The sequence below is a fragment of the Arachis stenosperma genome, chromosome 1 (assembly GCF_014773155.1).
Source record: "Arachis stenosperma cultivar V10309 chromosome 1, arast.V10309.gnm1.PFL2, whole genome shotgun sequence".
Lineage (NCBI taxonomy): Eukaryota > Viridiplantae > Streptophyta > Magnoliopsida > Fabales > Fabaceae > Arachis > Arachis stenosperma.
The window spans coordinates 105,465,373-105,609,551 of NC_080377.1; positions in this window are offsets into that span (position 1 = coordinate 105,465,373).

Here is a 144,179-nt window from a genome sequence, read left to right on the forward strand (position 1 = left end):
TTCTATTTCAGTAAAATTATGTATATGCATAATATAATTTGCTTATATAAAATTTTTATGTCAAATTTTAATACATCATAGCTTCTTATAAGGTATTTACTATTCTATATACTCGAATTGCTTCACATTATTTATGTATTGTATCATTTCATATATTAAAATTAGTCAATTAATCAATCCAAAAAAATAACCTTTTACCAATCCCAAAACAAACTCAATTAGCAATTATCTCAACTAGCAATTATTCTTCCTTAATATATGAGTGATTAATTCATCCATTTTATTTTTCTATTTTACAATAATTTATGCATGTTTACTTTTAGCACATTTTATTTATGTTACAACATCTTTATTATTCATCAATATTCAATAATTAATTGTTTTTAGCAAGAAATTTTTCAATAAGTTGTTGTAGGTTAAAAAAATTTTCAAGACAATTGATCTATATCATCGGATTATACAATCATTCCATCAACGAATACATATTTTCAAACTTTTCAGTTTGTGTCAATCAAATACTATATGCATGCCTGAAAAATTGTTCTCAAAGAGAAAAGCATTCCCACATAATTATATTAATCGAACAACTCTTACCATTCAATTGGTTTTTGGATAAGTGTCGACGTAATAACTGATTAAGTTTGGGACTGCCACTCATTGCATAGCTGATTTATAGATGAGCATAACTCTCTTTCTAATTTTTTTTACCCATATTTATTTATTATTTATTTGTTTATCTATTTCATATGTTCGATCGTTCACAGTCTTTCAATATAACTTTTTTCACTATCAATGTTTTTCTTTTTTCTTTCTTTTCAATCCAACAAGTTGAGATTGGGCTGCTATAATCACAATATCGGTTTATAGGTCAGAAGCTCAACCTGTTTAATTAAAAACTTTCATAGGTCAAACTTGGAGTTGTGATTAGTTGGCTGATTAGTTGGCAATAACTCAGATAAAACTATAAATCAGAATCTATTTAAAACTAAATAAACATGTTCTACATCAGAAATACAGGAGTACGTGTTTTGCTTGTAAGACTTTGGATTTATTAAAATTAAATAATTAATTACTTATGTGTCATTATATTTATTGAAATTTTGTTTTTAAAAAAATATTTTTACCAAAAATAATTAAATAAAAATTTATGATTGTTGAAATTTAATTTAATTAAAATTTATTCTAGTAGTGTGAATTATTTATTAAAAACTATTTTGATAGACAAAAATTTAAATTCATCATCATCATCATCATCATCATCATCATCATCATCATCATCATCATCATCATCATCATCATCATCATCATCATCATCATCATCATCATCATCATCATCATCATCATCATCATCATCATCATCATCATCATCATCATCATCATCATCATCATCATCATCATCATCATCATCATCATCATCATCATCATGATGTAGCCAAAGCTACTAAAGGAATGAAAAGAAAGAAATAAAAGACGTGACTTATGTACAAATGGATACATTATATATAATACTCACTTATTAAATATATAAGTCTATTAATTATTCATCATTATCACCACCGAATCTACAAGAAAAGAAAGTGTTAATGTTGCTTAGTGCATATATATAGACATGTATATTCATGACATCTATATGCTTTCTTTTATTAATTAATCATGACACCTAATAAGGTTCTACAACACAAATTTTCATTAACCATAATATCTACTTATTATCTCCTTTCATTCATTCATTTTTGTCGGACAAGAAGAAAAAAGAAAGGCCGAGAGAGAATGTGAGCTTTCATAGAAACCATGAGTTTCCACCTTGAATTTCTTGAGATATGTAATTTTAATAAAAAATCTAATTCGATAAAAGTATTCGTATTCTCTTCTTTTACATGTTGGTACTATTTTTGATTGGTAGAAGTTGATAGTGACGTAGCTCCCCTACCTCTTGAATTTGCCCAATTAGAATTCTAGGAGATAAAGACGATTACTGACGTTTTCCTCTTCAGCAGCTCGGTTAGAAAGCTTCTCCAGAATTTTTGTTGATTTTGATTTCGTATATAGGTAGGAAATTTATTTTAAAATTAATTGTTTTAATTTATGAATGCCATTAAAGTTTAGTGAGTAACTGCAAATGATTTATGAATGTTTTGTTTAATTAATTGATGAAAATTGACGAAATGGAAATTGTTGGTGATTGTGAATTTGATTAAATGTGATGAAATTGTGTCGAGATTGATTTGTGGCTGTGTTGCATTTGATTGTGTTTGCTTATCTAGTTTTTCTGTGATTGTGCTGTTTATCTTATTGCAATTTATTTGTGTGTTGTTCTGTTTCTTGTGTTATTAGTTGGTGTATTGAGGTGACTGAGAATTGAAGTTGGAATTGAGATTTGTTTTAAGTTTAGAAATTAAAAGAAGGTAATTAATTATATAAAGTAAAAGTAAAAAGTATTTCTAAAGGTTTAACAAAATAGTTTTACTAAGTAAGTTAATTATTTGCATTAAATTCATTACTTTTACGGTATTTCCATTCCCTACTGAGAATGTGTGGTTTGTTCTCACCCCAAAAACTTTCACCCTTTTACTGACAGGTTCGAAGATTCAGTATGAAGTTGCGGACGATTAGTAGATTTTCTTGTGATACCTGTTATTTTTATAGAGTTTCCTCGCCCTTGTTGCTTTAACTTTTATTTTATCTAGAGAGATACGGATTGTATTCAAGTTTTATATTGAATTCATTTGTATAGCATTTATTGTTCTTAATAATTATGTGATTATTATTTGAAGGCCTTTGATATCTGATTGAATTACTAAAAACAATTTTCTGGAATTTTCTATAAAACTGAAATGCGATATCAAATTAAAGGCTCAATATTAAATAGCTAATAAAAAGAAAGTAGAGTAGTAACCCTTTATTTTTAGTACGATCATGACATGCTAAAAATTAGGGTTACATTATGGTATCAGAGTAGTTCATTCCGGTTAGAGCCTTCAGAATGGACTGATTATGCTTTACTGCATACTCTGAGTGTCTGTCATGCGATAGGACTTGTCCTAGTGACAAGAATTTGAATTTTAGATGCATGACCGTCTCCTGATTAATGCTGTTAGTCGACCGTTGCATTTTTCATGGTATTAGGTCTGGCCAACTTAATTCTGATGATTTGTGTATACGAGAACATTAATGGATTATCAAGGACGAAATAGAAGTAAAAGTTAACACAAATCCTGGATTTTGAAAATGTTAGAAGTTGCGTCTCGGGATTGCTCGATTACGTATCCTATTTCTCCAAGGTTTGTCTTAAAGTTTTGTCTGAAGTTCCTTTCTTAGAAAAGTGAACTAATTATTCTCCAAATCATGTTCCTTGTTCATATGCGTTTTTCATTCAATCTTAACTGCATATGTTTGGTTAAATTTTCTGAGATATTCGCTTTCTCCGAGATATCAAGCCTACCTTGTAACTCCTACTTTGCAATCACTCTTCGTCCCTATCATCTTTATGCCATGTGAAAACTCAAGTATTTGAAATTGTATATGTATCAATATGAGTTGAAGTTTTTCGCTTTTTCTAATAGGTATTTTAAAAAAATTAAAGTGTTAAAACTATGTAATGTTTTGTATAATATCCTAATTTTCGAGGACAAAAATTCTTATAAGTGAGGTAAGATGTAAAATTTTAAATTTATTAAAATTAAATTATTAATTATTTATGTGTCATTATATTTATTGAAATTTATTTTTAAAAAAATTATTTTTACCAAAAATAATTAAATAAAAATTTATGATTGTTGAAATTTAATTTAATTATAATTTATCCCAGTAATTTGAATTATTTATTAAAAATTATTTTAATAAATACAAATTTAAATTTATTATTATTATTATTATTATTATTATTATTATTATTATTATTATTATTATTATTATTATTATTATTATTATTATTATTATTATTATTATTATTATTATTATTATCTTTGTTTCATTTAATTTATTTAGTCAAAGCCACCAAAGGAATGAAAAAAAAGAGAAATAAAAGACGTGACTTATGTACAAATGGATATATATATATATATATATATATATATATATATATATATATATAATACTCACTTATTAATTATTCATCATATATATATATATATATATATATATATATATATATATATATATATATATATATATATATATATATAGCCTCATTAACATTTTCTTTTTTTTTAGATTCGATGGTGATAATATATAAATTTTCATTAATTAATCATGACACCTAATAAAGTTTTACAACACAAATTTTCATTAATTAAAATATCCACTTATCACCTTCCATTTATTCATTCTTGTCACGGACTGTAAAACCCGGTTAATTAACGGCTAATTAACCCATAAATGAGAATTTATTCTAGAAAGCCTAAAATGTGATTTTTATGGCTAAATGTGATAGAGGAGACTGAGACGAGAATTTTGGTACCAATTTTATAGAATTCGGACCAAGATTGGGCCGAACGGGTCAAACCGGGCCAATTGGACCCAAAGTGGGCCCTTGGCCCAACATAACTTAACCAAAACCCTAGTTTTCAGCACTCTCTCTCCTCATTTGTTACACACACAAGCTGAAATTAGAAAGAAAGGAAGGAAGAACACTCTCTCAAGTTCTCTCCCTTGGTTGATCTTCAAACCACCATAACTTTTGATCTAGAGCTCCGATTGCCGCCCCGTTTGCGGCCACGCGTTCACCGCGGAGAGCTCTACAAAACCCATACAACCAATCTTGAGGTAAGCCACGTGCTGCTGTTCGAAATCTCAGCCCTTATTTTCGAGTTTCATGGGTTAAATGTTGAGATTTTGGGTTCTTTGATGTTATAGGACCCAACTCTCTTGAAGGAGAAGGTTAATCTTGTCTCCTTGGACCTTAGGTGTGGTAAGATTCTCAACCCTAGTGTGATTTGTGATTTTATGATGTTTGGGTTTTGAGATGTTGTGTATGGGTATGATGATTGTGGCCTAGGTTGTGTATATGTAAATATTGGAGCTTGATTGGTGACTTTGAAAAGCTTGGAAAGGGTTTGGTGGTGAAAAATCTGTTCTTGGAGGTGTTGAGGCCTTGAGAGCTTGTGGATAAGTGGTTTGGAAGTGCTCCGGTGGAGCTTGGGAAAATCGGCTAAGGTATGGTTTCGGTTTCCCGTATCTAATATGTAATGTGGTAGGAAATACTTAGGCTAGAGGCCCTAAGATAGGCATTGAATGGTTGATGTTGTTAAATGATTGAGATATATGATGTGGTCATATATGTGATGATGTTTATTGATGCCTTGGTGGAATGATGTGTGAGAAATATGCATGTTGTGATATATGCTTGATGATTGGTTATGGTTGAATTGTGGGTTAAACCATGTTGATGGTGAGTATGATGTTGATTATGTACAATGATGATTTATTGGAATTGATGTTGTTGAGAGTTGGCATGAGGAATAGTATATGATATGTCAATATGTTTGAGTTTGAGCCACTTGGGTGAAGTGGGCTAAAATGATGAGATAGTGATTTTTGTATATTGTGGTAAAGTGTCAATGTGTGAGTTGAGGAGGCTTGATGTTGAATTTGATACATTTTGATTGATTTCAAAGAAAAGGGATGAAATTGGCATGTTTTGATTGATTTTGGAAAGAGTTGAAAATGGTTGTTTTGAAAAATGGCATATTGTGGTTTTGTATGAAAATATGGTTTTTGGGCATATTTTGGCGGAACATAACTTGGACTACGGATCTCTGTTTTGTACCAAATCTGTTTAGAAATGAAATTTGATCCGGGATGTCCATGCCGTTCGAAGAACGGGTGAAAAACAATTTAAAATGAGGAAGTTATGTCCGTTGGAAGATTGGGGTTTAAATCTGTGAATTCTGCAGCTTTTAACTTAGAAAAATTTTAGCAGAATAACCCCTTGCGCGTGGGCGCACCTGGCGCGTACGCGCCGATCTTCCGAAAAGTGCCATGCACGCGTACGCGTGATGTGCGCGGGCGCGCCGATTGTGCTGCACCCAATGCCCAGCCATTTTTCCGAGAGTTATGCCAGAACTGTGCCGGTGTTGTGCCTGGGGCACGAGAACACCCGCGCGTACGCGTGGTTGACGCGTGTGCGTCGATGGGCAAGTTTGGAATCCACGCGTTAGCGTGCACGACGCTTGCGCGCCGATGAGTTTTTGAGGCCATCCACGCGTGCGCGTGGAGTGCGCGTACGCGTGGCCCTGTTTTCATCCCAAAGTTGATTTTTGAGTTTTAAAAGCCAAATCTCATACTTCTAAGCCTCCGATCTCACCATTCATGTCTTAAATCATCCTAATATGCCTAGCTATTAGAAAGGGGCTAGTGAATGTGATAACTTGCGAGTGAAGCAAGGGAAAAATGTATGATCAATGAGGATCAAGATGATTATGTGAGATGCGGAGGATGGTGGTGGAAGTGTTTGTTATGCCATGGGCCGAAAGGCTGTAATTGTTAATGAAATGGCTGGTTATGGATTTAACCGTGAGCCGGAATAGCTGTGTATGCTATGAATATTGGCTGGTTATGGATTTAACCGTGAGCCGGAATGGCTGATATGGATGTTGATCCATGGATGAGAATTCATGCATGTTGATGCTGAATTATTGATAATTGTGATTTGCACTTCCACTATCTGAGGTACGAGTTTCCTTGGGTAGTAGCAGTGGCTAGCCACCACGTGCTCCAGGTCGAGACTCGAAGCTCTGTTAACCCTATGTCGTAAGTGTGGCTGGGCACTGTGAAAGGCCCGGATGAGCTCGAACCCCCGTAAATAATCACCAGTGAGGGTGATGGATATGGATCATGTTTATGATCAAGTTTATAACGAGTATAACTCGAGTTTGGGGATGCACGACAGAGGGACAGTCCAATGGTTAGCGACCAGGACTTGTCGGGTTGGCTCTATAACCGACAAGATGATATCATCGGCCACTAGGGACAGGCATTCATCATATGCATACTATGTGAATTGTTTGAGATTGCCTATTTGACTGCATAATACTTGCTAATTGTCTAAATGTCTTAACTGCTCCTATTTGTATATTCTTTGTCTGATATAATTGTGTTTGCTATAATATACTCCTGCTGGTGGTTGGGAGGTTTGAAAGAATTGGAAAGGGAAGTATTAGTTAGACTGAAGAATCTTTAGTCAGATGCCCTTATACGGTTTAGCTTGTTTATAAGCTTTGATATTATCTGGAGGAAGTTCTAGGATTGCCTTCGGCTTTCCTCCATTATTATGTATTATATATGTGGAAGCTGTTACCATGCTGGGGACCTCTGGTTCTCACCCATGCGGATTTTGTGGTTTTCAGATGCAGGACGTGAGGTGTCCCGCTGATGCATGCTGGAGACTTCTATATTGCGAAGATCCTTTGTTCCCGGGGCTATGTTTTGGTTTATGTGTTTTGCTCAGATACTTTTATCTCCATTAAATAATACAACTGTGATGACTCCTCTTCTGGGAGATTTTGGAGAAATAGGTTTTATGTATTTGTGTCCCTTTGGGTTTCCTTTGGGGTTTTCATTATTTTATCATATGTATATATTGCTATGCTCGGACCGGTTATCTTCGCAGCCGGATCTTGAGTCTTGATATTCCTGTTTTTGACACTCCTTTGTATATATATAATCTCACGTTGGTTATCCTTGTTCGTTACGATATCGATCGGAGTGTTGCGCTTTCGAGTTGCGATTTTTGTTTACCCCTTTTTCTACAAAGGCTCCTAGTTATAATCAATCATTCATACTACTATACGTACTAAATTTTTATTTTAGAGGTCGTAATACCTTGCCATCTCTGAATTATGACTTAAGCATAAGTCTCTGTATGGTAGGGTGTTACATTATGGTATCAGAGCAGTTCGTTCCTGTAGAGCCTGAGGGATGGACTGATTATGCTTCTGTGCATTCTCTGTGTGTGTGTTATGTGCTATTAGTATATCTGCTTGATATAATTGGCATAGACGTTCATGAGCATGCATTTGGGACTTTGAAGTACTAGACTTCCGATATTGAGACTGATCAACTTAATATCGATTGTTTGGTATGTATAGGAACCAGATGGCGCCTCGTGGACGCAGTAGAGGTAGTGCGAGAGGTAGTACGAATGCTCGTGCACCGGAGAATAACCCTAATGACCCGGTGAACCTTACGACTGCGTTGGAGAACATGGCTGCTGCTATGCAAGCCACTGCTGAGGCCCTTGGTCAACAGATGAACAACCATGGCAACGACAGAAATGGAGCTCAGGGACCAATGGAGATTAGAACTTTCGTTGTGTTGGTGAACAAGTGTGGGGTTGCTGAAGAGTGTGTGAAGAGGGCAGCCGCTAAGAAGGGAAGTCACAAAGGATCATTCCCACGGAACCGAGGGAAGAGCATTGCACCTAGAGGTCCGCCTTTCAAGAGGAGCGGTTCCTTTAGGAGGCCCAACAACAACAACTTTCAGGGGAAAAGGTTTGGGAAACAACCTCAGAATGATCAAGTTTGTACTAGGTGTGGAAGTCACCATCCGGGAACACCATGCAAGGCCGGATGGGGTTTGTGCTACCATTGTGGAAAGGCAGGACATAAGCTCCCATGGTGTCCGGAGCGGCAGAAATAAGGTGCTGGGAAGGCACAACAGACTGGTCGGGTGTTCACCACTTCAACTATAGGTGCTGAGGGATCCGAGACACTCATTCGAGGTAACTGTGGATTAGCTGGTCAAACTTTAAATGCTTTATTTGATTCGGGAGCATCACATTCATTCATTGCATTTGAGAAAGTCCATGAGTTAGGGTTGAAGATTGTAACTTTGGGTTATGATCTAAGAGTGTACAATGCTACCCATGAAGCCACGGTAACTAGGCTAGGATGCCCGGAAGTTTCCTTTAGGTTCAAGCAGCGTGATTTTGTTCATAATTTAGTCTGCTTGCCGATGATTGGTTTTGATTTTATCTTGGGATTGGACTGGTTATCTAAGAACCATGTTCTGCTTGATTGTTCTACAAAGTCGGTGTACTTTATGCCGGAAGATACAGAAGGGCCGACCGTGGTGAATAATTATTACTTGAATTCGATGATGGTGAACTGTTCTGGAACCGAATGTCAGGGTATCTTGCTGTTAACCGCGGGCGTTTCGGGTGATGATCAAAGGTTGGAGCAGATTCCGGTTGTGTGCGAGTTTCCGGAAGTGTTTCCCGATGATATTGATGAGTTTCCACCTAACCGAGAGGTTGAGTTTGCTATTGAGTTGGTGCCCGGGGCAGGACCAATCTCAAGTGCTCCTTATAGGATGTCACCGTTAGAGATGAACGAGCTAAAGTCTCAGCTAGAGGATTTGTTGGGAAAGAATTTTATACGACCAAGTGTTTTTCCGTGGGGTGCTCCAGTGTTATTGGTGAAGAAGAAGGATGGGAGTATGCGGCTCTGTGTGGATTACAGGCAGTTGAACAAGGTTACAATAAAGAATAAGTACCCATTGCCGAGAATTGATGATCTCATGGATCAGTTACAAGGAGCTGGAGTTTTCTCTAAGATTGACTTGCGATCCGGTTATCACCAGATAAGGGTGAGGGGCGAGGATATCCCTAAGACCGCTTTCAGGACTCGTTATGGTCATTACGAATACACTGTGATGTCTTTTGGGTTGACGAACGCTCCAGCAGTATTCATGGATTACATGAATAGAGTCTTCCGTCCGTTTCTGGATAAATTCGTTGTTGTCTTCATTGATGACATACTAATTTATTCCAAGACTGAAAAAGAGCATGCGGAACACTTGAGGACCGTATTGCAGATTCTAAAGGAGAAGAAACTTTATGCAAAACTGTCTAAGTGTGAGTTTTGGAAGAGTGAAGTGAAGTTTTTGGGCCATGTGGTGAGTAAGAAGGGAATAGCAGTAGATCCAACTAAGGTGGAGGCGGTGATGGACTGGAAACAACCAACCACCATAACAGAGATAAGGAGTTTTCTGGGTCTAGCTGGCTATTACCGAAGGTTTATCAAGGGCTTTTCACAGATAGCTTTGCCATTGACAAAGTTGACCCGCAAAGACACTCCGTTTGTTTGGACTCCTGAGTGCGAGGAGAGCTTTCAGACATTGAAGAAAAAGTTGACCACTGCACCTGTGTTAGTGTTACCCGAGTCGAATGAGCCATTCGAGTTGTATTGTGATGCCTCATTGAAGGGTCTAGGGTGCGTGCTGATGCAGCATCGTAATGTGGTGGCGTATGCCTCACGACAGTTGAGACCTCATGAAGTTAGTTACCCTACGCACGATTTGGAACTCGCTGCGGTTGTGTTTGCCTTGAAGGTGTGGAGACATTATCTCTATGGGGTTAAGTTCCAAGTTTTCTCTGATCATAAGAGCTTGAAGTACCTCTTTGATCAGAAAGAGCTCAATATGAGGCAGAGGAGGTGGATGGAATTGTTGAAAGACTACGACTTTGAGTTGCATTACCATCCGGGAAAGGCGAACGTAGTGGCGGATGCGTTAAGTCGGAAGTCGTTATATGCGGCTTGGATGATGCTTCAAGAGGAGAAGTTGCTCAAGGGATTCGAGAGTCTGAAAATCGGTGCTCGAGAAGTATCCGGAACTTTGTGTTTGAGCCGATTAGAGATCTCAAGTGATTTTAAGACCGAACTCCTAAAGGCTCATCAAAATGATGAAGCGTTATGGAAGGGGTTACCGGCTATTGAGCAAGGAAAACCGTGGAGAGTGTCGGAAGAGAAAGATGGGTTATGGAGGTTCAAGGGTAGGATCATTGTGCCGGATGTTGGCACTTTAAGGCAAGATATTTTAAAGGAGGCACACAAAAGCGGATTCTCCATTCACCCGGGAAGTACTAAGATGTACCATGATTTAAAGGCGATGTTTTGGTGGCCGGGTATGAAGAATGATGTGGCGGAATATGTTTCAAAGTGCTTAACTTGTCAAAAGGTAAAGATTGAACATCAAAAGCCCGCCGGTATGTTGCACCCTTTAGAGATTCCACAATGGAAGTGGGAAAGTATTGCAATGGACTTTGTGTCAGGATTGCCAAGGACTAGGACTGGTTTTGATGCTAATTGGGTGATTGTGGACCGATTGACGAAGTCAGCTCACTTTTTGCCCATTCGTATGACTTACACCCTTGAGGAGCTAGCACAGTTATACATAAAGGAGATTGTGAGACTTCATGATGTACCTGCTACTATAATCTCTGATAGAGATCCTCGTTTCACTTCAAGGTTTTGGGGTGCATTTCAGAAAGCTTTTGGAACTCGATTAAGCTTGAGCACGGCTTACCATCCTCAAACAGATGGTCAATCTGAGAGGACGATCCAAACACTAGAGGATATGTTGAGAGCTTGTGTTTTGGACCAACCGGCGAGTTGGGATCGGTATATGCCATTAGTGGAGTTTGCATACAATAATAGTTATCATACGAGCATCGGAATGGCTCCGTATGAGGCCTTGTATGGGAGGAAATGTCAATCTCCGTTATGTTGGTATGAAGCTGGAGAGAAAAGCTTGTTGGGGCCAGAAATGATAGCTGAGACTACTGAACAAGTCAAGAAAATCCGTGATAGGATGCTTACGGCGCAGAGTCGTCAAAAGAGTTACGCCGATCAGAGGCGAAAGCCCTTAGAATTTGAGGAAGGAGACCATGTTTTCCTTAAGGTTACTCCGACCACGGGAGTAGGTAGGGCGATTAAAGCAAAGAAGTTGAATCCTCGATACATTGGTCCATTTCAGATCCTAGAGAGGATTGGGCCGGTGGCGTATCGGATGGCTCTACCACCTCATCTTTCGAACCTGCACGACGTGTTTCACGTGTCGCAGCTTCGGAAGTACACTCCTGATGCTAGTCATGTGTTGGAACCTGAATCGGTTTAGTTGAGGGAAGATTTGACGCTTCCAGTGGCTCCGGTCAGAATTGATGATACTAGTATCAAACGGTTGCGTGGAAAAGAGGTTTCATTAGTCAAAGTGGCATGGAGTCGAGGCGGCGTTGAGGAACACACACTTGGGAACTTGAGTCGAAGATGCGAACGGAATATCCGCATTTATTCTCAGGTAATTGCATCTGAATTTTGTGGGCAAAATTTCCAATTAGGTGGGTAGAATGTAAAACCCGGTTAATTAACGGCTAATTAACCCATAAATGAGAATTTATTCTAGAAAGCCTAAAATGTGATTTTTATGGCTAAATGTGATAGAGGAGACTGAGACGAGAATTTTGGTACCAATTTTATAGAATTCGGACCAAGATTGGGCCGAACGGGTCAAACCGGGCCAATTGGACCCAAAGTGGGCCCTTGGCCCAACATAACTTAACCAAAACCCTAGTTTTCAGCACTCTTTCTCCTCATTTGTTACACACACAAGCTGAAATTAGAAAGAAAGGGAGGAAGAACACTCTCTCAAGTTCTCTCCCTTGGTTGATCTTCAAACCACCATAACTTTTGATCTAGAGCTCCGATTGCCGCCCCGTTTGTGGCCACGCGTTCACCGCGGAGAGCTCTACAAAACCCATACAACCAATCTTGAGGTAAGCCACGTGTTGCTGTTCGAAATCTCAGCCCTTATTTTCGAGTTTCATGGGTTAAATGTTGAGATTTTGGGTTCTTTGATGTTATAGGACCCAACTCTCTTGAAGGAGAAGGTTAATCTTGTCTCCTTGGACCTTAGGTGTGGTAAGATTCTCAACCCTAGTGTGATTTGTGATTTTATGATGTTTGGGTTTTGAGATGTTGTGTATGGGTATGATGATTGTGGCCTAGGTTGTGTATATGTAAATATTGGAGCTTGATTGGTGACTTTGAAAAGCTTGGAAAGGGTTTGGTGGTGAAAAATCTGTTCTTGGAGGTGTTGAGGCCTTGAGAGCTTGTGGATAAGTGGTTTGGAAGTGCTCCGGTGGAGCTTGGGAAAATCGGCTAAGGTATGGTTTCGGTTTCCCGTATCTAATATGTAATGTGGTAGGAAATACTTAGGCTAGAGGCCCTAAGATAGGCATTGAATGGTTGATGTTATTAAATGATTGAGATATATGATGTGGTCATATATGTGATGATGTTTATTGATGCCTTGGTGGAATGATGTGTGAGAAATATGCATGTTGTGATATATGCTTGATGATTGGTTATGGTTGAATTGTGGGTTAAACCATGTTGATGGTGAGTATGATGTTGATTATGTACAATGATGATTTATTGGAATTGATGTTGTTGAGAGTTGGCATGAGGAATAGTATATGATATGTCAATATGTTTGAGTTTGAGCCACTTGGGTGAAGTGGGCTAAAATGATGAGATAGTGATTTTTGTATATTGTGGTAAAGTGTCAATGTGTGAGTTGAGGAGGCTTGATGTTGAATTTGATACATTTTGATTGATTTCAAAGAAAAGGGATGAAATTGGCATGTTTTGATTGATTTTGGAAAGAGTTGAAAATGGTTGTTTTGAAAAATGGCATATTGTGGTTTTGTATGAAAATATGGTTTTTGGGCATACTTTGGCGGAACATAACTTGGACTACGGATCTCTGTTTTGTACCAAATCTGTTTAGAAATGAAATTTGATCCGGGATGTCCATGCCGTTCGAAGAACGGGTGAAAAACGATTTAAAATGAGGAAGTTATGTCCGTTGGAAGATTGGGGTTTAAATCTGTGAATTCTGCAGCTTTTAACTTAGAAAAATTTTAGCAGAATAACCCCTTGCGCGTGGGCGCACCTGGCGCGTACGCGCCGATCTTCCGAAAAGTGCCATGCACGCGTACGCGTGATGTGCGCGGGCGCGCCGATTGTGCTGCACCCAATGCCCAGCCATTTTTCCGAGAGTTATGCCAGAACTGTGCCGGTGTTGTGCCTGGGGCACGAGAACACCCGCGCGTACGCGTGGTTGACGCGTGCGCGTCGATGGGCAAGTTTGGAATCCACGCGTTAGCGTGCACGACGCTTGCGCGCCGATGAGTTTTTGAGGCCATCCACGCGTGCGCGTGGAGTGCGCGTACGCGTGGCCCTGTTTTCATCCCAAAGTTGATTTTTGAGTTTTAAAAGCCAAATCTCATACTTCTAAGCCTCCGATCTCACCATTCATGTCTTAAATCATCCTAATATGCCTAGCTATTAGAAAGGGGCTAGTGAATGTGATAACTTGCGAGTGAAGCAAGGGAAAAATGTATGATCAATGAGGATCAAGATGATTATGTGAGATGCGGAGGATGGTGGTGGAAGTGTTTGTTATGCCATGGGCCGAAAGGCTGTAATTGTTAATGAAATGGCTGGTTATGGATTTAACCGTGAGCCGGAATAGCTGTGTATGCTATGAATATTGGCTGGTTATGGATTTAACCGTGAGCCGGAATGGCTGATATGGATGTTGATCCATGGATGAGAATTCATGCATGTTGATGCTGAATTATTGATAATTGTGATTTGCACTTCCACTATCTGAGGTACGAGTTTCCTTGGGTAGTAGCAGTGGCTAGCCACCACGTGCTCCAGGTCGAGACTCGAAGCTCTGTTAACCCTATGTCGTAAGTGTGGCCGGGCACTGTGAAAGGCCCGGATGAGCTCGAACCCCCGTAAATAATCACCAGTGAGGGTGATGGATATGGATCATGTTTATGATCAAGTTTATAACGAGTATAACTCGAGTTTGGGGATGCACGACAGAGGGACAGTCCAATGGTTAGCGACCAGGACTTGTCGGGTTGGCTCTATAACCGACAAGATGATATCATCGGCCACTAGGGACAGGCATTCATCATATGCATACTATGTGAATTGTTTGAGATTGCCTATTTGACTGCATAATACTTGCTAATTGTCTAAATGTCTTAACTGCTCCTATTTGTATATTCTTTGTCTGATATAATTGTGTTTGCTATAATATACTCCTGCTGGTGGTTGGGAGGTTTGAAGGAATTGGAAAGGGAAGTATTAGTTAGACTGAAGAATCTTTAGTCAGATGCCCTTATACGGTTTAGCTTGTTTATAAGCTTTGATATTATCTGGAGGAAGTTCTAGGATTGCCTTCGGCTTTCCTCCATTATTATGTATTATATATGTGGAAGCTGTTACCATGCTGGGGACCTCTGGTTCTCACCCATGCGGATGCAGGACGTGAGGTGTCCCGCTGATGCATGCTGGAGACTTCTATATTGCGAAGATCCTTTGTTCCCGGGGCTATGTTTTGGTTTATGTGTTTTGCTCAGATACTTTTATCTCCATTAAATAATACAACTGTGATGACTCCTCTTCTGGGAGATTTTGGAGAAATAGGTTTTATGTATTTGTGTCCCTTTGGGTTTCCTTTGGGGTTTTCATTATTTTATCATATGTATATATTGCTATGCTCGGACCGGTTATCTTCGCAGCCGGATCTTGAGTCTTGATATTCCTGTTTTTGACACTCCTTTGTATATATATAATCTCACGTTGGTTATCCTTGTTCGTTACGATATCGATCGGAGTGTTGCGCTTTCGAGTTGCGATTTTTGTTTACCCCTTTTTCTACAAAGGCTCCTAGTTATAATCAATCATTCATACTACTATACGTACTAAATTTTTATTTTAGAGGTCGTAATACCTTGCCATCTCTGAATTATGACTTAAGCATAAGTCTCTGTATGGTAGGGTGTTACACGGACAAGAAGAAAAAAGAAAGGCCGAGTGAGAGAATGTATTCTTCCATAGGAACCATGAGTTTTCAACTCTAATTTCTTGAAATCCGTAATTTCAATAAAAAATTTAATCCGATAAAAATGTTTATATTCTCTTTCTCTACACGTTGGCATCACTTTTGATTAGTAGAAGTTGACAGTAACGTAACTCCCCTAACTCTTGAATTCGGCTAATTGAAGTTCTAGAAGGTAAAGGTGATTACTGACATTTTCCTCTTCAACAGTTCGATTAGAAAGCTTTTCCAAAATTTTCGTTGATTTTGATTTCATATATAGGTAGAGGATTTATTTTAAAATTAATTGTTTTAATTTATGAATGCCATTGAAATTTAGTTAATAACTGCAAATGATTTATAAATATCTTGTTTAATTAATTGATGAAAATTAACGAAATGGAGATTGTTAGTGATTGTGAATATGATTGAATGTGATGAAATTATGTTGAGATTGATTTGTGGCTGTGTTTGAGGATGATGATTGTTATTGGTTTTCTATTTATTTTAGAATTGCTGGAAATTTCGATTTTAGTTTATTATGTCAAGTTGGTTGCTATTGAATTGTTCATTTGATGACACTATGATGAGTAGTTTATTGAGAATCTATTGTCATGATAACTGCTGATGAAAAGGACTAGTGATTTATTAAGAAAGAGGGAACCCGAAAGGGTGGCATAACCCGAGATTTAGAGGAGGTACTACCGAAATTTTTATGAAATTGAAAAGATTTTTTTGAAATGCTATTTTAAAAGATTTGGTTTTGGAAAATTAAATTATTCGAGATTTATTTAGTTAACAAAAGATTTATTCTATTTTAAATTTGATTTATTAAGAAAAGTATAATGTTTTAAATCCAATCTTTTAAGAAGAGATTTTGTTTTAAGTAATGATTTGAGCTCGGTTTATTAATAAAAAGAATATCTGCCACAGGATAGCAGAGAATAAAGATTAAAAGTATATATATTAACTAAAAAGCGACTCTGCCACAGGAGAGCAAATGACAAGAATAAAGTAAAAGCTTTAAGAAATTGTCTGCCATAGAAGCGCAGATGTGACTTTGTTTGGGCCTTAGTGCCAAATGTATAGTAGGGACACCCACACACTGAGAATTGTTTTGCAGATGTAAGCACATGGAAAGTCACACTGTATGCGGCATAGCCGTAAGACTTATATAAGCACACTGTATGCATCTGAAAAGCCATATCTGAAACTCGTGCCCGGATAATATCGGGAGCGGGTAGGCAACCGACACATGAGCTCATGGCCAGCGTTAGGAATAGACATGCATCATGTTGTTTACATATTTACATTTGATTGTGTTTGCTTATCTAGTTTCTCTGTGATTGTGTTGTTTGTCTTATTGCAATTTATTTGTGTGTTGTTCTGTTTCTTGTGCTATTAGTTGGTGTATTGAGGTGACTGAAAACTGAGGTTGGGATTGAGATTTGTTTTAAGTTCGGAAAATTAAAGAAGGTAATTAATTATATAAAGTAAAAGTAAAACGTATTTCCAAAGGTTTAACAAAATAGTTTTACTAAGTAAGTTAATTATTTGCATTAAATTCATTACTTTTACGGTATTTTCATTCCCTACTGAGAATGTGTGGTTTGTTCTCACCCCAAAAACTTCCACCCTTTCAGTGACAGGTTCGAAGATTCAGTATGAAGTTGCGGACGATTAGTAGATTTTTTTGTGATACCTGTTGTTTTTATAGTGTTCACACGCCCTTGTTGCTTTAACTTTTATTTTATCTAGAGGGATAGGTATTGTATTCAAGTTTTATATTGAATTCATTTGTATAGAATTTATTGTTCTTAATAATTATGTGATTATTATTTGAAGGCTTTTGATATCTGATTTTAATTACTAAAAATAATTTTATGGAATTTTCTATAAAACTGAAACGGGATATCAAACTAAAGGCTCAATATTAAATAGGTAATAAAAAGAAAGTAGAGTAGTAACCTTTTATTTTTAGTACGATCATGACATGCTAAAAATTAGGGTGTTACATTATGGTATCAGAGTAGTTCATTCCGGTTAGAGCCTTGGGAATGGACTGATTATGCTTTACTGCATACTCTGAGTGTCTGTCATGCGATAGGACTTGTCCTAGTGACAAGAATTTGAATTTTAGATGTATGACCGTCTCTTGATTAATGCTGTTAGTCGACCGTTCTATTTTTTATGGTATTAGGTCTGGCCAACTTAATTTTGATGATTTGTGTATACGAGAACATTAATGGATTATCAAGGACAAAATAGAAGTAATAGTTAATGCAAATCCTGGATTTCGAAAATGTTAGAAGTTGCGTCTCGGGGTTGCTCGATTACCTATCCTATTTCTCCAAGGTTTGTTTTGAAGTTTTGTCTAAAGTTCCTTTCTTAGAAAAGTGAACTAAGTATTCTCCAAATCCTGTTCCTTGTTCATATGCGTTTTTCATTCAATCTTAACTGCATATGTTTGGTCGAATTCCCTGAGATATTCGCTTTCTCCGAGATATCAAGCCTACCTTATAACTCCTACTTTGCAATCACTCTTCTTCCTTATCATCTTTATGCCATGTGAAAACCCAAGTATTTAAAATTGTATATATATCGATATGAGTTGAAATTGTTTGCTTTTTCCAATAGGTATTTTAAAAAATTAAAATGTTGAAAATATGTAATATTTTGTGTAATATCCTAATTTTCGAGGACAAAAATTCTTATAAGTGAGATAGGATATAAAATCCCAGATTTATTAAAATTAAATATTTAATTATTTATGTGTCATTATATTTATTGAAATTTTATTTTTAAAAAAATGATTTTTACCAAAAATAATTAATTAAAAATTTATGATTGTTGAAGTTTAATTTAATTATAATTTATTTTAGTAATTTGAATTATTTATTAAAAATTATTTTAATAAACACAAATTTAAGTTTGTTATTATTATTATTATTATTATTATTATTATTATTATTATTATTATTATTATTATTATTATTATTATTATTATTATCTTTGTTTCATTTAATTTATTTAGCCAAAGCCACTAAAAAAAATAAAAGACGTGACTTATGTACAAATATATATATATATATATATATATATAATACTCACTTATTAAATATATAAGTATATTAATTATTCATTATTATCACCATCGAATCTACAAAGAAAAAAAGTGTTAATGTGACTTAGTGCATACATACATACATACATATATATCATGACACCTATGCTTTCTTTTATTAATTAATCATGACACCTAATAAGGTTTTACAACACAAATTTTCATTAACCAAAATATCCACTTATCTCCTTCCATTCATTCATTCTTGTCACGGACAAGAAGAAAAAAAAAAAGGCCGAGTGAGAGAATATGAGCTTTCATAAAAATCATGATTTTTCAACTCCAATTTCTTGAAATCCGTAATTTCAATAAAAAATTTAATTAGATAAAAGTGTTTGTATTCTCTTTCTCTACACGTTAGCGTCACTTTTGATTAGTGAAAGTTGACGGTGACGTAACTTCTCTAACACTTGAGTTTGGCTAATTGAAGTTCTAGAAGGTAAAGATGATTACTGACATTTTTCTCTTCAACAGTTCGGTTAAAAAGCTTTCCCAAAATTTTCGTTGATTTTGATTTCATATATAAGTAGAGAATTTATTTTAAAATTAATTGTTTTAATTTATGAATGCCATTGAAATTTAGTTAATAACTGCAAATGATTTATAAATGTCTTGTTTAATTAATTGATGAAAATTGACGAAATGAAAATTGTTAGTGATCGTGAATATGATTGAATGTGATGAAATTTTGTTGAGATTGATTTGTGGCTGTGTTTGAGGATGATGATTGTTATGATTTTCTGTTTATTTTAAAATTGCTGAAAATTTCGGTTTTAGTTGATTATGTCAAGTTGGTTGCTATTGAATTGTTCATTTGATGACATTATGATGAGTTGTTTATTGAGAATCTATTGTTATGATAACTGTTGATGAAAAGGATTGGTGATTTGTTGAGAAAGAGGGAATCCGAAAGGGTAGCAAAACCCGAATTTTAGGGAAGGTGCTGCCGAAATTTGTATGAAATTGAAAAGGTTTTGTTTGAAATGTTATGTTAAAAGATTTGGTTTTGGAAAATTAATATATTTGAGATTTATTTAGTTAACAAAAGATTTATTCTATTTTAAATTCGATTTATTAAGAAAAGTATAATGTTTTAAATCCAATCTTTTAAGGAGAGATTTTGTTTTAAGTAATGATTTGAGCTCAGTTTATTAAGAAAAGGAATATCTGCCACAGGAGAGCAGAGAACAAAGATTAAAAGTATATATATTAACTAAAAAGGGTCTCTACCACAGGAGAACAGATGACAAGGATAAAGTAAAAGCTTTAAGAAATTGTGTGCCACAAAAGGGCATATGCAACTTTGTTTGGGCCTTAGTGCCAAATGTATAGTAGGGACGCCCACACACTGAGAACTGTTTTCCAGATGTAAGCACATGGAAAGTCACACTATATGCGGCATAGCCATAAGACTTATATTAGCACACTGTATGCATCTGAAAAGCCATATCTAGGACTAGTGCTCGGGTAATATCGAGAGCGGGTACGCAACTGACACATGAGCTCATGGCCTGCGTTAGGAATAGACATGCATCATGTTGTTTACATATTTGTATTTGATTGTATTTGCTTATCTAGTTTCTCTGTGATTGTGCTGTTTGTCTTATTGCAATTTATTTGTGTGTTGTTCTGTTTTTTATGCTATTAGTTGGTGTATTGAGGTGACTGAGAACTGAGGTTGGGATTGAGATTTGTTTTAAGTTTGGAAAATTAAAGAAAGTAATTAATTATATAAAGGAAAAGTAAAAGTATTTCCAAAGGTTTAACATAATTATTTGCATTAAATTCATTATTTTTACGGCATTCCCATTTTCTACTGAGAACATGTGGTTTGTTCTCACCCCAAAATCTTCCACCCTTTCAGTAACAGGTTCGAAAATCCAATACGAAGCTGCAGACGATTAATAGATTTACTTGTGATACTTGTTGTTTTTATAGAGTTCCCTCGCCTTGTTGCTTTAGCTTTTATTTTATCTAGAGGGATAGGTATTGTATTCAAGTTTTATATTAAATTCATTTGTATAGCATTTATTATTAATAATTATGTCATATGTGATTATTATTTGAAAGACTTTGATATCTGATTTTAATTACTAAAAATAATTTTCTGAAATTTTCTATAAAACTAAAATATGATATCAAACTAAAGGCTCAATATTAAATAGCTAATAAAAAGAAAGTAGAGTAGTAACGCTTTATTTTTAGTACGATCATGACGTGCTAAAAATTAGACTGTTACATTGCTCTCCTAACAGGCTTATTTTATAAAGTCAAACATTACTAAATAGCAGTTACTATATAAATAGGCTAACATCTTCAACAACTCTTCAATATTAAGTCCACTAACCTATAACACAACTCTTTAAATACAAAACTTTATCTACGTAAAGAGGTACGTTATTCACTCTTAATATCATCTCTACTGTATTATACTCTTTTTAAGTTAAGCGTTTAAGTGCCTTTATAAGTGTCTACCACCGCTGTTTTTAGAAGACGTGTACTTCATCCAGTCCCAGAAAAAACGAGTTCATACATTAAGCCGGGTGAACTATACCTTAGGACCAACTACCCACACAAGAACAAAAACATTATCCAAATATTTGTTTTTGTATTTATGAAAAGTGAATTGTTAAATATTATAGAATGAAATATTCTAGAATTATTATATTTTATTTTAGAAAGATAACAACTATTAAAGATTCATTTAAAATTTTTTGTAACATAAATATTATTAAAAATTTGTTAAAAACTATACAATATCTAATGTAAAATTTTTTTATAATTAATTTAAATATTTACTCTTAAAAATTTAATAAATCTACATAGACTAACAAAATAATCATAGTTATAATTTTATATATCAAGTAATAGTTAGAAAATTCCTTTCCTTAAGACTTTTTACTTTTGGAAGAGAATATAGCTAAATTTTAGAATATCCTATGTATATTCCATCAAAAATTGAACTCCTAAATATTTAAGGAACCTAATTAGATGTCAACAACGTGACTATTTTAAGTTTCTTGTTTTCGGGGGTTCCAATTTTTTGCATGCTGGATTTTATTATTATCAAAATTTTAGTATCATATTACGAAAAAAATTTAAAAATCAAAATATTTTAGTTATAATTAGCTAAAAAAATTTTAAATATACTTTATTTAAATAAATTAGTTATATTTTGATTTTTTGATTTTATTCTTTTATCATTTTATTTATCATACTCTTAAATCTTAATGGTTCTCACATATTAATTATATTAATTATAATAATATATATTCTTAATTATTAGACATTAATCAAATCATATATTAATATTCTCTTTTATAAATTGATATTCATAATTGTAATTGTCATAAAGACTACTAATAATAATAATAAGGAATTATAATAATAATAGTCTTTAATTGACGTTAATTGTAATAATTGCCGTAATCATTAATTTATTGTATCACTTTATTATCATTAGAGACAATTTATGTAACATATCAGACTTTTACGTTCAAGAAAAATAACACAACTATAGTATATTTGAAGTACAATCACGAACTTCGATATTCAAGAATAAAAATTACGAGTTTAATGCAATTGAAACTTTTTGAATTTAATTTCGGTTGGGATAGACCAAAAACATTCACAACCAAACGTAGTTATCATTTTAAATAGTATGGCATTTGAATTCGATCTTAACACAATGTCTATATCAGAAGTAATTAAAGAATTTGAACAGATCAATTTACCTAATAAGATTATTCACAGTCAACTAATTTCTAAGAATATAAAAAACCACAACAGATATGATGAGATATGAGATATCATTTATAAGTTTTGATTATGTTATTCATAAATACACATATCATTCGTAATTACATACAACTAACATCTAAACATTAAATTAATGTTTATTAGTTATTTCATTCAAACAATATCATTTTTTAGTTATTGCATAAATAACACATAACATCCATAATTTCATATTAATAACATCTATAATTTCGTACTCATAACATTCATAATTTCATATATATGATGTCCATAATTAATAATTTTTTATAATTAATATTATCAAATTTTAAATTATGTATCTTATTGTATTCTTCAAATTATCTCATATGTGCACTATTAATGGATCATAATTTTAATTATTTTAATATTTTTTATTTAATATTTATATGTATGCTTATTTATTGATTTTAATATGATGAGTTAATAATTATTTTTAAAATTTTAATTTTTAATTTTTGTTTATATTTTATATTTTATATTTTATTTTTTAATAGTGTATATGTAAAATATGAGTTGTATAATAGTTGTTAAAATTTTTTAATTTAACATCCATAATTTTATATGTATAACACTATGAAGCATGGACACTCCACTAAGTTAACGTGTCCGTATATTAGATACATTTTAGACATGACATTCATCAACACTCGTCCGACGCACGTGTCTGTTGTGTCCAACCATGTCTTAATAAAAAGATAAAAAAAATTTTCCGGACACGCTTGGACACACCAAAATACTGTCACGTGTCAGCATGTCCAATCTTATTCTTAACATGCATTCTTAAAATAAATCTAGAAATAATATATATTATTATTTATTACAAAAAATATTTTAAATACTTTATATAATTAAAATAAGAGATTAAAAATTATTAAAAAATTAATTTATATATTAGTATCAATAAAATATCAAAATATCATTACGATTTATCTAAAAAATACTTTATATTTTATATGTATGCATGTCCTCGTATCTTGTAATATTTTAAAATTCGCGTGTCAATGTGTCTCATGTCGTGTCGTGTTCCGTGTCTGTGTCAGTGTCCGTACATATAGGAATAACATCTATAATTTTAGACACATAATTTTTATAATCAATGAATTGGTACTAATTTATTATTTATTATTTTATTTTGCAGGTCAATAAAATCTAATAGTTTTAGACGTTTTTTATTTTTAATAAATAGAGACTAATCAAATTTAAGATACTTTTATTTTTTTATAAAATATATTGAGGTAATTTGATATTTTTTAGAGGATTAAAAATATCAAAATTTAAAATTTTTATTTGAGAAAAAAATTGTAGAATTATAAATAAAATAATAAAAGAGAATTTTTTGAGATTTTGTTTACATTAAATTTGGAATTGACTTTTGTGTAATTAATGAGAGAAAATAGTTATAGAAAGAAATTAATTGTGTTAATTAAATTAGGAGAGTGATTTACAATCTCTAAATATTATTGATCATATATATTTATTTATTATCTATAATATTTTGGCTATCTAGCGTTACTCCATATTACTTAGCTATCTCAAGAAATTAATTCTCAAGAAAATAAACGTTTATATAGGGCAAGTTACCAAAATAAATTGTTTGCTTTTTAATATTACCAGAATACAACATCTATATATTAATGCCGCAAATGCATCTTTCCTATTTCAAACCGCAATAGGGGTAAGGTGGATTATGATTTGGACGTAAACCACAGTAGAGGTGTAATGGTTTACGTTGGTTGCATGTGAGAAAAAACTGCTACACCCCTCTAACAGTTTCTGATGAAATGCTTAAAAGGCATAAACCACGTTATCCCTATAGTGGTTTATGCTTGCCTATATATCCCTAAAAAATGATATGTCGTTGTCAATATACAAACTCATAATAACTACCTTTATATTTTTTTTATCGTATTTACTTCGTAGAACAGTCTGTCATTACATAGATCTTTCATATAAATAGTCTTCAAGTTCAATATATTTATTCATAGTAGCAGTTTTCAGATTCATCGAACTTAATTTTTTTTATTTATACTGACGTTGAATCCAATTTAAATTTTTTCTATTATCTGAGTCATATATCCGACAATCTTCTAAATTAAAATTAAATTCTTATGATATGGAACTTGTTCTGAGAGTTACCTGAAATGTTGAGTGGGCTAGGACTTGAAAGTAAGGTCCAAGCTCCTAGTGAAGTGATCCCCAACTTGTCCTGTGTCAAGCAACTGCCGTCCGAGTTGTTCATGAGGAGAAAGAGGGTACCTGTAAAACACTCTAATGGCTAAGTTATCAAGGGTCTTAGCAGGTTTATGTGTATTGAAACTTAAGTATACCTGAAGAGTATCAGTGTATTTATAGGGGATGAGTCAATAACTACCATTGGAGTAGTTCTACTTCTGGTGGTGGATAACCATCCCTTTATCTTAGTGTTGTTGAGATATCTCTTCTAGAAGTGGGTGAGAGATATAAGGGGTTAGTTATAACTCATTTGGAGTGAAGGGATTACCATGCAACACTTCAGTCTGACCTGAGAAGAAATAGGTTATGGACAGCTGCGTTTTGGGCTTTCTCTACTTTTGGGCTTGGCTTATGTTTTGGGCCAGGTATGAATAGTGCCCCCTACTTGAGTCCGATCTTTTGCTTAAGCCGGATTCAAGTATGTGTGAAGTCGGAACCTTTCAGGTCGGTTTCTACATTTAAGTAAAAAAAAACCGACGTGATTTCAGAACGTCAACCGTTGCAACTATTGGTTCTCCCTTTGGACACGTAAGATGCGGTTACGTTTGTAATCACGTCATTTAATGAGGAGGGTTTTTTTACATTTTTGTCCCTTGGGTCTTTTAAATACTCCTCCTCTTTTCTTTTTCTTCCTTTTCGTCTCTCCGAATCTTCTGTGATACTTGCGCGCTTTCATTCTTTCCAACCCTTCCCTCTTGAAACCTCCTTTGTTCTAGGATCTTGTTCTTTCTCTGAAGAGCTTTGAAGAACGTAGAGAATTTGAGGAAACTTGTTTGTTGCTTCTACCACGCTGTTGACCTTCTTCACCTTCTTCGGAAAAAGGTTAGTTTTTCTTTCTGTTTACGTAGCGTTTTCGCTGTTTTTGGTTTCCTCAATGGTTAGCCTTTCTTGTGTAGTGTAGTATTTCTTTGTCGCCTTGAAGGATCTTTGCTTGCACGTAGACTCTTTGGTGGTAGGTTTTTGTTTGTTGGTGAAGCTATTTCTTTTTAACTTCTTTGCTGGTTAGTTTATTTTTGTTGTTATGATACTGCCATGGTCTTCTTTGTGTGTGAAGATGCTCCTAAATGATTTTTGTTGTGACTGCTTCCAACATATTATCATTTTTCCAAGAATACTTCCTCGTGTTTCCCAGTGGAAAGGGGTTTCTTTTACGTATAATTGCTAGTGAAACCTTCTTTTTTCCATAATGTAGGTATATCTTTCTAAATGTCTCGCTCAACTGTTTCAAAAATGTCTTCAAGGGTTCCTGAGGATCTGTTGAGATGGATAGACTCTTCGGTTCTTTGTGTGGATCCTATGGTAGATAGTGTTTTTGTAGATGAGTTTTGCAAAAACCATAGGCTCTGTAGTTTTAAAGATGATGAGGTGAAGTATGAGTTAGTTGCCCCTGACCCTGAAAACTGAGTTTGCTTTGGCCAAGTTGCTAATTCGAAGTTAAATTTTATTTTTATTTATGATTGTCTTTTCACCAGACTTGGGGTGACATTTCCTTTTTCCAATTTTGAAACTAAAGTTTTGTCCTACTATAAAGTTGCTCCTTCCCAGCTGCACCCAAATTCTTGGGGTTTTTTGAAGATCTACCAGCTTGTGAGTCGCGAGCTTGATTTTCCGACTTCTTTAAAGATATTTTTCTTTTTATTTCATCTCACCAAACCCTTCAACACTACTTCGAATAAAAATAACCAGCAGTAGGTTTCCTTCCAAGCTATCCAAGGTCAGAAAGTTTTTTTCATTTTTGACGAGTCGTTTCATGATTTTAAAAACTTCTATTTTAAAGTCCGTGCTATTGAGGGTCACCATCCCTTCTTTCTGAATGAAAGTAATGAGCCCTGTTTCCCATTGTACTGGATAAAGGTAGTCCCTGTTGAGAAATATAATTTGATAGACTTGAATGAGGTAGAAGAGGTTGTAGTCGAGTTCTTCCGATAGGCTTGGGGACAAGCTCCAAACCTTGACACAAAAAGGTTTCTTTTCGGGACTCCGAGTTATGTTCGTACCGAATTAGGTAGTTTTTGCCACTATTTTATAGACAACTATTGGTTTTTCCTACTTGTTTGTTGACGTCTATTATTCTTTTTGTATAAAAATAAAAAGCGGTTCCGAGGCTTACCAAAAGGTTCTGGAGGCTAAGAGGAACGCCAGAGCTTAGGCTACTCAGCTTCAAGATAGGGGTAAGTCGGGTACTCCTTCACCATCCAAGTCTGACTTAGGTACCTCTTCTAATTTCAAGGCGGTAAACCCTCTTACTCCTACTCCTTCTTCTCCTTCTCTGGTTCTTACTCCTTAAGTTCCTCCCTTCTCGAAACCTAGTTCTAAGAAGAGGAAGACCTCAGAATCCAGCGCCTTCAATATTTATGACGTTGGATTTGATGGGGGTGAAGTTTTGTGAGAAGCATTGGTGCACGAAGTTTATGATCTCAATGGCGCCAATAATTTGGTACGCACAATTGTAATCTCAACTCTTTTTCACAATTTCGCACAACTAACCAGCAAGTGCACTGGGTCGTCCAAGTAATAAACCTTATGTGAGTAAGGGTCGATCCCACGGAGATTGTCGGTATGAAGCAAGCTATGGTCATCTTGTAAATCTCAATCAGGCGGATTCAAATGGTTATAATAGTTTTCGAATATAAAGATAAATAAAGCATAAAATAGAGATAGAGATACTTATGTAATTCATTGGTGAAAATTCCAGATAAGCACATGAAGATACTGTGTTCCTTCTGAATCTCTGCTTTCCTACTGCTTTCATTCAATCATTCTTACTCCTTTCTATGGTAAGCTGTATGTAGGGCGTCATGTTGTCAATGGCTACTGCCCATCCTCTCAGTGAAAATGGTCCAAATGCGCTGTCACAGCACGGCTAATCATCTGTCGGTTCTCGATCATGTCGGAATAGGATTTACTATCCTTTTGCGTCTGTCACTACGCCTAACACTTGCGAGTTTGAAGCTCGTCACAGTCATCCCTTCCCAGATCCTACTCGGAATACCACAGACAAGGTTTAGACTTTTCGGATCTCAAGAATGCTGCCAATGGATTCTAGCTTATACCACAGAGACTCTGATCTCACGGAATGGGAGGCTCGATTGTCAGGCGAGGCAGCCATGCGTCGTGGGTCAGGAATCCAAGAGATACACACTCTAGCTTTTGTAGGTAGAACAAAAGTGTTTATCAGGCACGCGTTCATAAGTGAGAATAGTGATGAGTGTCACGAATCATCACATTCATCAGGTTGAAGTGCGAATGAATATCTTAGAATGAGAATAAGCATGAATTGAATAGAAAACAGTAGTAATTGCATTAATACTCGAGGAACAGCAGAGCTCCACACCTTAATCTATGGTGTGTAGAAATTTCACTATTGAAGATACATAAGTGAAAATAAGGTAGGCATGGCCGTGAGGCCAGCCCCCAATGTCTAAGGACTAACAATAATCAAAGATGTTCCAAAAGCTCGTCCAAAGATTGATTTAAAAGTTGAAAATACAATAGTAAAAAGTCCTATTTATACTAGACTAGTTACTAGGGTTTACAGAAATAAGTCTTAGTGCAGAAATCCACTTCCGGGGCCCACTTTGGTGTGTGCTTGGGCTGAGCTTAAGCTTTACACGTGCAGAGGCTTCTCTTGGGGTTAAATGCCAAGTTGTAATGTATTTTTGGCATTTAACTCTGGTTTGTAACGTGTTTCTGTCGTTTTACTCCAGAATGCAGCATGGAACTGGCGTTGAACGCCAGTTTGCGTAGTCTAAACTTGAATAAAGTATGAACTATTATATATTTCTAGAAAGTCCTGGATGTCTAATTTCCAACGCAAATGAAAGCGCGCCATTTGGAGTTCTGTAGCTCTAGAAAATCCATTTCGAGTGCAGGGAGGTCAGAATCCAACAGCATCTGTAGTCCTTTTTCAGCCTCCTATCAGATTTTTGCTCAGGTCCCTCAATTTCAACCAGAAAATACCTGAAATCACAAATAAACACACAAACTCATAGTAAAGTCCAGAATTGTGAATTTTGCATAAAAACTAAAAAAAACGTCCCTAAAAGTAGCTAGATCTTACTAAAAACTACCTAAAAACAATGCCAAAAAGCGTATAAATTATCCGCTAATCAAGCACATCCTTCCTCATAGCTTTATTGATATGGATGATGCTTCTATCAAAAATCACCTCTAAGTCCTTATTCGAGGGGGGATCCAAACTGCTAGAGTATGCTTTACCTTGCTAAAAGAGTTAGAGATAACTCCTCTGAATGCTACTCAGCATTCTTTAGAGGCCCTTCAGGCCAAGGTGGCCATGCTCCGGGAGCCCAAGAAGGGCTTAGAGGAGGAGAAGGTAAACCTAGTAGCAAAGCTCTTTAAAGCTCGTGATCGGTAAAGGCAATCTGCGGCTTCCTGTGCTTTGGCCGAAGGGTTGCTGAAGAAGGCTGAGGAGAATTATTTCAGAATTTTTGGGGAAAACTTGGAGTTGAAGGAGAAGTTGGAGCAGCTCGGGGAGGATTATGTTGACTTGGAGGAGTCAGTCGCTAAGGGTACTGAAGAGGTCTTTGAAATTTTAAAGAAACAAGTTCAGGTTATTGCTCCCGACTTGGACTTGTCCCCTCTTCATCCCGACAAGATTGTGATCGACGGGAGGATCATCTCTCCTCCTTGCCATCCTACCAAGTCCGAGCTCAAAACTTCTGGACAACGTTTTGTTGAGTCTCCTCCCCAAGAAGTTTTCGCCTCCGAGGAGAACCTTCCGACTTTTTCCTCTCATCTAGAGGTCGCTCCAACCGAGGAGGTCCTTTCGACTTCGTCCATTGAACCTGACTCTTCTGTTAATGATCAAAATCCTCTTATTGGCCCTATTTAGCACTTTGGTTGATCCCCGGTTTGTGGGACATTTTTATGAACACTTCTTTATGTTTTTTGTAATGTTATGCGCTTTTGTTGACTCTGGTCCTTTATGAAGGACCCTAACAACTTTTGTTTTTGGCTGTTGTTTGTGGATATTAGTCCTTTTTGATAGGATTTCAACAACTTTTTTGCTATGGGTAGTTATAATTTCCTTTAAAAAGGTTTCCGTATTTGTGAGTTTTCCTTTTGTCTTAAGATTTTTAATATTCCTGCTTGCATATCAGATAACTCATCTACTGTTGAGCTGTTTGTGAGGCTTTTTATGAAAGCCTTTAATAATTAACCTTTACCTTAGGTTTTTAAAGAAAGGTTTTTGTTTTCCATTATTTAGTGTGAACGCCCAATTTGTTTAGTTATTAAATCGTTTTTGTAACTTAGGTTATTTTTGCGATGCATTTTGTTATGCTCAAACGCTTTCCGACTTGTAAATCGTTTTATTCCAAGTTTATATGATCGTCATTTGTAACCTCTTTACACCGACTTGTACGTCGTCACTTTATCTTGCCGACCATGTAGGTCGGGCAACAGATTTTTGCGCTTTTTCTAGCATAAGTCAATGCGTATCATAGAAAATTGTAATGGAGTAAATAGAAAGAGACATTATTATTGATGAAGTGTAATTTACAAAAATTCTTTTCTACCAGGGGATAACTTTTTTGCCCCTAGTCTCCGCTTTGATGCCTTGTTAAAACCACCTTTAGGAAACCCCTTCTCGGGAAAAAAACCTTGAAGTCGGAAAAAAGAGTACATCAGGGAACGAGGTGTGCTTTTAGCTATAATATCTTTTCAAGTTACATGCGTGCCACAATCTTGGGAGTTCGGCTCTACTCAAGTCAGACACTTTGTAATAACCTTTTCCTAAGACTTTAGAGATCTTGTAAGGTCCCCTATAGTTTTCAGCGAGTTTTCCTTTGCCCGACTTGTTTACCCCGATATCATTTCTTATCAGGTCCAGGTCGTTTGTAGGGAAGTTTCTTCATACGACTTTTTTATTGTATCTGGCCGACGTCTTTTGCTTCAGTGCTGCTTCTCTTATCTGGACTTGTTCTCGGACTTCTGGGAGAAGTTCAAGTTCTTCTTTTTGGGCTTGAACATTCCTGACTTCATCATAAAATCTTACCATTGGACTTTGTTCATTGATCTTTACTGGGATCATGGCTTCTACTCCGTATACAAGTCGGAAGAGTGTTTCTCCAGTTGTGGAATGAGGTATTGTTCGGTAAGCCCATAGTACTTGTGGGAGCTCTTCTGCCCAAGGTCCCTTTGCATCCTGCAGCCTTTTCTTTAACCCAGTTAATATGACTTTATTGGCTGCTTCATCTTGTCCATTAGCTTAGTGATGTTCTACCGATGTTAACTGGTGCTTGATCTTCATACTTGCTACTAAATTCCTAAATGTAGAGTCGGTGAATTGTGTGCCATTATCTATGGTAATGGAGTGAGGAACTCCAAACCGAGTAATGATATTCTTGTACAGGAATTTTTTACTTCTCTAAGCTATGATAGTAGCTAGTGGTTTTGCTTCTATCTACTTAGTAAAGTAATCCACTCCCATAATTAGGTACTTAACCTATCTAGGGGCTTGGGGAAAATGTCCAAGTAGGTCCAACCCCCCATTTCACAAAAGGCCATGGAGCGGTTACGCTAATGAGCTCTTCAAAAGGAGCAATATGGAAATTGGCATGCATCTGGAAAGGCGGACACTTCTTGACAAAGTCGGTCACGTCCTTTTGTAAGGTCGGCCAGAAGAATCCAGCTCAGATCGCCTTTCTAGCTAGAGATCGGGCTTTGAGACGGTTTCCACAGATGCCATTATGTACTTCCTCCAAGACTTCTTCAGTTCTACAAGTCAGAACACATTTCAACAAAGGTGTGGATACTCCCCTTCTATAAAGTACATTCTGTACCAAATTGTAGTTCTGTGCTTCCCTTCAAATTCTCTTGGCTTCCCTCCAAATTCTCTTGGCTTCTTTCTGTTCCTCGGAAAGGATGTTGAATTTTAAATATTCGATAAAGGGAGTCATCTATATAACGTTTAAACCAGAAATAGGCAGAACGTCTGATTTGTTATCTACCTTGATAACGGAGGGCTCCTTGAGGGTTTCTTGTATTAGACTTCTGTTATTTTCCCCTGGTTTGGTACTTGCCAATTTAGAAAGAGCGTCTGCTCTGCTATTAAGTTCCCAAGTTATGTGTCGGACCTCAGTATCACTGAATTGTTGAAGATGCTCAACCATTTTTTTCTAGGTATATCTTCATATTAGGATCCTTCGCTTGGTACTCTCCATTGATTTCTGAGGTTACTATCTGAGAGTCACTGGAGACTATTACTTTAGTCGCCCCAACTTCTTTGGCCAGTTTTAGTCCTACAATCAAGGCTTCGTACTCTACCTGGTTGTTGGAAGCAGGAAACTCAAATGTCAAGGAAATTTCTGTTTGAGTTCCTTCTTCATTGACCAGTATTATGCTCACTTCACTTTCAACATTATTGGAAGACCTATCTACATAGTGTTCCGAGGGTTACCTGAAACTGAAGGTTGATCTCGGACGAGATCTTCTGTATTGGTCGGCGTTGCTGTGTCTAATATGGTAGAGTTGGAGATGTTGTTGATCCTTGATCACCAGAGGGTGGTGGTACCTGCAAAAGACTCCGATGCTTAAGTTAGCACGTGCTTTAGGCAGGATTTTGTGTAGAATCAGAGTATGAGTTATACCAGGGTGCTCCAGTGTATTTATAGTAGTGTGGAGTGACCTTTCTTGAGATAAGTTAGTTATCTTATCTTATCTCTGAGTGAAGTCATCTTATCTTTTAAGCCAGCCGCTTTATCTTTTTAGGCTTAGCCGCCATTAGAGTGGGTTGCGTCCTTCTGTTTGGGCTTGTTTGGGCCTCTATGGTGATTTTGGCCGAGCTCTTTAGAAAGAGGTCGGTCGTTTCTGTCTTTATTCATGTCGATTCGCCTAGCTCGACCCATGGTATGAACAGTGTCCCTGCTCGAGCTCGATCTTTCCCTTAAGGTCGTGTCTTTAGACTTTGACCCCTTTGAGGAAGTTATGCGCGAGCATTTTCCTTTTGGTCGATCTCTTGTATAACTCCTGTTGGGATTGCTTATTTGAATGCAGAGCGTTTTTAATTGTAGCGCCCATTGCACTTTCTTGGGAATGTGTGAGGGCTTTAAAGGTTCACTTAATTTCCCTTTGCCATTTCTTTTTCCCTTTTTGTGTTTTATTTTGAAAATTGAAAAAAAAGGTTCTTGCTTTTCAGTTTTCTTTTCTTTCATTCGTTTTATTTGCTCCGTGAAAACCTTCTTCTTCATTCGTCCTTTGCTTTCGCCTAAAAGAGGAAGCCTCCTTCGTTCTGTTCCTTCTACTTTCGTTTCTTCCTGGGAAAGATCACCATTTTGCCACAGTTTTACCCCAAGCTTTTTCTTCTTTGAAGCTTTGGTGCTTTTATCGGATCGTTCGCGCCTCTTCGCTACGCCTCCACCGTTAGTTCTCATCTTGCTGGTTGGTGCTTGACCATCGGAAATTCTCACGTGGTCTAGAATTTTTCAAATAAAAGCTCTCGTTGAAAGTATAGCTTCTAAACCAACAAAAATTCTTTCGTACAGAAACTTGGTTGTCACAAGTAACAAACCCCTAATAAAATTGATAACCGAAGTATTCAAACCTCGGGTCGTCTCTCAAGGAATTGCAGGGAGGTGTGTTATTATTGGTTATGAGAAAAGTATCTTTTTGGGTTTTTGAAGGGTTTGAACAAGGAATGTAAATGACAAGGAAGTAAACTAATTATCATGAAAACCCTTACAAGGTATAAGAACTGGTAATCCTATCCTAGTTATCCTTATCAATTGTGATGAGAATTGGCTTTTACTCCCATATGGTCAACCTCTAACTATGAAGGTATGTTAAGTGGATAAATCAATTTGATTCCTCAAGTCCTAGTCAATTCCTAAGAAAAGACTAGAGTTAGGGGAATTCAAATCAATCAGCAAAGAATTCCAATTTTCAATCAACAAGGAGTTTGATAATTCAAGTGTCTCCAATTACTCAACACAAGCTAAGAATGTAAAAAGCTAAATTAAAATCATAAATATGAAATACCTCAAATTGCATTAAATAAAGAAATCAAATCTAACATGAGAATTCATAAACCAAGTAGCAACATCAAATAATCAACAAGGGAAAATCAATAAACTAGAGTACTAGAAGAATTAAAAGTAGAAGAGAAATCCTAATCCTAAAACATAAGAGAGAGGAGAGAGCCTCTCTCTCTAGAACCTACATCTAAACCTAAAAATTGTGAATGAGAAGTTGTGTGATTCCGAGCAGACTCAACCAAGTCGGCAATCAGTTGCGATGCTTCATCTGTGGTCTTGTACTTTTTCAGAGAACCATTGCTCGCACCATCTAATGTAGTCTTGTCCTGAGGTTTCATGCCTTATGTGATGTAGCCGATCAACACCAACTTGTCAATCATGTGGTGGGGGCACGTGTCTAGGAGATTGTTGAAGCGCTCCCAATACTCGTAAAGAGTCTCTGATTCGCCTTGAATAATCATTGAAATTTCTTTCCTCAGTCTATCAGTAACTTTAGTTGGAAAGTATTTTTCTAGGAATTCTCTTCTAAGTGTGTCCAAGTTAGTAACAACTGCTTCAGGTTAAGTGTAATACCACTCCCTCGCCTTTCCCTCAAGAGAAAACGGACAGGTGGCCAGCAGAATAGAAGTCTCAGTTGCACCATTACGCCTGACAGTAGAACAGGATGTTTGAAAATCTATGAGATGCTTGAGAGGCTCTTGGGCAGGTAAGCCATGAAAATTCGGCAGTAGATTGATTAGTGCAGTCTTCAGTTCAATATCTGCACCCAGATTTGGATGACGCGCTTGGAAAGGTGGTAGTGTGAAGTCCGGAGCTCCTGCTTCCTGGAGAGTAATCCTCCTGGGAGCTGCCATGTTCTCTGTGCGTAATTCAACCAAATCAGTAGAAAGGGGGCTTGTTTCTTCCTTAAATGATGTTTCAGATTTGTCCTCAGATAGGACTAACCGACGCTGAGCTTGCCTTATACGTGAAATAGTTCTTTCAATTTCAGGGTCAAATGCGGGTAAGCTCGGATCAGGTAGCGAACGCTTCATTCAATGAAAGAAACATACAACTCATAGTAGCAAAATAAAATAAAATGTAAATAAATAAATTCCAACCAATAAATTAGCACACTGTTCCAACTCCCCGGCAACGGCACCATTTTGACGATCGGAAATTCTCGCGCAGTCAAGAATTTTACAAATAAAAGCTCTCGTTGAAAGTATAGCTTCTAAAAAAACAAAAATCCTTTCGTACAAAAACATGGTTGTCACAAGTAACAAACTCCTAATAAAATTGATAACCGTAGTATTCAAACCTCGGGTTGTCTCTCAAGGAATTACAGGGAGGTGTGTTATTATTGGTTATGAGAAAAGTATCTTTTTGAATTTTTGAAGTGTTTGAACAATGAATGTAAATGACAAGGAAGTAAACTAATTATCATGAAAACCCTTGCAAGGTATAAAAATGGGTTGTCCTATCCTAGTTATCATTATCAATTGTGATGAGAATTGGCTTTTGCTCCCACTTGGTCAACCTCTAACTTTGAAGGTATGTTAAGTGGATATATCAATTTGATTCCTCAGGTCCTAGTCAATTCCTAAGAAAAGACTAGAGTTAGGGGAATTCAAATCAATCAGCAAAGAATTCCAATTTTCAATCAACAAGGAGTTTGATAACTCAAGTGTCTCCAATTACTCAACACAAGCTAAGAATGTAAAAAGCTAAATTAAAATCATAAATATGAAATACCTCAAATTGCATTAAATAAATAAATCAAATCTAACATGGAGTTTATAAAAAAATAAAAGAGAAACTAAATTAAAAGAATATTGAACCTGGAATTGAGAAGAAGAAGAAATCCTAATCCTAAAACCTAAGAGAGAGGAGAGAGCCTCTCTCTCTAGAGAACTACATCTAAAACCTAAAAATTGTGAATGAGAAGTTGTGTGTGTTAAATGAATGGATTCTCCTACTCTGTAGCCTCTCATCTGTGTTTTCTGGGCCGAAAATTGGGTCAAAAACTGGCCCAAAATCGCCCGCAGCGATTTCTGCAGGTCGCGCATGTCACGCGTGCGCGCCAGGTGCACGCGCGCGTCGATTGTGCTTTTTGCTTGATGCACATCCGCACCAGGTGCGCGTGCGCATCGATGTGTGGTTATGCCGATGTGTGCCTGCGCGCCAGGTGCGCGCCCGCGCCGCTCCTCGCTGGTCAGCTTCTTTATTTCCTTGTGTTCCTTCTATTTTTGCAAGCTTCCTTTCCATCCTCTAAGCCATTCCTGCCCTATAAAGCCTAAAAACACTTAACGCATAAATCAAGGCATCGGATAGTAATAAGAGAGGATTAAACATAGCCAAATTAAGACCAAAGAAGCATGTTTTCAATCATAGCACAAAATCAGGAAGGAAAATGTAAAACATGCAAATTCAATGAATAAGTGTGAGATTAGTGGATAAAATCCACTCAATTAAGCACAAGATGTACCCCAAAATAGTGGTGCATCAGTGCTTATATACTTTCTGCTTTTATATGTTTACTATTCTTATCGCTTCTTGCATGCTTTCTCTTTGTACGAAGTTTTGGTCTTTGTTGAACTATTGATAGAAAAGGTTGAAACTTTCTTGATGATTCTCTGGTGGTCTGTTTCCCTAATTATGGTCTTTTCCGTTTGTCTTGCTTAAAATGGTTGATCTTTCTTGTATTGAGAGGGTTAGGGTTGGTTAGGGCATAGATTTGGCGTCTAGTTCCTTTTTTTGGATTCTTGCTCTGTTTTTGCCTCCAAAGGGTGCCCCTGGACTTTAGTGTTGGTCCTCCACTTTCTGCTAGTCATGGGTTTTCCCTTTTGTTGCCATATCTGACCCTTGCTGATTGATTCTTTTGGCATTTTCTTATTGTCCGAGTTGTTTGGTAGTGACCGTTTTTTCTTTTTCTTACTGTAGGGATAGTTGGCCTATATCTTCATGAAAAAATATTGTCGAGATGTCTTGGAAAGTTCCTGCTGGTATGACTGATTGGCTGGATTTGATCGTTTTAATGTGTGTGACCGTAGCTGATCCCGAGTACTGTGTAAGTCTTAAGAGGTTCCATAGGATTTGTAGTGATAGGGACGAGGAGAAGAATTATGAGTTGGTGTTGCCTGACCCTGAGGAGAGGGTTAGTTTTCCTTCCTTAACTCAGGGAGAACAGCCCTTTTTCTATGCTTATGACTACTTTTTTAGTCAGCTGAATATCACCATCCCTTTTACCTCTTTTGAGACTGACGAACGGATTATTGCTAGTAAAGAATTCACAAAAATAATCACGTTGCTAGTATAGTTTCTAAACCAACAAGAATCCTTTCATACAAAAACTTGTTTTTTTCACTAAAGCAAACCCAATAAAATTAAAACCTAAGTATTTAAACCTCGGGTCGTCTCTCAAGGAATTGCAGGGAGGTATGTTATTAGTTATGGGTTTTTCCAAGAATTTTTAGAGTGATGAATGATAAAATTATTAACTATAAATTAAAGCAATGAAAATAAACGAGAGGTTTATGTAATTAATTTAAAAAGCCTTGACTAGGAGAAGATTAATTGGAAGTTCTATCCTTGTTGGATTTCCCAAGATTAATAATAATAGGTAGTTGTTTCTACTTGGTAAACCCTCAACGAATAAAGAAAAGTCAAGTTAAGAGCCTACTTCTATTCACAAGTCCTAATCCTCTCCCTTGGGAAGGATTAGCGTTGCAACTAGAGAGCTAGCCAACAAACTCCAATTATTATTTAACTCTGGAGTCTTCCAACTCAAGGGTCTCCAAATATTAAACAACTCCAAACTCAAGTTGAGATATACCTGGTTAACATGAATGCCATTTTCATAAATCATAAAAGAAGTGAAAAGGGAACATGGCAATTAAAATTAAATGGAAGCAATTAAACAAATAATAAGATTAAATTGAAAAATACTCTTTGTATTAATAAATTAAAGGAACATTGAACCTGGAACTGAGAAGAATTTGAAAGAAGAAATCCTAAATCCTAAATCCTAAAACCTAGAGAGAGGAGAGAGTCTCCCTCTCTAGAATCTACATCTAAAACCTAAAATTAAGAATAATGGTGAGTGAATAAGAAGTTGTGTGTTGAATTAATGATTCCCCCACTCTGTAGCCTCTAATATGTGTTTTCTGGGCCAAAAACTGGGTTAAAAACAGCCCAAAAATCACCTCCAGCGATTTCTACAGTGATAGTACGTCGCGCATGTCGCGCGTACGTGCCAGGTGCGCGTGCGCGCCGATGGACTTTTGGTCAATGTGCGCGTGCGTGTGCTTTGCGCGTGCGCATCCTTAAACGCCAGGTCAATTATGGCAAATTATATATCATTGTGAAGCCCCGAATGTTAGCTTTTCAACGTAACCAGAACCGCCTCATATGATCGATTGAGTGCGAATAGGTCAGGGCTGACAGCCTTGCAGTTTCTTCAATTTCTTGTATTCTTTCCACTTTTGCATGCTTCTTTTCCATCCTCTTAGCCATTCCTATCCTGTAATCTCTGAAAACACTTAACACTCATATCAAGGCATCGAATGGTAACAAGAGAGGATTAAACATAGCTAAATTAAGACCAAGGAAACATGTTTTCAATTATAGCACAAAATCAGGAAGGAAAATGTAAAACATGCGAATTCAATGAATAAATGTGAGATTAGTGGATAAAATCCACTCAATTAAGCACAAGATGTACCACGAATGAGTGGTGCATCAAATCTCCCCACACTTAAACATTAGCATGTCCTCATACTAAGCTCAAGAGAAACTATAAGAGTGAAGAGGAATGGTGGAAAGTATGAAATGCAACCTATCTATATGAATGCAACTACATGCAAAATATTTCTACCTACTTGGTTAAAAGTAAATAAATCTTTTAAGAACACATATAAACTGGATTTCACTAATTCAAATCACAAAAATGAAGTACAAATAGACTTGCAGAAGAAAATAGTTCATGAAAGCAGGGAACAAAGAATCGAGCATTAAACCCGCACTGGAAGTGTATACACTCTAATCACTCAAGTGTTTAGGTTCGATTCTCTCAATTCTCTACTAATCTTGTTTTCTAAGGCTTGCTCTTCATCTAAAAATCAACAAAGAATTAATGTACAGATACACATATCAAGAGGTCTTTTAAGGGTTGTAATGGGGTTAGGGTCAAAGTAGGATTGTATTTGGTCAAGTGGACTAAAATCTGAATCCTTAATTAACCTAAACTTCTCACCTAACTTAGGACAAACCATCTAATCATAATATAAAATCTAACTACCCATTAACTATGTTTGGCCACATATTCATGCATCCCAGTTTTAGTACAACTCATATGCATTGATATTATTGATGGTGTTTTGTGGAAAAATAAATTTCCAACACACATAACTAACCGGCAAGTGTACCGGGTCGCATCAAGTAGTAATAACTCACTTAGAGTGAGGTCGATCCCACAAGGAGTGATGGATCAAGCAACTTTAGTGGGTGATTAGTTTAGTCAAGCTAACATTGAGTGAATTGTGTGAAGTTGATCATCAGAAAGTAAAATTGCAATGAATTTAAAGTGCAGAAAGTAAAAATGGACAGAAACTTAAAGAGCAAGAAATGTAAATTAACGAAATCTTAAATGACAAGAAATGTAAATTGCAGGAAATATAAAAGGGAGTGGGTGCAGGGAAATTAAATGAAAGCAGTAGATCAAAGCTTAGAACAATTGCAAGGAAATTAAATTGCAGGAAAAGTAAATTCAAGGTCACAGTAGCTTAAATGTAAATTGCAGAAGAACACAAGTGCAGGAAATTAAATTGGGAGTAATGAGATGCAACAAAAGACATAGATCATTTCTCAAATCTCAAAGTGAAACTAACAATTTCAATGAAATAGTAAAAACAGAAAGGAAGCCAAGAGCTCACTTGCTCTCAAGATCAAAACAGAAAGGAAATTGAAGAGGAATGAAACAAAAAGTAAAATGCAGCTCAATTTCAATAGCTAAAGGAAAGTTGAAGATCTCAGGGGTGGAGGAGACTAGAAAACAAGTCTAGATCTCAATCCCTTCCTTGATCCAACAGCAAACAAGATGCATGAAAATTAAAGATGAAAGCAATGACGAAAACTTTGATTCAAATCACAATTCACTTGAAAGTTTGCAGAAGAAGAACAAGAGAGGTTGCAGATAGAGAATGAAAACAGAATTCCTTCCAATCTCAATCCAAGATTCAAAACAGAAATGAAAACTAAGAGAGAGAGAGATCTCAAATCCTAATGCTCCCTAGTGGAGCTAGCCTCCTCCTAATTGAGCTCCCTTTTTTTGAAATGAGAGTGATGCCTTTATATAGGCTTTTTACAAAATGAAGATAAAATGAAATTGAAATTAAAAACAAATTCGCAAAATGAAATTCCTAATCTAGCTTCTCTGTGTGCCTTTGAGTCATGTTGAGTGGGCTTTGCTTGCTTAGGATTTGAGGAAAAATGGGTTTGGTTGGCCTTGATTCAATTTGGTGAGGAATTGAATTAAATTGAATTTTGGTTGATTTTGGCCCATATGTTGCTCCCAGGAGGCTGCCCTGCTCTTGTAGAGGGCAAAGCAGGGAAGTTGTGTGAGGAAGCATGTTGCGTGCCAAGTGTGGGAAGGGCATCAGAATGCTGCCCTGCCCTTGTGGAGAACAGGGCAGTGTTGTCATGGTGCGCGTCTTGCCTCTACCCGTGCTGTGATGTGCGCAACAAGTCCCTGGTCGTGTCATGCACTCATGCTTGTGTACGCCAAGGAGAGTTCCCAAGTTCAAACCCTTGTGAAAGCATTTGGGGGAGCAATTTTCCTTGATTTTTCATGAAGAGAGCACGACATTGCCCTGCTCTCCAAGAGGGCAGAGCAGAATAATGAGCGCTACTTTGCTTTGGAGTGAGGCTCCAGCTTCAAACCTTGGTGGAAGCACTTTGGTTTATTTTCGCTTATTTTTGGCCCTTAAAGATGCCTTTCACTCATGCCTCAATTGTATGCCAAATATGAATCGCTATATATCGTTGGAAAGCTCTGAATGTCAGCTTTCCAACGCAACTAAAAGCACATCAATCGGACGTCTGTAGCTCAAGTTATAGCCCTTTGAAGGAGGCATGGTCATGCTGTGAGCGCCCCAAATTTAACTTAGCAAAAATTTGCTTCAACCTCACTTTGCTTCATCACGATATTGCCTTGCCATTGGCAAGGGCAGGGCAGTGTGCGTGCTGGTTGCTTCCTCTTTTGATTTGGTCATGGGCCACGCTTTTAAAAGCGTGGCCTAAGGGTCTAAAGTGTACCCCAACTTCAAAGTGTACCCCAAAGCTCTTTTTTTCTCCTTTTTAGCTTATTTTGTGCTTCTTTGCTTCTTTTTCTTCTTATTTCCTACAAGATTTATAAAATTAAAAGATCAAGAAAATATATCATTTAAGCACAAAAGCATTCAATATTTAAGCACAAATCATCAATTTCTTGTATGAAAAAGCATAAAAAATAGGTATATGATGACTTATCATCAATTATTACTTAACTTGGGGCATTTTGTCCCCTTTTTATTATTTGCTCTCTTTTTTTTTTCTTTTCTTTTTCTCATTTTTTACTTTCATTTCTCTTTTCTTTTCTTATGTTTTTCTCAATACATATGATTAAAGTATTGCATGAATAAACATGTGCTTAACATTCTTGTTCATATTCTCTCAAGACTACACAACACCCAATTCTCAAACGAAATATTTCCAAACCCAATTTTCCCACATTTAATTCGTGAGCACTCTCACTAGTCTAAGCTAACAAAGGATTCAAATTAGGGACATTATTATTTTTGCTTAGAGTTAGTGATGTGGTAAAGTAAAGAATAAATGGGGTAAAATAGGCTCAAGATTGGTTTGTAAGGGATAATGAAAGGGTAAGGCCATATGGGTATGTAAGCTTAGAGAAACAAAGGCCTCAATCATATAAGTATGTGCATACATTAAACCATGAAAATATAGAATCAAGCAAGATATAGATCACAATTTTAGAGAGAACAACACACACCAAAACAAAATATTGGTTGATAAAATGCAACCAATCAAATAGGCTCAAAATCTCACTGGTTTTGTGTGTTCGAGCTCTAAAACCATGTTCCAAAATAAAATTTCTTCAAAAAAGTTTAACAAAATTTTAATTCAAATTAGTGAAATTCTATAAAAAAATTTCTTGAAAAAAAAAATTATTACTTCAACCAAGCAGTTGGTAAAATATGCACAAAATGTAACAAACATGCAATCAAATAAGCAAATGCAACAATGAACTAACAGAGAAAATCCCAATTGGTGTTGAGAAGGAACCAACTAACCCGCGGAAGTCGGCATTGACCTCCCCACACTTAAAGATTGCACCGTCCTCGGTGCATGCAGAGATGTACAAGTGGACGGGTGGCCCCAACTGATGCTTTTCTCCAAAGATTCTACGGCAGACTTGTTTATTGCTCCAGTTAGAAACTTTTCCTTTTTCCTCTTGGTGGCCATCCTGAAAGAAGAGAAAAAGGAAGGGGAAGATCCCACAAGCAAAGAGATGAAAAGAAATAAAATATATGTGGGCTAGTGCCAAATAATAAGGTTTTCAACTTCATGGTAGCTACAACATATAAGTGAGAAAATAATAGAAGCATAGGGCATGGCAACTAATTAGCAAACAAGTTAAGGAGCACCCAAAATAATGTAAGAAATATGCAACAGTTTGGTAAGAAAATTTTTAACACCAATGTGAGAACAACAAATATAGAAAAGGAAGGGAGAAGAAACAATGAAATTAAAATGCCATGAATGCGAGTATGCAAATGTAAAATAGAAAAAAAAAGGGAAGAAGGATGAGAGGGGGGAGAAGAAAGTGAGAATGTAAGAAGAAAGAGGTAGGGAGAAAGAAGTAAGAAGACGGAACTAGGCGGTGCATGCGACGCGCACGCGTACTGTGTGCGGACGCGTGGGTCGCGCAAAAGTGAAGGGACGCGTAAGCGTCCAGTGCGCGGACGCGTGATCGAGGCTGTGCCTCTAGCACGAATCCAGCGTGAGACCAGCACAACTTTCGGCCAAAAGAGGGTTTTACGTTGATTCTCCCAGCCACGAGGACGGGCCAAGGCCGCAGACGCGTGGGTCGCCAAAAGTGGAAACGGCGCACACACGTATAGTACTCGTGTGCGTGGACTAGATTGTGCCTAAGGCACGTTTCTTGCCCAGCTCCCATGCCACTCTCTGTTCAATCTAACCCAAGTCGCATCCATAAGGGATACGGACGCGCACTAGGCGCTGGCGCGTCGATCCCCTCTTTTTTTTTATAAATGCAGAATGCATGTGAATATGCAGAATGAATGAATGAATGAACACTAATAAAAATAAACAAAATAAAACTAAGAATGAAAATGGATGATCATACCATGGTGGGTTTTCTCCCACCCAGCACTTTTAGTTAAAGTCCTTAAGTTGGACATTTGGTGAGCTCTTTGTCAGGGCGACTTATGCTTGTATTGATCCAGGAATCCCCACCAATGTTTGCAATTCCAATAGCCTCCAGGATCCCAAACTAGGCACATACCGCCTTCAAGTAAGTCAAAACAAGTGACAAGGCCCCAGTACTGTTGATTGCTAGAATGAATTCCGGGGTCCCAAACCTTGCTTTTGCACCCGCCTTTGTGTTGATCACCATTGTTCCAACCGGGTGGCAAGCAATCTGAATTCTCACTGAAGTGGCCAAACAACTTCCTAGACCCATTTAATCGAGCTCTACACCAACCTTCACATTTCAACTTGGAGCATACAACCATTGCATGACAACTCCAACCATTAACCATCTTCCTCTTACTCTTAATGTCACAAAGAGCTCTAAGCTGACCATCTGTCTCCAGTAGCCCATATTCAATTGGGAAAGTAAAGGTTAAGGATAAGAATTTTACCCACTTGAATGTTGTATTGGATGGTAATGGCTTTGGGGGAGGTGTTTCTGATGATCTTGCAAGCTCCACTCCCTTGTGTTCTTCCTTGACAACTTCCACCTGTTTGCAAGCTTCTTCAAATTCAACCTCTTCCTCTTGGTAGCTTTCTTCCAACTCAATCTCTTCTTCATTGCTTACCAAGGGCATGGGAGGTTGTGCCTCTTCTTCTTTGATCTCCATCTCTTGATTAACCTCTTCAAAGTCTTCAACCATGGTATGCCTTGGAGGTTGTACACCCTCCTCAACATCAACATTAGACACCTTGGAAGGAGGCTCTATAACTGGACTTTTCCATGGAGGTTCCGCATCTCCCAGGTCTTCAACCACTTCTTCCTCTTCAATACTTACTACTTCGTCCAGTTATTTTAGTATAAAATCGTACTCCTCCTTAATGATTTCCTTTCCATGACAACTTTCTTCAGCTACCCCTTCATCTTCAAGGGTCTCTCCTACCTCCACATTTTGGGCCTCCTCTTGCTCCTCTGGAAATAAAGCTACGTGTAACCGATCCATTGCGACCCTAAGATGATCCCTTCTCTCTTGTTCCATGTCACTAGCATAATTGGGATCATGTTGCTCTTGGGTTAATGGATATGGGTATTCTTGCACAGAGGCTGGTGGTGTAGTGAAGCTTGAGGGTTGAATATTGGAGGTAGAGGGTTGGCCCATGCGAGATATAAGATTTTGGAGTTTAGAGGTGAGACCAATGAGAGAGGTAAGTGTGTTCTCCATGGAGGTTTGGGGTGGATAGGAGGGTTTATTTGTTGGGAGAAAGGGCTCATAATATAGAGGTGGTTCTTCTTGATAAGGATATGGAGATGGTGTATATTGAGGTGGTGGTTCTATGTATGGTTCATATGGTGGATAAAGATTAGGGTTGATGCAAGAAAACTTGTCTCTCAATAAATTTTCCTTCGGCAAGTATACCGAATTGTCGTCAAGTAAAAACTCATAATAGAGTGAGGTTGAATCCCACAGGGATTGATTGGTCAAGCAACTTTAGATGGAAGAGTATGCTAGTTGAGCTAAACAGAGTATAGTTTGAGAATTGCAGAAAATTAAATGGCAGGAAAGTAAATAGTAGAAAATAAAGTGCAGAATCTTAAATGGGGAATCGGGGAGATGAACATGGAAATAAATGGCAGAAAGTAAAGAGAATGGGTAAGATCAGATATGGGAAATTCATTGGGCTCAGGAGATGTTGTATTCTCCGAATCAAATTCATTTTCATCTCTTCCTCAATCAAAGCATCTATTGATCTCCTTGGCAATCTTAAGAGATTGGGTTCCAATTCCTTGGTAACTCAATCTCTCTAAACTTGAACAATTGCCCAATTCCTTGATTTAATTGCTCATGGGAAGAGATGAAGTATGGTCACTGATTATACCACATGTATTTCCAAATCAAAGTGTTGGGAAGATTACATGTCACTATATTCGCCCAGACCCCAATTTGGTCCAACATGAGAAAGCATTTCTAGCATGATCTCTTCATCCCTTTTCCAAGGCTCAAAGGAGATCCAATTATGGAGAGTTTCTTTTCCAAGACAAATAACCAATTGAATTAAGATCGAAAGCTTTCTAGTAAATCAAGAGAAAAGAAAGAAGAAGAAGAATGAAAACTATAATTGATCCATCAAATTACAACAGAGCACCCTAACCCAATGAAAGGGGTTTAGTTGTTCATAGCTCTAGAAATGGAAAATGGCAGAAAGGAATACATGCTTAGCTAGAAAATGTAGAAAAGTAAATATACAGAGGGTAGTTCTCCAAAATGCCAAGCTTCTCTATAGTTCAAAACTACTCCTATATATACTACTCTTCTTGATCTTCTAGTGAGTTCTTCAGGTCTTGGATGTGGGCCTGAGATCTTGAGTTGAAGCAGTTACAATCTTTAGTGGGCTCAGCTTGCAAAAAAGTGTGAGTTAGGCATGAGCGTTAGTGATGTTAACGTTAAGTGAGAATGTGGGTTCGAGAACGTTAGTGGCAATCACCTTTTTCACTAACGTTCCAACCCCAAAATAGTCCACGTTAACTTCAATGTTAGTGGCACTAACGTGACCACTAACGTTGCCTTATGATCCTTTGCAAGCGTTATTAGGAATCACCTTTTCCTATAACGTTGCCTTGTGCCCCTCTTTCCCTACGTTAGAGTTCACGTTAGTATAACTAACGTGACTCGTAATGTGGGCATGCCTATCTTCGAGAGCATTAGTGACACTTACCTTTGTCACTAACGCTCCAAACGCCCCTCCTCCCCACGTTAGAGTTCACGTTAACTAGGTTAACGTGGCCACTAATGTGGTAGTGAGTTCCATCTCCAACGTTAGTGACAAAGGTGAGTGTCACTAACGTTGGCTCATCAATCTTAGCTCCACGTTAACTTTCACGTTAGTGGTCTTAATGTGACCACTAACGTGGGCAATGCTAGCTTGATCCAACGTTAGTGACAAAAGTGAGTGTCCATAACGTTGGCATTGGCTTCCCTTCCACGTTAGAGTTCACGTTAACTAAGTTAACGTGACTCTTATCGTGGCCAATTGCCAACTTTTAGAGCGTTAGTGGTGTTCACGTTTACCACTAACGCTGGAGCTCTCTTTATCTCCACGTTAACTACCATGTTAATGTAGTTAACGTGGCAATTAATGTGGGCTTATGATGGCTTCGCAGGCTTTATTGTCGACCACCTTTCTCATTAACGTTGCAAGTTCGTCTCCATTCCGCGTTAGTGGTCACGTTAATTAGATTAACGTGGTTCTTCCTTGCTTCCTTTGTCCTGAAATCAAGCAAATAAAGTGCATCAAAGCTCTAGCCCAAGTCATGAGATTATGCATCATCATTGTATCATTCAATCCTTGCTATATCTTCATGAAATCATGTAAAATTCACAATAGTTGCTTGAATCAAGGTGTAAGTGTATTTTCATCCAAAACTTGTCTTATTCACTAAGAAAATGCATGAAACTACCTTAAAACAGTAGAGAAAAGATCAGTGAAACTGGCCTAGATGCCCTGGCATCAAGGGTCATATAAAGGTGAATGGTGAAAAGGGGCTTGTGAGTAGGGTTGAGGGCTATGTTGAGGAGGGGGTCCATAGGCATTTGGTGGTGGTTGTTGATAATCAAAAGGGTGTTCACCATAGCCATTATCTTGGTATGCCTCTTGGAAGGGCTCTTGGTCATAGTATGTTGGTGGAGGTTGTTGCCAAGAGGGTTGATTAAATCATTGTGGCTCTTCCCATCTTTGGTTGTCCCAACCTTAATGCATGTTCTCATTGTAATCTCCTCTTCCTGCAATATAATTTGAACAAAACTCATAGCCAAAGGAGTGAGAATTCATAGTAGCAAATGAAAACAAAAACTAATAAAATAAGCAACTAATTCCTAAACAAATAAAAACTAGCAAACAAGCAAAAAGCAAATATTTACAATAACCAATAATAAGGCACACGTTTGTAATTTCCCGGTAATGGTGCCATTTTGACGAACGGATTATTGCTAGTAAAGAATTCACAAAAATAATCACGTTGCAAGTATAGTTTCTAAACCAATAAGAATCCTTTCATACAAAAACTTGTCTGTCACTAAAGCAAACCCAATAAAAATAAACCGAAGTATTTAAACCTCAGGTCGTCTCTCAAGGAATTGCAGGGAGGTGTGTTATTATTGGTTATGGGTTTTTCCAAGAATTTTTAGAGTCAGGAATGATAAAATAACTAACTATAAATTAAAGCAATGAAAATAAATGAGAGGTTTATGTAATTAATTTAAAAAGCCTTGACTAGGAGAAGATTAATTGGAAGTTCTATCCCTGTTGGATTTCCCAAGATTAATAATAATAGGTTGTTCTTTCTACTTGGGTAACCCTCAACAAATGAAGGAAAGTCAAGTTAAGAGCCTACTTTTATTCACAAGTCCTAATCCTCTCCCTTGGGAAGGATTAGCGTTGCAACTAGAGAGCTAGCCAACAAACTCCAATTATTATTTAACTCTGGAGTCTTCCAACTCAAGGGTCTCCAAATATTAATCAACTCCAAAGTCAAGTTGAGATCTACCTGGTTAACATAAATGCCATTTTCATAAATCATAAAAGAAGTGAAAAGGGAACATGGCAATTAAAATTAAATGGAAGCAATTAAATAAATAATAAGATTAAATGGAAATATACTCTTTGCATTAATAAATTAAAGGAACATTGAACCTGGAATTGAGAATAATTTGAAAGAAGAAAGTCTAAATCCTAAATCCTAAAACCTAGAGAGAGGAGAGAGCCTCCCTCTCTAGAATCTACATCCAAAACCTAAAATTATGAATAATGGTGAGTGAATGAGAAGTTATGTGTTGAATGAATGATTTGCCCACTCTGTAGCATCTAATCTGTATTTTTTGGGCCGAAAACTGGGTCAAAAATAGCCCAACGCATGTCGCGCATACGCGCCAGGTGTTCGTGTGCGCCGATGGACTTTTGGCCAATGTGCGCGTGCGTGTCCTTAAACGCTAGGTCAATTATGGCAAATTATATATTGTTGTGAAGCCCTGGATGTTAGCTTTCCAACGCAACTACAACCGCCTCATTTGGTCCTTTGTAGCTCAAGTTATGATTGATTGAGTGAGAAGAGGTCAGGGTTGACAGCCTTGCAGTTCCTTCAATTTCTTGTATTCCTTCCACTTTTGCATGCTTCCTTTCCATCCTCTAAGCCATTCCTGCCTTGTAATCTCTGAAAACACTTAACACCCATATCAAGGCATTGAATGGTAATAAGAAAAGAAAATGTAAAACATGCGAATTCAATGAAGAAGTGTGAGATTAGTGGATAAAATTCACTCAATTAAGAACAACATGTATCAGAAAATGGTGGAGCATCAGAGACCGACCTGTTGTGGTCTTGTAATGTGGACGCTTTTCAGCTCCATCCGAACTCGTGGGGCTTCATAAAGATTTTTCAACTGTTGTGTCAGGAATTGGGTGTCCGACCTACCCAAACTCTCTTTCTATATCTTTTCGTGTTGACAAAGCCTGGGTTAGCTAAGAAGAAAGCCTTCTGGATTTCATTTCGAGCTACTCAAGGGAGGAAAGTGTTCTCTATGTTTGATGAGTCCTTTAGGGACTTTAAGAATTACTATTTCAAGGTTCAAGCTGTTGAGGGTGTTCACCCTTTTTTCTTAGATGAGAACAATGAGCCCACCTTCCCCTTATGTTGGCAAGAAAATGTAGTAGTGGCTAAGTATTCTTGGGAAAGTTTGGATGAGGTCAATCAGGCCTTTGTGAGTGTGTTAGAGGAGAACTGCAGGGAGCCTCCTCATCTGGAAACGAAGAGGTTTCTAGGAGATCCTTCCTTCCTCCGTGCTGAACTGGATAGTGGCCGACTTCTTTTTCTGATAGCTTTCTTTTTGTTTAGAGATGGTGAAATCTACAGACTCCATGATGGCCTTTCATGAGACAAAGAAGGCGACCACTGCACAAAATATGTCGGCAAAGACCTCGGGAGACGGGTCCTCTCAAGTGCCTCCAAAGAAGCCAACTTCTGATACTGCCGGGCCGAGGAAGATCATCCCGACACCACAAGTTCGGACGATTCCATCTGACCCGGTTCAGCCGACCTCTGGTGCTACCTCCTCTCCTATTGCTGTTGGTCCTCCCCTAAAACGACAAAAAACTGTTGGTTCTTATAATCTGAATGACAAGGATTTTGATAGTGTGGGTTTCGCTACCGAGCTAATTGCACCTCATGGTAAGATTCCTTTGGATGATGTGTCTATTCTTCATCACCTTGATTTTGTTACAAGTAATAGTATTCGGATGGCCAATATTGGTGTAGCTTTATCACGGGTTGTTATAGAGTCTCCCGTTCGTGCCACTAGAGCTTTCATGGAAAATGCCAAGTCTGAATTTAACAGAATCAAGGGTTTGAATGATGAGCTTGATGTCAGAGTGATTAAGCTGGAGTTGGATGTGGAGAGGGAGAAATCCCGAGCTACTACTGATGAGGCATAGGCCAATTTAGCTGAGGAAATGGCCAAGAAGTTCAAAGAGAGCTACACCCGCACGTATGCCGAGTTGTTGGAGACTAGGGAGAGGCTTCAGTCTGCCCAAACTGATTACGCCGAGCTTCAAAGCCATCTGGTGGGCTGTGTGACTGATGCGTATGAGAACTTGAAGACCCAAGTCCGAGTTCTTACCCCTGAGCTTGATCTGACTCTATTTAGTCTGGATAATATAGTAGAGAATGGCAAGATTATGCCCACCCCGGACGATGAAGACGAGGGTCCTCCTCTTGTGCCTTCAGGGAAAGCCTCAGCAACTTTAGCTTCTTCTGTCCCTTCAGAGGTCGATCATCCAGAGTCCGAGCCTAATGTGCAGATTCTGAACTGGTCGGATGGAACTGTTGATGTTGTCACAATCTCGACCATTCCTCCTTCTTTAGCCAATGATGCTTCTACTGGGGAGGATTTGAATCCATTATTACTTTTCCTGTGTTTTTATTACAGTCCGACTTGTGGACTTTTGAACTTGCTTATGTTTCTGCTAGTTTGCTCATGCTTGACTTTTTTGACGTTTGGTTGCTTTTTTGCAACCTTTATTTTGAAAAACAAATATTTAAACTCTTTGGCTGTCTTTCAAACAGCCTTTGAGCCTTAAATGTTTTAATTTGAATGATGTTCCTGTTGAACCCTTGATACTTGGAGGTTTTAATTTTGCGACCCTTTAAGGCTTATAGAGGATAGGTACTTTCTCGTCCGACCTCCTTGTCCCTGCCCTTTGGGTCATACGTTGTCCGTCCTTTGCTTTGGCGAAGTGATCCTTGCGGCTAGGCGTTCGGGCTTTCAGTGACTCGTCTCACAACTTTTTAGTATTCTTTAGAACCTTTTTAGTTTGAACGACTTCTTTGTTGCCCTATTTTGAGCGGACTTGTTCCCCTCTCAGCCAAGCGCCTTTGAGCCTTAAGTTATTTTCAACCTTTTTGGCTTTTGATGTCGATCTATCTGGCTTCACCGTCCGGGCTTTTTAGTCATATTCCAACAACTTTTTAGGTAGTGTTCCAAGGGGAACCTTTTCTTTATAGTTTGTTCGGATGACTTTTTAGCGCCATTTTGACCTGTGCTTTTACTTTTTAAGTAGTGTCTTTTTTTAAGACTTCGTACCTTTCAGCAAAGCACTTCTGGCCTTTCTTTGGCCGTTGCGAGATGTCTTTGACCCTTTTTAGTGATCCTTTCATTAGTCGAACTTTTCTGTCGGGCCTTCTTAAGTTATTTTTAGTAATCCATTTTTAGTCAGATCTCGTCGGGTCACTTTCTATGTGTTACTTTTTATAACTTCTTGCATTAATATGCTTCTATCGCTTTCACCTTGCCGACATCTTTATAATCGGTCGATGAATTTAGTTTTCACCTTGCCGACTTCTTTGTAATCGAGCGATGAATTTGGTTTTCACCTTGCCGACCTTTTTGTAATCGGGCGATAAATTTGGTTCTCATGTTGCCGACCTTTTTTGTAATCGAGCGATGAATTTGGTTTTCACCTTGCCGACATTTTTGTAATCGGGCGATGAATTTTTGCGTTTTATGAGCTTAGATTAATGTGTCTTGGTAGAAAACTTTTTAGGGAATCTGAAAACTTTATCCAAATAAAAAATAGAAATATAAATAGGAGTATATAAATATGAGTGATTACCCTTCTAGGTCGGGCCATTTTCTAGACCTTGGCCTAGTGCCTTATTAAAAAACCTTTTTAGGAAAAAGAGTGCACCTTGACCTAGGATCTTTATTACTTTCTAACTATAGTACCTTCTTAGGTTTTAGGCATGCCATGACCTTGGCAGCTCTCGCCCTTTGAGGTCAGACACCTTGTAGTAACCTTTTCCCAGTACTTTTGCAACTTGGTAAGGTCCTTTCCAGTTAGTTGCTAGCTTCCCTTCTCCTGATTGACCTGCTCCGATGTCGTTTCGAATTAAGATGAGATTGTTGGTAGTGAAGCTTCATTGGACTACCTTCTGATTATATCTTAAGGCCATCTGACCCTTTAGTGCTTCCTCTCTAATTCCAGCTCTTTCTCGAACTTCTGGAAGTAGGTCGAGCTCCTCCCTTTGAATTTGGGAGTTGGCCTCTTCATTATAGAGGATCCTTTTGGGAGATCCTTCTTCTATTTCCACTGGAATCATTGCCTCCATTCCATAAGGAAGTTGGAAGGGTGATTCTCATGTGCTTGAATGTGGGGTTGTTCGATATGCCCATAGGACTTATGGAAGCTCTTCATCCCAAGCTTCCTTTTGCATCCTGTAGTCTCCGTTTTAACCCAGCTAGTATGACTTTGTTGGCAGCTTCTGCCTGTCCGTTGGCTTGTAGGTGTTCTACAGATGTGAATTGGACCTTTATTTTTAGGTCGGCTACCAAGTTCCTGAAACCTGTATCAGTGATTTGAGTGCCATTATCTGTGGAAATGGAGTAAGGAACCCTGAACCTTGTGATAATGTTTCTATATAGAAATTTCTGACTTCTTTGGGTGATGGTGGTAGCTAAGGGTTCTGCCTCAATCCATTTAGTGAAATAGTCTAGTCCTACAATGAGGTACTTGACTTGTCCTGGTCCCTGGGGGAAAGATCCAAGGAGGTCGAGCCCCCACTTTGCGAACGGCCAGGGCGACGTAACACTGATGAGCTGCTCTGGTGGGGTGATATGGAAGTTAGCATGCTTCTGACATGGTTGGCATGTTTTGATGAATTTTGCCGCTTCCTTTTGAAAGGTTGGCCAGAAGAATCCAACTCGGAGTACCTTTTTGGAAAGAGCTCGAGCCCCGAGATAATTGCCACACATACCACTGTGTACTTCTTCCAAAACTTCCTTTGTGTTGGAGGTTGGCACATATTTTAGGAGGGGTGTTGAAATCCCTCTCCTATATAGGATGTTGCCTACTATGGTGTAGTACTGGGCTTCTCGTACTAGCCTTTTTGCCTCATTTTTATCTGTGGAAAGTGCGTCAGACTTGATGTAGTTAATTATGGGGGTCATCCATCCTTGATCCTGACCTGATATGGTTAGGACTTTTTCTTCCTCCAAGATCGATGGACGTTGCAGTGTTTCTTGGATGAGGCTTCCATTATTGCCCCCTGGTTTGGTGTTTGCTAGTTTTGAGAGTGCATCAGCTCGAGCATTCTGTTCTTGAGGTATGTGTTGGACTTCGTATTCCCCGAACTGTTCTAGCTATTCTTTGGTCTTGTCCAGATATTTCTTCCTGGTAGGATCCTTAGCTTGGTAGTTCCCTTCTATTTGTGAGGTAACTACTTGTGAACTGCTAAAGATGTTAAGCTTTTGAACTCCTACCTCCATAACCAGCCTCAAACGGGCCAGTAATGCCTCATATTCAGCCTGATTATTTGAGGCAGGGAATTCGAACTTTAGTGATAGCTCAAATTGGGTTTCCTGATCACTTTCGATAATTATACATGCGCCACTCCCGATTTCATTTGAAGAGCCGTCCACGTAGAGATTCCATTTTGTGGGAGTTCTCGGGATGTCTGTGTATTCAGCGATGAAGTCACTAGATACTATGATTTGATGGCTGTCCGAGCTTCATATTTGAGGTCGAATTTGGATAACTTGACTATCTATTGTAGTATTCTTCCAGCCAGGTCAGTTTTTTGTAGGATTCCTTTTATGGGCTGGTTGGTCCGAACTCTAATAGTGTGAGCTTGAAAGTATGGTCGGAGTCATCGAGAAGTGAGTATGAGGGCGTAAGCGAACTTTTCTATCTTTTGATAGTTTAATTCAGCCCCTTGTAAGGCCTTGCTGATGAAGTAGATGGGTTGTTGCCCACTTTCGTCTTCTCTGACTAGTGCTAAGGCTATTGCCCGACTTTTCACGGCGAGGTATAATATGAATTCTTCACTTTCCCATGGTCGGGTGAAAATGGGTGGTTGCCCCAAGAATTTTTTGAAATCTTGGAAAGCTTGTTCACACTCTGTTGTCCATTCAAACCTCATTCCCTTCCTTAATGTTACATAAAAGGGGAGAGATCTTATGGATGATCCAGCTAAAAATCTGGACAGGGCTGCTAGTCTTCTGTTGAGCTGTTGTACCTCTTTGACGCAGGTCGGACTTTTCATGTGAAGTATAGCCTGACATTTATCTGGGTTTGCTTCGATGCCTCTTTTGGTGAGCATGAAGCCCAGGAATTTGCCAGCTTCTACCGCGAAGGCGCACTTTGCGGGATTAAGTCGCATACCATGCTTTCTTATGGTGTCGAACAATTTGGTGAGGTCGGATAACAGCGATTCCTCACTTTGTATTTTTACCAGCATGTCGTCTATATAAACCTCCATTAGCTTTTCGATGTGGTCGGCAAAGACTTTGTTCATCAATCTTTGGTATGCAGCTCCTGTGTTTTCTAGTCCAAACGGCATGACTATGTAGCAATAATTTGCCTTTGGGGTTAGGAACGAGGTCTTCTCTTGGTCGGGCAAGTACATTGGGATATGGTTGTATCCCGAATAAGCATCCATGAAGGAGAAGTACTTGTATCCGAAAGAGGCGTCCACTAGAGTGTCTATATTCGGGAGCGGGTAGATATCTTTTGGGCAGGCCTTATTGAGGTCGGTGTAGTCGGTACACATTCTCCACTTGCCATTTGACTTTTATACCAAGACAACGTTGGCTAGCCATAACGGGTACTTGACCTCCCTTATGAACCCTGCCTCTAGCAAGGCTTGTACCTGCTCTTCCACAGCTTGGGACCTTTCTGGACCAAGCTTCCTGCGCTTTTGTTGTACGGGTCGAGATCCAAGGTATATCGCCAGTTTGTGGCACATTAGTTTGGGATCTATATCGGGCATGTCTACGGCCTTCCATGCAAAGAGATCGGCATTATCCTTTAGAAACTATATCAGTGGCACTTTTAAGTCTCCTTTCAAGGTTGCCCCTATATTTGTTGTTTTATCCTGAGCATCCCCGATCTGGACTTCTTCAGTTTCACCTTCAGGTTGTGGACAAAGTTCTTCGCGAGCTCAAACTCCCCCGAATTCAATGGTGTTGATTTCCTCTCCTCTAGGGTTTCCTTTAAGGTTCAGACTTTTGTTGTAACAGCGTCGCGCAAGCCTTTGGTCTCGTTTTGTCGTGGCGATCCCTTCTGGAGTTGGGAACTTCATGCACAGATGTGGAGTGGAAACTACTGCGACGAGCTGATTCAGCGTTGTCTGACCTATAAGGGCATCATAAGCCGAGCTCACGTTGACTATGATATAGTCTATGTTTAGTGTCCTTGACCGAGTTCCTTTTCCAAAGGTTGCATGCAGTGAGATGTATCCTAACGGTTGAATTGGGGTGTCTCCGAGGCTGAACAAGCTATTCTGATATGCTCTGAGCTCTTTATCCTGCAGGCCGAGTTTGTCGAAGGCGGATTTGAACAAGATATCTACGGAGCTCCCTTGGTCTACCAACTGATGCAGGTGGAAATTGTCTCTCAACAGATTTCCGTCGGCATGTGTACCGAATTTGTCGTCAAATAAAAACTCACAATAGAGTGAGGTCAAATCCCACAGGGATTGATTGATCAAGCAACTTTAATTAGAAGAATGTTCTAGTTGAGCTAATTCAGAATTTGGGTTGAGAGTTGTAGAAAATAAAATGGCAGTAATGTAAATAACATGAAAAGTAAATGCTAGAATTAAAAAGCTGGAATTAGATGACTGAAATTAAATTGCAGAATTGTAAATGGGAATGGGGTGTTTGCTCATGAACATAAACGCAGAAATTAAAGAGAATGGGTTAGATCAGAATTTGGGGAGTTCATTGGGCATAGGAGATGTTGCAATTCTCCGGATCAAGTCATTTTCATCTCTTCCTCAATCAATGCACTCATTGATCTCCTTAGCAATCTTAATTGATTGAATTACAATTTCTTGCAATTCAATCTCTCAAATCTTGATCAATAGCCAATTCCTTGGTCAATTGCTCATGAGAAGAGATGAAGTGTGTTCACTGATTATACCACATGCATTTCCCAAATCAAGTATTGAGAGGATTATAGTCACATATCCATCCAAACCCAAATTGGTCCAGCATGAGAAAGCATTTCTAGCTTGATCTCTTCATTCCTCTTTCAAGGCTCAGAAGAGATCCAAGTTTGAATAGCTCCTTTTCCAAGATAACTACCTAATGGGATGAAGATCGAAAGCTTTCAAGTAAAATCAAGAGAACAGAGAGAAGAAGAATAATGAAAACTAGTATTGATCCATCAAATTACAACAGAGCTCCCTAACCCAATGAAAGGGGTTTAGTTGTTCATAGCTCTAGAAAATGAAAACAAAGATGGAGAATACATCAATGAACTAGAAAAGCAGAGTAAAATACAGAGAGTAGTGCTCTCCCTTCAACCTCTTGTTTTTTAATAATTCAAAGCTACTCCTATATATACTACTCTTCTCAGCTTCCAATTGGTTCTTCAAGTCTTGGGCCTTTGGATCTTGAGTTTGAAGCAGTTCTTTTCTTTATTTGGGCTTGGTTTTACTTGCAGAGAGAAAGTGTGAAGTGGGCAGAGACTTTAGCTCAAGACGTTAGAGGTGTTAACATTCAGTGAGAAAATGGGTTCGAAAATGTTAGTGTCATTCAACTTTTTCACTAACGTTTCTTACCCAAGTAAAGGCCACATTAACTTCAACGTTGGTGGCACAAACGTTGCCACTAACGTTGCCTCTTTGTCCTTCGCACATGTTATTGGGACTCAACTTTCCCAATAACGTTGAGAGCCTCTCCCTTTCCTACGTTAGAGTCCACGTTAACTTAGTTAACGTGGCTTTTTTAACGTAGGTGTGCCAATCTTCGAGAACGTTAGTGACACTCAACATTGTCACTAACGTTCCAATATGCCCCTATTCTCGTTAGAGTCCACGTTAACTAGGTTAACGTGGCTTCTAACGTGGCTTTGCAAACCATTTCCAACGTTAGTGACAATGTTGAGTGTCACTAACGTTGGCTCATCTTTCACTCATTGCCGTTAGCTTCCACGTTAACTATGTTAACGTAGAAGTTAACGTGGCTCCTTAGGATTTTGTGGTTGCTTCCAACGTTAGTGACAATGTTGGGTGTCACTAACGTTGTCGACCATTCTTGCCTCTCACGTTAGCTCCCACGTTAACCAAGTTAACGTGGAAGTTAACGTGGCACATTGCACCTTAGGCCAACGTTAGTGACAATGTTGAACATCACTAACGTTGGCTTCCTTCCCCTTATTGACGTTAGAGGCCACGTTAACCAAGTTAACGTGGACTCTAACGTGGCCACTTATGATCATTGGCCAACGTTAGTGATAATGTTAAGTGTCACTAACGTTGGCTCAAAGTCCTTCCTTCACGTTAGAGCTCACGTTAACTTAGTTAACGTGACTCTTAACGTGGGCAATGATGGCTTCGAGAGCGTTATTGGCAATCACTTTTCTCATTAACTTTGCAGGTTACCTCTCATTCCACATTAGTGGCTACGTTAATTAGATTAACGTGACTGCTAAGTGGTTCCTCCTTTCTTCCTTTGGTCCTGAAATCAAGCAATAGAGTGCATCAAAGTTCTAGTCCAAGTCATGGGTAATGCAACATACCATTTGTCACTAAATTCATGCAAAATCCTCATGAAATCATGTAAAATGCACAATGTATGCTTGAATCATGGTGTAAGTGAATATATACCCAAAACTAGCTTATTTCCTAAGGAAATGCATGAAACTACCCTAAAAACAGTAAAGAAAAGGTTAGTGAAACTGGCCAAGATGCCCTTGCATCACTGGTGGACGAAATTATGATCCATATTCTTTTGTACTTGTATGAAATCATTATTATGGCACCGGTTGAATTCACAACTCCGTTCAACTAACCAGCAAGTGTACTGGGTCGTCCAAGTAATAAACCTTACGTGAGTAAGGGTCGATCCCACAGAGATTGTTGGTATGAAGCAAGCTATGGTCACCTTGTAAATCTCAGTCAGGCGGATTAAATAGTTTATGGTTTTCGAAAAGCAATAATAGACAGAAAATAAAGAGGATAGAAATACTTATGTAAATTAATAGTGAGAATTTCAGATAAGCGTATGGAGATGCTGTGCTCCTCTTGAAACTCTACTTCACTATTCGCTCTTCCAATCCTTCTTACTCCTTTCCATGGCAAGCTGTGTATAGGGGTTCACCGTTCGACGATGGCTACTTTGTATCCTCTCTGGAAAATGGTCCTCTGCGCTGTCACTCGCATGGCTAATCATCTGGAGGCATCACACTGGCCGAAGGCTACATCCCATCCTCGCAGTGAAAACTACGCTCACGCGCTCTGTCACAGCACGGCTAATCACTGGTTGGTTCCCGCTCCTGTTGGAATAGAATCCCTTGATTCTTTTGCGTCTGTCACTAACGCCCAGCACTTGCAAGTCTGAAGCACGTCACAGTCATTCAATACCGGAATCCTACTCGGAATACCACAGACAAGGTTAGACTTTCCGGATTCCCAGGATCCTACTCGGAATACCACAGACAAGGTTAGACTTTCCGGATCCTCATGAATGCCGCCATCTATCTAGCTTATACCACGAAGATTCTGTTGGGGAATCTAAGAGATATGCGCCCGGCCTAAGGTAGAACGGAAGTGGTTGTCAGTCACGCGCGTTCATAAGTGAGAATGATGATGAGTGTCACGGATCATCACATTCATCAAGGTTAAGTGCAACGTATATCTTGGAATAAGAATAAAAGAGAATTGAATAGAAAGTAATAGTAATTGTATTGAAACTTGAGGTACAGCAGAGCTACACACCCTTAATCTATGGTGTGAAGAAACTCCACTGTTGAAAATACATAAGTGAAAGGTTCAGGCATGGCCGAATGGCCAGCCCCCATGATCTGAGAACTAATCGTCCCAAGATGACTAATACACTAGTAAAAAGTCCTATTTATAATAAACTAGCTCCTAGGGTTTACATGAGTGAGTAATTGATGCATAAATCCACTTCCGGGGCCCACTTGGTGTATGTTTGGGCTGAGCTTGATCTATCCACGAGCTGAGGCTTCTCTTGGAGTTGAACTCCGAGTTATGACGTGTTTTGGGCGTTCAACTCCGGATCATGACGTTTTTCTGGCGTTTAACTCCAGACAGCAGCATGTACTTGGCGTTCAACGCCAAGTTACGTCGTCAATTTCCGAATAAAGTATGGACTATTATATATTGCTGGAAAGCCCTGGATGTATACTTTCCAACGCCGTTGAGAGCGCGCCAACTGGAGTTCTGTAGCTCCAGAAAATCCATTTTGAGTGTAGGGAGGTCAGATTCCAACAGCATCAGCAGTCCTTTTGTCAGCCTTTTTTCAGAGTTTTGCTCAAATCCCTCAATTTCAGGCAGAATTTACCTGAAATCACAAAAAAACACACAAACTCATAGTAAAGTCCAGAAATGTGAATTTAACATAAAAACTAATGAAAACATCCCTAAAAGTAGCTTAAACTTACTAAAAACTACCTAAAAACAATGCCAAAAAGCGTATAAATTATCCGCTCATCACAACACCAAACTTAAATTGTTGCTTGTCCCCAAGCAACTGAAAATCAAATAGGATAAAAAGAAGAGAATATACTATAAAGTCCAGAATATCAATGAATATTAATTATAATTAGATGAGCGGGACTTGTAGCTTTTTGCTTCTGAACAGTTTTGGCATCTCACTTTTTCCTTTGTAGTTTAGAGTGATTGGCGTCTCTTAGGAACTTAGAATTTTAGATAGTGTTATTGACTTTCCTAGTTAAACATGTTGATTCTTGAACACAGCTACTTATGAGTCTTGGCCGTGGCCCTAAGCACTTTGTTTTCCAGTATTACCACCGGATACATAAATGCCACAGACACATAACTGGGTGAACCTTTTCATATTGTGACTCAGCTTTGCTAGAGTCCCCAGTTAGTGGTGTCCAGAGCTCTTAAGCACACTCTTTTTTGCTTTGGATCACGACTTTAACCACTTAGTCTCAAGCTTTTTACTTGGACCTTCATGACACAAGCACATGGTTAGGGACAGCTTGATTTAGCCGCTTAGGCCTGGATTTTATTTCCTTGGGCCCTCCTATCCATTGATGCTCAAAGCCTTGGATCCTTTTTACCCTTGCCTTTTGTTTTTAAGGGCTATTGGCTTTTCCTACTTGCTTTTTCTTTTTCTTTCTATATTTTTTTTTCGCCACTTTTTTTCTTTTTTTTTTTCGCAAGCTTTTGCTATTCACTGCTTTTTCTTGCTTCAAGAATCAATTTCATGATTTTTCAGATTGTCAATAACATTTCTCCTTGTTCATCATTCTTTCAAGAGCCAACAATTTTAACATTCATAAACAACAAGATCAAAAGACATATGCACTGTTCAAGCATTCATTCAGAAAACAAAAAGTATTGTCGCCACATCAATATAATTAAATTAAATTCAAGGATAAATTCGAAATTCATGTACTTCTTGTTCTTTTGAATTAAAACATTTTTCTTTTAAGAGAGGTGAAGGATTAATGGATTTTATTCATAGCTTTAAGGCATGGTTACATACTAATGATCATGAAATAAAGACACAAAACATAGATAAACACAATATAAAAAATCGAAAAGCAGAAAGAAATTAGAACAAGGAATGAGTCCACCTTAGTGGCGTCTTCTTCTTGAAGGACCAATGATGTTCTTTAGCTCTTCTATGTCCCTTCCTTGCCTTTGTTGCTCCTCCCTCATTGCTCTTTGATCTTCTCTTATTTCATGGAGAATGATGGAGTGCTCATGATGTTCCACCCTTAATTGTTCCATATTGTGGCTTAAATCTTCTAAGGAGGTGTTGAGTTGCTCCCAATAGTTGTTGGGAGGAAAGTGCATCCCTTGAGGCATCTCAGGGATTTCTTGATGATGAGCTTCCTCATGCATCTCTTGAGAACCGTGAAGGGCTTCTCTTGCTTGCTCCATCCTCTTCTTGGTGATGGGCTTATCCTCTTCAATGAGGATGTCTCCTTCTATGATAACTCCAGCTGAGTAACACAGATGGCAAATAAGGTGAGGAAAAGCTAGCCGTGCCATAGGTGAGGGCTTGTCGGCTATTTTGTAGATTTCATTGGAGATGACCTCATGAACTTCTATTTCCTCTCCAATCATGATGCCATGAGTCATGATGGCCCGATCCACAGTAACTTCAGATCGGTTGCTAGTAGGAATGATGGAGCGTTGAATGAACTCCAACCATCCTCTAGCCACAGGCTTGAGGTCCAGTCTTCTTAGTTGGACTGGCTTGCCTTTGGAGTCTCTCTTCCACTGAGCTCCTTCCACACATATGTCCATAAGGACTTGGTCCAACCTTTGATTAAAGTTGACCCTTCTAGTATAGGGGCGTTCATCTTCTTGCATCATGGGCAAGTAAAACGCCAACCTCACATTTTCCGGACTAAAATCTAAGTATTTCCCCCGAACCATTGTGAGATAATTCTTTGGACTCGGGTTCATACTTTGATCATGGTTCCTAGTGATCCATGCATTGGCATAGAACTCTTGAACCATTAAGATTCCGACTTGTTGCATGGGGTTGGCTAGGACTTCCCAACCTCTTCTTAGGATTTCATGTCGGATCTCCGGATACTCATTCTTTTTGAGCTTGAAAGGGACCTCGGGGATCACCTTCTTCTTTGCCACAACATCATAGAAGTGGTCTTGATGGCTTTTGGATATGAATCTTTCCATCTCCCATGACTCGGAGGTGGAAGCTTTTGTCTTCCCTTTTCCTTTTCTAGAGGATACTCCGGCCTTAGGTGCCATTGGTAATGGAAAAACAAAAAAGCTTATGCTTTTACCACACCAAACTTAAAATATTGCTCGCCCTCGAGCAATAAAAGAAAGAAGAGAAGAAGAAGAAGAAGAGAATATGGTAGAGAGGGAGAGATGAAGGTTCGGCCAAGTAGAAGAAGAAGGGGTTGTGTTGTGTGAAAAATGAAGTAGAATGGAAGGGTATTTATAGGGAGAGGGGGTAGTGTGTATTCGGCCATTTAGGGTGGGAATGGGTGGGAAAATGTTTTTGAATTTTGAAGGTAGGTGGGGTTTATGGGGAAGAGTGAGTGGATGTGAGTAGTGAATGGGTTAATTGGGAAGAGGAATTGAGGTGATTGGTGAAAGTTGTTGGGAAGTGTGACATGGGGATTAGGAGAGTGTAATTAGGATTAGGAGGTAAGGTGGGAATATGGTAGGTGGGGATCCTGTGGGGTCCACAGATCCTGAGGTGATCCTGTGGGGTCCACAGGTCCTGTGGTGTCAAGGAATTCCAATCCCTGCACAAATAGGCATGTAAAATGCCTTGGCACACCATTCTGGCGTTTAAACGCCCATTGGTGCACATTCTGGGCGTTCAACGCCCATGTAAAGCATGTTTCTGGCGTTGAACGCCAGTTTCATGCTTGTTACTGGCGTTCAGTGCCAGTTTTTTCCTCTCTGGGCATATTCCTGGCGTTCAGCGCCAGAATGTTGCTTGTTTCTGGCGTTCAGCGCCAGAATGGGCTTGTTCTGGCGTTGAACGCCGGCCAGACCTTACTGGCGTGAACGCCAGCCTGTGCGTCCTCCAGGGTGAAATTTTTTTTTTCTGCGTTTTGATTCTGTTTTTAATTTTTAAACTTAGAGTTTGGTTGTGGCCTCACAACACCAAACTTAGAGTTTGACTGTGAGGGCTCTTCTTGACCCTGAACTGAGAGAAGCTCTTCATGCTTACTCTTTTTTGTCACAGAGGGATGACCATGTGCCTTAAACACAAGGTAGTCCCCATTCAATTGAAGGACTAATTCACCTCTATTGACATCTATCATAGCTCCTGCTGTGGCTAGGAAAGGTCTTCCAAGGATGATGCATTCATCCTCTTCCTTCCTAGTGTCTAAGATTATGAAATCAGCAGGGATGTAAAGGCCTTCAACCTTTACTAACACGTCCTCTACTAATCCATAAGCTTATCTCAAAGACTTGTCTGCCAATTGTAATGAGAACAAGGCAGGTTGTACCTCAATGATCCCCAGCTTCTCCATTACAGAGAGTGGCATAAGATTTATCCCTGACCCCAGATCACATAGAGCTTTTGCAAAGGGCCTGGTGCCTATGGTACCGGGTATTAAGAACTTGCCAGGATCTTGTTTCTTTTGAGGTAGAGTTTTCTGAATCCAAGTATCTAGTTCACTAATGAGCAAGGGAGGTTCACTTTCCCAAGTCTCATTACCAAACAACTTGGCATTCAGCTTCATGATAGCTCCTAAATATTGAGCAACTTGCTCTCCAGTCACATCTTCATCCTCTTCAGAGGAAGAATAGTCTTCAGAGCTCATGAATGGCAGAAGGAGATTTAATGGAATCTCTATGGTCTCTATATGAGCCTCAGATTCCTTTGGATCCTTAATAGGAAACTCCTTCTTGCTTATGGGACGTCCCAGGAGGTCTTCCTCACTAGGATTTTCGTCCTCCTCCTCCCTTGTGCATTCGGCCATGTTGATCAATTCAATGGCCTTGAACTCTCCTTTTAGATTCTCTTCTGTATTGCTTGGGAGAATACTGGGAGGAGTTTCAATGACTTTCTTACTCAGCTGGCCCACTTGTGCCTCCAAATTTCTAATGGAGGATCTTGTTTCATTCATGAAACTGAAAGTGGCCTTTGACAGATCAGAGACTATATTGGCTAAATTAGAAGTGTTTTGTTCAGAGTTCTCTGTCTGTTGCTGAGAAGATGATGGATATGGCTTACTATTGCCCAGCCTATTGCGTCCACTATTGTTAAAACCTTGTTGAGGTTTTTGTTGATCCTTCCATGAGAAATTTGGATGATTTCTCCATGATGAATTATAGGTGTTTCCAAAAGGTTCACCCATGTAATTAACCTCTGCCATGGCAGGGTTCTCAGGATCATAAGCTTCTTCAGAAGCTGCCTCTCTAGTACTGTTGGATGCATGTTGCCAACCATTCAGATTTTGAGAGATCATGTTGACCTGTTGAGTCAACACTTTGTTCTGAGCCAATATGGCATTCAGAGCATCAATTTCAAGAACTCCTTTCTTTTGAGGTATCCCATTATTCACGGAATTTCTCTCAGAGGTGTACATAAACTGGTTGTTTGCAACCATGTCAATGAGTTCTTGAGCCTCTTCAGGCGTTTTCTTTAGGTGAATAGATCCACCTGCAGAATGATCCAGTGACATTTTCGAAAATTCAGAGAGACCATAATAGAATATATCTAATATGGTCCATTCTGAAAACATGTCAGATGGACATCTTTTGGTCAGCTGCTTGTATCTTTCCCATGCTTCATAGAGGGATTCACCATCTTTTTATTTGAAGGTTTGAACATCCACTCTCAGCTTGCTCAGCTTTTGAGGAGGAAAGAATTTATCCAAGAAGGCTGTGACCAGCTTATCCCAGGAGTCCAGGCTGTCCTTAGGTTGTGAATCCAACCATATTCTAGCTCTGTCTCTTACAGCAAAAGGGAAAAGCATGAGTTTGTAGACTTTAGGATCAACTCCATTCGTCTTTACAGTCTCACAGATCTGCAAGAACTCAGTTAAAAACTGATAAGGATCTTCAGATGGAAGTCCATAAAACTTGCAGTTTTGTTGCATTAAAGCAACTAGCTGAGGTTTCAGCTCAAAGTTGTTGGCTCCAATGGCAGGAATGGAGATGCTTCTTCCATCAAACTTGGACGTTGGCTTTGTGAAGTCACCAAGCATTCTCCTTGCATTATTATTATTTTCGGCTGCCATCTCCTTCTCTTGTTCGAAAATTTCTGAAAGGTTGTTTCTGGATTGTTGTAATTTAGCTTCTCTTAATTTTCTCTTCAGAGTCCTTTCAGGTTCTGGATCAATTTCAACAAGAGTGCCTTTATCCTTGTTCCTGCTCATATGAAAGAGAAGAAAACAAGAAAGGAAGAGGAATCCTCTATGTCACAGTATAGAGATTCCTTTATGTTAGTAGAGGAAGAAAGGGGTAGAAGAATGAAGAAGGAGATTCGGATTTTTGGATGAAGAGAGGTGAAGAGAAGTGTTAGTAATTAAATAATTAAATAGAAGAAGAAAAGAGAAGGGAAATTTCGAAAATAATTTTGAAAAAGAGGTTAGTAATTTTCGAAAATTAGAAATAAATTGTAATTAAAATTAAAACATGAAACAATTAGTTAATTAAAAAGAATTTTTGAAAAAGAGAGAGATATTTTCGAAAATTGAAGAGAGAGAAGTAGTTAGGTGGTTTTGAAAAAGATAAGAAACAAACACAAAGTTAGTTAGTTGATTGAAAAAGATTTGAAATCAAATTTTTAAAAAGATAAGAAGATAAGAAGTTAGATAAGATATTTTAAAATCAAATTTTGAAAAAGATAAAATTTTTGAAAAAGATAAAATAAAAGATAAAAGGATTTAATTTTAAAAATTTTGAAATTACTTACTTCACTAACAAGAAACTACAAGATAAAATTCTAGAACTTAAAGATTGAACCTTTCTTAACAAGAAAGTAACAAACTTCAAATTTTTGAATCAATCACATTAATTGTTAGCATATTTTCGAAAATTTGATATAAAGATAAGAAAAAGATTTTGAAAATAATTTGAAAAATAATTTTGAAATTTTCGAAAATGAAAAAAAAAATGAAAAAGATATGATTTTTGAAAAAGATTTTAAAAAGATAAGATTTTTAAAATTGAAATTTTGACTTGACTTGTAAGAAACAACTAATTTTTAAAAATTTTTGACCAAGTCAACCCAAAATTTCGAAAATTTGGAGGGAAATAAGGAAAATATATTTTTTTGATTTTTGAATTTTTTTTAATTATGAGAGAGTAAAACAACAAAAATACTCAATGCATGAAATTTTTAGATAAAAACAATGAATGCATGCAAGAATGCTATGAATGTCAAGATGAACACCAAGAACACTTTGAAGATCATGATGAACATCAAGAACATATTTTTGAAAAATTTTTGATGCAAAGAAAACATGCAAGACACCAAACTTAGAAATCTTTAATGCATGGTAAATATGAATGCCAAGATGCACATGAAAAACAACAAACAACACAAAACAAGAAATCATCAAGATCAAACAAGAAGACTTGTCAAGAACAACTTGAAGATCATGAAGAACACTATGAATGCATGGATTTTTCGAAAAAATGCAAGAAAAATTTTTAAAAGCATGCAATTGACACCAAACTTAAAAATTGACTCAAGACTCAAACAAGAAACACAAAATATTTTTGATTTTTATGATTTTCTAATTTTTTTTGGATTTTTATGAATATTTTTTTTTCGAAAATATTTTTGGAAAAACGAAAAAGAAAAGAAAAATTTTGAAAAAGATTTTTGAAAAGAAAATTACCTAATCTGAGCAACAAGATGAACCGTCAGTTGTCCAAACTCGAACAATCCCCGGCAACGGCGCCAAAAACTTGGTGGACGAAATTGTGATCCATATTCTTTTGTACTTGTATGAAATCATTATTATGGCACCGGTTGAATTCACAACTCCGTTCAACTAACCAGCAAGTGTACTGGGTCGTCCAAGTAATAAACCTTACGCGAGTAAGGGTCGATCCCACAGAGATTGTTGGTATGAAGCAAGCTATGGTCACCTTGTAAATCTCAGTCAGGTGGATTAAATAGTTTATGGTTTTCGAAAAGCAATAATAAACAGAAAATAAAGAGGATAGAAATACTTATGTAAATTAATAGTGAGAATTTCAGATAAGTGTATGGAGATGCTGTGCTCCTCTTGAAACTCTACTTCACTATTCACTCTTCCAATCCTTCTTACTCCTTTCCATGGCAAGCTGTGTATAGGGGTTCACCGTTCGACGATGGCTACTTTGTATCCTCTTTGGAAAATGGTCCTCTGCGCTGTCACTCGCATGGCTAATCGTCTGGAGGCATCACACTGGCCGAAGGCTACATCCCATCCTCGCAGTGAAAACTACGCTCACGCGCTCTGTCACAACACGGCTAATCACTGGTTGGTTCCCGCTCCTGTTGGAATAGAATCCCTTGATTCTTTTGCGTCTGTCACTAACGCCCAGCACTTGCAAGTCTGAAGCACGTCACAGTCATTCAATACCGGAATCCTACTCGGAATACCACAGACAAGGTTAGACTTTCCGGATTCCCAGGATCCTACTCGGAATACCACAGACAAGGTTAGACTTTCGGGATCCTCATGAATGCCGCCATCTATCTAGCTTATACCACGAAGATTCTGTTGGGGAATCTAAGAGATATGCGCCCGGCCTAAGGTAGAACGGAAGTGGTTGTCAGTCACGCGCGTTCATAAGTGAGAATGATGATGAGTGTCACAGATCATCACATTCATCAAGGTTAAGTGCAACGTATATCTTGGAATAAGAATAAAAGAGAATTGAATAGAAAGTAATAGTAATTGTATTGAAACTTGAGGTACAGCAGAGCTCCACACCCTTAATCTATGGTGTGCAGAAACTCCACTGTTGAAAATACATAAGTGAAAGGTTCAGGCATGGCCGAATGGCCAGCCCCCATGATCTGAGAACTAATCGTCCCAAGATGACTAATACACTAGTAAAAAGTCCTATTTATAATAAACTAGCTCCTAGGGTTTACATGAGTGAGTAATTGATGCATAAATCCACTTCCGGGGCCCACTTGGTATATGTTTGGGCTGAGCTTGATCTATCCACGAGCTGAGACTTCTCTTGGAGTTGAACTCCGAGTTATGACGTGTTTTGGGCGTTCAACTCCGGATCATGACGTTTTTCTGGCGTTTAACTCCAGACAGCAGCATGTACTTGGCGTTCAACGCCAAGTTACGTCATCAATTTCCGAATAAAGTATGAACTATTATATATTGCTGGAAAGCCCTGGATGTCTACTTTCCAACGCTGTTGCGAGCGCGCCAATTTGAGTTCTGTAGCTCCAGAAAATCCATTTTGAGTGCAGGGAGGTCAGATTCCAACAGCATCAGCAGTCCTTTTGTCAGCCTTTTTTCAGAGTTTTGCTCAAATCCCTCAATTTCAGCCAGAATTTACATGAAATCACAGAAAAATACACAAACTCATAGTAAAGTCCAGAAATGTGAATTTAACATAAAAACTAATGAAAACATCCCTAAAAGTAGCTTAAACTTACTAAAAACTACCTAAAAACAATGCCAAAAAGCGTATAAATTATCCGCTCATCAATCACAACACCAAACTTAAAGCTTGCTTGTCCCTAAGCAAGTACTGGAACAAGGGAATGATGAATGGAATGCCAAGAGAAATGAGTCATTCTTGTGGAGGTCATGTTACTGATTTTATGGTGGTTTCATGCATAGCAACTTAGGTTCATTCCATTACTGGCTTTCAGACCTTTATCATGCTCTAAAACACTGGTTTTGCTTACATACCATGAGACCTTTATTGATCCTTTTATTGTTATTTCAGGATTTATTTGTGTTCTTCAGGCTAGGTACTCTGTAAGGGGGCAACTCTTTAAAATAAGCTTTCAGCCAACACTCTCGAACCAGTTGGTTTAAGGTGCTAGGTGTTGAAACACCCCTACGGACTTACTTCCTCAAGTCTCTCCCCCATACATACACACCACAGGCATATGGTTTATTTGTTTTCTTTTCTTGAGACCTTGATGTCCAGCACCTCTTTGGGTTACTAAATGCTCTGTAGTGAGGGTTACTCTTGATAGTGGACTTTCAGCTGATAATCCCGAGTTAGTTAACCCAAGTTACCAAGTGATAAGGCACCCCTAAGAGCTTATTCATCCAAGTAAATCCCTCACACAGGAACACCACAGACACATGCCTCAAGATTAAAACCATTGGTGCCTAGCCTTATTGCTTACTCTTTTTCTTTTGTTTTTCAATTTCATTGTTCTTTCCCTTTCTCTTATTAGGATCTTGTTATTTAGCTAGTCTCATGGGGTCTGTTCAAAGCATATGATTTAGGACAGATAGTTGTCTTCCCACCTCATGGTTGAACCAACTTAGCTAACTTATGATCACACCAAAGATTCAGAAAATTACTCCATATTATGAACTCCTCTCTGGTCTTTTTAAAACACAATCATTCTCTTTTTCATTTGATTCTAAGGACAAACATACAATTAAGTAAAGTAGTGGTGCAGTGACATAAAGAACCAGCAAACATAGACCTAAGCAATAAAACTAAAAATGTAGAATTGAAAAGGTTCAAACTAGCATGGAAGCATGTTCTATTTCATACAAGATCTTCCTTATTTAAAGCATAGAAAAAGATGGAGTAAAGAAGGAACTCCACCACCGTTTATTCCCATGCTCTCCTCCGTGCTTGTCTTCCTTGTGTCCTTTTGCATTTCCTCGCATCCGCGCCAATCTTGCTTGCTTCCAATCCTCAAGTGCCTTCCTCACTGATTCATGACTCTCTTCCACCCTTTGTCTTTCCTTTCGTACTAATTCATCCTTCATTTCTTCATACTTGGCGATTCCTGGATGCAATATTGGCAGCTGTCCTACTATGTAGCCGAGCCTGGCTTGAGTGTTTATATGATGCCCCGTCTCGCTCATGTAAACTCCTTCTGCGAATGCCCTTTGCTCGTCCAATAGTTCTGCCTGTTCTATTTGTCTTCGATGCATCTCATGTATATGCGCCCCTTGATGTGATTGGATGTTGATTAGCCTCTGGATGGACTCTTGTTGCTCATTTTGCCTTTGTTCAATCCTGCTGAATGTTTCTCCCCATTGTTGCCCTTGACTTAGTTGCGGTTCCATCATTTGCCTTTGCCACTCACTTTGCTGAGTCGTCCATCTTGAGAATGCTTCCTCTTGCTGCCCCATTATTTGTAGTTGAAGCTCTTTCTGTGCTCCTTGGTTTTCCAAATACTGTCTAGACAAGCCATCAATGGCTTCTTGCAATTGGTCCATGTCCAAGGTATGTGGTGCTTGCCTCTCTACAACTCGTCCTTCCACTACTTGAGGGACTGTCCTCTTCCTTTGCTTCCGTTGAGGCAGGGGGGATGCGGCAGCATTCATCCTGCGGACCGTTATTGGAATGCCTTCCTTTATCCACACAGGATCCTCATCTTCAAAAACCACCCCAGCTTTCTTGCATATTCGGTAAATGGTGCTGGGGTAACCTAACGTTCCTCTTGGATCGCTTTTTTCTGCCATCTTTCTAATGCCTTCTGCTATGAGTTCATGAACCTTGATTTCTCCTCCCTTCAGTATACAATGCACCATTGTTACTCTCTTAAGATTCACCTCCGAGTTGTTTGCAGTTGGGGGGATAGACCTCCTCACTAGCTCAAACCACCCCTTGGCTTCAGGAGTGAGATCTGTTCTTTTGAGGAACTTTGGTTTCTTTCCTGCACCCCTTTCCCAGTCAGCTCCGGGAACACAAATGTCCCTCAAGATTTGGTCATAATTGGGGTTGTCCAATCTTGAGTGATAACTCTCTTCTTCAAACTGTATGGACCGTAGCTTCAGTGCTCTCATGACACCCATGGGGCCAAAATCAACCAACTTTCCTCTCACAAAGCTTGTATATGACTCATCTTTCTTATCATATCGGACCGAATTCGCATAAAATTCTCTTATGAGGTTGGCATTTACCTTAATGACCGGATCAGTGAGGAGCTCCCATCTTCTCTTTTCTACTTTCTCTGTGATTTTAGGGCATTCAGTTTTCTTCACTTGAAATCCCAGCTCATAAATGATTTCCTTGTCAACCATCCACCTGTATTGCAATACGTGATACAAGCTTCTAAATCTCTTTTCGTCATACGGGTGTTGCTCCATGGGTTTCTTTCCCTTCCTTCTTTTAGAACTTGAAGAGGCCATGAACGAGAGTTGATATGTGAAGGTGGTAAGGTTTTGGAGACTTTTGGTTGTTTAGGGTTTTATTGCAATGAAGAGAATGAGGGGGAAATGTTTTTACTGTGAGAGGGAGTGTCTTGTGCCGAAATGAAGATTGTGAAAAGTGGGTTATGACGATGAAGGTGGGTATGGAACAAGGATTATTTATATGTGGAAGTTGTGAATAAATGGAGGGTGTGGATTGATGTATTGGTTGCCTTATGGATGGTTGGGGTTATGTGTGGAGAAAGGACAAGGATCACCAACTTTATGATGGAGATTGCTCGGTCTTTAAGGTGTCTCATTTTTCTAATGTTGCATGGCAACATTTTCCAATGTATTCCCTTTTTAGAACAAGTGTGTAGTTCTCTTCATGAAGTGGCTGAACCTCCCTCATTTAATTGTCCAATCAATCCCCATCAATGCTCCTTTTCTTTTTCCTATAAAGACAAAATAAGAAAGGTGAGAAAAGACATGAAAACAACAACAAGAACTTTACGGCTAGAATTAAAAAAAAAAATAAGAAAAGATTAAATTGTTTATTCATGAATTCCAACTAACTAACTAACTATTCGTGGGTCCTTGTATGCATATTGGTGGCACCATGGGGTGACACCAAACTTAGTTTGGAGCACTGTGATGAAAAGTTCTGTTCAAAGCTTTCAAGACTAGCATGCTCTTAGTTGCATTCATGCTTTCTTGGCATGCTTTGAACACCAAACTTGTTCTTCCTTGTATACTGCACAATAAGGATTCCACCAGGAGTTTGTTAAGTTTGGGTTTGAATTCATAAATATTGACTTATTTACTATCTTCTAAAAGCATATAAAACATGGGTTGCCTCCCATGAAGTGCTTCTTTAGCGTCACTAGCTTGACGTTTCTCCCCCAATCAGGGTGGTTGGTAATGCTTGAAGTCCTCCCCTCTTGCTGTGGACTTGTATCCATTGGTTGTATCAATGATTTCTACATGTTCCAGGGAGAGAACTCTGTTGATCGTGAAGACTTTAGGTAACTGAGATGGTACAGTAGGGAGATTGGGGGGATATCTGGAAAGTAAGCTGAGATCACTCTATCTCCTGGAGAGAAGTCTTCCGTAGGGATCTTTTTGTTCCTCCACTTCCTTGGTACCTTCTTCTTTGTTTCTTTTGATGTCTCCTTGCTCTTGGTTACCTCTTTTTCTAAAGGAGTTATGATGTTGTCTTCACATGCCTCTAGAGGTTTAGGTTCCTCCAACTTTTCCTTGAGCTGTGGCAGTGGCTGTTTCCCTTGTTTATTAACTAAAGGGGTCTCCAGATAGGTTGGGTGTGCTTCTGTGCTTGCTTCCTCCTTTAGCATCTCATCATGGTCTTTACTTGGTTCCTTGTGTTCTTGGTCTACTTCTTGTGAGAGTTTGAAGACATTAAAGCTGAGCCGTTCATCATGGATCCTCAATATTAGCTCCCCTTTTTCCACATCTATGAGTGCTCTGGCTGTAGCTAGGAAGGGTCTTCCCAATATGATTAGGTGAATGTGACTTTCTTCCATGTCCAGGATGACAAAGTCTGTTGGGAGAAAGTATTTCCCAACCTTTAATAGCACATTTTCCACCACTCCTATTGCTTGCTTTTGAGTCTTGTCAGCGAGTCTGATGATCACATCTGTGGGCATTATCTCATTGATCTGGAGCCTCTTCGCCAGGGATAGGGGCAGTAAGTTGATGCTTGCCCCTAAATCACAGAGTGCTTTATCAAACATTATTTCCCCTATGGCACAAGTGATGTGAAAACTCCCTGGGTCTCTTCTTTTTGCAGGCAATTCAGGTTGAATAAGGGCACTACATTCCTTGTTTAACACTGTAGTTTGGCCTCCTTTGAGTGAGCTTTTCCTGGGAAGAAGTTCCTTCATGTACTTGATGAATGCAGGCATTTGTTGTATGGCCTTGATGAATGGTATGTTCACATGCAGAAATGCAAACAAGTCTAGGAACCTTGAGTATATTCTCTTCCCCACAACAACATTGAGCAGTTGGGGAAATGGTGCATAGAGCTTCAGCAACTTGTTGTGAGATTTCTGGTTCTTGGTGATCTCTATCCTTCTCCTCTGTTGAGTTATTTTCAAGCTGTTGGGAGAGGTTGCTTTGCTTGTCTTCATCCTCTTGATCACTTGTAGTGACCATTTTGCAATCTTCCCATCTTACTTTCTTTGCCTCTCCTCTTGGGTTTTTCTCCGTGTCACTTGGGAAGTCATCAGTAGGTTTGGGAATCTTCTCCGCTAAGCATCCCACTTGAAATTCCAGCTTCTTGATGGTCTCTCCTTGGTTCTTAATGTTGGCTCGCACCTCTTCTTTGAACACCTTGTCTTCTTGAATCTCTTGGCATATTCCTTCAAGTAAGGTTTCAAGCTTAGAGAGTCTATCATCAATTGATGGTAAATTGGGATTAGAGGTGGGAGGATGAGAGGTGTTGTTGTGGGGGTGTTGATATGTCCTCTGTGTGAATTGTTGATGAGCTACATTGTTGTTGAAGTTGTAACGCCTCTGGTCTTGGCCTTGCTCTTGCTGATTCTCCCACCCAAAGTTTGGGTGGTTCCTCCATCCAGAGTTCTATGTCTTGGAGTATGGATCATGGTTCTGTCTAGGTGAGTTCCCAATGTAGTTGGCTTGCTCAAGGTCTTCTTCTTCAACTTCTTCTTGGGTTGTTAATGAGGTGGTGATTACTGCCACTTGGTTCCTCTCCATCTTCTTGGTGAGGTCAGCTAACTGCTTGGTGATGAGCTTGTTCTGAGCCAGCAGAGCATCTACATTGTTTAGCTCCATTACTCCCTTAGTGTTCCCTCTTTCGGAAGCATAGAAGTAGTCATTCTCAGCTACAGTTTCAATGACATCTATTGCTTCTTCAATGGTCTTCTTCTTGTTCAAGGATCCTCCAGAGGAATGATCTACTGCCTTCTTTGACTCATATGACAAGCCTTCATAGAAGATGTGCAGTTGGACCCACTCATTGAACATCTCTGGTGGGCATCTCCTCGTTAGGTCTTTGAACCTTTCCCAAGCTTCATAAAGTGTCTCCCCATCTTGCTGTCTGAACGTCTGTGCTTCAGTTCTCAGCCTATTGATCCTTTGAGGGGGGTAAAACCTTGCCAAAAACTTATTCACTACCTCCTCCCAATTTGTCAGGCTTTCTTTTGGGAAGGATTCAAGCCATTTGAATGCCTTGTCCCTGAGAGAAAATGGGAACAAGAGCAGCCTATAGACATCCTGGTGGACTCCATTGGACTTCACTGTGTCACAAATCCTCAAGAAGATGGTTAAGTGTTGATTCGGATCTTCTTGAACACCTCCTCCAAATGAGCAATTATTCTGCACAAGAGTGATGAGCTGAGGTTTTAGCTCGAAATTGTTGGCATGTATGGTGGGCTTCTGAATGCTGCTCCCACAGTTGCCTGGGTTGGGATTGATATAAGAGCTTAACACTCTTCTATCCTCCCCAACATGATTTGCTCTACCTCCTCCCCCATGGTTATTAGCCTCTTCTTCATGTTGGTTTTCTATATTGCCTTCCATGTTTAGTTCAAAGTGTTCCTCCTCCTCTTCAGCACCGATTGCACGTTTCCCTCTTGCTTCCCTCCTTAATCTAAGGAGGGTCCTCTCTGGTTCAGAATCGAAAGAAGTTGAAGCCCTGCTTCTTCTCCCTGTCATACAACCAACAAGTACAAGCAAGGAAAAACTATGTGCAGAGAATATTGCTGTCAAAATTACTGTTAGTTGTGAGTGATGCAATATATCAAACAGTTAGTGGGTTAGCAAACTGAATTGTAAATAACAAAGAAAAACGAAAGAGTAGAGGGGGGAAAGGGAAGGAGTTAATTAAGACAGAAAGTAAATTACTCAAACAGAAAATTAAATCAACAAAACAAAAATGTTCAATCTAGTAATCTTCCAATCTAATTATTGTTGATGCACAATCAATCCCCGGCAACGGCGCCATAAACTTGATGCAGGTGGAAATTGTCTCTCAACAGATTTCCTTCGGCAAGTGTACCGAATTTGTCGTCAAGTAAAAACTTACAATAGAGTGAGGTCGAATCCCACAGGGATTGATTGATCAAGCAACTTTAATTAGAAGAATGTTCTAGTTGAGCTAATTCAGAATTTGGGTTGAGAGTTGCAGAAAATAAAATGGCAGTAATGTAAATAACATGAAAAGTAAATACTAGAATTAAAGAGCTGGAATTAGATGACTGAAATTAAATTACAGAATTGTAAATGGGAATGGGGTGTTTGCTCATGAACATAAACGCAGAAATTAAAGAGAATGGGTTAGATCAGAATTTGGGGAGTTCATTGGGCATAGGAGACGTTGCAATTCTCTGGATCAAGTCATTTTCATCTCTTCCTCAATCAATGCACTCATTGATCTCCTTGGCAATCTTAATTGATTGAATTACAATTTCTTGCAATTCAATCTCTCAAATCTTGATCAATAGCCAATTCCTTGGTCAATTGCTCATGAGAAGAAATGAAGTGTGTTCACTGATTATACCACATGCATTTCCCAAATCAAGTATTGAGAGGATTATAGTCACATATCCATCTAAACCCAAATTGGTCCAGCATGAGAAAGCATTTCTAGCTTGATCTCTTCATTCCTCTTTCAAGGCTCAGAAGAGATCCAAGTTTGAATAGCTCCTTTTCCAAGATAACTACCCAATGGGATGAAGATCGAAAGCTTTCAAGTAAAATCAAGAGAACAGAGAGAAGAAGAATAATGAAAACTAGTATTGATCCATCAAATTACAACAGAGCTCCCTAACCCAATGAAAGGGGTTTAGTTGTTCATAGCTCTAGAAAATGAAAACAAAGATGGAGAATACATCAATGAACTAGAAAAGCAGAGTAAAATACAGAGAGTAGTGCTCTCCCTTCAACCTCTTATTTTTTAATAATTCAAAGCTACTCCTATATATACTACTCTTCTCAGCTTCTAGTTGGTTCTTCAAGTCTTGGGCCTTTGGATCTTGAGTTTGAAGCAGTTCTTTTCTTTATTTGGGCTTGGTTTTACTTGCAGAGAGAAAGTGTGAAGTGGGTAGAGACTTTAGCTCAAGACGTTAGAGGTGCTAACATTCAGTGAGAAAATGGGTTCGAAAATGTTAGTGTCATTCAACTTTTTCACTAACGTTTCTTACCCAAGTAAAGGCCACATTAACTTCAACGTTGGTGGCACAAACGTTGCCACTAACGTTGCCTCTTTGTCCTTCGCACACGTTATTGGGACTCAGCTTTCCCAATAACGTTGAGAGCCTCTCCCTTTCCTACGTTAGAGTCCACGTTAACTTAGTTAACGTGGCTCTTTTAACATAGGTGTGCCAATCTTCGAGAACGTTAGTGACACTCAACATTGTCACTAATGTTCCAATATGCCCCTATTCTCGTTAGAGTCCACGTTAACTAGGTTAACGTGGCTTTGCAAACCATTTCCAACGTTAGTGACAATGTTGAGTGTCACTAACGTTGGCTCATCTTTCACTCATTGCCGTTAGCTTCCACGTTAACTATGTTAACGTAGAAGTTAACGTGGCTCCTTGGGGTTTTGTGGTTGCTTCCAACGTTAGTGACAATGTTGGGTGTCACTAACGTTGTCGACCATTCTTGCCTCTCACGTTAGCTCCCACGTTAACCAAGTTAACGTGGAAGTTAACGTGGCACATTGCACCTTAGGCCAACGTTAGTGACAATGTTGAACATCACTAACGTTGGCTTCCTTCCCCTTATTGACGTTAGAGGCCACGTTAACCAAGTTAACGTGGACTCTAACGTGGCCACTTATGATCATTGGCCAACATTAGTGATAATGTTAAGTGTCACTAACGTTGGCTCAAAGTCCTTCCTTCACGTTAGAGCTCACGTTAACTTAGTTAACGTGACTCTTAACGTGGGCAATGATGGCTTCGAGAGCGTTATTGGCAATCACTTTTCTCATTAACTTTGCAGGTTACCTCCCATTCCACGTCAGTGGCTACGTTAATTAGATTAACGTGACTACTAAGTGGTTCCTCCTTTCTTCCTTTGGTCTTGAAATCAAGCAATAGAGTGCATCAAAGTTCTAGTCCAAGTCATGGGTAATGCAACATACCATTTGTCACTAAATTCATGCAAAATCCTCATGAAATCATGTAAAATGCACAATGTATGCTTGAATCAAGGTGTAAGTGAATATATACCTAAAACTAGCTTATTTCCTAAGAAAATGCATGAAACTACCCTAAAAACAGTAAAGAAAAGGTCAGTGAAACTGGCCAAGATGCCCTTGCATCACCAATGTTTGGTAGAGATTAGTGTTGGCGAGTATGATGGTAATAACCATGGGATCATCATGCCCCGGGATGATGCCTGTTACGTCTTCTTAGGTAAAGGTAATAGTGGGGAGGTTGGGTGACCTATCCCCTTCTCCGACATGATATACCTTTTTGAGGTGTCTTTTGCGAGATGATTTAGAGATCCCACCTCCTGCGAATCCCCCATTTATCATATGAACATGTCTCTTAGGGGTGTGAGGTTGGCATTCAACTCATCCGACCTCTTCATCCCTTCTTCTTTTTCTCGGTTCATCCGCTTTATTGGCTAAGTACCGATCTAATCGCCCTTCTCTTGCCAATTTCTCTATGACATTCTTTAGGTCGAAGCACTTCATTGGTAGAATGTCTGTAGATTTGGTGGTATTCGCAGTACTCTGTCCAACTGATGAGCGGATAATTTATACGCTTTTTGGCATTGTTTTTAGGTAGTTTTTAGTAAGTTTAAGTTACTTTTAGGGATGTTTTCATTAGTTTTTATGTTAAATTCACATTTCTGGACTTTACTATGAGTTTGTGTGTTTTTCTGTGATTTCAGGTAAATTCTGACTGAAATTGAGGGATTTGAGCAAAACTCTGAAAAAGGCTGACAAAAGGACTGCTAATGCTGTTGGAATCTGACCTCCCTGCACTCAAAATGGATTTTCGGGAGCTACAGAACTCCAAATGACGCGCTCTCAACGGCGTTGGAAAGTAGACATCCAGGCTTTCCAGCAATATATAATAGTCCACACTTTATTCGGAAATTGACGACGTAACTTGGCGTTAAACGCCAAGTACATGCTGCTGTCTGGAGTTAAACGCCAGAAAAACGTCATGATCCGGAGTTGAACGCCCAAAACACGTCATAACTCGGAGTTCAACTCCAAGAGAAGCCTCAGCTCGTGGATTGATCAAGCTCAGCCCAAGCATACACCAAGTGGGCCCCGGAAGTGGATTTATGCATCAATTACTTACTCATGTAAACCCTAGGAGCTAGTTTATTATAAATAGAACATTTAACTAATGTATTTGACATCTTGGGACGATTAGTTCTCAGATCATGGGGGCTGTCCATTCGGCCATGCCTGAACCTCTTACTTATGTATTTTCAACGGTGGAGTTTCTGCACACCATAGATTAAGGGTGTGGAGCTCTACTGTACCTCAAGTATTAATGCAATTCTATTTTATTCCATTCAATTCTATCTTATTCTTATTCCAAGATATTCATTCGTACCCAAGAATATGATGAATGTGATGATTATGTGACGCTCATTATCATTCTCACTTATGAACGCGTGTGATTGACAACCACTTCCGTTCTACATGCAACAGAGCTTGAATGTGTATCTCTTAGATTCCCCAACAGAATCTTCGTGGTATAAGCTAGATAGATGGCGGCATTTATGAGGATCTGGAAAGTCTCACCTTGTCTGTGGTATTCCGAGTAGGATCCTGGGAATCCGGAAAGTCTAACCTTGTCTGTGGTATTCCGAGTAGGATTCCGGTAATGAATGACTGTGACGTGCTTCAGACTCGCAAGTGATGGGCGTTAGTGACAGACGCAAAAGAATCAAGGGATTCTATTCCAGTAGGCGCGGGAACCAACCAGTGATTAGCCGTGCTGTGACAGAGCGCGTGAGCATAGTTTTCACTGCGAGGATGGGATGTAGCCTTCGGCCAGGTGATGCCTCCAAACGATTAGCCATGCGAGTGACAGCCGCAGAGGACCATTTTCCCGAGAGGATTGAAAGTAGCCATCGTCGAACGGTGAACCCCTATACACAGCTTGCCATGGAAAGGAGTAAGAAGGATTGAGTTGAAGCAGTAGGAAAGTAGGCGTCCTTGAGCCATACAGTCTCTCCATTCGCTTATCTGAAATTCCCACCAATGAATCTGCATAAGTATTCTATCCCTTTTATTATTTCTATTTTATTATTAATTTTCAAAACCATAAACAATTTTAATCAGCCTAACTGAGATTTACAAGGTGACCATAGCTTGCTTCATACCAACAATCTCTGTGGGATCGACCCTTACTCATGTAAGGTTTATTACTTGGACGACCCAGTACACTTGCTGGTTAGTTGAACGGAGTTGTGAAAACAACCGATGCCATAATAATGATTTCATACAAGTACAAAAGAACATGGATCACAATTTTGTCCACCAAGTTTTTGGCGCCGTTGCCGGGGATTGTTCGAGTATGGACAACTGACGGTTCATCTTGTTGCTCAGATTAGGTAATTTTTCTTTTCAAAAAATCTTTTTCAAAATTTTTCTTTTCTTTTTCGTTTTCACAAACTATATTTTTCGAAAAAATTTAATAAAAATCCAAAAAAAAATTAGAAAATCATAAAAATCAAAAATATTTTGTGTTTCTTGTTTGAGTCTTGAGTCAATTTTTAAGTTTGGTGTCAATTGCATGCTTTTAAAATTTTTCTTGCATTTTTTCGAAAAATCCTTGCATTCATAGTGTTCTTCATGATCTTCAAGTTGTTCTTGATAAAGTCCTCTTGTTTGATCTTGATGATTTCTTGTTTTGTGTCTTATGTTGTTTTTCATATGCATTTTTTGTTTGTTAAAGTCCATGCATTAAAGATTTCTAAAGTTTGGAGTCTTGCATATTTTCTTTGCATCAAAAATTTTTCAAAATTATGTTCTTGATGTTCATCATGATCTTCAAAGTGTTCTTGGTGTTCATCTTGACATTCATAGCATTCTTGCATGCATTCATTGTTTTGATCTAAAAATTTCATGTATTAAGTATTTTTGTTGTTTTTCTCTCTCATAATTAAAAATTCAAAAATCAAAAAAATATCTTTTCCTTATTTTTCTCATAATTTTCGAAAATTTAAGTTGACATAGTCAAAAAATTTTTAAAATTAGTTGTTTCTTACAAGTCAAGTCAAATTTTCAATTTTAAAAATCTTATCTTTTCAAAATCTTTTTCAAAAATCATATCTTTTTCATTTTTTTATCATTTTCGAAAATTTCAAAAATATTTTTTCAAATTATTTTCAAAATCTTTTTCTTATCTTTTTATCAAATTTTCGAAAATTAAGCTAACAATTAATGTGATTGGTTCAAAAATTTGAAGTTTGTTACCTTCTTATTAAGAAAGGTTCAATCTTTAAGTTCTAGAATCTTATCTTGTGGTTTCTTGTTAGTTAAGTCATTTTAAAAATTAAATCTTTTTCAAAATATCTTTTTATTAAAATTTTTATCTTATCTTTTTATCTTATCCTTCTCAAAATTTTATCTTTTTCAAAATTTGATTTCAAAATATCTTATCCAACTTCTTATCTTCTTATCTTTTCAAATTTGATTTCAAATCTTTTTCAATCAACTAACTAACTTTTTGTTTGTTTCTTGTCTTTTTCAAAACCACCTAACTACTCTTCCCTCTCTAATTTTCGAAAATACCTCTCTCTTTTTCAAAAATTCTTTTTAATTAATTAATTGTTTTAAAATTTCAATTATATTTTATCTTTCAAAAATTACTAACCCCTTTTTCAAATCTATTTTCGAAATTTCCCTTCTCTTTTCTTCTTCTATTTAATTATTTAATTACTAACACTTCTCTTCACCTCTCTTCATCCAAAAATCCGAATCCATCCTTCTTCATTCTTCTCCCCTTTCTTCTTCTACTAACATAAAGGAATCTCTATACTGTGACATAGAGGATTCCTCTTCTTTTCCTGTTTTCTTCTCTTTCATATGAGCAGGAACAAGGATAAAGGCACTCTTGTTGAAATTGATCCAGAACCTGAAAGGACTCTGAAGAGAAAATTAAGAGAAGCTAAATTACAACAATCCAGAAACAACCTTTCAGAAATTTTCAAACAAGAGAAGGAGATGGCAGCCAAAAATAATAATAATAATGCAAGGAGAATGCTTGGTGACTTCACAAAGCCAACGTCCAAGTTTGATGGAAGAAGCATCTCCATTCCTGCCATTGGAGCCAATAACTTTGAGCTGAAACCTCAGCTAGTTGCTTTAATGCAACAAAACTGCAAGTTTTATGGACTTCCATCTGAAGATCCCTATCAGTTCTTAACTAAGTTCTTGCAGATCTGTGAGACTGTAAAGACGAATGGAGTTGATCCTGAAGTCCACAGACTCATGCTTTTCCCTTTTGCTGTAAGAGACAGTGCTAGAATATGGTTGGATTCACAACCTAAGGATAGCCTGGACTCCTGGGATAAGCTGGTCACTACCTTCTTGGATAAATTCTTTCCTCCTCAAAAGCTGAGCAAGCTGAGAGTGGATGTTCAAACCTTCAAACAAAAAGATGGTGAATCCCTCTATGAAGCTTGGGAAAGATACAAGCAGCTGACCAAAAGATGTCCATCTGACATGTTTTCAGAATGGACCATATTAGATATATTCTATTATGGCCTCTCTGAATTTTCGAAAATGTCATTGGACCATTCTGCAGGTGGATCTATTCACCTGAAGAAAACGCCTGAAGAGGCTCAAGAACTCATTGACATGGTTGCAAACAATCAATTCATGTACACCTCTGAGAGGAATTCCGTGAATAATGGGATACCTTAAAAGAAAGGAGTTCTTGAAATTGATGCTCTGAATGCCATATTGGCTCAGAACAAAGTGTTGACTCAACAGGTCAACATGATCTCTCAAAATCTGAATGGATGGCAACATGCATCCAACAGTATTAAAGAGGCAGCTTCTGAAGAAGCTTATGATCCTGAGAACCCTGCCATGGCAGAAGTTAATTACATGGGTGAACCTTATGGAAACACCTATAACTCATCATGGAGAAATCATCCAAATTTCTCCTGGAAGGATCAACAAAAACCTCAACAAGGTTTTAACAATGGTGGAGGCAATAGGCTGAGTAATAGTAAGCCATATCCATCATCTTCTCAGCAACAGACAGAGAATTCTGAGCAAAACACTTCTAATTTAGCCAATATAGTCTCTGATCTGTCAAAGGCCACCTTCAGTTTCATGAATGAAACAAGATCCTCCATTAGAAATTTGGAGGCACAAGTGGGCCAGCTGAGTAAGAAAGTCATTGAAACTCCTCCCAGTACTCTCCCAAGTAATACAGAAGAGAATCCAAAAGGAGAGTGCAAAGCCATTGACATAGTCAATATGGCCGAATGCACAAGGGAGGAAGAGGACGAAAATCCTAGTGAGGAAGACCTCCTGGGACGTCCCTCAAGCAAGAAGGAGTTTCCTATTAAGGATCCAAAGGAATCTGAGGCTCATATATAGACCATAGAGATTCCATTAAATCTCCTTCTGCCATTCATGAGCTCTGAAGACTATTCTTCCTCTGAAGAGGATGAAGATGTGACTGGAGAGCAAGTTGCTCAATACTTAGGAGCTATCATGAAGCTGAATGCCAAGTTGTTTGGTAATGAGACTTGGGAAAGTGAACCTCCCTTGCTCATTAGTGAACTGGATTCTTGGATTCAGAAAACTCTACCTAAAAAAAAAACAAGATCCTGGCAAGTTCTTAATACCTTGCACCATAGGCACCATGAACTTTGCAAAAGCTCTGTGTGATCTGGGGTCAGGGATAAATCTTATGCCACTCTCTGTAATGGAGAAGCTGGGGATCATTGAGGTACATCCTGCCTTGTTCTCATTACAATTGGCAGACAAGTCATTGAGACAAGCTTATGGGTTAGTAGAGGACGTGCTAGTAAAGGTTGAAGGCCTTTACATCCCTGCTGATTTCATAATCCTAGACACTAGGAAGGAAGATGATGAATGCATCATCCTAGGAAGACCTTTCCTAGCCACAGCAGAAGCTGTGATAGATGTCAACAGAGGAGAGTTAGTCCTTCAATTGAATGGGGAATACCTTGTGTTTAAGGCACATGGCCATCCCTCTGTGACAAAAGAGAGTAAGCATGAAGAGCTTCTCTCAGTTCAGAGTCAAGAAGAGCCCCCACAGTCAAACTCTAAGTTTGGTGTTGGGAGGCCACAACTAAACTCTAAGTTTGGTGTTAAAATCCTATATCCAAACTCTAAGTTTGGTGTGGACAACTATACAACATTGACCTGATCACCTTGTGGCTCCATGAGAGCCACTATCAAGCTATTGACAAGCGCTTGTTGGGAGGCAACCCAATTTTATTTATCTAATTTTTATTTTATTATATTTTATTGTTATTTTGTGTTTTATTAGGTACATGATCATGAGGAGTCACAAAAAAATCATAAAAAATTAAAAACAGAATCAAAAACAGCAGAAGAAAAAAATTTCACCCTGGAGGACGCACGGGCTGGCGTTCAACGCCAGTAAGATGCATCTGGCTGGCGTTCAACGCCAGAACAGAGCACCATTCTGGCGTTGAACGCCAGAAACAAGCAACATTCTGGCGCTGAACGCCAAGAATGTGCCCAGAGAGGAAAAACTGGCGCTGAACGCCAGTAACAAGCATGAAACTGGCGTTCAACGCCAGAAACGTGCTTTACATGGGCGTTGAACGCCCAGAATGTGCACCAATGGGCGTTTAAACGCCAGAATGATGCACGAAGGCATTTTTCATGCCTATTTGGTGCAGGGATGGAATTCCTTGACACCTCAGGATCTGTGGACCCCACAGGATCACCACCTAACATATTCCCACCTTACCTTTTAATCCTAATCACACTCTCCTAATCCAAATTCACTCTTCCCCATGTCACACTTTCCAACACCTTTCACCAATCACCTCAATTCCTCTTCCCAATTACCCCATTCACCACTCACATCCATCCACTCTTCCCCATAAACCCCACCTACCTTCAAAAATTCAAACCAATTTCCCTCCCATTCCCACCCAAATGGCCGAACATACCTCCCCCCTTTCCCTATAAATACCCTTCCATTCTACTTCATTTTCACCGAACACAACCCCTCCTTCTTCACCTAAGCCGAACCTACCTCTCTCCCTCTCTACCATATTTTCTTCTTCTTCTTCTTCTCTTCTTTCTTCTCTTGCTCAAGGGCGAGCAATATTTTAAGTTTGGTGTGGTAAAAGCACAAGCTTTTTGTTTTTCCATTACCATCAATGGCACCTAAGACCGGAGTATCCTCTAGAAAAGGAAAAGGGAAGACAAAAGCTTCCACCTCCGAGTCATGGGAGATGGAAAGATTCATCTCCAAGAGCCATCAAGACCACTTCTATGATGTTGTGGCAAAGAAGAAAGTGATCCCTGAGGTCCCTTTCATGCTCAAGAAAAATGAGTATCCGGAGATCCGACATGAAGTCCGAAAAAGAGGTTGGGAAGTCCTAACCAACCCCATGCAACAAGTCGGAATCTTAATGGTTCAAGAGTTCTATGCCAATGCATGGATCACTAGAAACCATGATCAAGGTATGAACCCGAGTCCAAAGAACTATCTCACAATGGTTCGGGGGAAATACTTGGATTTTAGTCCGGAAAATGTGAGGTTGGCGTTTCACTTGCCCATGATGCAAGGAGATGAATGCCCCTACACTAGAAGGGTCAACTTTGATCAAAGGTTGGACCAAGTCCTTATGGACTTTTATGTGGAAGGAGCTCAATGGAAGAGAGACTCCAAAGGCAAGCCAGTCCAACTAAGAAGACTGGACCTCAAGCCTATAGCTAGAGGATGGTTGGAGTTCATTCAACGCTCCATCATTCCTACTAGCAACCGATCTGAAGTTACTATGGATCGGGCCATCATGATTCATGGCATCATGATTGGAGAGGAAGTAGAAGTTCATGAGGTCATCTCCAATGAAATCTACAAAATAGCCGACAAGTCCTCACCTATGGCACGGCTAGCTTTTCCTCACCTTATTTGCCATCTGTGTTACTCAGCTGGAGTTATCATAGAATGAGACATCCTCATTGAAGAGGATAAGCCCATCACCAAGAAGAGGATGGAGCAAGCAAGAGAAGCCCCTCACGGTTCTCAAGAGATGCATGAGGAAGCTCATCATCAAGAAATCCCTGAGATGCCTCAAGGGATGCACTTTCCTCCCAACAACTATTGGGAGCAACTCAATACCTCCTTAGAAGATTTGAGCCACAATGTGGAACAATTAAGGGTGGAACATCATGAGCACTCCATCATTCTCCAAGAAATAAGAGAAGATCAAAGAGCAATGAGGGAAGAGCAACAAAGGCAAGGAAGGGACATAGAAGAGCTTAAGGACATTGTTGGACCTTCAAGAAGAAGACGCCACTAGAGGTGGACTCATTCCTTGTTCTTATTTCTTTCTGCTTTCGGTTTTTAATATTGTGTTTATCTATGTTTTGTGTCTTTATTTCATGATCATTAGTATGTAACCATGCCTTAAAGCTATGAATAAAATCCATTAATCATTCACCTCTCTTAAATGAAAAATGTTTTAATTCAAAAGAACTAGAAGTACATGAATTTTGAACTTATCCTTGAATTTAATTTAATTATATTGATGTGGTGACAACGCTTTTTGTTTTCTGAATGAATGCTTGAACAGTGCATATGTCTTTTGATCTTGTTGTTTATGAATGTTAAAATTGTTGGCTCTTGAAAGAATGATGAACAAAGAAAAATGTTATTGATGGTCTGAAAAATCATGAAATTGATTCTTGAAGCAAGAAAAAGCAGTGAATGGCGAAAAAAAAAGGAGCAATAGAAAAAGCCAAGAGCCCTTAAAACCAAAAGGCAAGGGTAAAAAGAGGATCCAAGGCTTTGAGCATCAATGGATAGGAGGGCCCAAGGAAATTAAATCCAGGCCTAAGCGGCTAAATCAAAGCTGTCCCTAACCATGTGCTTGTGTCATGAAGGTCCAAGTGAAAAGCTTGAGACTGAGTGGTTAAAGTCGTGATCCAAAGCAAAAGAGTGTGCTTAAGAGCTCTGGACACCACTAACTGGGGACTTTAGCAAAGCTAAGTCACAATCTGAAAAGGTTCACCCAGTTATGTGTCTGTGACATTTGTGTATCCGGTGGTAATACTGGAAAACAAAGTGCTTAGGGCCACGGCCAAGACTCATTAGTAGCTGTGTTCAAGAATCAACATGCTTAACTAGGAAAATCAATAACACTATCCGAAATTCTAAGTTCCTAGAGAAGCCAATCATTCTGAACTTCAAAGGAAAAAGTGAGATGCCAAAACTATTCAGAAGCAAAAAGCTACAAGTCCCGCTCATCTAATTAGAATTAATATTCATTGATATTCTGAAATTTATAGTATATTCTCTTCTTTTTATCCTATTTGATTTTCATTTGCTTGGGGACAAGCAATAATTTAAGTTTGGTGTTGTGATGAGCGGATAATTTATACGCTTTTTGGCATTGTTTTTAGGTAGTTTTTAGTAAGTTTAAGTTACTTTTAGGGATGTTTTCATTAGTTTTTATGTTAAATTCACATTTCTGGACTTTACTATGAGTTTGTGTGTTTTTCTGTGATTTCAGGTAAATTCTGACTGAAATTGAGGGATTTGAGCAAAACTCTGAAAAAGGCTGACAAAAGGACTGCTAATGCTGTTGGAATCTGACCTCCCTGCACTCAAAATGGATTTTCGGGAGCTACAAAACTCCAAATGGCACGCTCTCAACGGCGTTGGAAAGTAGACATCCAGGACTTTCCAGCAATATATAATAGTCCACACTTTATTTGGAAATTGACGACGTAACTTGGCGTTGAACGCCAAGTACATGCTGCTGTCTGGAGTTAAACGCCAGAAAAACGTCATGATCCGGAGTTGAACGCCCAAAACACGTCATAACTCGGAGTTCAACTCCAAGAGAAGCCTCAGCTCGTGGATTGATCAAGCTCAGCCCAAGCATACACCAAGTGGGCCCCGAAAGTGGATTTATGCATCAATTACTTACTCATGTAAACCCTAGGAGCTAGTTTATTATAAATAGAACATTTAACTAATGTATTTAACATCTTGGGACGATTAGTTCTCAGATCATGGGGGCTGGCCATTCGGCCATGCCTGAACCTCTTACTTATGTATTTTCAACGGTGGAGTTTCTGCACACTATAGATTAAGGGTGTGGAGCTCTACTGTACCTCAAGTATTAATGCAATTCTATTTTATTCCATTCAATTCTATCTTATTCTTATTCCAAGATATTCATTCGTACCCAAGAACATGATGAATGTGATGATTATGTGACGCTCATTATCATTCTCACTTATGAACGCGTGTGATTGACAACCACTTCCGTTCTACATGCAACAGAGCTTGAATGTGTATCTCTTAGATTCCCCAACAGAATCTTCGTGGTATAAGCTAGATAGATGGCGGCATTTATGAGGATCCGGAAAGTCTCACCTTGTCTGTGGTATTCCGAGTAGGATTCTGTGAATCCGGAAAGTCTAACTTTGTCTGTGGTATTCCGAGTAGGATTCCGGTAATGAATGACTGTGACATGCTTCAGACTCGCAAGTGCTGGGCGTTAGTGACAGACGCAAAAGAATCAAGGGATTCTATTCCAGTAGGCGCGGGAAACAACCAGTGATTAGCCGTGCTGTGACAGAGCGCGTGAGCGTAGTTTTCACTGCGAGGATGGGATGTAGCCTTCGGCCAGGTGATGCCTCCAGACGATTAGCCATGCGAGTGACAGCCGCAGAGGACCATTTTCTCGAGAGGATTGAAAGTAGCCATCGTCGAACGGTGAACCCCTATACACAGCTTGCCATGGAAAGGAGTAAGAAGGATTGAGTTGAAGCAGTAGGAAAGTAGGCGTCCTTGAGCCATACAGTCTCTCCATTCGCTTATCTGAAATTCCCACCAATGAATCTGCATAAGTATTCTATCCCTTTTATTATTTCTATTTTATTATTAATTTTCGAAACCATAAACAATTTTAATCAGCCTAACTGAGATTTACAAGGTGACCATAGCTTGCTTCATACCAACAATCTCTGTGGGATCGACCCTTACTCACGTAAGGTTTATTACTTGGACGACCCAGTACACTTGCTGGTTAGTTGAACGGAGTTGTGAAAACAACCGATGCCATAATAATGATTTCATACAAGTACAAAAGAACATGGATCACAATTTCGTCCACCACCAACTTCCCCCTCCTCTTTTGTATTTTTTTGAGCAAGGTGGTGCGATCTTCTCAGTGTTGTATATTTCTCGATAAACATCCACAAAAGACACCCGAAGAGGGGTTTAGTTGTGGTATTTTCTAGGTTTCTCAGTGGGTTAGTCTCCTATCCTCCTAGATTCTTTATCCTTGTCCCGAGGTGGGTAGGAGAATCCAGCCTTTGAGCTATCTCCCAATCGGGAGTTCTCCTCCTTGTTGATGTATTTTTCAGCCCTTTCTTGAACCTCGTTTAGAGATGTTGGGTGTTTTTTGGATATTTTATGGCTAATAGGTCATTCTCACAAGCCATTGATGAGACCCATGATGGCTGCTACTGTTGGCAGATTTTGTATATCTAGACATGCCTTGTTGAATCTTTCCATGTAATTGCGAAGGCTTTCCCGATCTCCTTGATTTATCCCTAACAAGCTAGGGGCATGCTTGGCTTTGTCTTTCTGGATGGAGAATCTAGCTAGGAACTTCTTGGTAAGGACATCGAAGCATACTATGGACCTTGGTGGCAAACTATCAAACCATTTTATTGCCGTCTTGGTTAGAGTAGTTGGGAAAGCTTTGCATCAAATAGCATCCGAGGTGTCAGTTAGATACATCCTGCTTCTGAAATTTCTGAGATGATGGCTTGGGTCAGATATACCGTCGTATGGGGTCATATCAGGAGCTTTAAAGTCCTTTGGGAGTTTAGCTTTCATGGTCTCTTTGGTGAATGGATCTTGGTCCTTGTGGGAACTATCTTTGTGACTGGATTGAACGGTTTTTAGCTTTGAGATCGGCCTTAAGCTTTAGGAGCTTGTCTGCTAGTTCTCAGCGTCACCTTGTTTCTCTCCGGAAGTCTCTCTCGGCTTCCCGTTGATGCTCGGCCTCTTTTTCGAGCTGTTTAAGATGATCCTGTTGATCTTGTAGGGCATCCAAAATTTCTGCATTCAGAGACTGCTTGTTTCCTTTAGGTTGAGATGCTTCCTTAGATGTGTTATCTGTGTTTTTAAGCGGTGTTCTTTCTTCTAAACCTGAGTTGTGATCGTTGTTGAGGTTGGCCGTCATGGTAATGGGATGACTTCCAGCTCCCTGGCAACGACGCCAATGTTTTGAGGGTTACCTGAAACCGAAGGTCGATCTCATACGAGATCTTCTGTACTAGTCGGTGTTGTTGTGTCTGATCTGGTAGAGTTGGTGATGTTGCTAATCCTTGATCACCGGAGGGTGGTGGTACCTGCAAGAGACTCTGATGCTTAAGTTAGCACATGCTTTAGGCAGGATTTTGTGTAGAATCAGAGTATGAGTTATACCTGGGTGCTCCATTGTATTTATAGTAGGTGTGGAGTGACCTTTCTTGAGATAAGTTAGTTATCTTATCTTATCTCTGAGTGAAGTCATCTTATCTTTTAGGCCAGCCACTTTATCATTTTAGGCTTAGCTGCCTTTAGAGTGGGCTGCGTCCTTCTGTTTGGGCCTGTTTGGGTCTCTATGGTGATTTTGGCCGAGCCCTTTAGAAAGAGGTCGGTGTCGACCAACCTTTATAAGAGGTTGGTCATTTCTGTCTTTATTCAAGTCGGTTCGCCTAGCTCAACCCATGGTATGAACACAGAGTTCCTAGGTCATGGAGGATTCAATCTGATCGCCTTTATACTCTGCGACAAAGTCGGTGAGGCATTGAGCTTTGACGGCTGTCCAAGCTTCGTATCTCTGGTCGAACTCGGATAGTTCTATAGCCTATTGCACCATCCGACCTGCTATGTCTGTCTTCTGGAATATCTGCTTCATGGGTTGATTTGTTCGAACTTTTATGGTGTGTGCCTGGAAGTAAGGTCGAAGTCTCCTAGATGCCATGATTAAGGCGTATGGAAATTTGTCTATTTTTTGATACATTAACTCTAGCCCTTGTAAGAATTTTCTAGTAAAATAAATGGGATGCTATTCGCCGTCATCTTCTTGTATCAGTGCTGACGCTACTGCCTTCTCAGCGATAGCTAGGTATAACACCAGTTCCTCTCCCGCTTTTAGCAGGATAAGGATGGGTGGTTCACTTAAGAATTTCTTGAATTCTTGAAGGGCCCCTTCGCATTTAGAGCTCCACTCAAATTGGCATCCTTTTTAAAGTAATGAAAAAAGTGGCAAGGATCTCAAGGTGGATCCTGCCAAAAATCTAGACAAAGCTGCAAGCTGGCCATTCAATTGTTGGACTTCTTTTAAACAAATTGGACTCCTCATTTTTAGGATTGCTCTACACTTGTCAGGGTTATCCTCAATCCCTCTTTGTGTGAGCATAAAACCCAAGAATTTTCCTGCCTCTACTGCAAAGGTGCATTTGGTAGGATTTAGTCTCATCCCATGTCTTCTTACGGTGTCGAATACTTGTGAGAGGTCAGACAAAAGACTGGCCTCATCTTTGGTTTTTACTAACATGTCATCCATATATACCTCCATTAAGTTTCTGAGGTGAGGTGCAAACATCTTGTTCATCAGCCTTTGATATATGGCCCCTGCATTTTTTAATCCAAATGGCATAACAACATAGCAGTAATTCGCTCTTGTGTGATGAACAATGTTGTCTCCTAGTCTGACTTATACATCGGGATTTGATTGTATCCCGAGTAAGCATCCATAAATGATAGTGTTCTGAGGGTTACATGAAACTGAAAGGTCGATCTTGGACGAGATCTTCTGGATTGGTCAAGGCTGCCACGTCCGACTTATTGGAGTGGGAGCCGGTGTTGGTCCTCGTTCACCAGAGGGTGGGGTGGTACCTGCAAGAGACTCCGATGCTTAAGTCAGTATGGGCTTTAGGCAGGTTTTTTTGTAGAATTGGAGTATGAATTATACCTGGGTGCTCCAGTGTATTTATAGTAGTGCTTAATGACCTTCCTTTGAGATAAGTTTGTTATCATCTCTTATCTTTTGCGGGTGAGATCTTTATCTTTTGGTTGGCCGCCTTTCATCAGGCGGTGGTTCTTTCACTTTTGGGCCTTCTTGGGCCTCTTTGTGGTTTATCTGAACTTTTCTTGTAATGGGTCGTCCTTTAAAGAGGTCGGCCCTTTGTTCTCGTACAACACGGACCTTATAGCTCGGTCCAAGGTATGAACAGTGCCCCTGCTTGAGCTTCGACCTTCTTATGAGGACGTGCTTCTAAGCTTCGACCTCTTTGAGAAGTCATGTTCAAGCATCTCATTTGGTTCGTGTCCGGTCTGCTTCTCTTTATGCGGGCTTATCTTCTTTTAAATGCCATTTTAAAAATGTGAAGCGTTTTACTTTGCTCTCCTTAATTGTGGCATTACTTTTGAGGATGTCAGTTCCTTGGGAGTGTGCAAACGTTTTAAAGCCTACTGAAATCAAAGAAGAGGTTTTACTTTTTCAGTTTCCTTCTTTCTTCTTCTTCCCTGCTTCTTTGCTTCTCTGCAAAAAACTTCATTCGTCTGGTCCCTTCGATTTTGCCCCGAGCTTCCTTCTTTTCTGGGGTTTTTTGAGCGGCACTTTTGGGTCGTCTGTGCTTTCACTGTTCATCCATCGTTTCCGCTCTTCTCCTCTTCACAAGTTGGTACTTCTGCTTTACACCTTTCGTATTTTTCTGGCATTGATAATAGCTGCTATTTTCCTCTGTGTTGGCTTCTGGTGATTATTGCATGTCTTTGCTTCTTTTGAGTAAAGCTAAAATCCTTTTATCTTTGTCACTTTATTTGCGGAAATATTGGCGCTTGGGTGAAATATTTTTAGTTGCGCTTTTTTCTTTTGGTGAAGGGGTTAGGGATTTTGATTCCCCGTGTTCTTCCTTTGCCGTATCTGCATTGTTGCCTCCAAAGGGCGTTCCTGGGTTTTGGTGATGATTTTCTTGTTTCTTGCGAACCCTGGGGTGCCCTTTCATTTGCTGTGTGCTTGCTTCGCTTTTTTCGTCTTGGTTTTTATTCTCTCCGAGTTGTTTGGTAGTGACATTCTTATATTTTTCTTGTTGTAGGTGTAGTTTCTTATGTCTTCTCCTAAGAATATTGTCGAGATGTCTACAAAGGTCCCCGCTGGTATGGCTGACTAGTTAGATTCCATAGTATTAATGTGTGTTACTGTAGCTGACCTAGAGTATTGTGAGAAGCTTAGGAGGTTTCATAGGATTTTTGGGAGTAGGGAGGATGAGAAGAACTACGAGTTGGTGTCGTCTGACCCCGGGGAGAGGGTTAATTTTCCTCCCTTAAGTCGGGCAGAGTGTCCTTTCTTCTATGCCTATGACTATTTCTTTACCCAGTTAGGTATTACCTTTCCTTTTATTACCTTTGACACCGAAATTCTGTAGAACTGTAATGTGGCCCCTTCGCAACTTCACCTGAACTCTTGGGCCATTATGAAGATCTTTCAGTTGTTGTGTCAGGAGCTAGGTGTCCGACATTCCCTTTCCCTCTTCCTTTATTTGTTTGTGTTGACAAAACCAGGAACAGCCAGGAAGAAGGCTTCTTGGATCTCCTTCCGGGCTACTCAGGGGAAGAAAGTTTTTTCAAAGTTTGATAACTCTTTTCGAGATTTTAAAAACTTTTATTTCAAAGTCCGGGCTGTTGAGGGTGTTCGTCCTTTCTTTTTGGATGAAAATGACGAGCCGACATTTCCTTTGTAGTGGCAAAAAGATATTGTAACCCTTAAGTATCTGTGGGAGAGTCTGGATGAGGTAGAGAGGGCCTTTGTAGGTGTCTTGGAGGAGCATTGGGGGGAGCCTCCTCATTTGGACACGAAGAAATTTTTAGGGGATTCGGCTCTCTTTTGTTCCGAGCTAGGTAGCGTCCGACTTATTTATAAGGCAGTCTTTTCTTGTTTATTTGTTTGGATTTTGCATTCTTCTATTGTGTGACTTGTTTTTAAGGTTTCCTTTTCCCTTTTTTAGAGATGGTGGCTCATTCTAACTCGATGATGTTCCTCAAAAAGACCAAGAAAACGGTAGCTGCCCAACAGATTCAGAATAAGGCGTCGTGGGAGGGTTCTGGCCAGGTTCCCCCAAAGAAGCCGGAGTCCGACCCTTAGGGTCCAAGAAAGATCATTCTGACCCCTCGGGTTCGGACAGTTGTTACTGAGCCTCCCTTGGCGACTTCTGCTGCTGCCCCCTCCCCTACTTCGTTTGGTCCTCCTCCTAAGAAACTGAGGACTCCCAGGACTTACAATTTGGATGATTAAGACTTTGATGGTGTGGCCTTTGCTTCAGAACTCATTTCTTCTTATGGCAAGGTTCCGACTGACGCTGTGTCAATCCTTCACCACCTTGACTTTACATCAAGTAATAGCATTCGGGTGGCCAATCTTAGCGCTGCTTTGTCTCGGGTTGTCAAAGAGTCCCCTGTTCGTGCTACTAAGGCTTTTCTGGAGGAGGCCAAGGCTGAATATGACAGGGTGAGGAGGCTAAAGGACGAGTTGGAGGCCAAGTCTATTGGGCTAGAGCTTGCTATAAAGAGGGAAAAGGCTCGGGCTACTGCTGTGGAGGCGGCTGCCAATCTGGCCGAAGTGATGGCCAAGAAGGCGAAGGAGAGTTATACTCGGACCTATGGCGAGCCGTTGGAGACAAATGAGAGGCTTCAGTCAGCTTTTGATGATTATGCCAAGCTCCAAGGCCATGTGGTGAATGGTATGAGTGCGCTATACAAAAATTTGAAGGCCCCGGTCCGAGTACTTGCTCCCGATGTCGACCTCTCCTTATTTAGCATGGACAACGTTGTCGAGGATAGTAGAATTATGCCTGCCCCTGAAGATGATGAGGCTCCTCCTTCCGTGTCGACAGCTAAAGCTTCTGCAGCCCCTCTTGCTGGATCATCCGCAGCTCATTCTGTCGAGGTGGTTCCTCTTGAGCCTGAATCTGATGCGGAGATCTTGAATGGCCCGGATGGAGTTGTCGGAGCTACCCCAATCTCAATTATCCCTCCTTCTCCTAAAGATGCAGCTACCTGGACAAATTTGGATCCTTTGTGATTCTCTTTTTTATGTCTTTCTCTATTATATACTTGATACGGTCCGATCTATGGACTTTTTTGAACTTCTGGTTTTGTAGCCTTATTTTGGTGGTTCCTTGACACTTCAAAGTAGCTTCTTGGCAACTTTTCTTTTCTAATTAAAACACATTTGACTCTTGGGTTGTCATTGGGCAGCCCTTGAGCCTTTAATGTTTTAACCTTTGTATCTAGTGGTACGTTGATTGGCTTTTGGTGGGGTGCTCTGTTATCCTTTGTATGGTTTTATATTTTGATGACGGCACCCTTCTGCGGGCTCTTATGCCCTTGAGATCTAGGTGTTCGGAGCTCTGTGGTTCGACCTCTTCAGAGGTAGTGTTTGTTTCAGGAACTTCTACCTTTGCTTTTTAGACTATGCCTTATTTTGGTTGTCCTGTCAACCTTCTATTCTGGCGACGTCATCCTTTATGGCTTACTGTCTAGGCTTTATAGTCGGTTTCCATTAACCTTTTAGGTGGTGTTCTCATATTGAACCATTTCTTTTTAGTTTATTTGGACAACTTTTTAGCTCCGTCTTGAGGTCGTGCTTTCGCTTTTTAAGTAGCGTTCCTTTTTTAGGGCTTGTACCTTTTAGCTGAGCACTTCGGGCCTAGGTTTTTCACCCTTTTTGGCCTTTGTGTGGTGTTTGTTCCCTTTTCAGTGATCCTTTCATTGGTCCGACTTCTTTGTCGGGCCTTTTTAAGTTATTTTTAGTAATCTCATTTTTAGTCCGACCTCGTCAGGCCGCTTTGCATGAGTTACTTTTTATAACTTCTTGCATTAACTTTTGACTTTTGTCGCTTGACCTTGCCGACCTTTCCTTGGTCTGGTGATGAATTTTGCGTTTTGAGCGTGAATTAATGCGTCTTGGTAGGAAACATTTTAGGGAATCTTTAAATTTTATTCAAGTAGTAAAATGAAAAATATAGATAAAAGTTTGTACATATGACGGCTTACCCCATTAGTCGGGTAGCTTTTAGGTCTTGGCCTGATGCCTCATTAAAAAACCCCATAGGGAAAATGAGAGCACCTTGGCCTGAGACCTTTTTTCTAGCTGTAGTACCTCCTTAGGTTACAGGCATGCCATGACCCCGGGAGGACCTGCCCTTGGAGGTCGGCCACCCTATAATAACCTTTTCCTAATACTTATGTGACTCGATATGGCCCTTTCCAGTTGGCTCCTAGCTTTCCTTCTCCTGACCGACCTGCTCCGATATCATTTCGGATTAGGATGAGGTTGTCGGTAGTGAAGCTTTGCTGGATTACTTTCCGGTTATACCTTAAAGCCATTCAACGCTTTAGTGCTTCCTCTCTAATCTGAACTCTTTCTCAAACTTCTGGAAGTAGGTCGAGCTCTTCCCTCTGTGCTTGGGAGTTGGTATCTTCGTTGTAGATGATCACCCTAGGGATCTTTCTTCTACCTCTACGGGAATCATTGCCTTCATTCCGTAAGCAAGTCAGAAAAGTGATTCCCCGGTGGTGGAGTGTGGCATCGTCAGGTATGCCCGTAGGACCTGCTGGAGTTCTTCAGCCCAGGCTCCCTTTGTATCCTGTAGTCTTCATTTTAACCGGCCAATATGACTTTGTTAGCGGCTTTTGCCTATCCATTGGCCTGTGGGTGTTCTACAGAGGTGAATTGATGCTTGATTTTCAGATCGGCTACCAAGTTTCTGAAGCCCGTGTCAGTGAATTGAGTGCCATTGTTTGTGGTGATGGAGCATGGGACTCCAAACCTTGTGACATTATTTCTATATAGGAACTTTCTACTTCTTTGGGCGGTGGCAGCGGCCAATGGCTCTGTTTTGATCCACTTTGTGAAGTAATCTATTCCTACAATGAGGAATTTAACTTGCCCTGATCCCTAGGAGAATGGTCCGAGGAGGTTAAGCCCCCACTTCGTGAATGACCAGGGTGAAGTAACGCAAATGAGCTCTTCAGGTGGGACAATATGAAAGTTGGCGTGCTTCTGGCATGGGGGGCATGTTTTGACAAACTCTGTTGCTTTCTTTTGCAAGGTCGGCCAATAAAAGCCAGCTCAGAGTACCTTTTTGGAAAGAGCTCGTGCCCCGAGGTGGTTGCCGCACATGCTACCGTGGATTTCTTCTAGGACTTCCTTTGTAGCGGAGGTCGGAACGCATTTTAAGAAGGGTGTTGAGATCCCTCAACTATGTAGGACATCATGCACTATGGTGTAGTACTGTGCTTTTCGTACTAGCCTTTTTGCCTTCTTTTTATCTGCGGGGAGTGTTTCGGACTTGAGGTAGCTGATTATGGGAGTCATCCACCCTTGGTCCTAGTCCGATATGCTTATGACCTTCTTTTCTTCCGAGGTTGACGGGTTTTGTAGTGTTTCTTGGATGAGGCTTCTATTGTTGCCTCCTGGTTTGGTGCTAGCTAGTTTCGAAAGTGCATTAGCTCAGGCGTTTTGTTCCCGAGGTATATGTCAGACCTCGTATCCCATGAATTTTCCGAGCTGCTCTCTGGTCTTGTCTAGATATTTTTTCATGGCGGGATCCTTTGCCTAGTAGCTTTCTTCTATTTGCGAGGTGACTACTTGTGAATCGCTGAAGATGGTAAGCTTTTGGCCTCCGACTTCTTTAGCCAGCTTCAAACCAACCAGTAAAACTTTGTATTCGGCTTGATTGTTTGAGGCGAAAAACTCGAACCTTAAGGAGAGTTCAAGTTGGGTTCCCTGGTCACTTTCTAGGATAACGCCCGCTCCACTTCCGGCTTTGTTTGATGAGCCGTCAACGTAAAGGTGCCAGTTAATGGGGATTCCTGGGGTGTCGGTGTACTCTGCGACGAAGTTGACCAGGTATTGGGACTTGATGGCTATTCGAGCTTCGTACTTCAGGTCAAATTCGGACAACTCGATCGTCCATTGTAGGATTCTTCCAGCTAAGTCAATTTTCTGCAGGATACCTTTGATGGGTTGGTTGGTCCATATTCTGATGGTGTGGGTTTAAAAGTATAGTCAAGGTCGTCGAGAAGTAAGTATGAAGGTGTAAGCAAACTTTTCTATCTTTTGATAGTTTAGTTATGTCCCTTACAAAGCTTTACTGATGAAGCAGACGGGTTGTTGTCTGTTTTCGTCTTCTTTGATTAGGGCTAAGGCTATTACCCAACTTCCCATGGTGAGGTATAGGATCAGTTCTTCTCTTTGTCTAGGTCAGGTCAGAATAGGTGGTTGTCCCAGGAATGTTTTGAAGTCTTGGAAGGCTTGTTCACATTCTGGGGTTCATTCAAACCTCTTTCCTTTCCTTAGGGTTGCATAGAAAGGGAGGGATCTTATGGCTGCTCCAGTTAGGAACCTAGATAGGGCCGCTAGCCTTCCATTTAGCTGCTGTACCTCCTTAACGCAGGTCGGGCTTTTCATGTTGAGTATGGCTTGGCATTTGTTTGGGTTTGCCTCAATCCCTCTCCAGGTGAGCATGAACCCTATGAATTTGCCAGCTTCCACTGCGAAAGTGCACTTTGTGGGATTTAATCTCATCCCGTGCTTTCTTATGGTGCCGAATACTTCAACGAGGTCGGGTAATAGCATTTCTTCCCTTTGTGTTTGTAAATCATGTTGCTTGTTTGCAAAGTTTGTATTCGTAGGTTTTGATGAATGACAAACCAACAAACGACATGAAAGACAAACCAACAAACAACTTGAATGAACAAGCATGTTGAAAGATCAACCAACATTCAACATTGAGGAATGAAGAGTTGAAAGCAACACAACAACAACAAGAAACTCAAGTCCACAACATTTGAAGACAAGTATAGTGTCTTAGGACTTAGGTAACTTCTTGTTAAGAACCAATTGCTAAATCTCTCAACACACACTCACAAAATGTTTTGATGCACATCTTGCAATTCGATGCTAGCCAAAGGGTTTAAAACTTGTTTTTCAAAGGTACAAAAGCATAGGAATTGACTCCAACAAGTTTGAGATCAATCCTAAGTATTTTAAAGTGATTTTAAGCCATTCCTTAAGGTTTGCATCGATGCACACTCATCTTGCATCGATGCAAAGCATGCGACGACTTGTTGAATCGATGCAAACTTTGCATCGATGCAACCTAGCTGAAAATTCAAATTTCAGCTTCAAAGACACATTTGCATCGATGCAAAGTGTTATGCATCGATGCAAATAATTCAAAAACATAAAAAACGGCTAGTTTTGACAAAAAGGCTCCATCCCATTAACTCCCCAACGTTTCTAAGGTTTGGGGAGTCTATAAATAGATGGATTGAAGCCTTATTTCAGTGATTTTTGATTTTTTGCAAACTATATTGTTCATATTCTTTCATTCTACACATTTTTTAAGGTGTTATAATACACAATTTGAGAGAGCAATATCAATTGGTTCAATAGTGCTAAACTTGTAATCATACACTCTTCTAGAGAGTACTCATTTCATCTCAATAATTCTTTGAGAATTGTTTTCTTGTACACTTTGTAAATTGGAGTGTGATCTCCAAGGTTGAGTCAAGAGTTATAAACACTATAGTCGGTGAGGATACCAAAGAGGTATACTAAGTACTCAAGGCAAATCTTAGAGAAGGTATCTCTAAGTGGAGTGGGTTAGTATACGAGTGGTGATCATATACCGTGAGGTGTTAGAAACTAAGGACTCGGATTGTAAAAGGTTTTGTGCGAGCACCTTGAAGCTTGGCAATAGTGGAACTTCTCAATTGCGATTGAGAAAGAAAGTGGACGTAGGACAAGGATTGTGCCGAACCACTCTAAATAGCGTTTGTATCTCTCCAAACTCATCTCTTCAATATTATTGTCTTTTACCTTTGAGCAAATAAATTGTGATCGAAAAGTAGCTTCGTAAGTACTTAAGGAGTAGCTTAAGTCCGATTGGTGAAAAGCTTGATCAATTTATTTGAGTTAGTGTCTATTGGAAAGTAAAAGCTCCTTATAAATGCTTAGTAATTGAGTTAAGCTCTTGGAAAAATACTAGTACAATAACACTTTTGTATATTGTCTTGAACTTTCGCAAAAAGATTCATTGTTGTTGCAATACTCAATTCACCCCCCTCTTGAGTAATTGTGCATAGGTTCTACAAGTGGTATCAGAGCTTAATGGTGGACGAAATTGTGATCACATTATATGTTTCTTGGATTTTGAATGAAAGCTTATTTATGGCACTGCCATGTTCTAATTATCTTGAGATGAGGGCTTCTAAGGGGCAGCACCTGTGTGAGGTTTTCTTTATTGGAATTCACAACTCCGTTCAACTAACCAGCAAGTGTACTGGGTCGTCCAAGTAATAACCTTACGTGAGTAAGGGTCGAATCCACAGAGATTGTTGGTATGAAGCAAGCTATGGTCACCTTGCAAATCTCAGTCAGGCGGATTAAAGAGTAATTGTGATTATCATTAAATAAAAAGGAATAATAAAAGGGATAGGAATACTTATGTAGGTTCATTGGTAGGAATTTCAGATAAGCGGAATGGAGATGCTGTAGAGCTCTCGGACGCCTGCTCTCCTATTCCTTCTACCCAATCCTTCTTACTCCTTTCCATGGCAAGCTTTGTATAGGGGTTCACTATCAGCTGTGGCTACTTTCATTCCTCTCGGGGAAATAACCTGTGCGGCTGTCACTCGCACAGCTAACCAGTCTGGAGGCATCACCCATGGTTGATAGCTACATCCCATCCTCGCAGTGAAAGCTAATGCACGCACTCTGTCACAGTACGGCCAATCACCGGTTGGTTCCCGCTCCTGCTGGAATAGAATCCCTCTTTTGTGTTTGTCACTAACGCCCAGCAGGTTAAAGTTTGAAGCACGTCACAGTCATTCATTACCGGAATCCTACTCGGAATACCACAGACAAGGTGAGACTTTCCGGATTCCCAGGATCCTACTCGGAACACCACAGACAAGGTTGGACTTTCCGGATCCTCATAAATGCCGCCATCCATCTAGCTTATACCACGAAGATTCTGTTGGGGAATCTAAGAGATACACATTCAAGCTTGTGGTGCATGTAGAACGTAAGTGGTTGTCAATCACGCGCGTTCATGAGTGAGAATAATAATGAGGGTTATTAACTCATCACATTCATCATGTTCTTGGGTACGAATGAATATCTTGGAATAAGAATAAGAGAGGAATTGAATAAAAGAAAATAGAACTTCATTAATCTTTGAGGTACAGCAGAGCTCCACACCCTTAATCTATGGTGTGCAGAAACTCCACCGTTGAAAATACATAAGCAAAAGGTCCAGGCATGGCCGAATGGCCAGCCCCCTAAACGTGATCACAGGATAGAAAATACAATCCAGGATGTCTAATACAATAGTAAGAGGTCCTATATATACTAGACTAGCTACTAGGGTTTACATAAGTAAGTAATTGATGCATAAATTCACTTCCGGGGCCCACTTGGTGTGTGTTTGGGCTGAGCTTGATCAATCCACGTGTAGAGGCATTTCTTGGCGTCAAACTTCAGGTTATGACGTGTTTTGGGCGTTTGACTCCGGATCATGACGTTTTTCTGGCGTTTTACTCCAGACAGCAGCATGAACTTGGCGTTTAACGCCAAGTTACGTCGTCATTCTTCGAATAAAGCATGGACTATTATATATTGCTGGAAAGCCCTGGATGTCTACTTTCCAACGCCGTTGAGAGAGCGCCATTTGGAGTTCTGTAGCTCCAGAAAATCCATTTCGAGTGCAGGGAGGTCAGAATCCAACAGCATCAGCAGTCCTTTTTCAGAGTTTTGCTCAAATCCCTCAATTTCAGTCAGAATTTACCTGAAATCACAGAAAAATACACAAACTCATAGTAAAGTCCAGAAATGTGAATTTAACATAAAAACTAATGAAAACATCCCTAAAAGTAGCTTAAATTTACTAAAAACTATATAAAAACAATGCCAAAAAGCGTATAAATTATCCGCTCATCACTTAACCCTTTGAAAGACTTAACCGTTTAAGGGAAAAGATCATGGCAAGCACAGGCTTTAACAACAACAACACTAGCGAAGGTAACTCAACCGCTAGACCTCCTCTTTTTAGCGGAACAAATTACTCTTATTGGAAAAATAAGATGAGAATTTGGATCCGTTCTCAAGATGTGAGAATTTGGAAAGTGATTGAGAATGGAAATCACATTCCAACAAAGACAACAAGCGCTAAAGAAGGAGAAGTCTCCGTCTCAAAGGAAGTACCGAAAGGAGAAGATGAATATAGTGACGATGATTGGAAGAAAGTGGCAATGAATGATAAAGCCATCAACTTCATTCATTGTGCACTTAACGAGCATGATTATATGAAGATCTCTACATGTGAAACCGCTAAAGAGATTTGGGATAAACTCCAAATCACTTACGAAGGAACCGACCACGTTAAAGAATCAAAGGTATTTATGTTGGTTCATGAATGGGAAAATTTTAAAATGAAAGATGAAGAGAGCATTGAAGAAGCTCTTGAAAGACTCTCCAAGATCTTCAACAATCTAAGCATGCTTGGCACAAAATACAATGATAAACAAACTGTGACCAAGGTGCTTACAAGCCTTACACCAAAATGGAACTCCAAAGTGAACGCCATTGTGGAAGGAAGGCTCTATGATCAACTTACATTTGATCAACTACGAGGTAATCTTCTCACCTATGAAATGACTATGCTAAATAGACAAAAAGGTGAAGAAAGCAAGAAGAAAAGTCTCGCTCTTAAAACAACATCACTGCAAGAAGAGAGTGATGATAATGAAGAAGAAGGAGATGAAGAATTTGCACTCTTATTAAAAAGATTCAATAAGTTTGCAAGGAAGAAAAACTTCAAGAGCAAAACAAAGGTACCAAAATGCTATGAGTGTGGAGAAGTTGGACACATCAAACCCAATTGTCCAAAACTTCAAAAGGAGGACAAAAACAAGAAATTTAAGAAGAAGGAGAAAGCATACATATCATGGGAGAACGAGGATGAATCCGACTCCGATGACGACGAGGTTGCAAATCTTTGCTTAATGGCAAGCGAAGAAAAGGTTAGTGATGACAACTCCACTTCTTTTAATTTACAAGATGAATATGATGCCTTACTTGAGGTGTACACAAAACTTACCCAAGATTATTCTCTCCTAAAGAAAAAGAATATGGATCTTTTAAAACAAAATGAGATGTTGAAAAACGAGAATATCAATCTTGGAAAAGATAAGTGTAGCACAAGTAGTGATCCATACAAATCTTGTAAAATGCATGAAAATGAAATTACAAATCTTAAGAACACTTTAGCTAAGTTCAATGAATCTTCAAAGAACTTAGATAAAATGTTGAAAAACCAAAAGCATGTTCATAATAAGGAAGGTTTAGGTTTTGAAAAAGGAAAATTTAAAAATGCTAAAACTCCTATTAGGCAACCGCAAGCCCAAAAGGCAAGCATGCCTAAAAGGAATGAAGCCTTTAAACATCCTCCTCAACATGCTTCATTTAGAAATTATAACCACAATGCATATAGATCAAAAGATGTTGCATTTAGGAAACAACCTAGGCAACCATTTAGAAACATGCATAGGATGCATAATCCAAATGTCATATGTCATTATTGTAATAAAGTAGGTCATATAGCACCCGTATGCTTTACTAGAATTAAACATATAAACTTTCGTAGTCAATATACGAGATGGGCACCTTATGGGCATTATGCTCATACTAACCATCAAGGACCCAAATTCACTTGGGTACCTAAATCCCAATTTTAATTATTTTGTAGGTACGTGTTGGAGCTAAGGATACAAATTGGTATGTTGATAGTGGATGCTCCAAACACATGACCGGCGATGAATCAAAGTTCACTGCAATAGAGCCTACAAACGGAGGAAACGTGATCTATGGAGACAACAACACCGGCAAAGTAATCGGCGTTGGAAAAGTTGGTAAAAATCCTTCTACCTCCATAGATAATGTTATACTTGTCAAAGGTCTCAAACATAATCTCATTAGTGTTAGCCAACTTTGTGACAAAGGAAACTTAGTCACCTTTGATTCAAAATGTTGTTTGATAAAAAGGCAAGACACTAATGAAATTGTGCTAATTGGGCACCGTGTTGACAATGTATACATAATTAATCTAAATGAAGTTTCTTCAAATGATGTGAAATGCCTTGTTAGTAAAAATGATGAAACTTGGTTATGGCATCGTAGAGTAGCTCATGCTAACATGGACCATCTTAACAAGTTGGTCTCTAAAGAGTTAGTAATTGGCTTACCAAAGCTACGTTTTGAAAAAGACGTCCTTTGCGACGCATGTCAAAAGGGTAAACAAGTAAAGGCCTCTTTTAAATCCAAAAACATTGTTTCAAAAACAAGGCCATTACAACTTTTGCACATGGATTTATTTGGTCCTTCTAGGACTATGAGCTTTGGTGGCAATTACTATGCTTTAGTTATTGTTGATGATTACTCTCGATTTACATGGACCTTGTTCTTAGCAAACAAGAGTGATGCATTTCGAGCATTCAAAAGATTAGCCAAAGTTATTCAAAATGAAAAGAATTTGCATATATCATCTATTAGAAGTGATCATGGTGGAGAATTTGAAAACAATCTTTTTGAAACTTTTTGTGAAGAAAATGGCATTGAGCATAATTTTTTCTCTCCTAGAACACCACAACAAAATGGTGTGGTTGAAAGGAAAAATCGTCATTTAGAAGAAATGGCGAGAACTATGCTCAATGAGGCTAATATTCCTAAGTACTTTTGGGCGGATGCGGTTAGTACCGCGTGTTATGTTATGAATAGGATTATCATTCGACCTATTCTTAAGAAAACACCGTACGAATTGTACAAAGGAAGAAAGCCAAATATTTCCCACCTTCACGTCTTTGGTTGTAAATGCTTTATTCTAAATAATGGAAAAGATAACTTAGGCAAATTTGATGCTAAGGCTGATGAAGGAATCTTTTTAGGCTACTCTTTAACTAGCAAAGCTTTTAGAGTATATAATAAACGCATCATGACTATGGAAGAAAGTATTCATGTCGCTTTTGATGAAACTAACCGTTGTTGTGCTAGAAAAGATTTTGATAAAAATGTAGAAAACTTCGATTCACTAAATTTGAATGGTGAAGACAAAGAAAACGATTTAAATGAAGCCTCTACAAGCTCAACAAAGGATAGTGTTCAAGTTGAAGAAATTGAACCATCACAAGCATAAATAAATGCACTTCCAAAGGATTGGCGTACTTCAAAGGATCATCCTCTAGACAACGTCATTGGTGATGTTTCGAAAGGAGAAAAGAAGGAACTTTCGTTAGCCAAACCAAATATTGCAAGGAACTGCTCAAAAGATTTGGAATGGACAATGCTAAGGCAATGGACACACCAATGAGCACTACTTGCTACCTTGACAAAGATGAACAAGGTAAAAGCATAGATGTAAAGAAGTATAGAGGCATGATAGGATCATTACTTTATCTAACGGCAAGTAGGCCAGATATCATGTTTAGTGTATGCATGTGTGCGAGATACCAAGCTAATCCTAAGGAATCTCACTTAAGTGCGGTAAAAAGGATTATGAAGTATCTCATAGGAACATTAAATGTTGGATTGTGGTATCCGAAAGGATCCACTTGTGATTTGATTGGTTATTCCGATTCCGATTTTGCCGGTTGCAAATTGGATAGGAAAAGCACTAGCGGCACTTGTCACTTGCTAGGAAACTCTCTTGTTTCATGGCATAGTAAGAAACAAGTAAGTGTAGCCTTGTCTACCGCCGAAGCCGAGTATGTAGCCGCCAGTAGTTGTTGCGCCCAAATTTTATGGATGAAACAACAACTTATGGACTATGGACTCATGCTTGATCACATTCCTATCAAATGTGATAATACTAGTGCAATAAATTTAACCAAGAATCCGGTTCAACATTCAAGAACCAAGCATATTGAGATTAGACATCACTTCATAAGAGACCATGTTGAAAAGGGTGATGTGGTTATTGAATTTGTCGAAACTAGTAAACAACTAGCGGACATCTTCACTAAACCTTTATGTAAAGAAAGTTTTTTTTTTAACATCCGAAATGAACTTGGTATCTTGGATTCTAATCTAATATGATTTGTTTGAATTCATTGTATTTATATTGCTATTTTTGTATCTCTTACTAACTTAAGCATTGGAGATATCCAATTAGCCATTATTTTGTAGGTTTATGAGTTGATGAATGAGTGATTAATCTTGAGGTAGATTGAAGAATTTGAAGATTATAAACAATGGAGGATCAACAAATTGAAGTTTATAATGGTTTAAGTGAGTATATACATGATGGAACTCAAAGGATTGAAGAAAGAACCACCAAAGGATGAAAATTTGGTGATTTTGGGCAAAATGATGCATGTTGCATCGATGCAACCAAGCTTTGCATCGATGCAAAGCACACGACGTGCTATGTGCATCGATGCAAAGCCTATTGCATCGATGCAAACACGACCAAATTGCACAAAAACACGTAAATTTGGCATTTTTGAGCAACAAAACCCCACTTTTTCATCATCTTCAACCTCACAACTCATATCCCCACATTCAAACCTCCATAACCTCCAAAACAAGCTCACATATAGCTTCATACAACTCACAAAACTTAGATACCCACTACAAACAAATTACATATTTGAAGTCCCCACATTCTCCTCTACAAAACCCATAAAACAAAATTATCAACAATGCCTAGAATCAAGAGAACCATCAAGAAGTCAAAAGGCTCTTCAAGTGTGGTTCCACCTCCAAATGATCATCCTTTGGCAAGGTACTTTGCTTCTAATGAAGATCTTCAATTCTATGAGGCAAGGCTCGCCGGAAGAAAGGAAATTCCTCCGAGGTATTTGGATCCGACTCTTCTTAACATTCATAAGTTTGATACTCTTAAGGCTATTTTAGTTCATCAAGGCCTCATGGATTTTGTTCAAATTAAGAGTAAATATTATCCGGATTTAGTTGCCATAGCCTATAGTACACTCATGATTGAGATTGATGAGGAAGATGAATCAAATTTCACATTATTCTTCAAGATAGGAAGAAAGGATTATAGGCTAGATGGTGATGAGTTAGCCACCATTTGGGAGTTGCCAAATCAAGGTGACTTGTTTCAAGGTGGTAAAACCCCAATTGATGAATGGGGTTATTCAAAGGACAATGCCATGCATTTGTTCAACCTTGTACAAGGAGCTCACTCCAAAATTAGTTGCAATTCAATGAGTGCGGAACATAGAACTTTGTTATATCTAGTCACCTATGTATTGCAACCTAGAATATACGGGCATGCGAATGTAAATGATGAAGATTTGATTGTCATGTGGGCTATGATAAATGGGATTAAGCTTAATTGGCCATACTTTATAGTACAACATATGATTAGGCTCAAGATGAAGGATAGGAATGGTGGATTAGGATTCCTTTGCCTATGGTCTAAAGTCTTTGATTATGTTGGTATTGATGTATCAAATGAGATTGCCAAGGAAGTACCACCTCAATCTTGTATCAACACTCATCTTCTCAACAAAATGGGAAGAAGAAATGTTGATGAACAAGGTCCTCAAGAGCAAGCTCCTCCACAAGCACCTCAAGCTCAAGAACCACCCTCCTTGGTTGATGTAATGAGAGAATTACAATCCATCAACCAAAACATCCAAAGGATTGAAGTCGAGCATGGTAGGCAACTTGAAGCACTTAATCGTCGTGTGTCTCTTGTAGATCATCGCACGGGTCGCTTGGATCGTCGTATTGATGACTTATATGAGCATTTCGGCATCCACCTACCATATGAAGAGGATACTGATGATGATGAAGACCAAGATTGATTGTCTCCTCTTCATCAAGTCACTTTTTATTGCTTTATGCTCATTTGATTAGATGAATTGTTAAACTAACTCCTAGTAAGCTAAGGATTTCTATTATGGTTTAAATACTTTGATATTTCCTTCATAAATAACTCAAAATAGGCTTGGTACCCCTATTTTAAGTTAATGTGCATGCCTTGATATATTTCATTTCTTTAGGGGGAATTATGCATGCTTATTATATATAAAAAGAAATCAAATTCTTTTTGAAAGGGGGAATATCTCATCCTTGAGATTAATAGAGAAATTGAACTTAAAAAAATTCATTGTTTTATGCATGCTTCTATGACACATTTCAAACTCACTTCTTTTTGATAATGTCAAAAGGGGGAAGAAAAGTTTGAGGATATTTGAAGCTTTGAACTTTTGAAAAAGGAAGAAAAGTTTGAGGATATTTGAAGTTTTGAACTTTTGAAAAAGAAGAAGTTTGAGGATTTGAAAAGAAGAAATAAGTTTGCAAAACAATGATTTCAAAAAGACTTCCGCTAAGCAAAAACTTTGATATCTAAATCGTTTTCTTTGATAAACGCCCTTTAAAGGAACAAATGCACATATTTAGGGGGAACTCCTGCAAAATTTTTTTTGTGAAGTCTTCTCCAAAGCTTTCTATAAAACAAAGTGCATTATTGTTGCTTTCAAAATCATTTATAAATGCATATCCTCAAAATTGGTTTGTCATTATCAAAAAGGGGGAAATTGTAAATCATGTTGCTTGTATGCGAAGTTTGTATTCGTAGGTTTTGATGAATGACAAACCAACAAACGACATGAAAGACAAACTAACAAACAACTTGAATGAACAAGCATGTTGAAAGATCAACCAACATTCAACATTGAGGAATGAAGAGTTGAAAGCAACACAACAACAACAAGAAACTCAAGTCCACAACATTTGAAGACAAGTATAGTGTCTTAGGACTTAGGTAACTTCTTGTTAAGAACCAATTGCTAAATCTCTCAACACACACTCACAAAATATTTTGATGCACATCTTGCAATTCGATGCTAGCCAAAGGGTTTAAAACTTGTTTTTCAAAGGTACAAAAGCATAGGAATTGACTCCAACAAGTTTGAGATCAATCCTAAGTATTTTAAAGTGATTTTAAGCCATTCCTTAAGGTTTGCATCGATGCACACTCATCTTGCATCGATGCAAAGCATGCGACGACTTGTTGAATCGATGCAAAGATGTTTGCATCGATGCAACCTAGCTGAAAATTCAAATTTCAGCTTCAAAGACACATTTGCATCGATGCAAAGTGTTATGCATCGATGCAAATAATTCAAAAACATAAAAAACGGCTAGTTTTGACAAAAAGGCTCCATCCCATTAACTCCCCAACGTTTCTAAGGTTTGGGGAGTCTATAAATAGATGGATTGAAGCCTTATTTCAGTGATTTTTGATTTTTTGCAAACTATATTGTTCATATTCTTTCATTCTACACATTTTTTTAAGGTGTTATAATACACAATTTGAGAGAGCAATATCAATTGGTTCAATCGTGCTAAACTTGTAATCATACACTCTTCTAGAGAGTACTCATTTCATCTCAACAATTCTTTGAGAATTGTTTTCTTGTACACTTTGTAAATTGGAGTGTGATCTCCAAGGTTGAGTCAAGAGTTATAAACACTATAGTCGGTGAGGATACCAAAGAGGTATACTAAGTACTCAAGGAAAATCTTAGAGAAGGTATCTCTAAGTGGAGTGGGTTAGTATACGAGTGGTGATCATATACCGTGAGGTGTTAGAAACTAAGGACTCGGATTGTAAAAGGTTTTGCGCGAGCACCTTGAAGCTTGGCAATAGTGGAACTTCTCAATTGCGATTGAGAAAGAAAGTGGACGTAGGACAAGGATTGTGCCGAACCACTCTAAATAGCGTTTGCATCTCTCCAAACTCATCTCTTCAATATTATTGTCTTTTACCTTTGAGCAAATAAATTGTGATCGAAAAGTAGCTTCGTAAGTACTTAAGGAGTAACTTAAGTCCGATTGGTGAAAAGCTTGATCAATTTATTTGAGTTAGTGTCTATTGGAAAGTAAAAGCTCCTTATAAATGCTTAGCAATTGAGTTAAGCTCTTGGAAAAATACTAGTACAATAACACTTTTGTATATTGTCTTTAACTTTCGCAAAAAGATTCATTGTTGTTGCAATACTCAATTCACCCCCCCTCTTGAGTAATTGTGCATAGGTTCTACAGTGTTTTCACCAGCATGTCGTCCACGTAGACTTCCATCAGCTTCCCGACGTGATCGGCGAATACTTTGTTTATCAACCTCTAATATGTGGTCCCCGCGTTCTTGAGCCCAAACGGAATAACTACATAGCAATAGTTTGCTTTTGGGGTTAGGAACGAGGTTTTTTCCTGGTCGGGTTGATGCATCGAGATCTGGTTGTATCTTGAGTAGGCGTCCATGAAGGAGAGGTACTTGTATCTAGATGAGGCATCGACTAGGGTGTCGATATTCGGGAGGAGGTAGGGATCTTTTAGGCAGGCTTTATTGAGATCGGTGTAGTCAACACACATTCGCCACTTTCCATTTGGCTTTTTGACCAATACCACGACGGCCAACCACGTGCGTATTTGACCTCCCTTATGAACCCTGCTTCTAGTAAGGCTTGTACTTGCTCCTCCACAACTTGTTTATCCCTCTAGATCAAGCTTTCTGCACTTCTGATGTGCTGGCCGAGATCCAGGGTACACTGCTAGCCTGTGGCACATTAATCTGGGGTCTATGCCAGGCATGTCCGCTGCTTTCCATGCGAAGAGGTCGGAATTATCCTTTAGGAACTTTATCAGTAGCTCTTTTTGGTCTCCTTTTAAGTTCGCGCCAATGTTTGTTGTTTTATCTTGAGTATCTCCGACTTGGACCTCTTAAGTCTCGCCTATTTTATGGTTTATCTTCTGCTTAATTGAGTGGATTTTATCAATCTTTCATACACTTATTCATACTAACTGCATGGTTTTACAATTCCTTCCTAGAATTTGTGCTATGATTGAAAACATGCTTCTTTGGCCTTAGATTTGCTAATTATTAATCCTCTCTTATTACCATTTGATGCCTTGATATGTGTGTTAAGTAATTTTACAGATTACAGGGCAGGAATGACTTAGAGGATGGAAAGGAAGCATGCAAAAGTGGAAGGAATAATACAAGAAATTGAAGAAGTTGCTAAGCTATCCAACCTGACCTCTTCGCACTCAAACAGTCATAACTTGAGATACAGAGGTCCAAATAATGCGGTTCTAGTTGCGTTGGAGGGATGACTGATAATTTCACTTTTCATAATTTAGATGTAGTTTTTAGAGAGAGGGGCTCTCTCCTCTCTCTTAGGTTTTAGGATTTAGGATTTATTTCTTCTTCATCACAGGTTCAATATTCCTTTACTTCAATTTCTCTTCTACTTTTATTTATTCTATTATTTTATTTTACTTTGTTAATATTGGTTTATGAACTCCATGTTAGATTTGATTTCTTTTATTAATGCAATTTGAGGAATTTTAGATATATGATTTTTATTTAGTTTTCTATATTCTTGGTTCTGGTTGATTCATTGGTGACTCTTGAGTTGTCAAACTCATCGTGATTGATAATTGTTATCTTTGCTGATTGATTTAGATTCCTATAACTCTAGTCTTTCCTTAGGAGTTGACTAGGACTTTAGGTGTTAAATTGATTTATCCACTTGACTTACCTTCATAGTTAGAGGTTGACTGAGTGGGAGCATGAATATAATTCTCATCACCATTGATAAGGATAACTAGGATAGGACTTCTAATTTGCATACCTTGCCAAGAGTTTTTATAATTATTAATTTAATTTTTCTGTCATTTAAATTACTTGTTCCTTATTTCAAAAACCCAAAAATACTATTTTTCATAACCAATAATAAATTGGTGGATGAAATTGTGATTCCTTTGTTATTGTATTTTGTAAAAATCATTGCTTTTTCACCTATGTGTGGACACAACTCCGTTCAACTTAACCAGCAAGTGTACTGGGTCGTCCAAGTAATAAACCTTACGCGAGTAAGGGTCGATCCCACAGAGATTGTTGGTATGAAGCAAGCTATGGTCATCTTGTAACTCTCAGTTAGGCAGATTAAATTGGTTTATGGATTTCGAAAATTAATAGTAAACAGAAAATAAAAAGGGATAGAAATACTTATGTAAATCAATAGTGGGAATTTCAGATAGGCGTGTGGAGATGCTAAAATCCTTTCGAATCTCTACTTTCTTATTGCTTTCATCCAATCCTTCTTACTCCTTTCCATGGCAAGCTGTATGTAGGGCATCACCGTTGTCAATGGCTACATCCCATCCTCTCAGTGAAAACGTTCCTATGCTCTGTCACAGCACGGCTAATCATCTGTTGGTTCTCAATCAGGTTGGAATAGAATCCCTTGATTCTTTTGCGTTTGTCATCACGCCCAGCCTTCAGGAGTTTGAAGCTCGTCACAGTCATTCAATCCCAGAATCCTACTCGGAATACCATAGACAAGGTTTAGACTTTCCGGATCCTCATGAATGCCGCCATCTATCTAACTTATACCACGAAGATTCTGTTGGGGAATCTAAGAGATATGCGCCCGGCCTAAAGTAGAACGGAAGTGGTTGTCAATCACGCGCGTTCATAGGTGAGAATGATGATGAGTGTCACGGATCATCACATTCATCAAAGTGTTGTGCAACGTATATCTTGGAATAAGAATAAAAGAGAATTGAATAGAAAGTAATAGTAATTGTATTGAAACTTGAGGTACAGCAGAGCTCCACACCCTTAATCTATGGTGTGCAGAAACTCCACCGTTGAAAATACATAAGTGAAAGGTTCAGGCATGGCCGAATGGCCAGCCCCCTTGAATGATCAAGAGACCGAATAATCAAAGGCTAAACAGTCAAAAGATTAAACTATCAAAAGATTCTCATAACAATAGTAAATCATCCTATTTATACTAGACTAGCTACTAGGGTTTACATGAGTAAGTAATTGATGCATAAATCCACTTCCGGGGCCCACTTGGTGTATGCTTGGGCTGAGCTTGATCTATCCACCAGCTGAGGCTTTTCTTGGAGTTGAACTCCAAGTTATAACGTGTTTTGGGCGTTCAACTCCGGATCGTGACGTGTTTCTGGCGTTTAACTCCAGACAACAGCATGTACTTGGCGTTCAACGCCAAGTTACGTCGTCAATTTCCGAATAAAGTATGGACTATTATATATTGCTGGAAAGCTCTGGATGTCTACTTTCCAATGCCGTTGAGAGCGCGCCATTTGGAGTTCTGTAGCTCCAGAAAATCCATTTCGAGTGCAGGGAGGTCAGATTCCAACAGCATCAGCAGTCCTTTTGTCAGCCTTTTTCAGAGTTTTGCTCAAGTCCCTCAATTTCAGCCAGAAATTACCTGAAATCACAGAAAAACACACAAACTCATAGTAAAGTCCAGAAATGTGAATTTAACATAAAAACTAATGAAAACATCCCTAAAAGTAGCTTGAATTTACTAAAAACTACCTAAAAACAATGCCAAAAGCGTATAAATTATCCGCTCATCATAAATCATACTTCCCTGCAATTCCTTGAGAAGACGACCCGAGGTTTGAATACTTCAGTTTATAAATTTTATTGGGTTTTGTTACTTGTGACAACCAAAACTTTTGTAAGAAAGGAATTCTTGTCGGTTTAGAAGCTATACTTACAACGGGAATTTATTTGTGGAAATTCTAGATCACGCGAGATTTTCGTTCTTCAAGCTTCCTTGGTCGACCAGTGTTTGGTGGAGATTGGCATTGGCGAGTATGATGGTAATGACTACGAGGTCATCATGCTCGGGGATGATACCCGTGGCGTCTTCTTTAGTGAAGGTGATAGTGGGGAGGTCAGATGACCTAGCCCCTTCCCCGAGATGATATACCTCTTTGAGGTGTCTTTTTTGGGATGATTTGGAGATTTCTCCTCCTGCAAATCCTCCGTTGATCATATGAACATGTCTTTCTGGGGTGTGAGGAGGTCGTTCAGCTCGCCCCTCCTCTTCATCCTTTCTCCTCTTTTTTGGCTCGTCAGTTCTGTTGGCCAGGAATCGGTCTAGTCTTCCTTCTCGAGCCAATTTTTCTATGACATTCTTCAAGTCGTAGCATTCATTGGGGGATGTCCGTAGATCTTATGGTATTCACAGTATTCGGTCTGACGTCCTCCCCTTTTGTGTTTAATCGGGCGAGGAGGTTGGATTTTTACTGTGTTGTATATCTCCCGATAGACATCCACAAAGTATACTCGAAGAGGGGTGTAATTATTGTATTTCCTGGGCTTCTCTGCAGATTGATCTTCTTTTTTCCTGGAATCTTTATCCTTATCCCGAGGTGGGTAGGAGAATCCAGTTTTGGAGTTTTCTCCTAATCGAGAGTTCTCCTCCATGTTGATATACTTTTCGGTTCGTTCTTGTACCTCGTTCAGAGATGTCGGATGCTTCTTGGATATGAAGTGGCTAAAGGTTCCGTCGTGTAGACCGTTGATGAGCCCCATAATTGCCGCTTCTGTAGGGAGATTCTGTATATCAAGGCATGCTTTATTGAATCTCTCCATGTAGCTGCGGAAGCTTTTCCGATCTCCTTGTTTAATTACTAGTAGGCTTGGAGCATGTCTGTTTTTGTCCTTCTAGATGGAGAACCTGGTTAGGAACTTCTTGCGAGGTCATCGAAGCTTGTAATTGATCTTGGTGGCAGGCTATCGAACCACTTTATTGACATCATGGTCAGAGTGGTCAGGAAGGCCTTGCAACGGGTTGAGTCTGAGGCATCTGTGAGGTACATCCGACTTCTAAAGTTTCTGAGATGATGGCTCAGGTCGGACGTACCATCGTATGGGGTCATGTCAGGAGCTTTGAAGTCTTTCGGAACTTTAGCTTTCATGATTTCCTTTGTGAACAGGTCTTGGTCCTTGTGAGGACTATCTTCGCGGTCGGATTGAGTGGCTTTAGTTTTAAGGTCGGCTTCGAGTTTTAGGAGCTTGTATTTCAGTTCTCGACGCCGTCTCAATTCTCTCCAGAGATCTCGCACGGCTTCTCGCTGATGTTTCTTGTTTGAGCTGTTTGAGGTGACCCTGCTGTTCATGGATGGCATCTAAAATTTCTATGTTCTAAGGTTGCTTGTCTCCCTTGGATTGGTGTGTGTCCTTTGGGGAGGTTGGTGTCGCATCTGTGTTCTTAGTTGCCGTTCCTTCTTCTAATCCAGAGTTATGGTTGTTGGCAGGGTTGTTTGCCATGACGATGGGATGACTTTCAGGTCCCCAGCAACGGCGCCAATATTCCGAGGGTTACCTGAAACTGAAAGGTCGATCTCAAATGAGATCTTCTGGATTGGTCAAGGCTGCCGCGTCTGACTTATTGGAGTGGGAGGCGGTGTTGGTCCTTGGTGTGGTAATTTACAACCACAGACTAACCGGCAAGTGCATCGGGTCGTATCAAGTAATACCTCACGTGAGTGAGGGTCGATCCCACGAGGATTGATGGACTAAGCAACAATGGTTAAATGATTGGCTTAGTTAGGCAAGCAGAAAATGGTTTTAAGATGTTCAAAAGGTTTAAGTTGAAAGTGACTCCAAAACATCAGAAGGCAGGTACGCAAGTAAATAAGTTGAAAATAAAATATGGGAGAAAATAGTTAAGACTTCAGAGTTATCTATTTTCTGGATTGACTTTTCTTACTAACTATTTTAATCATGCAAGATTTAATTCATGGCTAACTATTTGTGACTAGACGTTAATTCCTTAGACCTTCCTAGTCTCCTCTAAAATTCATCAACTGCAAATTCCTTGGTCAATTAATTCCAATTAGAGGGTGATGATCAAATTCCAGTTTATATGTCACAAGAATCCTAATTATCCAAAAATAAGGGGATTATATGTCACGTATCCTGTTAAATACAAACAATTAGAAATTTAGGATAATATGTTTTCAAGTTGTTGTTCAACTAAAGAGCTTTTCCAAGTTATACAAGAACTCAATTAGAACATGGGTCATACTTCCGTTCCACCCAAATTCATAAAATAAAGAACGAAAACAATTATTGAAATATAAATCAAAACATGAATTAAAATAGAAAAATAATAGTATCAATCCATACAATAGACAAGGCTCCTAACCTTAACAGTAGAGGTTTAGTTGCTCATGGAATGTGGAATGTAAATTGCTATTGAATTCCCTAATGGAATCCCCCTTTTATAACTAATCCTAATTAATTTAAAAATCTAAAATTAAAATCATATCTTTTCCTATTTTATAAATCAAATTTGAATTTAAATAAGAAATAATTATAGCAACCAGCAAGTCTTCAATTGATGGATGGGAACCACTTGATTCCTTCACTCTGAAGCCTCTGATCTGTACTTTCTGGACTGAAAACTGGGTCAAAAGTAGCCCAAAAAAAAGCCCCCAGCATTTTCTACATTAACTGCACGTGGCGCATGTCACGCGTACGCGTCAGTCACGCATACGCATCGATGGTCTTTTTCGCAAGTCACGCGCACGCGTCAGTCACGCGTACGCGTCGCTGAAAAAATCTTCAAATCACGCGTACGCGTCAGTCACGCGCACGCGTTGCCATGGAAAGCTCCAAATCACGCGCACGCGTCAGTCACGCATACGCATCGCTCCTCGCTACCATCTCCTTTTGTTCTTGTGCTGTAGAAACTCCATCAAATCCAGCCGAATGCTACCTAAAATACACAAAATTGCAAAAAATTCAAAGTAGCATCCATATTGGCTAAAAGATGATTAATTCTTTATTAAACTCAACAAATTAGATGCAAATTCACTAGAAAAAGATAGAAAAGATGCTCACGCATCACAACACCAAACTTGAATTGTTGCTTGTCTTCAAGCAACCAGAACTAATATAAGCTTAGGATGTGAATTTGCATGAGAATGAGAGTCTGATTAAGCTCATGTCTCTTCTTATAGTGGGGTTTACAACTGCAATCCTGAATAGTTTTGGCATCTCACTCTCCTTTGAATCAGAAGGATGTCATTGTCATTCGGAATTAGAATCCGGATAATATTATGAGTTCTCTTATCTTTTGTAACTCAATTTAATCCTTGAACACAGCAATTTTTTCTGGTGCTTTGCACCTTGAGCCTAACCGTGACTTTAAATGTTTTGTCTCAATGATTACTTGACACAGAAACACCACAAGCACTTAACTAGGGAACTTTCTTTAAGTTCTAAATATTTTCATTATTATTAAATTTTTTTTCGTTTTTTTTTTCAATTACTCTCAGACAGTGGTGCTCAAAGCCTTTGGCGTACTCTGCAATTGATCTCGACTCTAAATGTTTTGTCTCAAGGATTACTTAACACAGAAACACCACAAGCATGTGACTAGGGAAACAACTCTTTGAGCTTTTAATCATGTCTAACCTCCCTAGTCATTGATGCTCAGAGCCTTGGACCTTGCTTTTATTTTTCTTTTGCTGTTTCTTTTGCTTCAAGGATTAAACTTTCATTAATTTCAGGGAAATCATAATAATTCTCTAAATTTCTGTTCCTTGTACATCAACATTCTTTGATTCAAATTTAAATATGCACTGTTCATGTCATGCATTCAGAATTATAGAAAATACCACCACATTTAAGTAAATAAAACTACTCTTAAAATTAACTCAATTTATCATGCAATACATCACTTCTGTATTTTTTATTTGAATTCAAGCTCAGTGGGTAATACATGAGACATCTTTTCAGAATTAAAGCAATTAAGAGAAAGCTAAACTAGTCCTAGGATTCTAACTAATAAAGGATGCAACAAATAAAGCAAAATAGTAGAAAACCGGAACATAACATAGAAAAAGAGGGGAGGAATAAAAATGAAAGAAACTCAACCACCTTAGTTATCCTGGCGGTCGCTTTATTCTTTAGGTTGTGCTCCTCAGTGAAGATGATTCGCCTCCCTTTTGGTGCCATAGGAATAAACAGAAAACCCTTAAGCGAAGCGTCAACACCAAACTTAAAAGTTTGCTTGTCCTTAAGCAAAGAAGAACTGAAAATAGAAGGAGACAAATATTATGATGAAAGAAAAAGAAAAGGATAAAAAAACAAGAGAGAATTAGGATTGGGGGAGGGGAAAAGAAAATTAAAACTGGGCAGCGAACTAGTCTAGTTGTGCGGCGCAGGCAACGCGTACGCGTGCAGCACGCGAAATTTTCTTAATGACGCGTAAGCGTCAGGCACGCGTTCGCGTGCCCTTGGTTTTGTGCGATTCCCACGAAGGCAGCCGCGCGCATGCACAACTCACTGTTCATGTGGCTTGGGCACCATTATTTTCATACGACGCGTGCGCATCTTGCACGCGCACGTGTGGATGAACATTTGTGCAATTGACGCGCACGCGTCAGGGACGTGTACGCGTGGTCAATTTTGTGCGTCTAGCACACTTTCAGCCCCAAACCAGCACAACTCTCTGCCCAAACACATATTTACATCGAATTTCAAGGTCACGCATATGCGTCACTGACGTGCACGCGTGGAAGGCGAAAAGTGCAAACGACGCGCACGCGTGGGTTACGCGTACGCGTGATGCGGCTTGTGATTCCAGCACTACTCCCGCTCAACTCTCTATCAAATTTTATTTTTCATGCACATGCATATGACGCGTACACGTCAGCGACGCTTGCGCGTCATGTGCTCCTCTTCTCTTTTTTTTCGGTTCTTGTTCTAAAATAGCTGCATGATCAGAAAATTAGTAAGAACTCAATAAAAATCAAATAAGTAAGAAAACTACTACTACGAAAAACAACTAAGAATGAAAAGGAACGATCATACCACCATGGGTTGTCTCCCACCAAGCACTTTTAGTTAAAGTCCTTAAGTTGGACATGTGGTGAGCTCCTTGTCATGGTGGCTTGTGCTTGTACTAATCCAGGAATCTCCACCAATGTTTGTAATTCCAATGGCCATCGGGATTCCAAGCTAGGTGCATAATGCCTTCGAGCAAGTTGAAGTAAGTGACAAGGCCCCAAGAGTGTTGATTGTGGGAATGAATCCCAGAGTCCCAAACCTTACTTTTACATCCGTCTTCTTGTGGATCACCATTGTTCCCACCAGGTGGCAAGCAATCTGAATTCTCACAGAGACATCCAAACAACCTTCTAGACCTATTTAATGGAGCTCTACACCAATCCTTGCATTTTAATTTGGAGCATGCAACCATATTGAACCTTGCTTGACAACTCTTGCCACTAACCATCTTCCTCTTACTCTTACTCTTAATGCCACAAAGTGCTCTAAGTTGACCATCCGTCTCTAGTAGCCCATATTCAAGTGGGAAAGTAAAGGTTAAGGATAGAAATTTTACCCACTTGAATGTTGTATTGGATGGTGATGGCTTTGGAAGAGGTCTTGCAAGCTCCACTCCCTTGTGTTCTTCTTTGAATTCATCTACCTCTTTGTAAGCTTTCTCAATTTCAACCTCTTCCTTGTGGTAGCGTTATTCTAATTCAATCTCTTCTTCATTGCTTACCAAGGGCATGGGAGGTTGTGCATCTTCCTCTTCTTCCATATGTGAGGGTGGAAAGTTCTCGAATTCACTGGAGTATAAACTCTTTTGATTGGTTTCCTCACTTTCTTCCATAGGATCTTGCATTGTATCTCTTAGGAAGGAATTTGCTTGTTCCTCTTTTTGGTTCTTGATCATCATCTGCACATAATTCTCTACATTTTTTACACTCGTCTTTATATCATGTAGGAATTCTTTCATGAGGAGCTCAAGATCTGATGGTATTTGAGATGAATAGGGAGATGGTGGCTCTTGATATGGGTAGAAGGCTGATGGTTCTTGATATGGATAGAGAGGTGGCGGTTCTTGGTATGAATATGGAGATGGTGGTTCTTGATATGAATATGGAGCACTGAAGATTCTTTGGTTTTGACTTTGCCAACCAAAATTTGGGTAGTTCCTCCATCCACCATAATATGAATCACTACTCGGGTGTGAGTAGTAACCCATGTGATCTCTCTCCATTATTTTTCCTTCGCACAAAACACCAAAAAGGATTAAACGCACCATGTGGTAAACAGGAAAGCAAAGAAGAAAGAACAGGGTTCTAAGAATTAAAATAAAACCAACTAGGAAACACCAAACTTAATTTCAGAAATTAAGAAAAATATTGGTGCTATTTATTTATTTAAATTTTTTTTGAAAATATTAAAAAATAGATTTTAATAAAATTAAAAATAAAACGCCTAATCTAAGCAATCAAACACCTAATAGTTGTTAATCACTATCAATTCCCAGCAACGGTGCCAAAAACTTGGTGCGGTAATTTACAACCACAGACTAACGCCAAGTGCACCGGGTCGTACCAAGTAATACCTCAGGTGAGTGAGGGTCGATCCCACGAGGATTAATGGACTAAGCAACAATGGTTAAATGATTGGCTTAGTTAGGGAAGCAGAAAATGGTTTTGAGATGTTCAAAAGGTTTAAGTTGAAAGTGACTCCAAAACATCAGAAGGCAGGTACGCAAGTAAATAAGTTGAAAATAAAATATGGGAGAAAATAGTTAAGGTTTCAGAGTTATCTATTTTCTGGATTGACTTTTCTTACTAACTATTTTAATCATGCAAGATTTAATTCATGGCTAACTATTTGTGACTAGACCCTAATTCCTTAGACCTTCCTAGTCTCCTCTAAAATTCATCAACTGCCAATTCCTTGGTCAATTAATTCCAATTAGAGGGTGATGATCAAATTCCAGTTTATATGCCACAAGAATCCTAATTATCCAAAAATAAGGGGATTATATGTCACGTAACCCGTTAAATACAAACAATTAGAAATTCAGGATAATATGTTTTCAAGCTGTTGTTCAAGTAAAGAGTTTTTCCAAGTTATACAAGAACTCAATTAGAACATGGGTCATACTTCCGTTCCACCCAAATTCATAAAATAAAGAACGAAAACAATTATTGAAATATAAATCAAAACATAAATTAAAATAGAAAAATAATAGTATCAATCCATACAACAGACAGAGCTCATAACCTTAACAGTGGAGGTTTAGTTGCTCATGGAATGCGGAATGTAAATTGCTATTGAATTCCCTAATGGAATCCCCCTTTTATAACTAATCCTAATTGTTCCGAGGGTCACCTGAAACTGTAGGTCGATCTCGGACGAGACCTTCTGTGTTGGTCGGAGCCGACGTGTCCGGTAGGTGTACAGCGACCGGAGCTGGTGTATCCGACTTGTTGGACTTGGTGGTGGTGCTGATCCTTCGTCCCCGGAGGGTGGGGGGTACCTGCAAGGGACTCCGATGCTTAAGTTAGCAAGGGTATTAATCAGGTATTAAGTAGAATCAGAGTATGAGTTATACCTGGGTGCTCCAGTGTATTTATAATGGTGAGATGTGACCTTTTGGATAAGATAAGTTAGTTATCTTATCTTATCTTTATCTTTGAGTTAAGGTCAGCGTATCTTCAATGGAACCGCCTTTATCTCTATAGGCTTGGGCTGCCTTAGGATTTGGGTCGTGTTCCTCTATTTGGGCCCTTTATTGGGCTTTCCTGTCGATTTGGTCGAACTCTTTGAAAAGAGGTCGGATAGTCTGACCAGAGGAGGTCGGTTGCTTTATCTCCAATCATCCCAGGTCGGATAGCTCGACCCAGGGTATGAACAGTGCCCCTGCTTGAGCTCGGTCTTCTTTTTTGAGGTTGAGTCCTTGACTTCGGTCCTTCTTTGGTGAAGCCAAACTCAAGTATTTTGTCGATTCCTTTTGTATAAGCTTTTGAATGTAGAATGTTTTTCTTCTTAAAAGCGCGCGCTTTTATATCGGCGCTTTGGAAACGTGCGAGGGTTTAATGTCTACATTAATTTTAACATTAATTGCCCCGTTTCCCTTTGGCTTTTTTATCTTGATTTTGAAAACCCAGAAACGGTTTCTCTCCTTCGCCCTTTTCGTAACTTCTTCGCATTTTTCTCGCTTTCAACTTTTTTTTCGTGTTGCGGCGTTTGTTTGGTTTTTCTGAAGCCTCTGCTCGAAGTTTTGCATTTCCGCGTTTCAGCCCAGCGACGTTGCTTTTGCTCGTGTCTTCTCTTTTACTTTTGAGAGAGCAATTCCAGATTTTCGCCTTTCCTCTTCAACTTCCTCGAAGCCTGCTGCTTTTTCAGGTTGGTACTAACTTTCTTGCTTCTTTCGCGGCTTTACTTTTAGTTTTTTGGTGAAGCTTTGATTTTGCATGTTTGAAAGTTTGAACCTTTTCATGATCTTGTGTTTGTTTGTCGCTGTAAACGTGTTTTTCTTGGCTTTCTAGGGTTTTGTTGTTGCTTCTGATAGAGAATCTGCATCTTGTTCCTTGCTTTGCTTGATCGTTTTTGTTTCTGATTTTGAGAAAGTTCATACCTTTAGCATTTTGGCACATTTTGATGTTCTGGGAATGCTTTTTTGTTTGGTACACTGTGATGACTTATGCTTCTGAAAATGCTTGCTTGTTTGAGGTCTTTTTCTTGTTTGAAAAAATGCTGGGATGCGAACTTCACACTATTTTTCTGGAAACCTTGCCTTGTTACTGCCTCCAAAGGATTCCCCAGGACATTGATTTGAGTCTTGGGGTTTTCCTTTTCTTGCTTTTCATTGCTTGAGAAGTTTTGACCGAGTTGTTTTCTCCTTTGTCCGAGATGTTTGTAGTAACCTCATTTTCTTTTCTTACTTGTAGGATTTAGTTGGCCTCATGTCTTCTCGCAATAACATTGTAGAGATGTCTTCCAGAGTTCCCAAGGGGATGTCCGATTGGCTGGACTCCCTCGTTTTGTTGTGTGTTTCCGTTGTGGACGCTGAATTTTGCACAGAGCTGAGGAAGCGTCATAGGATTTGTGGTAACAATGCTCGCGAGGGGGATTACGAGCTTGTTGCTCCTGATTCTGATGAGAGGGTTTGCTTTTCGACTTCCATTGAGAGGGAGCGTCCCTTCTTTTATGCCTATGAATACTTTTTCAGCCAGTTGAATGTTACTTTTCCTTTTACTGCTTTTGAAACCGACCTGTTGTGGTCGTGTAATATTGCTCCATCCCAGCTTCACCCCAATTCATGGGGTTTTATTAAAATTTTTCAACTTCTCTGCCATGAACTAGATTTAACACCTTCCCAGACTCTGTTTCTTTATTTGTTTGTTTCTGCCAAGCCTGGCGGTTCTTCAAAAAAGAAGGCTTCCTGGGTTTCCTTCAGGTCCGCCCAGGGCCACAAAGTTTTTGCTATGTATGATGAGTCCTTTAAGGATTTCAAGAATTACTTCTTTAAGGTTCGTGCTGTCGAGGGGGCCCGCCCCTTTTTTCTTGACGAAAATGATGAGCCTTCTTTCCCTCTAGAGTGGCAGAGGGATGTGAGAGTGTCTCGTTATACTTGGGAGATGCTTGATGTTGAGTGTGCTTTTTTTTTTGTTCTTGAGGATCTATGGGGGAAACCGCCCCATCTTGATACAAAAAGGTTTTTGAATGACCCATCCTTGGTTCGGACTGTTTTGGGTATTTGTGTGACTTATTTCTGTACTTATTTCCTTTTTCTTCCTCTTTTGTAGCTCTTTATCGTGACTATTTTTGTGTTTTGTAGAGATGTCAAAGAATAACGACTCTATGAAGGCCTTCAAAAGGGCAAAAAAGGCAACTGCTGCTCTGAACATCTCGGCCAAGGTGGCCGGCGAGGGATCTTCACAGGTCCCCCTGAAGCCCCCGGTGCCGAGTTCCCTTGGGCCGAGGAAAGTAATTCCTACTCCCCAGTTTCATCGAGTCGATCCTCCTCAAACTTCTGCTGTTGCTTCTGGTGCCCCACCTTTGAAAAAGCAAAAAACATCCGAACCCTTTAACTTGGATGCTCCAGACTTTGATGCCATTGAATTTGTTGACCAGCAAATTGCCCCCTATGGTGGGCTTTCCATGGACGACGTGTCTCTGTTAAAGTATTTGTATTTTATTACCCAAAATAGTGTGAAGATGGCCCATATGGGTGCGGCTATTTTTCGAACAATTCAGGAGATTCCGGTTCATGCTACCAAATCTTTTATGGAGGAGGCCAAGTCAAAGTTTGATCAAATCAAGGGTCTGAAGGAGGAGTTGGAGGTGAAGTTGGCCAAGGTGGAGAAGGAACTGGAGGGTGAGAAGGCCAGCTCTATTGCCCTTGCTGCTTCTCTGAAGCTGGCCGAAGACATGGCTTTGAAACATAAGGATAGCTATGTCTTGGCTTATAGGGAATTGATGCGTCTTCGTGAGGAGTTGGAAACAGCTCGGGTTAATTATGGTGAGCTTCAGGGTCACCTTGTGGGTAGTGTAACTGCTGCCTCCGAGAACCTGATGGAGCAGTTCCGAGTTGTTGCTCCTGATGCCGACTTGACTCTTATCAGCCTGGATAACGTCGTGAGAGATGGTAAGATTGTCCCTGATGACCAGGATGATGAAGAGATTGATCCTCCTCTGGTGCCTTCTCTCAAGGTGTCGACCTCCTCTGTTCCTCCCGTTACATCTGATCCGGATTGCCAGATTCTGAACCGGGATGATGGAATCGTAGATGCCATGCCCCTTCAGACTCGTCCTCCTTCTCCTCATATTGATGCTGCCGGGAAAGCTCCCGATCTTTAGCTGATCTTTTTCTGGATATTTTGTGTAAATAGCCCGGTTTGTGGGCTTTTTGAAATTTGTTTTGTTTGACGCTTCTAGTTGTCTGTCTTGCAACTCTTTTTTGAAAAACAAAAGTAGCTTTCGAGGTTGGTTTTGTGGTGACCTCTTGAAGCTTTTATCGTTTTATGCATGGTATCTGTTGAAATTTGCTGTTCTGGCCTCTTTAGGTTGTTTGCGTGCTTTATCGTTTGTAACTTGGATCTTTTTGAGGCCATGCCTGTGGGGGGTCCGACTTGTTTCTCGGTTTCCTCGCTCTTTAGCGCCTTATGACCGATTTCTTTATGTTGTTCCCCCTCAAAAGCTATTTTCGTGATCCCCTTTTCTGGGCCTTTACTCGGTCTCTTTCAGGGATTATGTTGATAACTTTTTAGTGGTAGGAGTCCGACTTGGTTATGTCGGTCTCCTTTAAGTTATTTTTCGTAGTCCTCTTTCTTGGATCTTTGTCAGATCTCTTTCAGGGACTACTTGTATAACTTTTTTAATGGTAGGAGTCCGATTTGGTTATGTCGGTCTCCTTTAAGTTATTTATGTAATCATCTTTCTTGGATCTTTGTCAGATCTCTTTCAGGGATTATTTTGATAACTTTTTAATGGTAGGAGTCCGATTTGGTTATGTCGGTCTCCTTTAAGTTATTTTTCGTAGTCCTCTTTCTTGGATCTTTGTCAGATCTCTTTCAGGGATTACTTTGATAACTTTTTAATGGTAGGAGTCCGATTTGGTTATGTCGGTCTCCTTTAAGTTATTTTTGTAATCCTCTTTCTTGGGTATCAGATCTCTTTCAGGGATTACTTTGATAACTTTTTAATGGTAGGAGTCCGATTTGCTTATGTCGGTCTCCTTTAAGTTATTTTTCATAGTCCTTTTTCTTGGATCTTTGTCAGATCTCTTTCAGGGACTACTTGTATAACTTTTTGATGGTAGGAGTCCGATTTGGTTATGTCGGTCTCCTTTAAGTTATTCTTCGTAGTCCTCTTTCTTGGATCTTTGTCAGATCTCTTTCAGGGACTACTTGTATAACTTTTTAGTTTTGGGCTGACTTTGTTATGTCAGGCCCTTCTAAGTTAAAGTAATCCTCTTTAATAGGGTTGGCCAGACCTCTTTCCAGGGTTTACTTAAAACTTGGGTTGACTTGGTCTAATTTCTGAATGTCGGCTAGTCTTTTAAGTTATTATATTAGCTATCCGTAAGACCTTGTCAGGTTCTTTTTTGGATTGCTTTCGATAACTTCTTACATTATTTTGTGTTCATCTTTGCCGATTTGTAGAAAATGGTTGGCGTCTTTAGATCTTCCTTTGGGTGAATCGCGTTTTCACCTTTATCGGATGATTGTCTTTATCATGGTCGCGCAGTGAATTTGTTTTTCACTTTCTGCCGACCTGTTGCTTTATAAACGGACGATGAATACTTCAGATTAATGCGTCTTGGAATCGTGTAGAATATCTAAATAAACTTTATTCAAAGAAAAAATGCAAATATATACATGTGGGAATTCCCTTGTTCCTAGGTCTCGACATGGTGCCTCATTAAAAAAAAACCTTTTCAGGAAAAAGAGCGCATCCATTTAGTGAGATCCTTTACCTTTCCTAACTGTAGTACCTTCTTAGGTTGCAGGCATGCCATGATCGAGAAAGCTCCCGTCCATCAAGCTCGGACAGTCTGTAGTAGCCCTTCCCCAGTACTTCAATGACTCGGTAAGGTCCTTTCTAGTTTGCTGCCAGCTTTCCTTCTTCGGGTCGAGTTGTTCCAATATCATTTCTAATTAGGATGAGATCATTCTCTGCGAAACTTCTCGGTACTACCTTTTGATTATATCTGGAGGCCATTCGTCGCTTTAGAGCTTCTTCCCTGATTCGAGCTCTTTCTTGGATTTCGGGTAACAAGTCGAGCTCTTCGCTCTGAAGTTGGGAGTTTGCTTGTTCATTGTAGTGGACTACTCGGGGAGATCCTTCTTCGATTTCTATTGGAATCCTTGCCTCCACTCCGTATGCTAGTCGGAATGGTGAGTCGTTTGTAGTAGAATGGGGTGTTGTTCGGTATGCCCATAGGACTTGTGGTAGTTCCTCGGCCCAAGCTCCCTTTGCTTCTTGTAGCCTCCGCTTTAATCCGGCCAATATGACTTTGTTGGCCGCTTCGGCTTGTCCATTGGCTTGGGAATGTTCGACAGAGGTGAACTGGTGTTTTATGTTCAAGTCGGCCACCAGTTTTCTGAAGCCTGCCTCTGTAAATTGGGTACCGTTGTCCGTGGTGATGGAGTATGGTACCCCGAATCTCGTAATAATGTTCCTATATAGGAATTTTCGGCTTCTTTGAGCGGTGGCGTTGGCTAGGGGTTCTGCCTCGATCCATTTTATGAAATAGTCTACTCCTACTATGAGGAATTTTACTTGTCCCGACCCCTGTGGGAAGGGTCCGAGTAGGTCGAGTTCCCATTTCGCAAATGGCCAGGGTGAGGTCACACTGATGAGCTTTTCTGGTGGGGCAATGTGAAAGTTGGCATGCTTCTGGCATGGTGGACATGTCCTTACAAATTCTGTAGCCTCCTTTTGTAGAGTTGGCCAATAGAATCTCGCCCGGAGTACCTTTTTGGTGAGAGCTTGTGCTCCGAGATGATTTCCACAAATGCCACTGTGTACTTCCTCCAAGACTTCCTTTGTATTGGAAGTTGGTACGCATTTTAGTAAAGGTGTTGATATCCCTCTTTTGTACAGCGTGTTGTTTATGATAGTGTAGTACTGTGCCTCCCTTTTCAGCCTCTTTGCCTCCTTTTCATCTGTAGGGAGTTCTTCTGTTTTGAGGTAGTTTATTATGGGGGTCATCCATCCTTGATCCCGACCTATTATGGCTAGGATTCTTTCTTCTTCCGCTATTGACGGGTTATGTAATACCTCTTGGATGAGGCTTCTGTTGTTGCCCCCTAGTTTGGTGCTGGCTAATTTTGAAAGGGCGTCAGCTCGGGCATTTTGCTCACGAGGTATGTGGTGGATCCTATATTCCCCGAGTTGTCCGAGCTATTCTTTGGTTTTATCCAAATATTTTTTCATGGTCGGATCTTTGGCTTGGTAGTTTCCTGTTATTTGTGAGGTGATGACTTGTGAGCCACTGTAGATGTTGAGCTTCCGGGCTCCAACCTCTCTAGCCAGCTTTAGACCAGCTAATAGTGCTTCGTATTCTGCCTGGTTGTTTGAGGCCGGGAATCCGAATTTAAGGGAGAGCTCAAGTTGAGTTCCTTGGTTGCTCTCAACTATCACACCCGCACCACTTCCTGTTTTATTCGAGGATCTGTCTACGTATATGTTCCATTCTATGGGGATTTCCGGGATGTCTGTGAATTCTGCGATGAAGTCGGCCAGGTGTTGCGATTTGATCGTTGTACGCACCTCATATTGGAGATCGAATTCGGACAACTCGATTGCCCATTGTAGGATTCTTCTTGCTAGATCTATTTTCTGCAATATTCCTTTTATGGGTTGGTTGGTTCTAACTTTAATGGTATGCGCTTGGAAATACGGGCGAAGCCGCCGGGATGTGAGGATCAGAGCGTAGGCAAACTTTTCTATTTTCTGGTAGTTCAGCTCGGATCCCTGTAGTGCTTTGCTAATGAAGTAGACAGGTTTTTGCCCATGTTCGTCTTCTCTGACTAGTGCTGAGGCTATTGCCCGGCTCCCTACTGCGAGATATAATATGAGCGGTTCTCCTTCTCGTGGCCGAGATAGGATAGGTGGCCGTCCTAAGAACTCCTTGAAGTCTAGGAAGGCTTGCTCACATTCTGTCGTCCATTCAAACTGTTTTCCCTTTCTTAAAGTAGCATAGAATGGAAGAGATCTTATCGCAGCTCCTACTAAGAATCGGGATAGAGCGGCCAACCTTCCGTTGAGTTGTTGTACTTCTTTGATACAGGTTGGGCTCTTCATGTTGAGTATGGCTTGACACTTGTCTGGATTTGCTTCAATCCCCCTTTGTGTGAGCATGAAGCCCAAGAATTTGCCGGCTTCTACTGCGAAGGTGCATTTTGCGGGATTGAGCCGCATGTTGTGTTTCCTGATAGTAAAAAACACTTGAGTCAGGTCGGATAACAATGTATCTTCGCTTTGTGTCTTTATCAACATATCGTCTACATAAACTTCCATGATTTTTCCGATGTGATCTGCGAAAACTTTATTCATTAGCCTTTGATAAGTAGCTCATGCGTTCTTGAGACCAAAAGGCATCACGATGTAACAGTAGTTTGCTTTTGGTGTTAGGAACGAGGTTTTTTCTTGATCTGGTGGATACATGGGGATTTGGTTGTACCCTGAATATACGTCCATGAATGAGAGATACTTATATCCTGATGAAGCATCCACTAGAGCGTCGATGCTTGGGAGTGGATAGGGGTCTTTTGGGCAGGCTTTGTTGAGGTCGGTGTAGTCGGTGCACATTCGCCACTTCCCATTTGACTTTTTCACTAAGACGACGTTTGCTAGCCATAGTGGATATTTGACTTCCCTTATGAACCCGGCCTCAAGTAGCGCTTGTACTTGTTCTTCTACAGCCTGAGTTCGTTATGATCCAAGTTTTCTTCGTCTTTGTTGTACCGGCCGGGATCCCGGATAGACTGCCAATTTGTGGCTCATTAGTTTGGGATCAATACCTGGCATGTCGACAGCTTTCCATGCGAAGAGATCAATATTATCTCGTAGGAACCGTATTAGCGATTCCTTCATGTCTCCTTTCAGGATCATGCCAATATTAGTTGTTTTATCCGAGGTGTCTCCGATCTGGATTCTTTCTATTTCTCCTTCGGGTTGTGATCGGAGTTCTTCTCGCCTCTGAACTCCACCGAGCTCGATTGTGTGAAACTCTCCTCCTTCACCTCGGAGGTTTAGGCTTTCGTTGTAACAGCGACGTGCCATTTTTTGATCTGCCTTTATCGTAGCTATCCCTTCCGCAGTTGGGAATTTCATACATAAATATGGGGTTGAAACTATTGCTCCGAGTTGATTTAACGTTGTTCGACCTATTAAGGCATTGTAGGCTGAGCTTACGTCGACCACGATGTAATCTATCTTGAGTGTTCGGGACTGGTTCCCCTTTCCGAAGGTTGTATGCAGCGAGACGTATCCCAGCGGTTGAACTAGGGCATCTCCTAGTCCGAACAGGCTGTTTGGGTATGCTCTTAGCTCTTTTTCATCTAGACCGAGTTTGTCGAAGGCAGTTTTGAACAAGATGTCTGCAGAGCTTCCCTGGTCAATTAATGTACGGTGAAGGTTGGCGTTTGCCAGTATGATCGTAATGACCATGGGGTCGTCGTGTCCCGAGATGATTCCGGATGTGTCTTCCTTGGTAAACGTGATTGCTGGGATGTCTGGGACTTTCTTTTTTCCTTCGACGTGGTATACTTCTTTGAGGTGTCGCTTTCGAGATGATTTGGAGATTCCTCCTCCGGCAAATCCGCCGTGTATTACGTGAACATGTCTTTCCGGTGTGCGAGGTGATCGTTCAGATCGTCCAACATCCTCATCCCTTCTTCTTTTTCTTGGTTCGTCATCCCGATTGGCCAAAAATCGATATAGCTTTCCTTCTGTTACTAGTTTTTCTATGACGTTTTTGAAGTCGAAGCATTCGTTGGTGGAATGCCCTCGAAGTCGGTGATACTCGCAGTATTCATTCCGATTTTCTCCTCCTCTTTTGCGTTTAAGTGGCCGAGCTGGAGGGATTTTCTCTGTATGGCAGACTTCTTTGTAAACATCTACCAAGGATACCCTAAGAGGAGTATAGTTATGATATTTTTTTATTTTTTCTCCGGAGCGATCTTCCTTTTTCTTGGATTCTTTATCTCGGTAGGTAGAGCCGAACCTTGAGGCTTCGACAAGTCGAGAGTTTTCCTCCATGTTGATGTATTTTTGTGCCCGTTCTTGTACTTCATCTAAGGATGTAGGATATCTCTTTGATATAGATTGGCTAAATGGCCCTTCTCGTAGGCCATTTATAAGGCCCATAATGGCGGCCTCTGTTGGTAGACTTTGTATGTCCATGCATGTTTTGTTGAATCTTTTCCATGTAGTTGCGAAGGCTCTCTCGATCTCCTTGTTTGATCCCTAGGAGGCTAGGCGCATGTTTGGCTTTGTCCTTTTGTATGGAGAATCGGGCCAGGAACTTCTTGGCCAGGTCGTCGAAACTCGAGATGGATTTCGGAGGTAGGTTGTCGAACCATTTGATGGCTGTCTTGGTTAGAGTTGTTGGAAAGGCTTTGCAGCGGACTGCATCTGAAGCATCTGTGAGGTACATTCTACTTCTGAAGTTGCTGAGATGATGGTTGGGGTCCGAGGTGCCGTCATATAGAGTCATATCGGGAAGCTTGAAATCTTTTGGAATTTTGGTCTTCATAATTTCTCTGGTGAATGGGTCTTGATCTTTCTGAGAGCTATCTTCTGCGGATGATCGAGTAGCTTTAGTTTTAAGATCGGCTTCAAGTTTTACAAGCTTATCTTCTAGTTCTCTGCGCCGTCTTATCTCCCAGCGTAGATCTTCTTCCTTTTCACGTTGATGTTGGGCTTCTTTCTCGAGTTGCTCCAATCGATTTTGAAGTGCTTCTCTTATTCCTGGATTTGATGAATTTTTGTCTCCATTGATTTCTGGAGTATCTTTGAGTATTGTGTCCGCGTTTTTATGCGGCGTTCTGTCTTCCAAACCTGAATCGTGGTCGTTGTCATGGTCATCCGCCATGTTAATGGGATGACTTCCAGATTCCCCGGCAACAGCGCCAATGTTCCGAGGGTCACCTGAAACTGTAGGTTGATCTCGGACGAGACCTTCTGTGTTGGTCGGAGCCGACGTGCCCGATAGGTGTACAGTGGCCGGAGCTGGTGTATCCGACTTGTTGGACTTGGTGGTGGTGCTGATCCTTCGTCCTCGGAGGGTGGGGGGTACTTGCAAGGGACTCCGATGCTTAAGTTAGCAAGGGTATTAAGCAGGTATTAAGTAGAATCAGAGTATGAGTTATACCTGGGTGCTCTAGTGTATTTATAATGGTGAGATGTGACCTTTTGGATAAGATAAGTTAGTTATCTTATCTTATCTTTATCTTTGAGTTAAGGTCAGCGTATCTTCAATGGAACCGCCTTTATCTCTATAGGCTTGGGCTGCCTTAGGATTTGGGTCGTGTTCCTCTATTTGGGCCCTTTATTGGGCTTTCCTGTTGATTTGGTCGAACTCTTTGAAAAGAGGTCGGATAGTCTGACCAGAGGAGGTCGGTTGCTTTATCTCCAATCATCCCAGGTCGGATAGCTCGACCCAGGGTATGAACAGTGCCCCTGCTTGAGCTCGGTCTTCTTTTTTGAGGTCGAGTCCTTGACTTCGGTCCTTCTTTGGTGAAGCCGAACTCAAGTATTTTGTCGATTCCTTTTGTATAAGCTTTTGAATGTAGAATGTTTTTCTTCTTAAAAGCGCGCGCTTTTATATCGGCGCTTTGGAAACGTGCGAGGGTTTAATGTCTACATTAATTTTAACATTAATTGCCCCGTTTCCCTTTGGCTTTTTTATCTTGATTTTGAAAACCCAGAAACGGTTTCTCTCCTTCGCCCTTTTCGTAACTTCTTCGCATTTTTCTCGCTTTCAACTTTTTTTTTCGTGTTGCGGCGTTTGTTTGGTTTTTCTGAAGCCTCTGCTCGAAGTTTTGCATTTCCGCGTTTCAGCCCAGCGACGTTGCTTTTGCTCGTGTCTTCTCTTTTACTTTTGAGAGAGCAATTCCAGATTTTCGCCTTTCCTCTTCAACTTCCTCGAAGCCTGCTGCTTTTTTAGGTTGGTACTAACTTTCTTGCTTCTTTCGCGGCTTTACTTTTAGTTTTTTGGTGAAGCTTTGATTTTGCATGTTTGAAAGTTTGAACCTTTTCATGATCTTGTGTTTGTTTGTCGCTGTAAACGTGTTTTTCTTGGCTTTCTAGGGTTTTGTTGTTGCTTCTGATAGAGAATCTGCATCTTGTTCCTTGCTTTGCTTGATCGTTTTTGTTTCTGATTTTGAGAAAGTTCATACCTTTAGCAATTTGGCGCGTTTTGATGTTCTGGGAATGCTTTTTTGTTTGGTACACTGTGATGACTTATGCTTCTGAAAATGCTTGCTTGTTTGAGGTCTTTTTCTTGTTTGAAAAAATGCTGGGATGCGAACTTCACACTATTTTTCTGGAAACCTTGCCTTCTTACTGCCTCCAAAGGATTCCCGAGGACATTGGTTTGTGTCTTGGGGTTTTCATTTTCTTGCTTTTCATTGCCTGAGAAGTTTTGACCGAGTTGTTTTCTCCTTTGTCCGAGATGTTTGTAGTAACCTCATTTTCTTTTCTTACTTATAGGATTTAGTTGGCCTCATGTCTTCTCGCAATAACATTGTAGAGATGTCTTCCAGAGTTCCCGAGGGGATGTCCGATTGGCTGGACTCCCTCGTTTTGTTGTGTGTTTCCGTTGTGGACGCTGAATTTTGCACAGAGCTGAGGAAGCGTCATAGGATTTGTGGTAACAATGCTCGCGAGGGGGATTACGAGCTTGTTGCTCCTGATTCTGATGAGAGGGTTTGCTTTTCGACTTCCATTGAGAGGGAGTGTCCCTTCTTTTATGCCTATAAATACTTTTTCAGCCAGTTGAATGTTACTTTTCCTTTTACTGCTTTTGAAACCGACCTGTTGTGGTTGTGTAATATTGCTCCATCCCAGCTTCACCCCAATTCCTGGGGTTTTATTAAAATTTTTCAACTTCTCTGCCATGAACTAGATTTAACACCTTCCCAGACTCTGTTTCTTTATTTGTTTGTTTCTGCCAAGCCTGGCGGTTCTTCAAAAAAGAAGGCTTCCTGGGTTTCCTTCAGGTCCGCCCAGGGCCACAAAGTTTTTGCTATGTATGATGAGTCCTTTAAGGATTTCAAGAATTACTTCTTTAAGGTTCGTGCTGTCGAGGGGGCCCGCCCCTTTTTTCTTGACGAAAATGATGAGCCTTCTTTCCCTCTAGAGTGGCAGAGGGATGTGAGAGTGTCTCGTTATACTTGGGAGATGCTTGATGATGTTAAGTGTGCTTTTTTTGTTGTTCTTGAGGATCTATGGGGGAAACCGCCCCATCTTGATACAAAAAGGTTTTTGAATGACCCATCCTTGGTTCGGACTGTTTTGGGTATTTGTCTGACTTGTTTCTGTACTTATTTCCTTTTTCTTCCTCTTTTGTAGCTCTTTATCGTGACTGTTTTTGTGTTTTGTAGAGATGTCAAAGAATAACGACTCTATGAAGGCCTTCAAAAGGGCAAAAAAGGCAACTGCTGCTCTGAACATCTCGGCCAAGGTAGCCGGCGAGGGATCTTCACAGGTCCCCCTGAAGCCCCCGGTGCCGAGTTCCCTTGGGCCGAGGAAAGTAATTCCTACTCCCCAGTTTCATCGGGTCGATCCTCCTCAAACTTCTGCTGTTGCTTCTGGTGCCCCACCTTTGAAAAAGCAAAAAACATCCGAACCCTTTAACTTGGATGCTCCAGACTTTGATGCCATTGAATTTGTTGACCAGCAAATTGCCCCCTATGGTGGGCTTTCCATGGACGACGTGTCTCTGTTAAAGTATTTGTATTTTATTACCCAAAATAGTGTGAAGATGGCCCATATGGGTGCGGCTATTTTTCGAACAATTCAGGAGATTCCGGTTCATGCTACCAAATCTTTTATGGAGGAGGCCAAGTCAGAGTTTGATCAAATCAAGGGTCTGAAGGAGGAGTTGGAGGTGAAGTTGGCCAAGGTGGAGAAGGAACTGGAGGGTGAGAAGGCCAGCTCTATTGCCCTTGCTGCTTCTCTGAAGCTGGCCGAAGACATGGCTTTGAAACATAAGGATAGCTATGTCTTGGCTTATAGGGAATTGATGCGTCTTCGTGAGGAGTTGGAAACAGCTCGGGTTAATTATGGTGAGCTTCAGGGTCACCTTGTGGGTAGTGTAACTGCTGCCTCCGAGAACCTGATGGAGCAGTTCCGAGTTGTTGCTCCTGATGCCGACTTGACTCTTATCAGCTTGGATAACGTCGTGAGAGATGGTAAGATTGTCCCTGATGACCAGGATGATGAAGAGATTGATCCTCCTCCGGTGCCTTCTCTCAAGGTGTCGACCTCCTCTGTTCCTCCCGTTACATCTGATCCGGATTGCCAGATTCTGAACCGGGATGATGGAACCGTAGATGCCATGCCCCTTCAGACTCGTCCTCCTTCTCCTCATATTGATGCTGCCGGGAAAGCTCCCGATCTTTAGCTGATCTTTTTCTGGATATTTTGTGTAAATAGCCCGGTTTGTGGGCTTTTTGAAATTTGTTTTGTTTGACGCTTCTAGTTGTCTGTCTTGCAACTCTTTTTTGAAAAACAAAAGTAGCTTTCGAGGTTGGTTTTGTGGTGACCTCTTAAAGCTTTTATCGTTTTATGCATGGTATCTGTTGAAATTTGCTGTTCTGGCCTCTTTAGGTTGTTTGCGTGCTTTATCGTTTGTAACTTGGATCTTTTTGAGGCCATGCCTGTGGGGGGTCCGACTTGTTTCTCGGTTTCCTCGCTCTTTAGCGCCTTATGACCGATTTCTTTATGTTGTTCCCCCTCAAAAGCTATTTTCGTGATCCCCTTTTCTGGGCCTTTACTCGGTCTCTTTCAGGGATTATGTTGATAACTTTTTAGTGGTAGGAGTCCGACTTGGTTATGTCGGTCTCCTTTAAGTTATTTTTCGTAGTCCTCTTTCTTGGATCTTTGTCAGATCTCTTTCAGGGACTACTTGTATAACTTTTTTAATGGTAGGAGTCCGATTTGGTTATGTCGGTCTCCTTTAAGTTATTTCTGTAATCCTCTTTCTTGGATCTTTGTCAGATCTCTTTCAGGGATTATTTTGATAACTTTTTAATGGTAGGAGTCCGATTTGGTTATGTCGGTCTCCTTTAAGTTATTTTTCGTAGTCCTCTTTCTTGGATCTTTGTCAGATCTCTTTCAGGGATTACTTTGATAACTTTTTAATGGTAGAAGTCCGATTTGGTTATGTCGGTCTCCTTTAAGTTATTTTTGTAATCCTCTTTCTTGGGTGTCAGATCTCTTTCAGGGATTACTTTGATAACTTTTTAATGGTAGGAGTCCAATTTGGTTATGTCGGTCTCCTTTAAGTTATTTTTCATAGTCCTCTTTCTTGGATCATTGTCAGATCTCTTTCAGGGACTACTTGTATAACTTTTTGATGGTAGGAGTCCGATTTGGTTATGTCGGTCTCCTTTAAGTTATTCTTCGTAGTCATCTTTCTTGGATCTTTGTCAGATCTCTTTCAGGGACTACTTGTATAACTTTTTAGTTTTGGGCTGACTTTGCTATGTCAGGCCCTTCTAAGTTAAAGTAATCCTCTTTAATAGGGTTGGCCAGACCTCTTTCCAGGGTTTACTTATAACTTGGGTTGACTTGGTCTGATTTCTGAATGTCGGCCAGTCTTTTAAGTTATTATATTAGCTATCCGTAAGACCTTGTCAGGTTCTTTTTTGGATTGCTTTCGATAACTTCTTACATTATTTTGTGTTCATCTTTGCCGATTTGTAGAAAATGGTTGGCGTCTTTAGATCGTCCTTTGGGTGAATCGCATTTTCACCTTTATCGGATGATTGTCTTTATCATGGTCGCGCAGTGAATTTGTTTTTCACTTTCTGCCGACCTGTTGCTTTATAATCGGACGATGAATACTTCAGATTAATGCGTCTTGGAATCGTGTAGAATATCTAAATAAACTTTATTCAAAGAAAAAATGCAAATATATACATGTGGGAATTCCCTTGTTCCTAGGTCTCGACATGGTGCCTCATTAAAAAAAAACCTTTTCAGGAAAAAGAGCGCATCCATTTAGTGAGATCCTTTACCTTTCCTAACTGTAGTACCTTCTTAGGTTGCAGGCGTGCCATGATCGAGAAAGCTCCCGTCCATCAAGCTCGGACAGTCTGTAGTAGCCCTTCCCCAGTACTTCAATGACTCGGTAAGGTCCTTTCTAGTTTGCTGCCAGCTTTCCTTCTTCGGGTCGAGTTGTTCCAATATCATTTCTGATTAGGATGAGATCATTCTCTGCGAAACTTCTCGGTACTACCTTTTGATTATATCTGGAGGCCATTCGTCGCTTTAGAGCTTCTTCCCTGATCCGAGCTCTTTCTTGGATTTCGGGTAACAAGTCGAGCTCTTCGCTCTGAAGTTGGGAGTTTGCTTGTTCATTGTAGTGGACTACTCGGGGAGATCCTTCTTCGATTTCTATTGGAATCCTTGCCTCCACTCCGTATGCTAGTCGGAATGGTGATTCGTTTGTAGTAGAATGGGGTGTTGTTCGGTATGCCCATAGGACTTGTGGTAGTTCCTCGGCCCAAGCTCCCTTTGCTTCTTGTAGCCTCCGCTTTAATCCGGCCAATATGACTTTGTTGGCCGCTTCGGCTTGTCCATTGGCTTGGGGATGTTCGACAGAGGTGAACTGGTGTTTTATGTTCAAGTCGGCCACCAGTTTTCTGAAGCCTGCCTCTGTAAATTGGGTACCGTTGTCCGTGGTGATGGAGTATGGTACCCCGAATCTCATAATAATGTTCCTATATAGGAATTTTCGGCTTCTTTGAGCGGTGGCGTTGGCCAGGGGTTCTGCCTCGATCCATTTTATGAAATAGTCTACTCCTACTATGAGGAATTTTACTTGTCCCGATCCCTGTGGGAAGGGTCCGAGTAGGTCGAGTTCCCATTTCGCAAATGGCCAGGGTGAGGTCACGCTGATGAGCTTTTCTGGTGGGGCAATGTGAAAGTTGGCATGCTTCTGGCATGGTGGACATGTCCTTACAAATTCTGTAGCCTCCTTTTGTAGAGTTGGCCAATAGAATCCCGCCCGGAGTACCTTTTTGGTGAGAGCTTGTGCTCCGAGATGATTTCCACAAATGCCACTGTGTACTTCCTCCAAGACTTCCTTTGTATTGGAAGTTGGTACGCATTTTAGTAAAGGTGTTGATATCCTTCTTTTGTACAGCGTGTTGTTTATGATAGTGTAGTATTGTGCCTCCCTTTTCAGCCTCTTTGCCTCCTTTTCATCTGTAGGGAGTTCTTCTGTTTTGAGGTAGTTTATTATGGGGGTCATCCATCCTTGATCCCGACCTATTATGGCTAGGATTCTTTCTTCTTCCGCTATTGACGGGTTATGTAATACCTCTTGGATGAGGCTTCTGTTGTTGCCCCCTAGTTTGGTGCTGGCTAATTTTGAAAGGGCGTCAGCTCGGGCATTTTGCTCACGAGGTATGTGGTGGATCCTATATTCCCCGAGTTGTCCGAGCTGTTCTTTGGTTTTATCCAAATATTTTTTCATGGTCGGATCTTTGGCTTGGTAGTTTCCTGTTATTTGTGAGGTGATGACTTGTGAGCCACTGTAGATGTTGAGCTTCCGGGCTCCAACCTCTCTAGCCAGCTTTAGACCAGCTAATAGTGCTTCGTATTCTGCCTGGTTGTTTGAGGCTGGGAATCCGAATTTAAGGGAGAGCTCAAGTTGAGTTCCTTGGTTGCTCTCAACTATCACACCCGCACCACTTCCTGTTTTATTCGAGGATCTGTCTACGTATATGTTCCATTCTATGGGGATTTCCGGGATGTCTGTGAATTCTGCGATGAAGTCGGCCAGGTGTTGCGATTTGATCGCTGTACGTACCTCATATTGGAGATCGAATTCGGACAACTCGATTGCCCATTGTAGGATTCTTCTTGCTAGATCTATTTTCTGCAATATTCCTTTTATGGGTTGGTTGGTTCTAACTTTAATGGTATGCACTTGGAAATACGGGCGAAGCCGCCGGGATGTGAGGATCAGAGCGTAGGCAAACTTTTCTATTTTCTGGTAGTTCAGCTCGGATCCCTATAGTGCTTTGCTAATGAAGTAGACAGGTTTCTGCTCATGTTCGTCTTCTCTGACTAGTGCTGATGCTATTGCCCGGCTCCCTACTGCGAGATATAATATGAGCGGTTCTCCTTCTCGTGGTCGAGATAGGATAGGTGGCCGTCCTAAGAACTCCTTGAAGTCTAGGAAGGCTTGCTCACATTCTGTCGTCCATTCAAACTGTTTTCCCTTTCTTAAAGTAGCATAGAATGGAAGAGATCTTATCACAGCTCCTGCTAAGAATCGGGATAGAGCGGCCAACCTTCCGTTGAGTTGTTGTACTTCTTTGATACAGGTTGGGCTCTTCATGTTGAGTATGGCTTGACACTTGTCTGGATTTGCTTCAATCCCCCTTTGTGTGAGCATGAAGCCCAAGAATTTGCCGGCTTCTACTGCGAAGGTGCATTTTGCGGGATTGAGCCGCATGTTGTGTTTCCTGATAGTAAAAAACACTTGAGTCAGGTCGGATAACAATGTATCTTCGCTTTGTGTCTTTATCAACATATCGTCTACATAAACTTCCATGATTTTTCCGATGTGATCTACGAAAACTTTATTCATTAGCCTTTGATAAGTAGCTCATGCGTTCTTGAGACCAAAAGGCATCACGATGTAACAGTAGTTTGCTTTTGGTGTTAGGAACGAGGTTTTTTCTTGATCTGGTGGATACATGGGGATTTGGTTGTACCCTGAATATACGTCCATGAATGAGAGATACTTATATCCTGATGAAGCATCCACTAGAGCGTCGATGCTTGGGAGTGGATAGGGGTCTTTTGGACAGGCTTTGTTGAGGTCGGTGTAGTCGGTGCACATTCGCCACTTCCCATTTGACTTTTTCACTAAGACGACGTTTGCTAGCCATAATGGATATTTGACTTCCCTTATGAACTCGGCCTCAAGTAGCGCTTGTACTTGTTCTTCTACAGCCTGAGTTCGTTCTGATCCAAGTTTTCTTCGTCTTTGTTGTACCGGCTGGGATCCCGGATAGACTGCCAATTTGTGGCTCATTAGTTTGGGATCAATACCTGGCATGTCGACAGCTTTCCATGCGAAGAGATCAACATTATCTCGTAGGAACCGTATTAGCGATTCCTTCATGTCTCCTTTCAGGATCATGCCAATATTAGTTGTTTTATCCGAGGTGTCTCCGATCTGGATTCTTTCTATTTCTCCTTCGGGTTGTGATCGGAGTTCTTCTCGCCTCTGAACTCCACCGAGCTCGATTGTGTGAAACTCTCCTCCTTCACCTCGGAGGTTTAGGCTTTCGTTGTAACAGCGACGTGCCATTTTTTGATCTGCCTTTATCGTAGCTATCCCTTCCGTAGTTGGGAATTTCATACATAGATATGGGGTTGAAACTATTGCTCCGAGTTGATTTAACGTTGTCCGACCTATTAAGGCATTGTAGGCTGAGCTTACATCGACCACGATGTAATCTATCTTGAGTGTTCGGGACTGGTTCCCCTTTCCGAAGGTTGTATGCAGCGAGACGTATCCCAGCGGTTGAACTGGGGCATCTCCTAGTCCGAACAGGCTGTTTGGGTATGCTCTTAGCTCTTTTTCATCTAGACCGAGTTTGTCGAAGGCAGTTTTGAACAAGATGTCTGCAGAGCTTCCCTGGTCAATTAATGTACGGTGAAGGTTGGCGTTTGCCAGTATGATCGTAATGACCATGGGGTCGCCGTGTCCCGAGATGATTCCGGATGTGTCTTCCTTGGTAAACGTAATTGCTGGGATGTCTGGGACTTTCTTTTTTCCTTCGACGTGGTATACTTCTTTGAGGTGTCGCTTTCGGGATGATTTGGAGATTCCTCCTCCGGCAAATCCGCCGTGTATTACGTGAACATGTCTTTCCGGTGTGCGAGGTGATCGTTCAGATCGTCCAACATCCTCATCCCTTCTTCTTTTTCTTGGTTCGTCATCCCGATTGGCCAAAAATCGATATAGCTTTCCTTCTGTTACTAGTTTTTCTATGACGTTTTTCAAGTCGAATCATTCGTTGGTGGAATGCCCTCGAAGTCGGTGATACTCGCAGTATTCATTTCGATTTCCTCCTCCTCTTTTGCCTTTAAGTGGCCGAGCTGGAGGGATTTTCTCTGTATGGCAGACTTCTTTGTAAACATCTACCAAGGATACCCTAAGAGGAGTATAGTTATGATATTTTTTTATTTTTTCTCCGGAACGATCTTCCTTTTTCTTGGATTCTTTATCTCGGTAGGTAGAGCCGAACCTTGAGGCTTCGACAAGTCGAGAGTTTTCCTCCATGTTGATGTATTTTTGTGCCCGTTCTTGTACTTCGTCTAAGGATGTAGGATATCACTTTGATATAGATTGGCTAAATGGCCCTTCTCGTAGGCCATTTATAAGGCCCATAATGGCAGCCTCTGTTGGTAGACTTTGTATGTCCATGCATGTTTTGTTGAATCTTTTCCATGTAGTTGCGAAGGCTCTCCCGATCTCCTTGTTTGATCCCTAGGAGGCTAGGCGCATGTTTGGCTTTGTCCTTTTGTATGGAGAATCGGGCCAGGAACTTCTTGGCCAGGTCGTCGAAACTCGAGATGGATTTCGGAGGTAGTTTGTCGAACCATTTGATGGCTGTCTTGGTTAGAGTTGTTGGAAAGGCTTTGCAGCGGACTGCATCTAAAGCATCTGTGGGGTACATTCTACTTCTGAAGTTGCTGAGATGATGGTTGGGGTCCGAAGTGCCGTCAAATAGAGTCATATCGGGAAGCTTGAAATCTTTTGGAATTTTGGTCTTCATAATTTCTCTGGTGAATGGGTCTTAATCTTTCTGAGAGCTATCTTCTGCGGATGATCGAGTAGCTTTAGTTTTAAGATCGGCTTCAAGTTTTACAAGCTTATCTTCTAGTTCTCTGCACTGCCTTATCTCCCAGCGTAGATCTTCTTCCTTTTCACGTTGATGTTGGGCTTCTTTCTCGAGTTGCTCCAATCGATTTTGAAGTGCTTCTCTTATTCCTGGATTTGATGAATTTTTGTCTCCATTGATTTCTGGAGTATCTTTGAGTATTGTGTCCGCGTTTTTATGCGGCGTTCTGTCTTCCAAACCTGAATCGTGGTCGTTGTCATGGTCATCCGCCATGTTAATGGGATGACCTCCAGATTCCCCGGCAACAGCGCCAATGTTCCGAGGGTCACCTGAAACTGTAGGTCGATCTCGGACGAGACCTTCTGTGTTGGTCGGAGCCGACGTGTCCGATAGGTGTACAGCGGCTGGAGCTAGTGTATCCGACTTGTTGGACTTGGTGGTGGTGCTGATCCTTCGTCCCCGAAGGGTGGGGGGGTACCTGCAAGGGACTCCGATGCTTAAGTTAGCAAGGGTATTAAGCAGGTATTAAGTAGAATCAGAGTATGAGTTATACCTGGGTGCTCCAGTGTATTTATAATGGTGAGATGTGACCTTTTGGATAAGATAAGTTAGTTATCTTATCTTATCTTTATCTTTGAGTTAAGGTCAGCGTATCTTCAATGGAACCGCCTTTATCTCTATAGGCTTGGGCTGCCTTAGGATTTGGGTCGTGTTCCTCTATTTGGGCCCTTTATTGGGCTTTCCTGTCGATTTGCTCGAACTCTTTGAAAAGAGGTCGGATAGTCTGACCAGAGGAGGTCGGTCGTTTTATCTCCAATCATCCCAGGTTGGATAGCTCGACCCAGGGTATGAACACTAATTAATTTAAAAATCTAAAATTAAAATCATATCTTTTCCTATTTTAAAAATCAAATTTGAATTTAAATCAGAATTAATTATAGCAATCAGTAAGTTTTCAATTGATGGATGGGGACCACTTGATTCCTTCACTCTGAAGCCTCTGATATGTACTTTCTGGGATGAAAACTGGGTCAAAAGTAGCCCAGAAATCGCCCCCAGCATTTTCTGCATTTTCTACACGTGGCACATGTCACGCGTACGCGTTGATGGTATTTTTCGCAAGTCACGCGCACGCGTCAATCACGCGCACGCGTCAGTCATGCGTACGCGTCGCTGAGAAAATCTTCAAATCACGTGTACGCGTCAGTCACGCGCACGTGTCGCCATGGAAAGCTCCAAATCACGCGCACACGTCAGTCACGTGTATGCGTCGCTCCTTGCTGCCATCTCCTTTTGTTCTTATGCTGCAAAAACTCCATCAAATTCAGCTGAATGCTACCTAAAATAAACAAAATTGCAAAAGACTCAAAGTGGCATCTATATTGGCTAAAAGATGATTAATTCTTTATTAAACTCAACAAATTAAATGCAAATTCACTAGAAAAAGATAGGAAAGATGCTCACGCATCAGTCCTCGTTCACCGAAGGGTGGGGTAGTACCTGCAAGAGACTCCGATCCTTAAGTCAATACGGGCTTTAGGTAGGTTTTTTGTAGAATTGGAGTATGAATTATACATGGGTGCTCTAGTGTATTTATAGTAGTGCTTGATGACCTTCCTTTGAGATAAGTTTGTTATCTTTTCTTATTTTTTGTGGGTGAGATCTTTATATTTTGGTTGACCGCCTTTCATCAAGCGGTGGTTCTTTCACTTTTGGGCCTTCTTGGGCCTCTTTGTGGTATATCCGAACTCTTCTTGTAATGGGTCATCCTTTAAAGAGGTCAGCCCTCTGTTCTCATACAACCTGGACCTTATAGCTCGGTCCATGGTATGAACATATAGGTACTGGTATCCTGAAGAGAAATCTACCAGAGCGTCAATATTGGGCAAGGGATATGGATCCTTTGGGAAGGCTTTGCTGAGGTCTGTATAATCAACACACATCCTCCATTTTCCATTCTACTTTTTTACCAGTGCCACATTTGCTAACCATGTCGGATACTTGACCTCCCTGATGAATCTGGCTTCTAGTAGAGCTCGAACTTGTTCTTCGACCACTTGAGCTCGCCCTGCCCAAGCTTATGACGTCTTTGTTGAACAGGTCAGGACCCGGGATAGACCGCCAACATGTGCGTCATGAGTTCGAGCTCTATTCTAGGCATGTCAGCAGCCTTCCAAGTGAAGAGGTCAGAATTTTCCTGTAGGAGTTTTATAAGTTCTCTCTTCAAGTCTGTTCTTAGGTTAACTCCTATGTTGATATTTTTTCCGACTTCTTCCCCGATTTAGAGTTCTTTTGGTTTTCCTTTAGGTTGTGGTCGTAGCTCTTCTCTTCCTCAGACTCCTCCAAGGTCAATGGCATTGACTTCCTTTCCTTTACCTCGTAGATTCAAGCTCTCATTGTAGCATTTTCTTGCCAGATTTTGATCTCCCTTGATGGTAGTAATTCCTTCCTGTGTTGGGAATTTCATGTAGAGGTGAGTAGTAGAAACAATATCTCCCAGTCAATTTAGTGTTGTCCAATCAATTAGGGCATTGTAGGCTGAAACTACGTCCACAACAATGTAGTTAATGTTTAAGGTTTTTGACTTCAATCCCTTTCCAAAAGTAGTATATAGGGAAATCCTAGTGGCCTAATTGGTGTATCTCTCAACCCGAAGAGAGTATCCGAGTAGGACTTCAATTCTTTTTCTTCCAGCCCTAATTTGTCCAATGCAGGTTTAAACAGTATGTCAAATGAGCTTCCTTGGTCCACCAACGTTCTGTGTAGATTTTCATTGGCAAGTATCATAGTGATTACTATGGGATCATCATGCCCTAGTGCAATTCCCTGCGCGTCCTCTTTTGTAAAAGATATGGTTAGGAGGTCGGGAGTTTCTTCTCCGAAGAAGTAAACCTCCTTCAAGTACCTCTTTCGAGATGATTTGGTCACTCCTCTGCCAGCAAAACCTCCTGCTATCATGTGGATATGTCGCTCAAGAGTTTGTGGGGACTGACCTCTTCGACCGACTTCTTCGTCATCTCTCTTTCTCTTTCCATGACCATCCAATTTTTCCATGAGATATCTGTCTAACCGACCTTCCCTGACCAGCTTTTCTATCACATTTTTCAAGTCGTAACAGTTATTTGTAGAGTGCCCATACAACTTATGGTACTCACAGTACTCGTTGCGACTTCCTCCCTTTTTATTTTTAATCAGACGCGGAGGGGAAAGTATCTCGGTATGACAAATATTCCTGTAGACATCTACGAGAGAAACTTGTAGTGGGGTATAATTATGGTATCTTCTTTCTCCGAGTTGTATCCTTCTTTCTTCTTGGGATCTTTTTCCTTTTCCCGTGTTTGATGAGGATTCCCTAATCACCAGTTTGATTCTCACAGCCTGGCATTTTCTTCCATATTGATGTACTTTCTGGCTTGTTCTTGTACATAACTCAAGGAAGTTGGGTGTCTTTTTGAAATGGACTAGGAAAAAGGGCCCTCTCGGAGACCATTAACTAGTCCCATTATTATTGCCTCAGTGGGTAAGTCTTGAATTTTTAAACATGCCTTGTTGAATCTTTTCATGTAGTCTTTGAGGGATTCGCCAACTTCCTATTTGACTCCGAGTAGACTGGGTGCGTGTTTGACCTTATTTTTCTGGATAAAAAATCTCATAAGGAATTTTCGTGCAAGGTCGTCAAAACTGGTAACCGACCTAGGTGGTAGGCTGCCAAGCCATTTCATGGCTGACTTTGTCAAGGTTGTCAGGAAAGCCTTGCGATGGGTAGCATTAGAGGCGTCAGCCAAGTACATCCGACTTTTGAAGTTAATTAGGTGGTTCCTTGGGTCGGTCGTCCCGTCATACAGTTTCATGTCTGGGCTTTTGAAGTTTTTTGGAACTCTAGCCCGCATGATATCTTCAGTGAAAGGATCTTCTCCACCCAACAGCGTGTCTTCTCGAGCTGTACGTATATTTTTACCTCAGATGTCGGATTCTATCTTTGAGAGCTTTTCCTCCAGCTCTCTCCGTTGCTCGATTTCTCTTCTCAGATTTTTCTCTGCCTCTCGTTGTCACTCTAACTTCTGCTCTAG